At 44.9% G+C, this 143,336-nt stretch overlaps 2 protein-coding genes across 2 annotated transcripts; one reads left to right on the top strand and one right to left on the bottom strand.

Annotated features, from left to right (window-relative positions):
* Positions 1-32,287: 32,287 nt before the first annotated feature.
* SERPINI1 (serpin family I member 1) lies at positions 32,288-77,072 on the bottom strand. Its single transcript, XM_009089002.4, has 9 exons — positions 76,935-77,072; positions 52,954-53,221; positions 51,614-51,844; positions 48,955-49,149; positions 47,979-48,183; positions 40,514-40,611; positions 35,484-35,570; positions 34,207-34,296; positions 32,288-33,064 (listed from the first exon to the last, which is right to left on the bottom strand). The coding sequence occupies exons 2-9, from the start codon at positions 53,201-53,203 to the stop codon at positions 32,988-32,990; spliced, it is 1,233 nt and encodes a 410-aa protein (XP_009087250.1). The 5' UTR covers positions 53,204-53,221; positions 76,935-77,072; the 3' UTR covers positions 32,288-32,987.
* An 87-nt stretch (positions 77,073-77,159) lies between these two features.
* PDCD10 (programmed cell death 10) lies at positions 77,160-89,551 on the top strand. Its single transcript, XM_030227366.2, has 8 exons — positions 77,160-77,309; positions 83,611-83,825; positions 84,398-84,451; positions 85,767-85,884; positions 86,565-86,691; positions 87,036-87,114; positions 87,443-87,525; positions 89,067-89,551. The coding sequence occupies exons 2-8, from the start codon at positions 83,730-83,732 to the stop codon at positions 89,146-89,148; spliced, it is 639 nt and encodes a 212-aa protein (XP_030083226.1). The 5' UTR covers positions 77,160-77,309; positions 83,611-83,729; the 3' UTR covers positions 89,149-89,551.
* Positions 89,552-143,336: the final 53,785 nt, after the last annotated feature.

Below are 143,336 nucleotides of genomic sequence, written 5' to 3'. Positions count from 1 at the left end.
ACCCCTCAGTGTCCAAAGCCCTGAAATGTGCTCAGGAGGTGACAGCTCCTTCCTTGCCCACCCTCCCCAGCAGGCAGCAGCACTGGCAGCCCAGCAATGCAATAGCTAATAAGAGGATTAAGTAGAGGAATTCTGGTTAATATTGCATTAGCAGCAGCAGATCCTTCCCTGCCTGTCCCAGCTCCCTCACAGGATACAATGTCCACGCTTGTAAGGGAAGCTCATTGACATCTGAGCAGTCAATAAATCTGTTCTTGGTTTTTAATGACCCCAAGAGCTGTTTCCACACGCTCACATCATCTTACCAACAATTTACCCTCATTAATTAATTAGCTCCTTTAGGGCCTGTTAAACCCTACGACCTGCTTCAGCTCCTTTGCAGCAATTCCCATCTAATTGTGAGCCAAGGCTCAGGGCAGGGCAGGGTTAAACCTCACCAGCACAAACAGAGCTGTGCAAACCCAGCAACAGAGAGGCAGAGACAGGAGGCTGCTCCTGGGCACAAAAACAGCAAGAAAAACCTTCTCAGAGGACCAGGGCCAGCTCAGGGGGATGGAGCAGGGCTGCTGTGAGGACAGGCTGGCAGAGCTGGGGTTGTCCAGCCTGGAAAAGAGTTTGGGGTGACCCAGTTGTGAAGGGAGCTACAGGGACTGTTTGGGAGGGAATGGAGCACCAGGACCAGGGAAATGGCTTCAAACTGACAGAGAGGAAGGTTGGAGGGGATTTGGGGAGGAAATTCTTCCCTGTGAGGGGAGTGAGGCCCTGGCACAGGGTGCCCACAGGATCCCTGGAATTGTCCAAGGCTGGATAGGGCTTGGAGCAGCCTGGGGTGGTGGAAGATGTTGGAACTGGATGATTTTTAAGGTCTCTTCTAACCCAAACCATTCTGGGATTTTACACCTTAGATTAATTGGGTTTGAGTCCTCTGTTGCTAAATCCTGCACGTGACTTTTGCAATAATTTTCCCTTCTGTGCCTGAGTTTTCTGCCTGTGCAAACAGGGAGGACAGTCCTCTGTTATCACAGAAGGACCTGATCAATAAGAATGTATTAAAGATTCATCTATAGGTGTATTAAAGCATCCATGCTATGCTAATGTCTCCCATTTAAATACTATAAAAAGCTCAGTGGGCTCTTGACTGAGCCATTAAGTGAACGATGGGCAAATTGGAAATGTCCAAGGCAAAAAAGGAGCAGAATTACACTGTGCTATCAAACACCAGGCAGCTCCCATAAAAATCAATGGCACTGCATAGCAGTAAATTGCAGGGGAGATGAGCTTTATTTCATGGCTCATAAGTGAGCATGAATCTCTAACAACCTGTCAGCCCTGACAGCTGTGCCTCTGCAAGGAGCTGGATTTTTGGGAGCTGCCTCCACCCCCTGGAGCTGCTCCTGTGGGCAGCACTCCCCTCCAGGAGGGAGAATCACCCAGGGGAAGGGATGTCCCCACAAGGTTTCAGTGCACTCTGAGGTGGCTGAAAGCCTCTCAAGTCTCATCCCCCTGAGATGTGAGCTGTGCAAACACTCCTGTTGAATTGCTGGGTTTGTTTCTGAGTGTTCTGCTCTCTTTCAAATGCTGGGTTTGTTTCTGAGTGCCCTGTTCTACCTCCAGCTTCATCCAACAGGTTATTCCCCAATAATGCTATGGCTGCACCTCAGGGAGGGACAGAGAGGAAAAGAAGCCAGCCTGAAAAATGGCACAAAAACCTGTGCCAAGGCTACAGAAGGGAGCAGGAGAAGGGTTGCCAGCCTGAAATGCTGTCCTGCCCCAGGGCAGGAGGCTGCAGGGTTTGCTGGCTGGGTTTGTGGCAGGGACATTGCCCACACCTGGCAGTCACCAAACCAGCCTGGCAGCAGCTGTGGGGCCACAAAGCCACGGGGAGGAGCAGAGGCAGGGCTCAGAGGGGCTCTGGTGGGGTGGAGTGAGCTGTGCCTGCTGGAGGGGATGAGCTGAGGCCCTGCAGGTCACAGTGCAGCATGTCCTGCAGGCAGGAACAGCTTTGCTGCTCCCTGGCAGGACCTTGCCCCAGCCTGGGGTGCCACAGCCACAGCAAATGGGCTCCTGTCTCCACTGGGCAGTGGGGGAACACAGTGCCAGCTCCAGGGCCAACAGCAGAAGCCAGCAGGGGATCTGCACAAATCAGCACCTTGTGGCCTTGCCTGGAGAGAAAGGTCTGTGGGAGCAGCAGATAAAAATGAAATAATTGACATGAATCCCTGAGGTTATGGGAAAAAAATCCCTGAGTTTTAACCACTGCCCCCTCCTTCATCCCACACCTTTTTATCTCACAGTGAAAAGCAGGAACTGCCAAAACACTGAGCCTAAAAACTTTATTTTCCCTCAAGGCAGGTTCTTCACCTTATGCTCTCCCCAGGCACTGCCCTTGCCTTCAGATCCCCCTTCCAGCTGCCAATCTCCTCACACAACCCAGGGAGGCACTTCCAGCTCTCTCAGCCTCATCTTTCAACTATTTTCCTTTTCCACAGTGTTTTAGTTCCCCTGATGATTTCTTATTCTCCTCCAAAACGCCTTTCAATCTGTTTTCCCAGCCCATCCAGCACAATAAATTATCAGGAATTAAATTAGCTATCAAAGGGCTAATAGACTTGTTCCTTCAGGGCCTAAATTAGTTGTAGGAAACTTTATCTGGAAGGGGGGAAGGTTTAAAAATGTGTTTTTCCAACAGGTTCTAGTCCTTATTATACACTCTGAAGCTTATCTACAGCAGCCACTCAGGGGACCACAAGAATCAGCTGCTCAGCACAGATGGCCTTGCACTAAAGGTCAAAGAAAAGAACATAAAAAACGTGGAAATACTTTAAAACCATTCCTGCTGCTGGCTGGAGTTACCTTTGTGGAGAGGTTTCACTGCCTTTGAAATGCTTCCTCTGTGCTGCTCCTGCAATCTCATTGTGCAAGAATTTTGTTCTCCTTGTTTGGCTTGGCTTTGTGTTTTAAGCAGGATTTCTGTTATCTCTCAAGAAAGCAAAATATATTTGCTTAATTGTGAAAGGATTAGGAGCTGAGACACTGTGTAATGTTAAAGCAGCACAGACTCTCCATCATGCAATAAAAACTGAGCAACAAAAGCCCTCAAGAACTGATTATGAGAGCAATTTTCCTCTGTATATAACAGCCTGATCCCCTCTGGTGGCTGAGGGGATGAAAAAGCTGTAGAGGGCATTATTCCTGAAAAATGGGGGAAATGCTGTGTAAATGAATACCTGCTGAGTGAAGTTCATGGAGCGGAGCAGAGTCTGCCATTCCTGGGACACTGCAGCCCAAATGCTGCTGCCAAAGCCCAGCCCTGCACTCCACAGGCATCTCCAGCACACCCAGGGGACAGAGGGGATGTGGAGGAACTGGCACTGCCCCAATGCCCTGGAGCAGGGGCTGGGCAGAGTCCCAGAATAAAGCAGGGATTGATTCCAAGGATCTCCTCCATGGACCCACCTTGGGCAGCACCAGAGCCCAGCCAGGGCTGCCCCCAAGATGACCCAAAATGGCCCCAAAATGCACCAGCGCTCCCGGGGTCTCTCCCTGGGATCAGCTCTGCTCCATTCCCACCTTGCAGTTCATTGTCCCAGCCCAGCTTTAGCCCAGGCACTCCCACCCTGCTTGTTTTTCTCTCTCCAGCCCACGGGGTTTGTGCTCCTGGGCTGGGATTGGGCTCATTTGTCCTTGGTGCCCAGCTGGAGCAGGAATTGTTTTGTCTCCCTGCTCTGGGCACAGAGCTCACCATCCCATAATATGGAGCTCAGACCCACACACTAAAGCAGCACAGAACCTGAAACACAGAAAAGCCAAACCTGAGGCACCAACCCTGAGCATGGCTGAGCTGCAGCAGCTGTGGGGCAATCTGGGCACCTTTGGGTGCAGGATCTCCCCTTACCTGGCTGAGGCTGATCCAGGGGGCCCAGAAGGATCCATTCCAACCTGGCCTGCCCAAGGTGGAGTCCATCCTGTCCATCCATGGAACAGCACTGAGTTACCCCCACCTGAGCACCACAGCAATTTCCAGCAACGAGACACACCTGGGAGAGGAGCTCAGCCCCAGCTGGACAAGCAGTGATGCCTGCTGAGAGCCCAGGCTGCTCCTGGGGCTCCCTGGTAACACCCTCCCAAACCTGGCACTGCAAATACCCACTGGGCTCCAGCTGAAGGTGAAATTCTAGGTGGGAAACTTGAATTTCATCATTTTTAGGAAGAAATGATTCAACAGTGCCCAGCAGAATCAGCCTGGGAGGGATCTGTGGGGTGCTCTGAGTGTGCTCAGCCCCACAGGGAATTTTGGGAGTCTCTCTGCACAAAACCAGCTCGTTGTGCCTCTAAAAGAGACCTTTAACATGAACATCTAGGCAACTGAAGGAGCTCCATAATGAGGGGATGTTATCCTTTCAGAAATCCTATGAACTGGAATTCTTTGAGGCCTGCAGGAAGCACTGGAGAATAATTTGCACAACCCAAAAAATTAGCACAAAGAGGAAAAAAGGCACTTTAAAGCCAAGACCCAGTGCCTGCTCCCTCAGGTGGGCTCTTTCAGGCATGCTGGGCACAACTTTCAGCAAAAACTCAACAACCAAGAGTCCCAGAATGGCTTAAGGAAGAAAGAGTGGCAAATTGCAGCTGGTTGTTATTGCCCAAAATTTCAGTGTTTCTCTGTGAAATCATTGTTTCTTTTGGCTGTAGCTCATTCCACTGAGTAAAACACGTTTGGTTTTTTTTTTCCTTAATTCATTTGAACTTCTGGCAGCTGCACTTCAGCTCATTGGCCAGGGTTTTGTGGCTGCTCTGCTCTCTCCAGTTCTCATTGTTGGACAGTTCAGGTGATGTTATTTCACCCCAGCCAATATTAATGCAGTGACAGCTCCCAGGGCTCACACAGACATCCAGACTTGGCCACAATTCCTCCTGTAAGCTGCTCCCTCCCGAGCTCCCCAGTGCTGCATCCAGCACCAAACCTGCTTCAGACACCCAGGCATGGCACTAAAACAGCATTTGAACACCCAGAATTAAAGGCAGAGTTAAGAACCATTGAATTCTGGCCTCTTCAATAACTGTCAGGCATCTGTGGTGTAAATAAACCCAGCTGGAATAAACGGGATTACATCAGCAGAGAATTTCACCCTGGATTTATTCTGGCACGTTCCAGCTGCCAAGCATCAGGCACCAAATACAATAATTGGGCACTCTGTGAGATTTTGGGTTCAGAGTGCTCGAGTGTGGTACTGTCACAGTAGAAACTGGGGACATTTGTGCCTCGTCTTTGTGGCATGGGACACAACAAGCACTTGGTCCTGTCCCCAGCCACAGCCCCAGTGCAGTGCCCAGCTGCTCTCTGCTCCTGCCTGGGCCAGGGAAGGCTCAATAAGGTGTCACCAAGGGCCAGGTGGGCAGTGAGGTGTCACCAAGGGCCAGGTGGTCAGTGAGGTGTCACTGAGGCTCAGGTGGTCAGTGAGGTGTCACCAAGGGCCAGGTGGTCAGTGAGGTGTCACCAAGGCTGCAGTGGTCAGTGAGGTGTCACCAAGGGCCAGGTGGTCACCAAGGGCCAGGTGGGCAGTGAGGTGTCACCAAGGCTCAGGTGGTCAGTCAGGCAGGTCCTTGTGCCTCTCTTTTCCCTCTGCTCTAGCTCCCTGCCTCATTTCCAAGAGCACACTGTTTTCTCACACTGTTTTCTCACGGAAAATAAATACATTCAACCCTTTGGAGAAGCAGAGCCGGGCTCACAGGGCTGGATCAGCAGATCCAGGCAGTGGGATCAGCTGAAAATAAATCTTTTCAATCCTTTGTGCTCTACCTTCCACTCCCAGACACGACTGGGGTTCTGTATAATGATGATGTGCTTTTGGGTGTCTGGATTCATTTCTAGACCTGATGTAGACCTCCATCCTCAGCCCACAGGAGGTTTCATGTTGTCAGCTCTTATTCCCTGCCCAGCAAACATTGCTGCTCTCTGCAGCAGTTTGCCCTGAGCACACACAATGTTCTGTTTCCCTGTCCCAGAGCCCTGGCTGTGTTGCTGTTTCTGTGCAGACCACACCACCTCTCTCTGAACCTGTAAAGAAGCTCTTTGCTGGGTGTTGTTGACTTTCCCTCCTGACCTGGGCTGTGTTTGTGGAGAGGTTTGCACTGCCTGCTCTGCTCCCAGTGCTGGATCCCACTGCCTGGATCTGCTGATCCAGCCCTGTGAGCCCTGCTCTGCTTCTCCAAGCTTCAAGAATATTTCCTGAGGGTGACCACCGAGCTGACACCTCTGTGCAGTGCTCCACAGCCTCTTCCTGTGCCAGCTGGAGAAAATCCTCTGAGCCAGATCCTGTAGCACATTTAAAATCTCCTGAATTCCTTCCTGCAATATTTTGATCCCCTGATTTGGCTGCTGAGCTGTGGGAGGGGCAAGGACAGCCCTAAGGGAGAGCCTGGGAACCCTGCAGGCTGCTGGTTTCTCTTGCCTGGGTGCAGTGCAGATGTTGAACAGCTGCTGTGACCTCTCTGCTGCCAAGCCCTGGCACTGCAGAGCCCTGCAGGGCCGAGCTCTCCTTCCCAGCTGAACCCACCTGAGCTGCCCCTGCAGCCAGCACACAGCACACAATTTATTGCCTGCCTCTGGAAGGAGGCAATTCTCTTAATTGGCTTCATTTCCAGGGCTCTGTCCTTCCCCTGCACTGCTGGTGGCACAGCTATTTGTGCTCTGGTTGGGAAAAAAACCCCAAAGCTTGGACAGCAAATCAATCACAGGCAAGGACAGAGACCTCTCAGAGATAATTGCATCCAGAAACCCAGATCCCTGTCAGGTCTCTCCCTCCTGTGGCTTTGCTTTCAGGAGCCTCTATTAAGCAACAGGACATCCCCAAACAATGCCAGCAGCGAGACAAAAAACTCCTTTCCTTTTTGTGATTTCCCTCCCCAGTGCTCTCTGGCCACACCAAACCCCAAAGCGAGACCTTTTTGAATTCTTAGGGTCAAAATGGTTGGGGTGGCTCAGGTTTTCCCATGGGCAAAGATCATTAAAGAGCACTTGGATATTGGTGGGGCTTTTTATCCACTGGTGGGATTTGTTTTCCTTTTCTTTGGGCATTCATCCCTGTGTCATTTCCCACAATGAGCTTGGGGTCTGAGCTTGGATTTCTTCTAATTAAAGGCAGTGGGAGTCAATTATTGTAAGTTGTTGACACAGAGGTCCTAAGTGAGAAAATCACACACTATTTTTAATAATAAATGTTAAAAATGCTATTAATAAATAATAACAATTAATTTTAATAATAAATTTAATAAACTCATTATATCCAGTATAACATTATATCTTATTTATATATCCATACCCATACTTGGTATCACAACTGCACTCAAAAATGTTTTATTTCTGTTTCAATGTCTCTTTGACCAGTAAAAAACCCCCAAAATAAAATAGAACTTCCATAAGCAGGATTTACAGTCTCTTGTAAGCAAGGTGGTTGTAGCACAGCTGAGATCCTACAAAAATACTGTGCTAGAGTATAGTACACATTCTGTAAAAACACCTGACCTCAGGGGGGGAGCAGTCCTCTGGCAGTTTTGGGATGCCATCCAGTATTTTCAGGTTTGGCAAATTGGAGAACACACTTAAAGAGAGACAAAAGAAAAAAAACCAGAAATTGAGAAAAATAAACTTGGGAAATGTTGAGAACAAAACAGACACTGATAAAAAAATGGACTCAAGCATATCTAAAATAGATTTGGGTTGCTGGAAATCTTGATTTGTCATTTGCTGCAGGATTTATCTGATAAAGAGCTAATTAAAACTCTCAGATTTCACTTCATTTCACCCCCTTTATATCCTCAGACCCAATAAAGCACATCAAGAATCTGTCTTCCAGCACTGCCAATGAACACAATACCAGAGTTATACCAAATTGCACCAATATTTAATTGCCCTAAGAACTGGCAGACTGAGAGCAGAAACACAATTAGGAATTGTTAAAAGGTGGTTTTCTGCTTTTGTTCTCCTGGACTTGTAGATATGCAAATAATAAAAGGTGAAATCCATCATTTGAAATGCACTTTTCCCTTCCATGCTGATATCTGCCTCCCTGCCCTTATCAGCACCACGCTGCCAAAGGGATGCCCACAAGGCTAAAGGGAAATATACAGGAAACTCAGAAAGGTTTCCATTAAACATCTCTTTTAAATTCCTGCTTTCTTTTTTCCCCCTCTCAGGAAGCAATGGGAGGAGCTGTGTCCCATTCCAGACACACTCTGCAAGGTTTATCTTCCAAAATATCCACACCTGGCTGTGTTTGTAGTGGGGCAAAACATGCAGCCATGCAGATTTTCTAAGAGTGAGGCTTAGGATAGATTATATTCTCCTGAATTTCTTGGATTGTAATGCCTTGGATTAGAATTTCCATTTCCAGTGTCTGTTAAATCTCCAGCCCATCCCAAAGGCTGCTCAGGGCAGAGCAGCTCCCACAGCCCTGCCACAGGGACAGGGGAATCCAGAAAAATCAAATGAAGGGAACTTAATTTTCTGCTGCTTTTACTCCCATCTTTCAGGACATCCCCCTGATTCCAGCTCTGACACGTAAAGCAATTTAGGCAGAACCCACCAAGGATGCAAGGAGGCTGAAGAGAGTTTGACTAATAGGTAGTTTCTATTAATAAGAGGGAATCTAATTTATCTGCCCTGCTCCCTGTCTCCAAACTTGATCCATGGGCTTAGTTCAGTTCCAGAACTGCCACTCATGCCATTAAAAAGCATCATAGGCTGTTCCTGAATATTTGGGGGCTTTTATCACATAATAGCTCACTAACCCACGTTCCTGGAGCACTTCAGAGCATTCAAGCTACAGGGAAAGAAAAACCTTCTTTAGGAAGCTCGTTGGGTTTGAGATCCCATTCCTTTGAAACTCTGACAAACATTTTTTTTGTGCTTATCACTTTTGTTAGCCACGAGAGGGTCAGACTTACAGCTGCCTGTATCTTTCCTGGAACTCACAGGGATTCCTCTGGAGGACGAGGGATTCCAGTGGAGTGTGCCTGAAGTCTGAAATCCCCCTCAGGCTCGTGATGTTGTTTTCAGCAAGAGATAAGTGCTGAATCTGAGGGATCTTTGGCAGCTGTCTGAAGGATGTAAAGTGGTTTTTATTTACATTTAGCTCCCTGCATCTGTAAAGTACAAAGTGTATGGCATCACTATCACATCTGGGACAGAACCCCTACAGCAGGGATGGGTTTTACACCCTGCTTTTACATTTTGTGCTGGTTTTGCCTAGTCATGGCCTGCCAGATCACATCCCTGCACTTTACATTCCCCTATTTCTTTATATTGTACAGCAGATGCATCATTATTTCTGTTCTCAACACTACAACTCTCCATACACCTAAACACACAACAGCAGAGTAGCAACAGCTGGATGGTAAAATAGATTTACAGTTGTCATGGTCTCTGCTTGGGCTGTGTTCCCCCATCTCTTCACAGAGATTCCCTCTGTGTGCAGCACCTTCCCCTTTTGGCACAGACCTCCCTGAGGGTGGCTGGACTCATTAACAATTCCCCAGGAATGAAGGGGATGTGATGTGATCTCCTCACTGATATTTTCAGCAATGAACTGATGGGTTCTCACTGCAGCACCCCCAAGAGCAGATCTGGCAGCTCTCAAGAGCCTGCTCCAGCTGTCACTTCAGGAAATATTTGATTTCTGGGCTATTACACAAAAATAGAAACAAGATTACATAAAAATAGAAGCAGGACATTTTGTCTACCTTGGCAACCTTATGGCACTGAGGTCTGTCAGAGAATTGTCCACCAACCAAAGCTTTTCCACCCGAATCAACCTGTGCAGGATTCTTTTGAGGTTTTCCACCTGGTAAAGATCACCCAGGTCCTGGAAGGAAAGGTTCAGTTCCTAGGAAGGGGAAAAAATAGGAGAAATCACTTTTTTTTTTTCTTGCTTTGTAATAGCTATATCATTAAATATTGAATCAGTCAGAGGCAGTTAAAAGGACAATACATTTTATGCTGCTGCTTTTATAAGAATTGGTGGTACCAAGTGCCAAATCCACCTCAGAATCAGAGTGATGGACTCCCTAATTCTTTGAAAGAAAGAAAGAAACTCAAGCAAGAACTTTAGTGTCCATCTCCTCCTTCCTCTGTGACTGGGATTACCAGGGTGTGGGCAGGGAGCAGGACTGAGTGGCTGTGGCTTTTTGGTTTGGCCTCTAAACTCAGCTGGCACCAAAGTTCTGTGCAGCAGCCAGGTTTAAATATTCATGGAGTCCTCACAGAATGGGCTGGGTTGGCAGGGAACTCAAAATTCATCCAATTCCACCCCCTGCCACAGCCAGGGACACCTTCCTTATCACAGGTTTCAATCTATTAAATGCAGTGAGCTGCCAGCACATGATTATTTGGCTTCTTTACAGCTACAGTCCAAAGTGTTAATGAGAAAGTTTTACAGCACAGTTTTCCCAGTTCTCTTGCAGCCTCTTTTCCCATTTCTCTGTGTCAGTTACTTGTTTTCTTCTTTTCAGAGTATATTCTTCTTTTCTGAAAAACAGCTCTTCTTCTGAGGGCCCTGGTCAGAGAAAAAGATTTACAGTTGAGGATGTGATACAGAACTGGCACTCAGTCACTTGCTGGAAGAATATTTCTATATTGCTGGGAAGATTCTGTAATGAAGAAATATATATAATATTATAGGTGTGTGACTTTCCAGGCTTCTGAGATTTGAATTAATGGGAAGATTTTTTTACCATTCCCAGGCCCATAATTCAGCCAGCAATCTGCAGTCTTTGTGCATGGTGGGTAAATGACAGCTCTGCTACAGATCAGAGTGAAAACTATTTCTGAAGGGCTGTTCATAAGAACCCGAGCTCTAAAATCCTTCTCATTCCCTGCCATACTGTGAGTTGGCTTTTGATTGTCCTGGGAAAGGAAAATGTTTGCAGCTTCCAGAGCAGTGCCAAGAACCACCAGCCCCACTCCACACCTCATTTGTATTGAGACAGACACACACACTAAGACTTAAAGTCTTAATGAAAAGTGTAGAGCTGTGGGCATCTTCAAATTCCTGACTAAAGCAAGGACTGGCTGGAAAATTTCCACTGTTTACTCCCAAACATGCAAATACTGGATTTTAAAACCCATCTGCTCTTGAGAGTGTCTGTAGATTGCAACTGAGCCAATTTAGTCTTAAAACACCAGAATTGTGCCACAGTTTGCAGGGCTGGGCTCCCCTCTTGCTTGGCTGTTTGGCACGTGGCTGCTGCATTCTGAACAGTCAAATGTTAATCAGCTTCTGAGAGAAGTAATCAGCAGCACATTAATGCTAAAAATTTTCAGTTTGCAGTTCAGGCAGTTGTTTTTCATTTTGGAAATGACAAAGGATAATTCCCTAATGATTAAAAAAATAAAAGCAAGCGTGGGCACTGTGAGCTGGAATCTTCCCCTCTTTCCAAAAGAAGGGCAAACTCCAGGATTTCAGCTCATCACTTGTAAGGATGCTCTCTTTGACTCAGTGGAGTTAGGGCTGAAATGTCCAAATGCCTTTTTGACCTTTACCTTCCCTCACTCGTGGGCAGAGGAGCTGGTTCCCTCTCACGCCGTGCTCCTCTATGTCACACCAGCCAAGGTACTTGAAGGAGTCAGAAGGAAGCTTAAAAAAAAAAAAGGGCAAAATAAAGATAGAAAAGAATCAGTAGAAGCTTTTGAGGCTTTGGCAGTGCATTTTCTCTTATTTCTGGCCTTATTACAGCAGAAATCCCCCAGTCAGAGCCATGTGCAGGAGCTGGTGAACGCTGTGGGAATTCACAGCTTACTGGAGGTTGCCACAGCTCATCCTGGTTAACTCCAATAAATTGGCTCAGCTATTGGCTCATCATCCCCCTGCCCAGAGCTGCAGTTTGGTGCTCAAAGGCTGAGGCAAATCCCCTGCCACAGCTGACCCCAAAGAACAGAACCTTGTTTGTGCTCCACCCCAGTTTTGGAGGATAAATGGAGGTGAACAAAATCCTCTTCCAAGCTGAGGAGGAGATTTCTGCCTTAGCTCCTCTGTGTCAATGTCTCTGTTCCACAAACCTGCAACCAGACTGGGAAACCCAACACTTACTGGGAAAGGGAGCCTGGGGTCCCAGCTCTGCCCCAGGGTTCCTCTGTTTTGGGGTAAAACTGGCAGAATGTGGTGGGCATCCCTCAGGATGGAGCAGCAGGAGGAGTAGGAGTTCAGGAACTTCTGATTGCTTGGAGTCAGACCTGAGGAACTGGAGAGGAGAGGTTGAGCCAGCCTAGATTCTCTCCAGAGAAAGGCAAATTTTGTTGGGTTTGTTTTATAGTTACAGAAAATAGTGACAGAAAATACAGAATAGCTGGGGGTAGGACTTGCCAGCAGGCAGCAGCCACAGCCTGAGGCCAAACCATGAGCAACCCTCTGACCTGAGCTGCACCCCCTTACACACAGGAGCCTCTCACAGGTGTGTCCAAACCCAGAGAGAGGAATTTCCTGGCAGTTTGTTAGCAAAACTGAGTTTTGGAGAGAATGGAGAGCTGAACTTGCCCAACAGCACGGTGTGGTTGTTCCCTTCTGCCCAGGAGAGCCCAGCTGCTGTGGGTCTGGGCTGGATGGAAAGATACCTCAGGTGTTTATTTCATTCCATTGTACATGTGGTTTAGTGCTTTTATTTTAGTCTCTCGGATATCTTCTAGGATCTGGAGATCCTGGAACATCAGAGATCTGGAGAAAAGCTGAATTTTACTCAATAGAGTCTTCAAATCATCCAATCATTATGGGAAATCTCTCCAAGGTTACCAAGTCCAACCTTCAGCTTGAAGCTGTGTGTTCATGTGCTCTCCGTCCCTTGCCTAAGAACACCTAAAAGTCACATTTTATACACCCCAAACGGGGCAGTTTCTCCAATTGTGCTTCAGAGGGATTGAAGGATGTGCAGGCTGGCAGCTGCCATTTAGGAATTTACCACAGAACACTTGAAAACAATGATTTAATTTAGTCAGGGTGTGCATCCAGCACTGCAATTTGATGTTTATTCCACAGGCTTGGGGAGCTCTTGCCAGGGAGCCTCAGCATCATAAAACCACTGGAGTCAGGAACAGAAATAAAGAAATAAACCAGAATAAAAATGCAGCTTTGAAATGGTTTGGGGAGGAAGGCAAGGAAGGTCTCACAGTGGGAGTGGCAGCCAGGCTGGACAGAGCATTGGTTAAAATGCACAAGGACAGATTTTTGGCCAGCCCTGGTGAGGAGAGGTGTCCTGGTGACCTCAGTGCAGGAGCAGCCCTGACAAGCTGCTCTCCTCCCCTCTGCTTTATGCTGGGGTCTAAGGGGGTCACAGCAGCCCCAGTGAACTGTAGGTGACTCCCAGGGAGCTGAGTGAGCTCAGCATTTTGGAAAATAGCTGCTATTTACTGGGAGGCTCTTTGAGGTCACCTGGAGGCAAGCAGCCCCTTGGGGGGTGTGTGTGCTGGAGAGCAGCAGGAGTCACTCACAGCAGCCCTGTGAAAAGAGGATTTACACTGGGTAAATGGTAAAAAAACCCAGAAAATAAAAAAAAAAAAGTGCTGGGAATTCTTGTTTAGCTCAATCTTGCTGTTTGTTCTGCTTTTCCCTCCTTGTATGTTAAATGAGATCAGAGCAAAGAAATTTGTAGAAATTCTTTTGTGTTTAAGAAAAAGATCTGCTCTTGTGCTCAGTTTGGAAGTGATCTTTTAGGATGTATTCAAATGACTATTTATAACTGCAAGACTTTTCAAAACCTACCTTCCTCTCAGCTAGATCCTACCTCCTCTGCTGAGACAGGAATATGCTCTCCCAGTCCCTGGCAATGTGGGATAAAACATTTGAGCTGAGCCATTTAACAGGATATCTGTTCTGATCTGCTGGCAGGAAACCCACTCACAAAAACTCTGTATTGGTGATGGCAAGTAAAACATAAAGTTCCAGAAAAAATAAATATGTGCTGGGTACGACTTCCCCAGTCAGGTGGGTAGTGAGATTTCCATGGGAAGGAGTGACAGAAAGAAACATCTTCCCTCTCAGAGCTGCCTGGCTTTGATAAGCACCAGCTGGACCCCCACATCATGCCACAGGAGATTTTTCTGGAGGACCAAGTGCCACACAGCTTTTCTCTGCCCTGCTTTGTTTACCTCCCTGTTTTGCTGCAGAATGGATGCAAAAGGAGTGGCAATGAAGGAGGCAGGATGCAATTCCGAGCAATTACAGATCTCACAATACATGAAAGGAACAAAATTTCCTGCCCTGATTGTGAGGCCCTTCGGCTGGATATGAATCTCCAATGACACCTCTGGGAGCAGCACACTAGATTATGTCAAGCATTAAGGGGAAAAAAATGAGATTCATGATGTCTGTCCAGGCTGAGTCATTTCCTCTCACTTCGCCTGCAGTGAGAAATTGGTGGTTATCATAAATCATGGACCTAAATTCTTATGAGAGAAGAATTAATTTCACTAATGGAAACCCTCTGTGGCAATTGCATTCCTCCATTCTCCCTCTTTTTGGGGCTGTGGGGGAGTATCTATGGTGTCTTTTAAGCAGAGGTACTTGACTATATTTTAAGGATTCTGTAATATAGGTTTGGGAAGGAAACTTCAAAAGGTAATGGGGGGAAAAATCTTGTGTGTGACCAGCTCCTAATTTCTGAGGCTGGCCTTCATTCCAGTTCCTAACATGACTACAGCTTTGCTGCTGACACCAAATCCGCGTACAAAATTATTTTTCATCTCAGTAATAAACAAAGCCCACAAAATTGTACCAGAGAGTTCTTTGCAGGCACCTTGTGAGCTGACAAGAGGGAGCACAGGCTGGGGGGCAGCTGGAAGCACTCGTGGCTAACCCTTTCCATTTTACATTCTTCTCCTCATTGGAAGTCCCAGGGAGGAATTCAGTGCCTGAAGTGTTTTGCAAACTGTCAGGAATGAGAACAGAGCAGCTCCTGCCTTTTCCAGAGCTGAGGAGGTATCAGGCTGCACCCTGGAAAACCCTGTCCTGCTGAGCTCCCTGATCAAAGCCCCAGCTCATCAGGATGTCAGTGTCACTGGGGGGCTGGGAAGTGACACCTTGGCCAGGTTTCCAGAGAGCCCAGGGTGCTCCAGGTTTCCTGGCTGCAGTGCAAGCACCTCTGAGTCCAGCTGCCTCTCCGAGTAGGACACGTTAAAAGACCACGAAAAGACTTTGAAGAGCTGAAGCTGAGCTGCCTCTGAAACTGCACCAGTGAAAGGTATTGAGTGAGAGACAGAGTGAGAAGTGCCTCCTGTGTGTACTTCAGCTATTTGGCTGTTAAAACACGAGTGTCAGTCAGATCCTTTCTCCTGATGGAACAGCGGCCTCGACAAACAAACATCTGAGGCTGCAGCACAGGTTCAGCTCTGCTGCACAGAAAATGGGGAGCTCAGCTAGAGAGGAGGGAGGATAAAGGGGGTGATGGCAAACTCTTGCATCTGGGATTTGAAAGGCTTTTTGTCCCAGCCTTTTGAGCAGTTTTGGGGTCTGGGCCAGCTTCTTATCCCAGCTGCTCTTCAGGAATCAGCATCCTCCAGCAGGCTTAGCTTGCACTGAGCCACAGCTGCTTTCCCCTTAAATCTGAAATGCCCTGGATAAAAGCTTTGGGAGCAAGTAGTAGGCTATTTATAACCCTTCACATATCCAGAGTCAGGATTCCCGTGGTGCTTGCTGCATCCCACCAAATCACTGCCCACATCTGATGGGAAGGGCCCTGCTCCCGTGGTTGAGCTCAGTGAGCTCTGGTCAGGGTCTTATTTAGCAGCAAAGTGCTCTCAGATCATTCAGTCCTGATGCTGTGGGAGTGAAAAATGTGCACCATTCTAAAGGAAGGAACCAAATCAAATGTGTTTCAAGATCATCTTGAAGGAATAGGAAAAAAAACCTAAACTGCAGAAACTAAGAAAATATCAACAAATCCTCCCAAAGCAAAGGGTTTGTATCACTGGGTGGGAGCTGCTGATCTTGCAGGCTCTAAGAGAGGCTCTGGACCTGCCCAAACCACCTGCACAGCCAAGTGAACACTCACAGGTTCCAAACCCCCAGTTATTTGTGTTGTCCCAGTCAATGGCAAATGCCAAAGCCATAAATGAGCTGCAGGGATAACTTACCAGCACAGCTTGTGAAAGTATTTAAGAGATGGCAAACTCAGAATCCAGGCTGTGCTTCATTTCAAATGCACACAATTTACTGCTCCAGAGCAGCTCTGCTTGTGTGCAAACATTTATTATGAGAACTCTCTGAACTTCGGAGAGTAGAAGATATGGACACAGTGTTTGCATGCTCTATTACCTCTCAATTATTTTTATAGGAGTTTTAGGAGACATTATGCAACATTTTGAAGCAGTTCTTCTGAGCATAATTTAGTGACAAACACACCTGTAAGTTATGGCTACAAAGCATCCTTGCTGATAGCTGTAGCATCAATTATCTTGCTTTATGCTTCATAAAATTGCCCCCCCCCAAGACATAATTAACTTAATTAGGTCCTATCACCATAATGATACACTCTTAGCATATTAACTAACATTTTTCTCGTGGATCCAGCTTGCACAAACACAAAGCCCACATCTCAATCCACACATTATCACAACAAACTCAACATTTTTGTTGGGAAAGCTTTTCCTTCCAGCAATCAGGCACTGACACCAAGAAAAACAGCTCTGTTTGAACTCCTGTTTTCCCTGCACAGCAACCTCCTTCAGCAATACAGGCTGGTACATTTTAAAAAGACACTCAATCCTGTAACTCTATCTTTGTTGTCAAAGCATGTCAAGCAATGACTACAGGTTCGTGTCTCCTTGCACCCTCCTACCTTTCAGACATGTCTGGCTGCTGCATCAAATCCTCACATCTTGCACGGGGCTATTTGTCTACAGGCAGGGCTTATCTTCCAACCTCTGGCCCTGCCCAGGGAGGGAGTTCCAGGGCCTCTGGAGAGGGGGAACCTGCCGGGATCCGATCGATGGATTCGCTGTCTCCAAGGGAACGCTGTCACCTCGCAACGCTGCTGCCACCTCAGGAGCTATTGTTACCAATCTCTTCGGCACATCAAACAAATTCCTGGGCTGATCCAGCTGGTGTCAGTGAGCTGGCTTCCCACAAGGTGCCTAAAGAGAGGTTGGTGATACCTGTAGCAAGATACGTGATCATCCAGGTGATCATCCAGCTCAATCTCTGGGCTGCGCGCTCCGGCCGCTTCGCTTTCCGTTCCTTTCACAGTTTTGCCCACTTCAAGTTCGTATTTTTGTTGCCTAAAAGATCTCCTGCTTCATTAGTGGCTCGTTAAAGGCCTTATTAGTGTATCTGTTGGATGAAAAGAAAATACTTAAAGAGGCTCAGGTTTTGTGCAATGTTCAGGAAGGCTCTTTATGGGCACCTCTTCGCTCTGTTGGGCGCTCCTGGCTCATTTGAACGTGCTTGGCCATTTTAGGAACATCTTCCAGGCTTCCTTCTTCAGGTTTGCAGCTGAGAACAAGAACAAGAGATTCTTCTCTTGGTGGGAACCAACAGGCCAGGTTTGTGTCTGTTTTTATATTAAATTTTCCTTAAAACATTAAAGCTGTAGGTTCTGAGAATCAGCCCAGTGAATTATTCCCTTCGACATGAATTTGATTTCCGTTTGCTCACCCAGACAAAGTGCAGGGGCTGGCAGGGCTCCAGGGTGGGATTGCAGCAGCCCAGTGGGGTTGTGGGCCTTGTTAGTCCCTGCTGAAGTTCCCAGACGGCTTTTAAACTCCAACAGTGGTGATGGGACCTGGGTTTCAGGGGAAGGTCACAATGGAGCTGTAAATTGTGCCCTATTGATCTGTGACTCCCACACCACAGGCACAGCCCCTTCCTCACTTCAGCTCCTGGGCACTGTGCTGAAAAAAGAGGGGATAAATAGATTAAAACCAATGTGGGAAAAGTCCCCTATCCCCTCTGCCCAGGGATATTCAGTTGGAAATGCCATATAGTCAAAATTTCTGTGGTTAGACTTCTACCTTTCAGCTTGTTCACAGAAAGGTTACTCCTTATCCTCCTTTGCCTCCACATTTCTCTTTTCTCTTTTAGGTCACTACAAAGGCTGACCATTATAAGTTCTTTCTGCATAGAAAGGTCTGTGCTTTCCCCAAAGGTTCCTGAAGGCTCCAAAACCTTCTCTTAGAAATTCTGCTGGCAAATTTCACCGTGCCAGCAAGCAGAGGGGAATGATGGCAATTAGAGAATTCCAGCCCCATGCACAGGCATTCCGTGGTTCCAAATGTTGAACTGACAGGTCATTATGTGAAATTTAACAGAGTAGTCATCACAGCCAGGTTTCATTAAAACTTTATGTGCTAAGAACTGAGTTTATTACAGGGTGGGTGAGGACAGGGTATTAAGAGATTCATCAGGTCACTTGAGCGAATCATTTCTCTGTCTGCTAAGAATAAAGAAATTAATATCTAAATCAAACAGGATTGCAATTTGGGACCTTTCTACTCACCATTTTTTCCTCTGTCTATAAAATGAAAGGTATTGGTCCCCATCACAGCCTAATGGGCTTCAGATCTTTTATGGCAAATGCATTCCTCATAAAGCCCATGAAAAATTATCTCTGTGCTATTTCAGAGGAACGACATATTTTACATGGTGTCGGCCTTTCCATTATAAACACTATTTTTCAGATCTTTACAACCTGCCCATAAAAATGTGCTTTTGACAAGAAATTCAGCAGCGTGTCCCCAGCTCTGCAAGAAAGAAATTTTTTTTCCAACTTTATCTAATTTTGACCAGTAATTTTGTCTTTGAATCGGGTAAATACAAGGTGGGCATGGGTCTCACCCCTGCGTCTCTGACATCTTTTTTGCCCTATTGGATTCTTCCCTGCATGTCCATGAAATTTGTAGGAACTGGGCAGAATCCAGCTCATCCTGAGGTCTGATTAATGACTGAAACAATCCCAATTATTCCCACTGCTGTAGGCCACCAGAGGCCCCGTTGTTCTGGGCACCACAGAAAGTCAGGAAAACAGAGCTTGCTCCAGAGGGTTTGTGCTCTAATTGAGCAGAGCAGACAGACAAAGAGGAGGAAGAAAGGAAAAAATATTATCCCTCCTCCTTTTATACAGAAATAACTGAGATGCTCAGACCATGAAATCCTGGCACTGTGGGAGCAGAAATTCTGTTCCTGTGCCCAGGGTCAGCATTCACACAGGATTCCCAGCCACTGACTTTGTTGAGACCAGACTGCATGAACAGTCTGGCTTTGAAATCTGCAATTACTGGCTGAGTTTCTGAGCTGACATTTTCTAATCGTTGTTAAAGGATACTTGAGAGAAATTTCTCTGTTGTAACGTTTTTCTGATTCTTGATAAATCAGTTTGTTGACATAATTTTATGTTCTTTATGTAAAATCTTTTTTTTGTGTGTCTGTTATCTTGATACAAATTGGTGATATGAAACCATCGGGTCGATATCACCAGTACAATCAGACTTATACACGTATCACCACTTCAGCACCTGCAGAAAGCTAACTTTTATTGATCTTACCTGCTCTAACATCTCCAGGAACCCAGGGCATTCGTGCTGGATGAGTCAGTCAGAAAGAGGGAATTTCTTGGGCTGTTCCAGAGGTGAGATGAGCCTGGCCAAGGAAGAGGAGCTCGCTCTTGGTGCCCAGGGGCTGCTCCGTGCCTGGGCAGGCAGGCAGCACTCCCACTCCAACCACAGGTTGGGGTTATCTCACTGAGTTACCCAGGCTACACTCTCCTTTCTGGGCTGCCCATTCAGCATTCCAGGAAAGCATTTGATTCCCACTTGGAGAGCATTCCCAGGGAAAAGCCAAGGGCAGCAGGAGGAAGCCTTGGGCAGGAGGAGAGCGGAGCGAGTGGAACATTTCATCGGGGTCACCAGGCAAAGAGGAATCAACCACTGGCTGTGTAAATAATTGAAGGGAAAACTGGATGTGCCTGCTTTTCTGAGGTGTTACAAACCCATGGCTTCCAAGAGGCTTGGAGGGGCTGTAACCAAGCAACAGGGACTGAAATTTGGTTCTCTCCTCTGGAAAAACAACGGGCTTGCAAGTGATGCTGACAGTGCCTGGTGCTGAAGAGTGAGCCCTTCCTTGGTTTAACAGCCTTTGGATGGAGCTATAAGAAAAGATGTTCATGGAATGAAGAAAGCATTTTTGCTTGGTTTAGGAGAGGCCTATTCCAGCATCAAATCTGCCTTTTTTTAAACAAAAGGAAGCTCAACAATTTCTGGATGAATCTGACACTGAGGAGAGACTGCAAATAAGTAACATCTCAAGATTTTCTTTCTCAAAACTTTCATTTCAAAAGAAATAATGGGCATAACTCACTGCCTCTTCCTTTACCTCTATGAAACAAAAACCATGATTGTATCCCCGGTGGATTTGGTGGCACACACCACTCCTGGTTGATGATTTCTGCCATTATTTACCTCCCTGAAATGAGGTCTATTTTCCCTTTCACCTTCAAACATGGCTCATGCACTGAATGAAGTCATTGCACCCCTAACCCACAGAGGCACAGAAGATCCTGATTAACCCTCAGGAGCAAAGCCACAGAGTTCAGCTGCAGCAGGACCAAACCTGTGTGTGAGTGTAGAAAAACCCCAAAGGGACAAACTGCCAGGGACAAACTGCCAGGGACCAGGGACAAACTGCCAGGGACCTGCCAGACCTGCCCAGAGGGAATGAGCCTCCCACAGCCCTTGGTCTGGGGCTCACTGGAGCCCAGGGACAAACTGCCACTCCTCTTAATGAGCTCCCTGTCACTCTCCACTCCCCCTGCTGCCATTCCTCTCTGATCCTCAAAATTTAAAACGCCCAGAGCTGCCAGAACAAAGGAATCAGGCACTTGATGGGACCACCCAGGGGTGAAACCTCCAGCCTTGAGGTCAGTCCCATTTCCTCCACTCACATCTTCATCATGGATCTCCTGTCTCATCTTCTCATGAGTTAATTGTTAATAATAATAATTCCCCATGGAGTACAAGATTCATTAGGCACTTCCTAATTTATCAAACTCGAGTCTCATCAGGTAATTTTAATCATGTGAAAATCGTTCTCAATTCATTTTGATAGACAATTTCCTGTTGCAGCCTCCTTTTCCCCTGTGTGGTTGGAAGCAGCATCTCTGGTTATTCTCCTCTAACTTCCACCATTGCACTTCCATCATTTTATTGTATTTATTTGGAACTGCTGCCAGCTGCTAAACAGTTATGTTTCCTTTTTTTTTTTTAATTGATTACCTGAAATATATTGAAAAAAATCGGTTTATTTCATCCATCAAACCCCTGCCTTCCTGAAAATCAGAAAATGTGGGAATCCCTGGGAGTCACCAGAGCATTTCTTTATTAAAGTGGCTTTGCCAGGTTGTCATATAGGAGATATTTGAGACAAATAGACATAATCTCTTTAAGGATGGGATGGGAAATAATTGTATTGCTGGGCCAAGGTGGTAAAACCCACCCTGCTCTGCAGGAGCTTGGAAAGGAGGGAAAAACCAGGAAAACAGGGAAAAGCAATGCAGCTGAATGACAAACATAACCCAGCTGTTAAAAATTCAGAGCTCCCTGTCCCCATTCCAATCAAAGAAGGAGCTGAGAACTCTGAGCATGTATTCACAGGCAGAACTTGGTCCTGACATCTCCCTTTTTTTTATCCTTATTATTTCCCCGAGTCTTCTTGCCAAAAAAAAAAAATTATGTTCAAATGAATGCCTGGTTATTCACTGTCTGCAAGGATAACAAAGATGTTCTCTGGCTGAGAGCAGCAAGCAGGGCCTCCTGTGATGGTGGGGAAAAGAGGAGAGGGGCATGATGAGAAGAATCAGGGGTTTTCATTAAAGGTGGTGTGTTCATGCAGCTTTTATTGGGAAATCCAAATAATTTCCTCCCCCTTGCTTTCATTTGGAGCAAAAGGCAGCCTTGTGTTGGATGGAGAAAGAATGAGCCTTGCTTCTCTGCAGTGCTTCTTTCCAGGGCAGCAGACAGACACGCTGGGGCTGTCCCCAGTCCCTGGAGCTGGCACAGCCTGCCAGGAGGAATTACATGGAATGGAAACATGCTCCTGCCCCAAGTCAGAGGCTGCACTTGCTGGATCACATCCTCCTGCCCTGAGGGCTACAGCACCTCCTCCTCCCAGCACTGCCTTCCCTGGGTGGTTTTCCAGCCTTTGTCCCACAGCTGAGGGGCTGTACCTGCTGAGCAGGGCATTCCTCAGCTGCCAGGCCTTTTCCATCCATGAGGCACAGCTGGAAATCTGTGAGAATTTCCTGCAATACAAGAGAAATCTCTGTGTTAAACCAGCTCTGCTGGCTTCAGTGGAGAAGGGATTCTGGACTTGGATACATTCAAAAGCCAAGGAGACCTTGGAGCATCTTGCCCTGCACGGTTTTCCTTGCCTGTGCACAGCAGGGCTTTGCACGGCAGTGCTGGCACTGCTGGGGCTTCCCAGAGCCCAGCCTGGAGCCCTGAGCAGGGCAGGGCTCCTTCCATGTGCACCAGCTTCTCCTGGGTTTCACTCAGAGCCCAGTGAAGGCAAACCATGGGCTGGAAGTGAATCCCAGGATCCCTGAATCCCAGAATGATGAGGTTGGAAGAGACCTCCAAGATCATCAAGTCCAACCTGTGCCCCAAGACCTCAACCAGACCACAGCACCCAGTGCCATGTCCAGCCTTGTTTTAAGCACACCCAGAGATGGTGATTCCACCACCTCCCTGGGAAGAGCATTCCCAGGGATGCTTTGTTCTTCTTTCAGTGAATTTTTTTTTGGTGGAACAACTTCAGCCAGTGCCTCACTCTGCTCCAGCTCTATTCAGCCCAAAATCCCCTCTGCAGACAAAACTCTCTTTTCCAGAGGTCATCCCCCACCTCACATTTTTGCTTTAACAGAGATGAGGTGAAAGGGAAAGTAAAAGGGATGAAACCACAGAGACTTCACATCCATCCTGATCCTTGGGCTCCAGAGGGGCTCCAAGCCCCCGAGGGGCTGTGGAGGTGCTGTTGAACCCCTGGGTGTCACAGTATTGCCCAGGCACAGCCTGCCAGGTCACTGACCCTCTCCCAGCCATTCCCCACACCATCCTGCTCTTGCCTGCCAGCTCCATGCTCAATTCCCTGTTGGGAAATGAGGATTTTCTTCTTGTCTCCCACTGGGGGAAGAAGAGAGCCCTGTCTTCATTTGTTAAATGACTGAGTGACCAGGTGTTCTTGCCTTGATTAGGGCAGTTTAATATTTCTGCTGATACCTGCTCTTCAAAGTCTCCTTTCAGCCCTCACAATTTTTTGCAGTTGAGTGGTGGAGGATCAGCAGCTGAGCTTCAGTCATGTTCCTCCTCATTTTTCATGCTGCTTTGGCTGTTTTGGAGAGCTGCTGAATACAGAATGAAGCTGCAAGAGTGTGTTTGCTCCACAGCCAGCAAGGCATGAAGCCCTTTTTTCTCCAGCTGTGGAGTAGAGCCAGAGCATTGCTAACAGAGTCACTGGGGATGTGACTCAAAGGGTGACATTTCCCACTCTGCTCTGTGACACCAGATGATGAATGCTCACAGCAAAACACGGGGCTGGTTTAAATAAACAAAATTAAATCTATTTCTGTGATTATAGGAGTCGTGTTACATCTCTGAGGGAGCATCAGCTGCTGCTCCCGAGTGCTGCAGATTTGTCAGCTTGTTTAGAAATGCTCTGGTTGCTCACTGGGTTTTCCTGCTGCATAAATCCATTGGCATTTTGGCCTGAGCAGGCCAGTGGGGGATTTGGCCAGCAGGTTGGTGTTCTGCACATCAGCCCTAATCTTGTTTTACACTCAGCAATTCACAGCCTCATGTTGTTCCCATTTTCAGCATTAGGGAGACATCATGGGAGTGTGTGAGAGCAGGGACCTTAGCCCAGAGCCAGAGCTGAGGGGATTCTTCCATTCCTGGATTCTCCCATTCCTGGGTTCTCCCATTCCTGGATTCTCCCATTCCTGCATTCTCCCATTCCTGGATTCTCCCATTCCTGGATTCTCCCATTCCTGGGTTCTCCCATTCCTGGATTCTCCCATTCCTGGATTCTCCCATTCCTGCATTCTCCCATTCCTGGGTTCTCCCATTCCTGCATTCTCCCAATCCTGCATTCTCCCATTCCTGGTTCTCCCATTCCTGGATTCTCCCATTCCTGGGTTATCCCAGTCCTGGGTCCTCCAATTCCTGAATTCTCCCACTCCTGTGTTCTCACACTCCTGAATTTTTCCATTCCTGGATCCTCCTATTCCTGGGTCCTCCCATTCCTGATTCTCCCATTCCTGGGCTCTCCCACTCCTGGATCCTCCCATTCCTGCCACCAGGGCATCAGTCACCCTCCCCATTCCATGCTGTTTCCTGTGGAATGTGTCCCTTGGGATGCAGCCCAAGGGGCAGAGCAGAGCCCAGTTCTGAGCCCTGGCACTGCCCCAGCTGCTCCTGGAGCCAAACCCCACACCCAGACCCTTCCCCTGCACTCCCTGCCACGGGAAGGGAAGGCAGGCAGGCAAACCTGGACTGAGCCACATTCCAGCCAGGGGCTGGGGAGGGCACCAGGGGAGCCATGCTCACAGCAGAGGCTGGGCCAGCCCCTCCCTTGGGCTCCCAGACGTGCCCAGCTGGGAAAAGAGCATTTCCCTTTCCCCACTGAAGCCAATTTTTACCAGCAAGGAGCTGGTTAAGCTCTGAGATTGAGCCCAGCAATAAATTCTGATTTTATCTGCTGTGCCAGCTGTGCTGGGGAGGGATGAGGCTGAGCTGCTGTGTCTGGGCAGGTTTAGATAGTGTTACAGCCCTGGAGTCACCATTGCCATGGCACACAAAGGCACCAGGCTGTCACAGATACCCCCTGCTTTATCAGATGCTGTCTTCAGGTGTCTGTGCTGGATGCCAGCACACTTGCAAAATTAATACTCCCCAAGCTCTAGTGAAAAAAAAAAAGGCTTTGTACAGAAATCCTGAAAAATAAGGCAGGCCTTGCAGCACTGAGGAGATGGAAATGTAAAACAACCTTTCCACGTGCAAACCTTTCTCCACGGAGCCATCAGGATGCATTTCCTGGGAAAACAGCAAAGGCTCTGCTCAGCCCTGCTCCTGAATGCTGTTCAGATTATCATGCTTGCCATGGAGGGTGGGAGACAGGCTGCCAGCTGCTTAATGGCCCTCCTGAAAAATGGCCTTCTGGGCTGCTTTTTGGGAGCCACTGCTCATGGAACTATCCAAATGTAATCTCTGGGCTCTTGTCACCCACAGGAGGAAGCACATTTTGAGCAAGTGCTATCAAGGCTGAGAGAGCCTGAATTAACTTGTGCTCAAGACACTCAGTGCCCTGCCAATAAATCTACCAGGAAGTTGTTCTAGAAAATGCAAAGGGATACCAAAGCAATGCCATCAGGAGAGCTCTGCCAGCTCCCTCCCAGGGGTTGTGGCTCCTCTTGAGGGCTCTCAGTGGCTGGGGAGCTTTGCCAGTGCCCCAAACCCTGATATCCCTTCATTCCCAGGGCCCTCTGCCTCCCTCTCTGCTCCCATTAACTTGCTGCATTCCCTGCAGGGGTGGCAGGCAGAGGAATTGGCTGCCATCAGTTCCAAGAGGCCAGAATTCCTCATTTGACTTGGGGCACTGAAGGAGAGGAGCCCAGCAAGGCAGTGACTGAGAAGGGAGGGGGGAAAGAATAATTTTTCCTGAGCAGAGTGAATGAAATATGTTAAAACTTGATAAGAAATTAAAGATATCAGGAAGATTGCCCTGAGACCTGTAAGGATCATGCTCTGGGCAATGCCAAATCTCACTGGGCACCAGCAGTGTGGCACACAAAGTCTCTTTATTTGGGGCTTTTGTCTCTGTATTTTGTAAATGCATGTTTCCAAAGGCAACAGCCACAAAGTCAGCAAAGCTCAGCCCAGGAATAATAACATTTCTGGGGTTTATCACAAGACAAAGACTGGTCTCAACATTCTTTGTCTCTGCTGGGGACTGCTCTCCTTGGGTCAGGCTGGGCTCAGCAGTGGGCAGTGCCAGTCTGGCATTCCCAGGAGCAGGACTGGGTAAAGTCCTGCCAGCTCCAAACCAGGGATGTGTCCTTTTTAATAAAACCTTTTTATTCCCTTACAGGCACCAAGGAAAAGCCCCCCAGCCTCTAAAGCAAGAGCACAGAGTGGCTTCATTATTTTGAATTATCTCTTGGTTTCATGCAGTTGTAGCTTAGGTTTTGCTTACTTTTAATAGCAAAATAATAACAGGATTGGTGGTTCCCATAATGCACCCACATTTAATGAGTGGATGTGTGCACAGACAAAATGCAATTTTATAAATTCCTCATCTTGCATGCACACAGCCTCCACCATTTGTTCTGTAGAAGCAGTGATTAGAAGCCCATTTCATCTTTTCAGGTAAGCATCCTAAAGTAATTTTTGGAAACTGGGGAAAATTGGGCAAATTGGACAAATTTTTTCTAGTCACAAAAACCCCCAGGTGTGTGAGCTCCCAGCCTCCTGTCCAGGGCATGGCCTGAGAGAAACCTGCACATGGATGGCAATCTTTTCATGATGGACCACAGAGGGGCTTGGGGCAGGCTGCAGGTGACAGTGTGCCTGTCACTGACATGTTTTATGAAAAATCCTTTCCTTAGGATTTTTCCCCTCCTGAGAAGCTGAGAGGCCTCAAGAACAAACTGTAAACAATTCTTATCTGCTGCTGTGGGATGCAGCAGGGGGAATCTGGGATTGGCCTCGTCAGGCTGTTTCTGATTACGAGCCAATCCCAGTTCACCTGTCCAGACTGTCTCGGTCAGAGAGAAGACCTTTGTTATTCATTCCTTTTCTATTCTTAGCTTAGCCTTGTAGTGAAATCCTCTCCTCTATTCTTTTAGTATAGTTTTAATATATTATCTATCATATAATAATAAATCAAGCTTCTGATACATGGAGTCAACTTTCTCCTCTCTTCCCTCATCATGGGACCCTTGAGGAAAATACAACATGTGCCTTTTTCTGGTGATGCTCTTTGCTCGGATACCTCACCTCAAATTCAAATGCTCAGTTGAAGCATTTAAGGTTTTGGAGGCAGACATTCCCTAATTCCTCCCTGCATCTCTCCCTCAGGATGGTGTGGCTGGATGTGCTCACCAGGGCTGGGGTCATCCCTGCCTTTCTGTAAGGCTGACACAAAGCTCTTCTGCTCATGTCCCAAACTCTGTCCCACGTGCTCAAAAGCTCAGTAATTAAGAGCTCACCAGCTCAGAACACTTTTATCCATAAGGATATGCACATTAAATGTGGAATGATACTGGGAAATAAAGGAATTAAATCACTCCAGTCAGCCTGGTCACCTTGCTGCCCGTGGAACTGCAGCAGTAAGACTGGCTCTGAAATACTGGGATGATTCACAAATGATTTCTGATCAAAAAATCTGGAGTGAGCTTATAAACTGGAGCACACTGTCTTTGATTTTCTTTTTGTACAGACCAAGGAGAAAATCCTGTGAAGGAAAAATCAATGCAGACAGATGAAAACCAGGCAGCAGCAGCAGAACTGGCCTCTTTTACCTCTCTGGATTTTGCTGGGGGCTTTAATAGAATCACAGAGTCTCAGAATGGTTTGGGTTGGAGCAGACCTTGAAGCTGAGCTCGTTCCAGGTGTCCTGCCAAAAGCAGCTCAGCTGATGAAGACACATCCCTGGTTTGGAGCTGGCAGGGCTTTCCCCAGTCCTGCTCCTGGGAATGCCAGACTGGCACTGCCCACTGCTGAGCCCAGCCTGACCCAAGGAGAGCAGTCCCCAGCAGAGACAAAGAATGTTGAGACCAGTCTTTGTCTTGTGATAAACCCCAGAAATGTTATTATTCCTGGGCTGAGCTTTGCTGACTTTGTGGCTGTTGCCTTTGGAAACATTTACAAAATACAGAGACAAAAGCCCCAAATAAAGAGACTTTGTGTGCCACACTGCTGGTGCCCAGTGAGATTTGGCATTGCCCAGAGCATGATCCTTACAGGTCTCAGGGCAATCTTCCTGATATCTTTAATTTCTTATCAAGTTTTAACATAGTTCATTCACTCTGCTCAGGAAAAATACCACCCAGTTTCCACCTGCAAAGATTTCAGTTTTGGTTCAAAACTTGACTTTTAACAAAGAGTAAATAGAGTCAAAAACTGTGACTGGCTCCAAACTCTTTTGGTAGCATTGGAATACTTGAAGGAAAGGTTGAAGCTCATCTTTTTCCACAGGCAATTCCAAGCCCTTAATGAGAACATTAAAAACATGATTTAGACACAACCCAGATTTCCTCTGTATCTTTTCCCTTCCTCACTTGAAAGCATTTCTGCACAAACACAGAATAGTTTTTCTGCAGGAATTTCCCCTCAGTTTGTCCAAAAAGATCACTCTTCCCCAGGGAGGCTGTGTGTTTATGAGAGCCACTAAAACACCTTGTTACCAGCAAAGCCTGGCTCCTGTCTGAGCCATCACTCCCATTGTGATTGTGTGCCTGAAAAGATAAAAACCCAGGCAATGGGCTCAATTCCTGGGCTGCAGGGACAATTCCAATTCTTCTCTCAGCCAGCTCTGAGCAATTTTACAATCAGTGTCTGTACCTGGGCTCACACCTTTATCTTTCCCACCTTTCTGCATGGCTCAGTGGGTGACTGAGCATCCCTCCCAGCCCCAGCCCCACTGCTGCTCTCTGCTGCTGCCTGTGCACTGCTCTGCCATCCCTCCCTTCTGCCCAGCTCCTCATGCAGCTTGCCTCCTGCCCACAGCACCTGGCCCATGGCTCGGGCTTCTAATTAGAGCTGTAAAATGAAAATCTGCCTGTGGATGCTGTTGGAAGGCAGGGCTGTGTGACAGGAATGTCATTCGAGAAGCCCTTGTGGAGGGGGCCACAGACACAGAGTGTTAATGAGTTCCAAAGCATCCCCAAGGGCATTGAGGATGGTTTCTCATGTGGAACTTTGTTCCACAGCCCTCAGCCTGCCCAGCTGGAAGCCCCAGAAGCTGCTGGAGCAGAGGTCCCAGCGAGCAGCCAGAGCCTTCCCTGCGTCTGGAGCCCTGAACCTGCAGCAGCCTGAGCCAAACCCTCGGGAAATCCAGAGAGTTTTCCCAACTAAACCAACCCAGAGCCCCTCCCCAGCTGTGCCAGGGGGTGCAGAGCAGCTCCCGAGGGAAGGCAGCTCCTTGCTTTCCTCCTGCCTGCCCCGGGGCTTGGGGCTGCCTCCTCCATCTCCCTCTAATCCATCAATTCCTGATTTCCACTGCAGGGAGAACAGCAAGCACTGCCCAATAAAAGGGACAGGAACAACTCAAGCGTGAGCTTGTAAACACCAATTGTTATTTTAGGGACAATCTTGCCTCCTCCCCAGGCAGGGGGAAGCCCTGACAGAGGTGGGACCTCAGGAACGCCAGGGAATCTGCTCGGGCAGGAATTCCAGAGACTCTGTAAGGGAAGGGGGGAATTTAGGAGACAACCAGAAGAGAACAGCACATCAATGAGTCACTCCCAGTTATTTGTCTCTTGTAGAAATGAAATTCTGGGTCCTGTGGCAGCAGTGGCTCTCTGAAATAACCCCAGCACAGCTCTGGGGCTGTCCATGGGCACAGGCTAAAGAACAACCCATTGCTGCCATTGCACCAAGCACACGAGGCATCATCCAGGACAAAAATTCCCCTGGGAGCAATGAACTCCCTCCAAGATCAGAGTGAGGACTGCAGCACAAAGCTGATTTCTGGGGGTTTGTTTCTCCCATCTGTGATTGTTAATCCCAGGAACTGGGGCTAATGCTGCTCCAAACTCAGCATCTCTCATTAACTGTGCTGAGATCTACCTGTGCCTGAGCTCTGTTCAGGACATCCAGCTGTGCAACACTCCCACAGCATTCCTGTCAAAAGGAAAGTCCTTCTCAGCTCCTTAGGATAGAGTGACATCTTGTGGTTTCTTCTTTTGTCCACCACTGACAAATAAAAATTAGCCAGTAAGAGCCTTGGCTAAGTTTGGGTTTGCCTCTGGTGCAACACCAAGATCTCATTTCTCTGAGGAACCTCATATCCTTGATTCCCACACTGATACAAAAGTTCACTCTGCCACTATCAGGGCTTGTGGAAGGAGAATGAAAATTCGTGCTTGGAACAGCAACAAACCCATTGTAACTCACACAACATGACAAACTTTGGTTGAGTAGAGACTCTACAAAAACCCTCAGGTGCTCAAGGTCGTGCACAAGTGGGATCCTAGCAGCCAAATAAATCAATTTTCAGCAGCAGCACCTCTGCTGAAGGGATTCTTGAGGAAAACCTTTCCAAGAGTAGCTCTGGGAAGCATTCCCACCTGGGCTCCAGGACTGTGCAAGGAAGAGAAGAGGATCCCATCAGGCAAATCAATTCCAGCAGGACCTCAGCACTGTCACACCTGGGTCACTTCATCAGCACAACTCCAGAAGTGCCACTGGTTTGTTTTCTGATAGAGCCTCCAACACAAAACAGTTTTCCACTGAAGGCTCCACACCTTAGCTCATAGATGAGCTACAAATGACAAACTGCCCCTGCCAAAAAAAGATGCCAAAAAAAGACAAAAAGATTTTGCTAGCTTGGTGGTGAAAAAGCAGTGGCATCTTTGAAGGGAACGTTATACAAAATCTGGAGTAAAAACCATCATGGAACAGCATCCATACATCTATGAACTTGCAAAAATACTTATAATCTCATTACTACTGAAAATTGTGGAAATAAATCAATTCATGTTGTTGCAAACCAGGTAATTCTCAATTTTCAAGAAACAGAAAAAGGTTATTTTGCATCTGTAAGGCCTGGGAGAGCAGCAGGTGAAATCAGAAGTGTTTGCATTTCTGTTCCCACTCAGGCAATCCTGGGAATTTGGAATTTGTGATTCTGCATCATTCCATTGCAGTTTTGCTCAATCAATCCAGCTTCAGGGGCATTCAGTGCATTTGCCTGATATCCTCTATAAACCCTTCTGCCTGGCAGCTCTCCTTCCAAAATTCAAAGCTTTAGCTCAAATCTGTTTTCAGCCCTTCCCTCAGTAAGGAATATACAAATGCTGCAAGGAACCAATACAGAGAAAAGGTAAAACTGGTCAGGAAGAACTTTTGATGGACTGAAAATAAACACGACTGAAGGTTTCTCATGTCTTTCTCAGTCAGAGTGAACACCACAAAAATAGCCTGAAAAAAATGTTAAAAATGTTCAAAAGCTTAAAAACCAGTTTCCCCTAAGATAACCCACAGGAGATCCTCAGCACATGGTGATTTTACAGACATGAGGGGATGTCCACAGAGTTATTTAAATCTGAAGAACCAGCCCTTGTGTAACCCACACCAAAGCTCATTTTACCTGCAGAGAGGCAGCCCTTGGTAAAATTAGCCCCTGTTCCTTCTGAGCAGCACTCCCCTTTCCCTCCCCAGCAGGACACTTTTAGCTACACAAGCTAAAATTACCCATTTTCATCTAAATTTGAATACAAAAGCTGCCTCGCCAAGTCCAGACTATAATACAGCAAGGTATTAAGCACCAGTAACACACTCAGGAACCCCACTTGTGAAACAATTGAAGGGGCAGGGCTGGAAATGTGTTCAAAAGCCCTTTTTTGCAAGGGAGCATTCCCAGCCTGCACAGAGAGCATCCCTCACGTCCTGGTCTGACCTGCAGGAGCTGCACCAGCAGCAGAGAGAGCGAACAATGTGTCAGGTTTTGGAAGTTCTCCTTGCATGAATAACTTTGGGAGCAGCATCTCTGCTGTTCTGAAGTGAGTGATTGCCAGGGAAGCCTACAACTGCACTTCAGCCAAAATGCATTTGTTCCCATAGAATTCCAAAGAGAAAACTCCTATTGACTGAGAAAAAACCCATTTATTATCCAAAGGTTCGTATTTATGATCTGTTTCAAAGGAGCTCCTCCCTCCCTTTCTCCTATTCTCTCTCACCTTTTTAATAACCTCTGTTCTTTTTGTACTTTGCACAATGAGAGAGGAAATAATTATGTGTCTCTCTGTTGACAGTGGGTACTGCTCCTCCTCTTCCAAATGGAAACAGCAACTAATTCCCCTGCTAATATTTCCTTGTGCTAGGTGCCATTCTCCTCCCTGTCAGTCTGTTCTCAAGGAAAAGTTAGGAAATGAAAAGGATGACGCTGTTCCTTTAGATATTTATTTAGGAACTCAACATTTTTAGACACTTAAAATTAAGTTGGGTTTGTTTTGAGAAAGAACATTCTGGAGCCCTGAAATGAGCTAGTGAAGAGTAGAACTGCTGTGGGGGAGAAAAAATATGTCCACACCAATGGCATTACTGGTGAACTCCTTTACTTCAGTCACACACAGAGCTTTCTACACTGACAGGTCTCAGATATTCATGCGATCGGGTTTTATTGGCATCATTGGATTCATCAACACTCAGGGGGGCAGTGGCAGTCACATGCAGGAGCATCCAGAAAGCAGCACTTGAGAATCACGTGGGACAGTTCACACAAAGTCTACCAGAGGCCAGAATCAAATCCACTGGGCTCGGTTTGATCCACTTTGTCTGCTGGAGCAGCGCCCCAGGGGCTGTGATGGGCCTGCTCTGCCAGGGACAGGATGAGATCAGGGTCCACATGGGCTTCTTCAGCTCTAGCAATGCCCACCAAGCTGTGCCATTTGCATTATTCAGAGCTGCACACATTCTGCTCCTGGCTCATTGATCAAGTCAGTCTTTGGACTGTAAAAAAGTTACAAATAATGGATTTGCAGCTTTCTGCTTTACAACTCACTAGAACAGGAAACAATTGTTGACATGTACACAACTTTATTTTAAGGACACAGCAATCACAATGACAGAAACAGAACCATTACTTTAATACTGTAAGCTTTCCTCTGGGAACTGACTTGCACACAGTTAGATCCAAAAGCGTTTTGAAACAGTGTCTTGGGGGAAAACACAGCAAACCTTAAATATATTAACTTCAAACTTTATGTGCTTATCTCCTCCTTTTGGTGGCTGGTGGCAGTTAAAGCTTTTCGAAGTCGTGGCCACTGGAATTCATTGCCTCGGGGTGCATTACCCTTCCCATGAATAGCACGGTACCTGTGGAGAGAATGGGAAAGGAGGGAGGGAGGGAAAGGTGTCAGAAGCAGGAGGAGCTGAGGATTTGAGGTGATGAATACCAACAATAACCTCCAGAGCTATGCTGAGTGATTGTTGAAGGAACAAATGTCTCGGAATGTGGCCCAGGAATGGCTCAGGAGCCCCGTTGGAAGGGAGCAACCAAACCTGAGCACCTGGGCTTGTCTGGAGAAGAAGGGCAACCAACAGGATTTCTTCAAAAGGTTTCCAACCCCACATTTCTGGATTAGTAACAAGTTTTGAGGCTTTACCTACGGTTGTTGGTAGCTCCTCTTTCTACGTGCAACAAGGGTTCTGCAATTCTAAGAACTGTCCCAAAGTGACCAAATTCTACTCTGTCCTGATTTGAACTTTTCTTTTTGGGGGGAGATTTTTGGATGTTGACTAGCAATAAAGGCCAGATACCCTTCTCCAGATATATTTTCTGTCTAATGTGTCTACCACAGTAATAATATTTAATTTGATTATGGTTAAAAAACCCTAAGAGTTGGTATCCTGCCTTGCTGGGATGGAGTTTGTGGGAAGGAAGTCCCACAAGTGACTCTCCCTAAGCAGACCCATAAAAACCCTGTGGGTGCACAGCAATGTTTTACCACCCAGTCACATCCACAACATTACAGCAAATTACAAATACCAGACTCAGGAATTACTTAATCCTTGCCCCCTTTGCTGGTGAGTGCTGCTCTCATCCCTCACCTGCCACAGAGCACTTGGAGAGCACAACAGAATAATTCCCAGCTGTAATGTCCCTCCATTATGCAAATCATCTGGTACTGGGAGCATATTTCACTGGGCTGACTGCAGCCAAGCTCTCAGGGAGTGCAAGGATTATGGATACTCAGGGCAGAAACTCTGTTCACACAACAGAAATGGTGAATTTTTCTTTTCTGTGAGTGTTTTTCAGGGTTATGTAAGATGTCAGTGTTTTATGTGGAGAAAGATTCAGGGCCATGGAAAAGGTGAGTCTTTCAGTATGGGGTATTTTAAAACAGGCTAAGGAAATGCATAATACAAGCCCAGTCCATTGGTCAAAACATGCAATTTTCCTCTGACTGCTTGAGGATGTGCAGTGAAAAGCTCAGAGAAGTCTGCAATATTCTCACCTGTTCTTCTATTTCTGACCAAAAAGAAGAAGGGATGGTCCACTATGACCTGGGGGTAGAGCACTGCCATTCTGCTGATGGCAATCATTCCTAGAGGAAACAGAACACAGGCAACTTGTCAAACAGCTCTGCCCCTTCTCCTGCTCTTCACCTTTGTGCAGCCCCGGAGGTCCCACACTCAACACCAAAACCAGCAGGAAAATATTCACTGAAAAGGAAAGAGACCTGCAGAGTAATTGCCTATTCTGGCTTTAAGAATGATTAACAATGCAGAGTGCTGCAATTTCCCAGGCTGAGGGAGCAGCATATAAATTTGAAGCTGCAGAACCTTCAGAGGAGTTGTGAGTCCTGCTCACTCACAGAGGGGAGTGCAGTGCATTAACCAGCTCTGCTGGCCTGTTTTACACAGTGGAGAGGCAAAGGGAACCCTTCATAACCAGGGAATATGCAAAAGTTAAATGGGCTGATCCTGCAGCTTTTGGCTGGTGGTGTTCAATACTGCAGAGCTGAAGGTAAAATTAACTGTGAATCAGGCAGAGTTTGGCCCTTTGTTATTTTTATTTGGAGGTGCATGGATTTCTCCAGGATGTTATTACTAATTCCTAGGGTTTCATTTACTTCTAAATTCTCACTCCACAGTTCATAAAGACTGGAGCATGGCCACAGAGACAGCAGGGCACAATTCAACCCAGACCTGGCCAGCAATTCTTCCTTTCCTCAAAGGCTGGCAAAGTAGAGGCAACTAGAAATCACCTAATGATACATATGGGCAACAAATGTAATTTGTTTGTGATTTTCATGTGACAATCTGTAAAGCAAGCCCCAGCCCCCAGCACTGACAGGGCACAGCTCTGCTTGTGCATTCAGCACTTCCCATCTTGTTTTTCTGGAGATGAGCTTATTAAAATGCAGCTGCCACAACCACCCTCATCTCCTAACTCTCCTGGATCGCATGCCTCTGACCATCTCAATTAGCAGGTGAAAAATGATGAATGCTCAAGTTCCATGAAGGAAACATAAACTGCAGTCTGTACTCTCCTGACAATCAGAAAACAGAGAAGGGGTTTTTCACAGGATGCTCAAAACTCTTGGTAAAACATGTTATAAAAATGCCAACACTTCTGATTTGCAGAATTCTCTTCTGCAAGCAGCACACTTCCTATGCTGTCTCCATGCTGCTATTTAGCTTTCCTGGCTGTACAGCAAATCAGTTGTAAAAAATTAATTAGCACAGAATACCCAGACATTTGATTTAATTCTGCTTTTCAGTCAGGTACCTGAGGCAGCAGCAGCTTCTGATCCTTCCTCATTAACTTCTAGAAATGCCTTGTGAAATGCCTTTGCAAGGTAAAGTTCCTTGTTATCTGCAGAGGAAAGGGGAACACATTTCAAGTGGTTCAACAATAAGATTGAAGCATTTAAAGAACCCACCCCAAACACTGCCAAAACCCCAACACTATTATCCACCTTCTACAGCAGGCAGGGAAGAAGAAGAACTTTCTTGCATTAAAACACCTTCTGCCAATGCCTTTTAACAGCACCATTTACCTCACTCAGATTTGTAGTGCCCTCCTACACCATGGATAATAAAATAGCTCAGCACTGCCCAGATCCCAGCACAGGATATAGAGAGTGGGTAAAATCAGCCCTTGGACACGAAATTTTAAACACAATTAGTGGGGGAAAAAGATTATGACATTGCAGGCAAATACTATGTAAGAATTTACTGCAATACAACAATGCTAGACATAAAAAAATTCCTTTTTGCACTAGATACAACACAGGCTTCCTCCAGGAAAATGAGGTCTTTTCTTTCTTCTTCTATTATATATTTACAAGAAGCTGAAGAGAAATATTTATTGCAAGAACCACCACAGAGCCAGTTTTTTTTCAATCTTGTTTCTGCTCCATCCTTCTCTGTCAGTATTTTAATTCCAGCCCCAGCCTGCTCCTGCTGCAGTCAGTGGATGTCTCACAGGTTTTTGTGGGATGCTGAAGGATCAGCTCTATTGGAATACTCAGTAGCTGTAATGCCAAAGCAAGGCAAAGGCAGGAGGAGCAGCAGCTGGAAAAGCCTTCCCCCAGCAGAGCTCATTTGCTGCTCTGTACACTCAGCACTGAATTAAAGCTCCCAGTTCAGCTGCTGCACTTCAATCACACCAACAAAAGCCCCAAATCATCCCCTCAGGGACCGTGTGCAGTAAAACACAGACCAGGCTGCTAAAACTGATACCAGGTCTAGACTTCAGTCCCAAGCCTTCAGCAAGGCTGCCCTGAGAGCTGGGACTGAGTTTCCACCCTGTTCCTTTAAAACATGGCACATGCAGCACCCACTTGTCTTTAACATTAAGCAAAAATCTTAAATCCAAATACATTTTTATGTTCAATAAAACACAATAAGTGGAGAAACACCCACTTAGCCTAATCATGTATTTTAATCACTTCTTTATTACTGCAGCACTGAAGCCTGATCCTGTGCCCTGTAATACTCCCAGAAATACTCCACACTTTTGCTCCCAGTGCTTTATTTGTATAGTTTGGTGGTGCTTATGGAACTCCAAGGTGTATTCCTGATGAGAAATGCACCTCAGAAGATTGCTCTCCACCTGGTGGGCTCAGAGCCCCTCATTCTGAGAGCACAAACACTGCTAACATTTGCCATCAGGTATAAAAGGTTGCTACCTGTGAGAGCTTTCAGGGTCTGAGTATTAAAACCAACATTTGAAGTTGACAGGAACACAGAAGGTGTCACTGCAGATGAGACCAGTACACCCAGTTAGCCCAGCCCACTGCACCAGCTATGGAATTGTTGCTTCACAGGAAGTACCAAAAGCCCTGTAAATGAAAACTGCAGCACAACTTACAGGAGAAAAACATCCCCTCACCAGCATGTGCCTGGTACCCTAACCCAAGCTTCTCTCCACAGAGTGCCTTTATTCAGTGCACTACAGAGAGTTCTGATTGCTCTGGAGCAATTTCATTTCTTTCAGTCCTGCCAATCTCAAGGAACACCCAGCAAAGATCCCTGTGGTTAAGTTTTCCATGGGAGAAGCACTTTCTATTTGTTTTCCATTTGTTGCCTTTCACTTCATTGGATATCTTTGTCCTTGGATGATGAAAAGAGCAATTCCACATCCCAAATTACCTTCTCTAGATTCTTCTCTTTATATTGCTGCTATCAGATCCTTCTCATTCATCTCTCCCTGCAGTGAATGAGTCTATTTTCCTGAGAAAGCATAATGCTGTCCCTGAGAGCTCAGGCAGCCTTTCCTCTGCTCCAGGTTGGGACTGTCCCATCCCTGGCTGCAATGCTCCATCTCCTCAGGATTATCCACCTTCCCTTAAGGCTTTCCCAGGGAACAAGGTGGGGCTCCAAGGAGCACCTCCCATCACTTCATTTCTCTCCAGGAGCTTCTCTGAATGTGCATTTCCATAAGAAAATGTGGATTTCCTGATTTGGTTGTGAACACCTCAGGGAAGTCCCTTGGGGATGTGGTGGCAAAGTTTCAGCTTTGTGCAGGAAGGCTGACCCCTGGGGAGTGGGAGGGAGCTGGAGCTGCCCCCTAATGAGCACGACTCTGCTGGCACCACACTTCATTTGTCACTATCTCCATATGTCTGCAAACTCCCACTCAGCTGCCAACTGGCTGCTCTGCAAATCTCATTTTTAAAAACTACCATGTGGGTTTATTGGCTCTTCTCGTTTAGGCTGTCCCAGAAAAATTCTATGGATGTCAGTCAAGATTTCCAAGAGTTATTTACTGGACTGATGCTCTTCTAACTACTTCATATTGTGAAGGAAGTCACTGAGATCCCTTCATTGCTCACCCAGGTCACCTTGCATGAAAAGCAGCTGCTTTTAAGGCTCTATAAAACAGCCAGAAATATTATAACCATTTGCAGGAGAAGGGGAGTTTTAGCACTGAAATTAGTTCAGTGCTAAGTCTTCAGTGGTGTTAAAACACTCAAGCAGCAAATTTATGTGATGTGATAAAGTCACAATGGTAACAACTCAAATAGCAGAGGTTGTTTCAAGATTATTTTGGACATCTGATGGAATCAGATGCAAGTAAATACTGTCAAAGTCTTTCTGAAAGTGAGAGTCAGAGTGCAGGAGAGCTGACAGCCCAACAGGAATGTCCTCCTACTCACCTGTGGCAATTGTCAGAGAACCTAATTTCTGCCAGGGAGTAACATTTGCAAAGTGCACCTCATGAACACTTTCCCTTTGGCTGCTCAGAGCCCAGACATTCCAGAGGGCAGAGCTGGTTCTTCTGGGTCCATTTGGCAGATTGAAGGGAAACAGCAAAAAATTCTGAATATTGAAAAATAATCCTGTAATGTGGTTTATATCCACTAAAGCCACAGAGAATTTTGCTGAGCTCACCAAATCTGCCTGCAGCTGATGACAGGATTTGGGTTGCTGCTGAAATTGCAGGAGACTTTTCCTGGCAGCAATGCCAGAGCAACAGAACAGCAGGAGGAGAGCATCTGTAAATGCAACCAAATTTCTCAACAAATCTCTTTAGATTAAATTTGATTTATATCTTCCTAAATTAAGTGTCCAATTAAAGGTTTTGTTGAAATGTCTGCATTGAAGACCTCATGAAGTGCCAGATTTTCCAGAGGGGTGACCCTGAGATGCCCATAAACCTCCAACTTCCATTTTCTGATGTCCCATTCAGGTGTCTGTAAAAGTCAGCTTTAAATAATTTGTCTTCATGATCTATTTCCCCTTCCTCCATCCATATTTCAAATGATGAAAATTAGAAAAAAAGAAAGTATTCTATATTTTAACTACTTAAAACTTCATTTAGACAGCATCAACTGTGGGGTTTTCATTAAGGACATTACTTCAAAACCAATTTTTTATTCTTAATTTACAAATAACCTTTTCATGCCCGGGTGAAACAACCTATTTTCAGTGAAAAGCAGGAAAGCTACAGTAAAACCCATGAATTTTCTCTATTCACTGCTCTATGGTTAAATAACAAATCTTTAAATGGCAGAGGAGTTAATTCAGTCAGGCAGGACATGGTGTTTATTTTGTACAGTACAACTGTCAGAAATCCAAAACTTTCAATAAATCATTAGTCACATGGATTAAGACACAAGCATTTGGGTCTGTCTGCCAACTCTTGATAAGTAGATGTCCCTGATATATAAATGAATTTTACATGAAACTAAATAAAAGCCAGGTGCTGCCTTTGTGGCTCCCTGTGCATTCTCCATTCTCCTTGGAGCTTTTTCTCAAGTAAATAATTTCCTATAAATAGACCAGAATTTAAAGGGAAGCTGACTTTTCTTTGAGCTGGCAGAGAAACTGAAAGTGTTTTTCTTCAGAAAAATGCTATTTCTTTGAAAAAGGTTTTTTTCATTCATTTCAACTCTTTTCATATTAGCTAAAGCCAGTTTTCCCCCAGTTTCACTGGAAAAGTGAAGGTGGCAAACCAGTGGAATAAGCTACATGATAGAGTATAAAGAATATTTCAAACTTAGCAAGAATGAAGGGCTGTGAACATCACAAACATTGCTCTGTGAATGAGGGAGCAAGGTTTGCTTTATGAGCAGGGCTTGGACTAAGGCACACAGGTGTGACTGTCCCAGGGTCAGACAGTGGGGAACAGGATTTCCCTCCAGCCAAGGACCTGCTGCATGGCTGGGAGTAACACATGGAGCTAAAAACCCCAAAAATCACACAGGTGCCACTTCAAACAGAGCAGCTGTGGCTGCCCCATGTCCCTGGCAGTGCCAAGGCCAGGCTGGACAGGGCTTGGAGCAGCCTGGGGCAGTGGAAGGTGTCCCTGCCCACGGCAGGGGGTGGGATGAGATGTTCTTTAAGGTTTCTTCCAACCCAAACCACGCTGTGACTGCATGAACAGCTTTAGGAGGTATTAAAAGCATAAATATCTCACTTCCACATGGATTTTTAAAGGTATTGGATATTTCAACTTGTGTTGAATGCAGGTGGCATTTGTGACTAAATTGCTTTTATCTCCAAACTCTTCCTTCCCGTGCTGCTTCCAGGTGTCTGGGGAGAGGAATTAATTGTGCAATGGCTCAGTGCTCCTCATGCTGGGAACAAAGAGCACTGGAGACACAGAGTGCCCCCCCTGGGGTGTGAATCCCACCTGCCACCCAGGCACTGCAGCCATGCACTGCTCCAGTCTGCATCTGCCTCTTGCAGGGGATCACACTTTGTCCCCATCTCTAACGAGACCCAGCTCTGAAACACTCAGAGTGAACCTTCCCAGGTGAAAAATGTATTTCCTCACCCACCTTGAGAGACAAGACAAGACGTTCTTACCAGACATGGCAGTGAGGTCAGCACTGCTGCTGAACAGCTCCGTAATTCCCAGACCTCTCCAGACATCCTTCAGATCAATTTCCTGTTCTACTGTGAACCTGGAGGATGGAAGAGAACATTACAAAAAGCCAGATGTAAGCACTACTTACTGTTATTAGAAGATTAAATTTTCTAGGTGAAAACACCAAGATAAATAATGCAAAGTAGGAGATCCAGTGCTAGTGACACCTTCCAAAAAATGCTTATAAACAAATGAGTTTACTCACAGCTGGATTTTTCCTAATACAGAAGCAATCAAAAATATGCTAATGGTATGTGCAGCCCCCTGCCCATAAAACTGCAGAGCAAAATTATGCAGCAGCTAATGGAAATGCTTACTTTTTACACAAGAGGTTTTCTCTAAAACCTGAATTTAATTGTGCAGATACCAGAACAGAATATCAAATGAGGCAAAGGACAGCAGAACTTCCCAGAGAGCTGCTGGCAAAGGAGGACTAAGATCCATACTCCATTTTTACTCAGATAATATAGGAAAGACCAGCTATGAATATGAAGCATCACTGATTCAGCTTCTAATTAGTGTGGTGGCACAATTGTAATTGGGTTTTGATTGTGAGTAAAGAGCAGGGAAAACAAATAGTTGTTAGTGTAAATGCACTGAGTGTAAGCTGGCAAAAGCCCTGTTCTAGGCTGGGTTAGTGTGCTGGAAGGACAAAGTGACATCTGTCCTGAGGGCAGCATTCTGGGCAACCTGGGAGAGTGGAAAACAAGCAGAAGCTTGTTGCATTTACAAGCTGATATTCAAACATTGTAAAAGCTATGCCTGGTGTCAGCAGAACAAAAAAAAGACCTTTATGCATGGCCAGACTGAGACTGGACAGCTGGAGAAACAGAAACACAGCAGAGAAATATCAGTGATGGCAGCCCCAAGCAGAAACAGCAGATGTGTACAGGAGGAGAGTGACTGTACTCCTTGTGAGGGGTGAGCTCTGGGGGCTCTGGAGAATGAGCAATGGATTATTGGTGATTTACAACGGGCTGGCTGGAGCTGTCCAACACACAGCATGGTCTGTAGGAGGCTGCTCTGGTTTGTTCTGGGCTCTGCAGCCACTGAGTCAGACCCATCACAGCTCAGTCCTTGGTGATGGGGCACAGAAATGCCAGAACCAAATAAATGTGCTCCTGGGCAAGCTCCTTCTTTGGGATTGGACTCCCCAGCTCCGTGGAAGAACAACATGTTCTCTTCTAGTGAAAGCCTGGCCCAGAGCTGTGGGCAGGGCACAGCTGATGGAGAGCTGAGATGTCCAACCTTGGCACGCACCAGCCTTGGCAGCTTGAAAAAGAATCATCTGGACATCAAACAGAACTGGATTAGAGTCAAGTGGATCTTCCTCACTTACACAAACCTGAAAAAAATCCAGTACATAATCTACTTTCATAATGAACTTAGAAATGCCACTAGAAGCCAAAAATCTGGGGTGGAATGGCTATCATCCAGAATTATCATTATTCAGAGAATAATTTTAGGACTTAAAATAGGATCTGGAGATAGCTCAGCACTGGTAAATCACTGGTGGCATCAGCAGTGTTCGTGCACTCTGTCCAGACCAACTCCAAGACATGCATGGAATAAAACCACAAGAACTGATTCTTGTGGTTTTATTGCCTTGAAAGTTCTCCAAAGAATCAGAAGAGACCAACAAAACTTCAAGTCCTGAAGAAGCTTCTCATGGTGTTCTGGCAGATCCTGCATCAGTTACTGTGGTGACAAGTCTACAAGTTGCTCATTCAATCAGATCTCCCTGACCTTTAGGATCCAAAACTAAAACCACTTTTAGCCTCACAACACACTTGTAAAACATGTCCACAACTATAGAGACTTTGGTAAAAACCCTAAAAAAGCTGAATTGAGTCTTGATTCCCAATGCTAGAGTTAGTACAGTCCAGTCCAGAGGTGCTGTCTGTGCACATTAAAGAATTCCACAAAAAATAAACTCAGAAATATTTCCCTCTACATTACATTTACATTAAAATGTTTTGAAAACCACTTCCAACTATACCTACTTTACAGAGAATGCAATCAATGTTAAAATGCACTTTATAAAAGTTTCAGAGCTGTCTGTTTCCCTTTGTGGTTTTTATTTCACCCCAATATTAAATGCATCAAGCTTTCAGCATGATTTAGGTAGGAGCCAGCAGTGTCAAATTTGTAAGGAATATTAGGATAAGAAAGCAGCAAGTAAAGTCTGCATGGAAAGCAAACTTTGAGATAAAAAATAAGAAAAAAAAAAAAGCATCTTTTTCCAAGTGCAGAAAAACAGAGTAAGACAGAAATGGAAATCAGGTGGGTTTAAGTCTCTGGACCATCAGACACAAACACCCATCTGCTCAGAGATGCAACTGACCCAGAAAGCAGCTGTGGCACAGGATGCTCCTGCACACTGAGCAAGGGAGAGCCCTGGGAGAGGTTCAGGGAAAAGACAAACCTGGAAAGGCTGACTGAGCATGGATCTGAGGAAAGAGAAAGCAAACAGATGGGCTGTAATGGCAAGGAGTGCCTGGGGGAAGGACAGCACAGCCACTGGAGATGGAGGCTCCATCCCTGCCTGGAAGCTCTGGAAAGGCAAATCCTGAGCAGCTGGATGAGTGAGGGGCTGCCCAGCATCTACAGAGGTGAGTTCCTGCTTTTTGTGACCAACAAAACAGACCCAAAACACCACATCAGCTGTACAAATATCAAATGATCCCTTTGCAAAAACAACCCTCACTCCTGCCCTCCTTGGAGCTTTGTCTTGTGGTAACACCCCACTCCAAAGAGATCTCCCCTCTTTCCTCACATGCTCTGAAAAGCAGGCAGAGTTACAGATCAATTATTAATGAGATTTCCAATATTTCAGCTGACATCAGGACCAGCCTTTTCTCAAAAGTAACAGGGCAGCTTCCACAGTCTGAAATTTAATTTCAGGCTCTGCAGCTCGACATAAACATTCAGCAGGAGTTACCCCTCAGTCAGATCTGGATTTCTGTGCACTCCTTACAGACAGTGAGGATGATATTCAAAAATCAAAGCTGACAACCCAGAGCACAGAACTGACACTCCAGCTCATTTCCCAGACTCTGGGAATGCTGAGCTCCACCATACTACCCCTAACACTTGGTTATTTGCACTGTTTGCTGCATAGCATGAACCAGATGGTCATTTTTTATTTCCCCCACCATTTTTAGGTGCTCCTGATGCTAAAAATACTCTGAAAAACTGATTTAAATACTTCAGTATCAAAAATCATAGAACAGTAGCAACTGAGAGCTTTAAAAACCACAAAGGGAAATCTGAGAAACAGACACTGAAGAGAAGATTAGGTAGAGAAACCAGCAAGTCTCTGGAGATTTTAGCAGAGAATCAGGACATTTTAATGAAATTTAAAACTTGCACAAGCATTAGAATAAAATGATGCATTTATGTCACTGACATTCTGTAGTCAAGCATTAACATTCCACATCAGGCCATCTTTCTTCTATTTTACAGCCTTTTAAGAAAGAAAAAAAAGATGTGTTCATCTTCTATGGTGTCATACAACCCTTAAAACACTGAATTGTCTGTGATTTTTAGGTGCTCAAGAGCCAAGGAGGATGAAGGTACAGAGTCTACTCATCCAGGAGAAGGGAACTGCAGCCTGGAGTGATTCATCCCAAATGCCATCTTTTAAAAAATTCCTGAGGGCTCTGAGTGAGCCAAAACAAAAAACTCCAGGTTTTCAGATTGGTTCTAAGGGATGGAATCCTGCAGAAGGAGGGGCAGAGGAATGGCTGCAGGGCCTGGCATCAATGTTCCTGCTAGTGATGCCTTGTGCAGGCTGCCCTGGAGCAGGGGCTGGGCAGAGTCCCAGAATAAAGCAGGGATTGATTCCAAGGATCTCCTCCATGGACCCACCTTGGGCAGCACCAGAGCCCAGCCAGGGCTGCCCCCAAAATGACCCAAAATGGCCCCAAAATGCACCAGCGCTCCCGGGGTCTCTCCCTGGGATCAGCTCTGCTCCATTCCCACCTTGCAGTTCATTGTCCCAGCCCAGCTTTAGCCCAGGCACTCCCACCCTGCTTGTTTTTCTCTCTCCAGCCCACGGGGTTTGTGCTCCTGGGCTGGGATTTGGCTCATTTGTCCTTGGTGCCCAGCTGGAGCAGGAATTGTTTTGTCTCCCTGCTCTGGGCACAGAGCTCACCATCCCATAATATGAAACCTAGACTCACACACTAAAGCAGCACAGAATGGGAAAAATAAAAAAGCTCAAACCTGAGGCATCATTTGGAGAACAGGCCCTGGGGACTGAGGCACTGCTGGCACCCAGGCTCCAGTGCCAGCTGCTCTCAGTTCCAGCATCCTGGCTGGAATTTCAGCCAGCCTGTCCCCAGGTGTTGGGAACAGCTCCCAGGATTTAATACTCTGAAAACAAACAAGTGAGAGAGCAAAAAAACCCCACCAACAGCAAAACCAGGCAAAAAAAAACCAAAAAACCCAAACCAACAACCATTAAAGCTGCTGTGGGCAGGGGAAGCAAAGCAGGTTGTGGGATTTCCTCTGTGAAGTTCCTTCCTTCCAGGGCTGAATGTGCAGGAGTTGGGTGGGAATTCATTCCAGGGGAGTTTTGTGCCTCTTCTGTGGTTGTGTCTCAAGGACAACCAGCACTGGCCCATTCCTCACCAAAAGGGGACTTGAGACAGCAGGTTAAAAAGCAAAACCAGAAAGCTCAAGCATATTTTTTTTTTCATTTTGGTTTGGATTTATATTGGGTTTTGAGGAGTGATTTTAGCACTTGCTGTTTTTTCTTTTAAAGAAAACAAGCTTCAGCTAACACCACTTATCATTTTGGCACCATCTAGAGATTCTAAAGCTATTTTAAATGCACAAAATAGAAAGCAGATTGTTACAGAGATTGGGGCACACTGGAACAATCCTGAAGAGGGGATCTGCAAACTGTGGCACCACTATTAGGTACCAGTTCCTCCCATGCTCTTCAAGTAATTCATGTTGGAGAGACAGCTTTGTAAATTAGATTCATGGTCTGTTTCACTCCTATGCAAAAAGTGGATTAAAATGTTGATCATTTTAGTCTGGGTTAAACTGGAAACAATGATTTGGAAATGAAAATGAGGAAGTATAATTTAACCATTCTGTACAAATCTCTCCTTTGCCATTAAGAGGAATAATACACAATTTCATTTGCACACAGATAATGCAGGCAGAAATTGCAAAGTTGTGATTAACTCTGCTTTGGCAAGTCATTCAGTCCCATTACAAATGTATAAGTTTAAAAAATGTTCACTTTATAATTGGATAGCATCTCTCAAGATATAAAAATTTAATTTTATTCCAGTGCTGCTTTCAATTTCTCAGTGGACAGAGCCTGGAGGCCACATTTCATAACATGCCTTTCTGAGTCACAGCATCAAATATTTATGAAGTGTTTATTTAGAGCATTGACAAAATCCTGTAGATCACCTCTGAATCCCCAATGGAATCCAACACCTTGGGAGCATGCAATTAATTTCTGGATTTTTTTGTAGGGAGACTGCAGAATTCCTACACGGAATTCCAGGCTCAGAGTAGTTATCTTTTGTAACCTGAAAACACTGAAGGTGATGAGCATGTGTTTGCCTCTGTATAGCCTGAATCTGCAGGTGTTCATCCCATTCCTTGGGCTTCTTGGATAAGAACCAAGCAGCCTGAAGGCAGAATAAATAAGGACATTTCATGAACACACAAACTCCAGGCCTCAAATTCCCATGGGAGAACTTGGCTCCAGAGAACCCTGGAGTGTCTGCAAACAAAACCCCAAATCACCAATATAAACTGAATCCAAGCCATAAACATAATTAATTATGTTTTCAATGCCATTTATGTGTTTAGATACCCAAAATACTTCAACATGGAAACTGGTTTTTACAGATTTTCTCCATAATCTGCTGTGGATCTCCCACTCTAGAAAATCTAGGAGAGAAGATGCCCAACTTCAGCACTTGGTGCACAGGCTGCTGTCCCAGGTACAGAAGGAAAGCTTAAGGATGGAGGAATCCTCAGATTTCTCTTCTCATTCACACCTAGGTTTGTCCAGGCCTGCAGGAAAAGCAGCCTAAGAGAAAAATCCCCTCCCATGTGTCTTAGTGGACTTTGAGTCCTCTGGGACCTGAAGCTCCAAGAGAAAACAAACAAGGAACAAATCCCAGGACCAGAGTGCAGCAGGTTCAGTCAGTATAAAACCTGCAGTGCAGCTCTTTGCTGCTCCTCCTGCTTCTTCAAAGGAACTGGGGCTTAAAATCAGAGAGAAACTCTTACTAAGGGACTGAAAACCAGCCCCAGAATGCTGCTGGACCCTCAGCACTCTGCCTCTAAGCTCTACAGAGGAGTGGATTCCATCTCAGTTTGGGATCAGGGCATGCTGACAGCACCAGTCCATCTCACCCTAATTTATCCTGGCTGGCCTCGTGGTCCCTGCTTTGGAAAGGGAGCTGAGGGACTGCAGGGAGCCTGAACCTGTGAAATGGAACAAGCTCAGATCTCCAAGTCACCTGAAATCAAAGCACTGTTTCAATGATTTAAGGATTCACTGGAGTTTATTTTTTCTGCAGCCACGTACCCACTGCACAATGCCACAAAAATAGAAGAAGTGGAAGTGATGTCTTTCAGAGATGGGCTCCATTGTCACATAAACACTTCCATGAAATCATCATGAATCACTTGAAGGACAGTGTGATCCAGCTGTACATTATTAGTGACATTTAGTAGTAAACAACTCTGCTACCAAGCCAGGCAGAGCACAGGCATGAGGAATATCTGAGGGTGGGAGAAGCAGGATTCCAGGAAAGATCCAAATGGTGCATGTGGGCAAATCTGCCCTGAGCACACAGCCTGTGCCTGCAAATGGACTGACAAATTTCAGCCCTTCTGGTACTGATGCCTTGTTATTCCTTGCTGCTCTAAGGAAGAAAAGTAGCACTTCCTACAGCTGGGAAAGAAAAAACAACACAAAATTGACTGGAATTACCCCTCAACACTCAACCATTGGTATTTGCAGACACACACCACTAGAACTTCTGAAAATAGCAGCACATAGAAACCTAATTAGCACCTAAATGAAACATTTGGTAGTTCAGACTTCCAATATTTCTGTGTCTCCTGTCTAAATGGAGCTTATCCATAATGAGTTCTGCACTACTCTGAGCATCCTTCTGGGTGGATGTACTCCTGATGAGGGAACTTTTCTTCCTGGAGAGCTCTCCTCTCTCTGAAAGGGATGAAACTGCTGAAATCACCTCACCCTGCACTGCATCCCCAGGCCCTGCTGCCAAAGCCACCCTCCTGTGGCTGCTGCATCACTCCAAGCTTGAGCAGGACAGTTCAGGTGTTCCCTACCCTGCTCCTCCATCAATGGGGATGCAATTCCCCCTTCCATGACTGGGAGCACGCTCTCACCTTGGCAAATACACTTCCACTTTTTGCTTCTTCACAGAGTTAGCCCATTCATTAATCAAGGAGGCCTTGACCAGTGGCTCCAGGGTGGCCAGGGGAACCTCCTGCCTGGAGAGGACAATCATCATGCTGATCTCATCTCCCTCATAGGGGATTTCCAGGACCTGGTAGATCCCTCCTGCTTCGTTGGAGCCATCGCTGAACTCTCCTAGAGGAGGAAAACAACAAAACCCCCGTTAGAGCAATTTTCTTTTGTCTTTAGTGTATTTACTAGATACTGGAACTAAAAATGACCCTCTTTAGTCTGTATAAAATTTTATATAAAATTGGTTTCTTCATCACAGAATTTGAGGCTTACATTCAATTTCTTAAAGAATACAAGCTCAAGCTATCACAGTTTGTAGATAATCACAGCTCTGGGACATAACTTTCAGTGGTTATGCAGAGAAGAGTCTAACATTTAAAGCTGCTGAGACTTTCAGGGAAATGGGCAGAGATCTTATTCAGGAGAGAGGATTTTTCAGTGATGAGATTGAGCAAAATGCTGCCAGACATTTTAGAACCCTCTTGGAGCTCAAGCTCCAACTAAAAATGATCATTAGTTCTGCTGTTCAAAGAACCTCTATTATACCAGTCCAACAGTAAAGAACAAACATTACTCATTTGAATGTTTAGCACAGCACAAGAAAAATATTTTTGTGATAAGCAGGACTAGCTCAAGAATTGCAAAGAGCTTCAATCCAATGGATAAACATTCTGAAATCCATCCTATGGCTGCAAGCAAGTCATTATAAATGTTGCTACCAGTTATAATACACACATTAGGGGAAAAAAAAACAAACCTTGAGTCCCTTCTTTGGGCAAACAGCACATTAAAAATTCTAGGTGGAAGAAGAGACAACAATACAAGTGGATATTACTGCAACAAACCCATTAAGTGAAGATTTAGAGGCTCTAAATTGCTAAAGGTCTAACTCACCGTAGTAGAACTCTCCCTGTTGGTACATCATTGGAATTTGCACTTCACTTTCATCATCTTTAGTGAAAGAAAAAGTTCTGGTATTTTCAGGCCTGAACTGTGACTTCCAGTTGCCTTTAAAGTAGATTGCATTGATGAGAGCCAAATGAGTTAGAGCACCAAAGTCTCTTGAAGACACAAAATCTTTGATCATACCTAAAAAGAAACCCAGCTGTCAGTCTGCATGTCAGAGTGAGCATTAAATCCAAACTTAAGGCAGCTTGAAAAATGCAAGAAAATAAAAAGCAGTGTTAACATGTAATTTCCAATTCAGATGTTTCATTAAATCTCCAATTAAAGTGCCAGTGTTTTGTAAACCTAAATCACAGTGTAGGTGTGTAAACCCTTCCATCAAGGACGTGTTAGGCAACTGTTTCTTGATCACTACTAAATACACCCTACAAGGAAGCCACGTGGAGAAAGGGTCACATTTGGAATGTTTACCCTGCTGCTATGAAACAGTTCAGCACTTCCATCTTAAGGTCAGAACTTGTCCAAACTTTGGTTCCAATCCAGAGAAGCACTTAAATGGGTGCTTGATTTAGAGGGGCCAAGTGCACCCACTGCAGCTTCACCTGGGCCAGTTCTGAAGGAGCTTCAGCCATCTTCTGTTGAATTCAAAGCCAGGACTGAGCACCAAAAATCCACATAAATTCCCAGCATTTGTTCCAGAGGCATTAGCTCTTGAAAAGCAAAAGAGGAAAACCATCTAGCATCTGCTCTATTCATGGGAGGTACAGCAGCTGAGCATGGCAGCTGCTCTGCTCCTACTCCTGAATAAGTCATTTACATCAGAATGCAGGCTGGTACCTGCTGTAGCTCATCTCAACTGCCTTGCATTTCACCAAAATTGTTCCCAGTTTGGTAAACTGGGTGCACTGACCAGATCTGCCACTGTTCTCCAGGAATTACAGCCTCCTTCACATTGCTTTCTTGCTCACTTCTATTTTTAGCTGACATTGCAATGCAAAGTGTTAAAATAAACACATTCCTCCATCTGATTATTACTCCTTAATCCATGGTTTAAAAAACAAATTAATTCTGCTTTCTGGAGCATATGATCCTGACTAACTGGTGTGAAATTTGTGTATCACAGGGCTGGATTTCTTCCGGGTTGCTGTTTGTTCTTCATTTTATCTCGAATGTTCTAAGGAGGGAGGTGTGACCAACACTCACTTGGAGTTGGTAAAAAAAAAAACAAAGGGGAAATTGAGAAGCAAAACATTTCCAGATTTCTATTTGGTACTCCTATTTCTTTGTTTTTTCAGCCACATCTTGTTAATACATTAATGAAATGTTAAGAATTTTCCTGCCCAGAGGAACCTTTGATGGTTCTGTTTTCTGCTTCGAGCCTCCCAACACGCTGAACAGGCTGGAACTGAAACCTGCCTGTGCTGTGCTCCTTTCCCAAGGGGAAATCAGAGAGAAGGGGACCAGCTGAGGGACTGGAACCATCCCAACCTGACACCAAGAGCCCCCCAGGTGCCCTGGTGGGCTCTGCTTTTCCTTTTCCCTCAGGCAGACAGCACATCCATGGAAACCCTCTGCAATCTGCTGCATCACTTCCACCCAGCTATTTCTGCAGCCTGAGAGAAAGGGCAGTTTGTTAGGAACAGAATGGCTGCTGTGTTCCCTTGGAACAAACCAGACCGTTTTCAAAAGGGAATAAAAGCATTACAGAAGGTGCTTTTCCACTTTGGAGCTGTGCTTTTCCAAAAGGAATTGGATTCTTAAGTGCTCAGACTACATGGGGATGTGCTAATTCCTTCCAGGTGATTCCAACCCCTCCAAATTCCCAGTGGTACAACTGTGCCCGAGCCAGACCTCCCTGAATTACTCCCAAAATCTCAACCTTCAGAGTGGGCCAGGGGAAGCAGAATGAGAACATGCTTTGATCCCTACAGCAGGAGACTCCCAGCTATGGGCACCCTGCACAGCTCCAGGAAATGCCACCTCTCCGGGAGCTGCCAAGCCAAGCAGCATCCTGCAGCTCTCAATGTGCATATTTACAACAGTAATTTTGTGCTTAACTCCCCTGCTGCAAATTTGTGTTGTGAAACCGTTGACAGCGTTCCTAAAATCAACTACCCTCTCAACATGCTATCTCGTTTCCTCACACTGCAAAATATTACATTACACACTCTGATTTTGTGGTTCAAAATTAGCTTTTTATTCCCCACTATTCTGTTTCTCAGTACCTTGTGAGTATGAGCTCCTCAGAGGAGGAGTGATACTCCACACATGCAAAGCACGAGCCAATAACCCCTCTGCAGACAACTTTTCTGCCATTAGCAATAATACTTTTGTAAAAAAAAAAAATTAAAATACTATTAAAATGCCTACCATTCAAACAGTCTCATTCAACAAAAGTTACAGATGGTAAGACCAGAGAACAAATATTCAAATAGATGCCACATGATTAACAATGACTAATATTACTTATGACAGATCATTCCTACACAGGAAAAAATAGAAATACTAGAGTTCTTCTCCTGGGAGGAGACACTTCAGTCTCAGAAAGAAGAGATAAAAGGCAAAGCACCAGCCCAACACCACTGCACAAGTCTGGAAGCACAAACACTTCCTGCAGGAAGTGCACAGAAGGACCACATGCACTTACTATTTGTGTGATTCTCCACCCATTTATTGATCTGAGTAGCAACAGCTGCACTTTGGCTGAAATCTACATTCTCTACTTCAGCTTTGAAGTATTTTTTCACCAGCTGCAGGAATTTGTCACTGACGTGGAACCCATTCTGCACGTAGAGGGAGTTGGCGATGTCCAGCACGTAGTGACTTTCTTCAGCAGTTGCCATGTCAGAAAGCTCCTTCAGGAAGGCAAACTCCTCACCTGGGGAAGGAAAAAACACCTTCAGGGGTTCAGAAAGGAAAATTATTCCATGGCTTTTCTGCTGAAAATTCACCAAAATGTTTTATGTGAAGGAGAGCCATCTTTTTTAAACAAACTTGTTTCTAAACCTACACACACACCTTCAGATCTGAAGGAATAATCTCCAAGATCATATTACTTAGAGCCTGCTTTTTCTACTAGCTATAATTAGTCTAATTAACGAGACATTTGAGTCCCACCAGAAGCAAAGCTATCAATCGAAATTCTCTCTACACCAAAAAAGCAATTTAAAAAAAAAATCTTCTTACAGGTTCCATTTCTTAGTCTCACCACCAGAAATTCTTAACAGAATTTTTATTCCATCTTAAATGCCAGTTGTTTAAAGAAAGATGAACTTCAAATCTTGAAACTAAGGACTTGCACAGGCTCTTCTATGACAAAAGTAGGTCTAGAATTACCCAGGATCCTTAGTGGGGTAGTACAGAATCCTTGGTGGGTAATGAGGAGTCTTGAACAGGATTAAAGCACTCTGCTTTAAAACAGGAAGCTTGCACTGCTGCATGAAGGTAAAATTTTTAATTTAAAAATTAAAATCCAAGAAAATAAACCTTAAAACTGATGGCAAAGATGCGCTTCAAGCAGAAATAGGAGGCAAGATGGAGGAATCTGGGCATGTCTTGTCTTTCTTCTTCTCTTCCTTGTCCTCCATCTTGCCTCCTGAACTCCCATTCTAAATCCCCAAAATTCTACTTTTTCACCCTGTGACACGTTAACTGTCATTCTATTCAAACCCTTGTGGCTTGTAACTCCTCACACAAAGGTGGTAATTGTTTCTATAGGTTAAAATGGAAGGCACAGGTGTTTCTGACTCTGTGCCAAGGTCTCTGAGCCCCTGCCAGGATCTCGAGTCCTCCAGGGCAGCCAGAGGAACATCCTGGGTTCTGACATGTCAGCACCTCTCAGCTCATGCAGAACCCACCCCTCTGAGCCTGCCCATCAAGGCCACCAAGAAATCAGTGATTTGTAACCCATGGACAGCAGCAGGCTGCTCCCAACCCTTGCTCCTGCTTCTCTAGGACAAGAAGAAAGACATGATGCAAAGGCCTCACCGTTTTTCAAGCTGTCAAAGCCCATGGAATGGCGGATTTCCTTCAGGGTGGTTCCATGGGCTCCCAGCTCCACCATGCCCATGGCTATGGCAATGCTCAGAGGGGAGAACAGGATGTTCTCATCCTCCCTGCTGGCTCTCAGCTGGTTGTAGACGTTCACAGACAGCTCAGCGATGGTTTCATCAGGAAAATTGGTCTTGAAGGCTTCGCTTTGCAGAGCAAGCAGGGACAGCAGTCCAAGGAAATACATGACTTGAGATTTTAAGGCCTGCAAGATAAATTTGAGACAAAATAAGATCGTTGGATAATAGAAAATTCAACTTGAGAGAAAGAAGAATAGTCAACTTTTTAATCTTAAATCTGTGGGGGAAGAAAATCCCTAGAGTTCAATGCACAATGCAGTTAGTTGGAGGAGACACTATTAAAAGAGAAGTAATGATGTATTTTCACACAAAAATAACCTTCTCCCTTATGTAATGCTATGTTTGTGAAATATCCCAGCCCCAGACCAAGAAGACACTCACAGCTTCTACAGAAAAGACCCCAAAGACAGCAACCCCCTCCCTCCTTCCCTTTGGAATTGTGGCTGTTTAGCAGTGCTGACCTGGAACTGGTTTGTGTTTCTGCACTTTTCCACCAAGAAGACCCAGAAATTTGTATTTCTTTCATTTGACCTTCTAATAAAATGGAACTTATTTATCCAAGTCACTTGAAGCCCCCAACAGGTAAAACAGTTTCAAACACTGGGAGAGAGCTCCCAACACCCGTGACAAAGTTACTGTTCCGTGATGTTGCTCAGTTGCAAAACATGTGGCAAGCAGCCAAAAATTCTTTGAAAGAAAAAAAGAACTCAATCATGCCTTAGTTACCAAATAAACCCCCTTTTGTTAGTAAATAACAGTGAGAAGTTGGGTAGCTCTGCTAGCTGGAGTCAACCCCCGCTCAGAGGATAAAGGTACTGTACAGTGAGAAAGATCCAACAGTGGGAACGAGGAAGGAAACTAAATTTAAAAAAGGGTGATGCTTCTGACTAATCCATCCCCCAAGCTCTGCTGAAATGCTCTGGGGTAAGCAACAGTTCTCACTCTACTCCAGTTTAGCTCACACAACTACTGATAGTAGAATCCCAGCTCCTGGAGCAGGGAATGTGTAACTTCAGCCTTCCATTTTTATTTTCCTTTAAACTTTGCGCTACCTTGGCATGAGACCCACTACTGCTGCAAGCCTTGGGTGAGAAACAGCAACCACCAGAGCTCCTGTTTCAACTCCTTCCCTCTGCCACTCTGCCTCCAAGGCACAGCAGAGCAAATCCTCCTGAAGCAGGGGCTTGGACAGGACAAGGCTCAGAGCTTTATCCACAAGTGTTTACAAGTTGTTGTGCCAGGCTGCAGGGCCCGTCAGCACAGCCCAGATTTGTGAGAATGCTGCTGCTCCACAGAATCAATTTGCATGCAGGCAGCCCAAGTGCCTCTCCTTATGCTTCCCAGCAAGGCTGGGGCTGCATTACCAGGTTTTATAGACATGGCACAAAGTGAGCTTTATACAACATTTATATTCTGCATTTCATCTTCAAAGGCCTATGTAGCATTATCTAATTCACTCACACGGCGCTGAATGATCCATAATTTAAGTGTTATTACTCGCATTTTATAGCTGAGAAAATACAAAGAACAACAGGGTACACACACGTGCCTTGGCAGCCACTGGTGCCAGCACTAGTTAAGATTCCTCCTGTCCCCCAGCCTCCATCAGCCTTTTGTTCAGTCCTGAACTGAGAAAACTGAAGAGATGAACCAGAGCAGCAATCCCACATGGTTCAGGGGAAAAGGAAAGCCTTGCCTCTCATCTTCCCTGTGATTCTTTTCACATATGTAAGAAATATTCTCCTTCCTAAATTTCCAATAAATTATCTCTGGTGGCATCACTCCACTTCTGCGGATTACTTGATCGATCTTCCTCTAATTATTAGACACTGAAGGCTCTTATCCTCTTTAGGAACAGCACAGAAAAGTCATAGAAGCATAAAGCACCAGCTTGAATCCTTCTGCCTGCATGTTCCAGTGCACTGACAGAAGTACCCAGCACTGCTGCCCAGTGCAGGACACCAGGCTGACCATCATGGTTTATTTCAGAAACACTGAGACACTATTTATAACCCCAAACGTTATCAACACTCCACAAACTTCCCCAACAAAACTGCTTAATAGCAGTACATTTTTTCAACCTACCCATTTATAAATTATTGACTTAAGGATATTAAGTTTTCTGCTATAGAAAATAACTGGATTTCTCTGTGATCATGGATATTGTAGATTTCTTTATTTAAAAGCCCTGGAGCATGCCTCTGCCAGTGTTACATAAGACTTGAGCCAGCACATCCCCGTTATAGACTGAGCCCAGGTATTATTCTCTTATCCTTAAAGCTGCACAAGGCAAGAAAAGCTTAACAGAGCTCCATCACACAGGTCTATAGTGGCACCAAAAACTGTACTCAGGAAATAGATAAGCAGGAGCTCATCTTGCTTTTGTTGAGGATGAGCCCAAATTTGGGAGCTCTCCCACCCTAATCTATACAAACAAGTTGTGCAGCTCAGTGTGGATGCAATTACACAGAGAGCTGAAGCTTTCCACTCCTGGATCAAGAGCAGCTTGAGCTCACTTGGAGTCCTGACGTACTTAAAACAGATGTGAAATAATCTGCAATTTTCAGAAAGGGAAGTTCCCCAGCCTTGCAGTTGCAGAGGCAGCTGCTCAGCACTCCATCACTGATCTCTGTCCTATGTAGCACTGCCAGACAGGCTTAAGTAATTGCACAGGGGAAGGAGGGGAGAAACTTATACATCTTAATTAAGTGTTTAACATGCAGGTCAGACTGTCTGAAAGCTAATAAAATATTTGTTATTAGACAATGCTGGAACCCCAACATTATATACAAATCAAAATCATATTTCTTTCTGACCACTCACCAAAAGCTCCTCATGTGAAATAATTATGCTATATTACTTTTCATTATTTAGCTGGACAGAAAATGGAGTAAGTACATAGATAGAGACAAATAAAATTTATACTGAAATGCTCTTAACAAGACAAAGTACCAAACTTATGTTTTTAACTACAAGCCAAATCCCACTGATGGCAACACAAGAGGCTGAACTGTGCAGAACAGAAGTTCCCAGTAGGAATGAATTAAACCCAAACAATTTCAATTTCCTCCCCAGCCCTTCCACATCATTTTAGTCTAGAGAGGCTTTCTAATGAAGTTCTGTGAAGTTCCCAATACAGACACCAAGGGGAAAGGAGGAACACATGGATACAGGAATGAACACATGGATACAGGCAGAGAATTTATCAGCTCCTTTGCTGGCAATGCTCTCCAAAGTGAAAATACACAAATGAATGAGTCCAATGCAAGGGAAGATGCTTTACAGCAAACTAAAGATCTGTGGGTGCTGGTCAGTGGGGAGGAGGTTGTAAAACACCACAGATCAATCCTTGCCAGCCAGTGGGAAAATGGTCTCATCTCAACCATCTAATGGGAAATGTCAGTGGTAAATTCCTCAGCTCAATTCCTCTCACTCTTCTGGCTCATGCCCACACTGCTCTGCTGACAACTGGGAATCCAGCTCTTAATTATCATTCCAGCCAGAGCAGTTCTGATCCGCTCCTCTGATCCTGCCTTGCTGCAGGCTGGATTACTTTGGATTCTGGGCTTCCTCAGGCAGGAGGGCTGGGTCCCACCAAGAGCTGGGACTGATTCTGGAGCAGCATCTTCTCAGCATCTCCCCCCAGTCAGAGCCCAGGGCGCCCTGGATTGTCACTGCAGCAGCACTCAGAGCATCTTTGAATTGCCTGGACCCTACTCACAAACACACTTCAAGTCGAAGGAAATGAAGCTGAACATTATGTAATGCACATCCAGAAACTTAAACAGTCCCTGGGAGTATCATCAAAATTTTACTCAGTCTTTTCTGTCTTCCTCAGACATCCCCAGTACAGTCTGTCACTGCTGATCTGCATCAATGCAATCTGGTTAAATAATCCTGCTGCAGTGGGAAAGGAGTCAATGTCCCCACTGAACAATGTTTAAAAATCAACAATCATCAGTTTCAATTGTTGCTGTGTACATTTTGCTTTCACTGCTAAATGTAAGAATTAAAAAAAAAGCTGTTAAAAATGCTTTCACTCCTCAGCCACACAGTTATTAAGGCCAAAGGTATGAACTGCTCATTTGAGGGTGTGTCAGATTCTGAGTTTTGTTTGATTTCACCAATTGATGCATGAACACCTCTCTCCTACTGGGCAATCAAGGAATCAGTGCAAACAAATCCTCCTTGCCACAGCCTCTTCTTGAAAAACAGCTGTGCATCACAAATCCCTTCTTGCTACAGAGGTTTGTCAGAGCGTATCAGTTTTGTTCTGGCTTGCAACTGCTCCCAGAGGAAAAAAGCAGTGATGGATCACTAAAACCAACAAGATTCCAGATATCCATCCTTCAGCAGGTACTGGCACTGAGGCCAAACCTCGTTCAATTCCCAGGAAACTTTTTTATTCAGCATTTCAGAAAACACCAGCCCCAAAACTCAGCCCAGCACATTTCCCCGAGTGGCCACAACCAGCTCAGGGCTGCTGCTTGCCTGCCCTGGGCCAGCCCAGATGTGCTCCTGTGCATGAGCACAAGGGACACCCAGATGGCTGAAGAAAAACATCCATCTGATAAATACAGGCCTGCTTCTCCAGCTCTTGCCTCTCCCCAGCATAAGGCTGGGATGACTAAGAGGAAGCAGAACAAATTCGCCCCCTCACACCCACAAACTCTGAACTATTCGGTTCCAGTAAAATGCAGAAGGGGCAGGCGCTCTCTGGAAGCTGAGATATTTTGAGATATCCTATCAACAAACTCCAACTGAGTTCACAGACATGAGGTACCACGGATTTTGAAACAGCGAGACCTGGACTCGGCGTAGGAAGGTGGCAAAAATTCAATTAAGGGTTGAATTCTAGTACCTTGTACTTGTCAGACAGGTTGAAAAAATGGGTTATAATTTCCTTTTCTTTTACACCTTTACAGAGGGTTTTATAAAGAAACTAATTTATGGCTTTAAAAACCTACAAAATAAACCTGTGATACATTGCCCTGGTTCCTCAGCACACAGAGACTAAACTAAGATTAGTTGCCTTTGAGATTACTCTTGGCTACCTGCAAGCTAAACACCAAAGGTGTGGGAAGCACAAATAAGAAAAACTGCTGATTCCTGATCACTGTGTTAAAAAAAAAAACCCTGGGAGGAAAACAAGTGTGGTAACAGCACTGATTACATTGTCTCCTGTAAAGAGCAGCTGCAGGAGCAGACAGAAGTCTGGCAGAACAATTTGATAAAGCAACAGACGGATTTGCTCAGGGAACAAGACCTGCTGGGTCAGGGGAAAAACCCACTGTGGCTGCAGGCAGGAACTGGGGGATTCTCCTTCCCCCCAACCCAACCAGAACAGGGTCATGCTTGTGGCAGGTGAATCATGGAAGGATGTGAGTTTGGTGAAATTCAGCCACTACTGCTTTGCCAGCTGTTAAATATGACAATTGCTGCAGGCACCTTTACTCTGAATGATTTCTTGTTGGCAATCCCATCTACCAATAAATAGCAGAGAGAGGCACCACCTAACTAACCATAACAGCTCAGAAAATGAACACAGCTTTGACAATGAACCCAAGTTCCCCTCACAAAGAACCCCCTGAGCCCCAGCCCAGCCCAGGGGATGCAGGAGCAGTTGGTGAGATCCTCAGCTGTTCTCCAGACCAGGAATGGTTGTCATGGCTACCCTGAAGGATGTGCAGAGGAGGCTCCCAGAGATGTCCACGATTTGCTCCCAGCTAGTTCAGGCTTGCCTCAGGCCCTACAACACCAGGGGAATGTGGCTGCTACCACAAACCTCAGGCTGCTTACAAACCCAGCTGATCCACTGCAGAACAACACAGGAACGGCCTTTTCAGTCCCTGCTGCTTCATCCAGCAATACAACCTCTCCGATTTTTATTTGAAGATTGGGCAAAAATTGCACCTCCAGCCAGTACAACTGGAGCAAAAGCATTCTCACCTCCAGAACGTTGTGGTTTTACCACAGCAAACCCCCACAGAAGCAATGTGACGCCTGCTCCCATCAGCTGCTCCCTGTGTTCATCTCCCTTTTCCTCCCCAGCACTCAGCCCCTCTCTCCCTCCAGCACAGGAACTGTGGAATAAAGCTCAAACCTGAGCTGGCTCCACCTGAGAAATAATTTCTTTTCCACAGCCAGGACAACAGGCAGGTGCCCAGGAACAGCAGTGCAGGGGATCAAACAGCCAGCAGGGCTCAGCTGGGATGTGCTCACACCTGGGGCTGCACACAGAGCCAGCCTGGAGGTGAGAGCAGCAAATCAAACACCAATCCTCACAGCACCACATACACAATTCAGGGGGTGTTACTGCTTAGAACCAGCAGAATACAGCCAAGAAAATGGAAAAACAACTAAATAGCCATTAAATGCTTCAAGCCACAATGGAATAGATAACCAACTATCAGGGCCAGTGCAAGCAGCACAGGAAGGATTTTCAAAGTACTACACAGGATCTACAAAGTACTTTGGGCATCAGCAGTGCAGTCCCTGGAAGTGGTGACAAGCCTGGGAAATTCTGCATTCCTTGGACAGCAGGCAGGCACATCACTGCTCACTGTGACATGTGTTCCATTTAGCCATCAAGGCAGCTCCTTCAAGTTCTGGGATGGACTTACATTTTCTGTGCTGCAAAAAAGGTTTATCCCTAAAAAATGTTTACCCTTAGCCTATGTGAGCATCTGACCTTGTCAAGCAGAGATTCTACAGACACATGTGGAATCTTGTTGGAATCAGTTTGTCTCAGTGCAATGACATCTCTATCTCAAACTGCACAAACATTTATTAATAAAGTTAAGGGATTTTGTCACCATAGGTCAATTATGGTGCCATTGCCTTCTGGAGCAGGAAACCTTGAGGTTAATTTCATTAGAGAGCAGCACAACAATGATATAGGAAATAGTGGGGCATTTAAATCTCCAGTATAGAGTGACTAAGTCAAGGAACAGTCATTCCACAGGAAATGTTTGGGCCACACTAAAACCTTGCTCTCCAACACACAGCCAAGTCATGCCCTTCAGGATTCTTTACTCCTGTTTTTTAAATGACCCCATGGCACCAGGAGCATTGAGAAAACCTGAAAGGCAAATGCTACACTGAAAAATTTCATATTGACAATTTTTTTCCATTGAATCCCAAATGTTTTTAAACTTTCATGGAGCTTGGCACTGACTCACTAACCTGCTGAGGCAATTATGCAAGCCAAAGTTGTCTTAATTGCGCTTCCTCAAGCATATTCCCTCAGCTCTAATTAAAAAATAAAAAGAGATGCTGAGAAGCCATGTCCAAAATACTTAAATTTGAATAGCCTAAAGCGAACATCTAAATACATGTCTAGACAATTAAAAAAGGTGGTCTTGTTTCCAAATCTACTGCTCTAAGGCCTGCAATTGGGAGGACTCATATGCAATTTCTCTGTTTGTTTCTTCTGTCTAGGAGAAACAAATTTTTAGAAATACTTTGGCAGAAAGCCTTATTTTTGACAGCTCCAGTGTGCCCCACAAAGTAAGAGCTATAAATAAGAAAACACAAAACCCACAAGCTCTGTAAAGGAGAAAATGTGAAGCATTATGGAACTTGGGGATTCTAAAAGGTTCAGAACGGGGGGTGTGCCTGTGGCTCATCTGACAAAGGCACCACAGTCTGACTGGGGAGAGCTTCAAGCTTGAGACTGAAATACTACACAGGATCTGCTTCCAGCAGACCAAAAGGGGCTTTACCTGGCAAGTTCCACAGAATGATCTTAGTTAGGCACAGCCTGTTGGGTTTTGGTGGTTTCACCATCCATTTCTGTCCCAGTGAGGGCTGTCAGTCCCACACAGCTCTCTGCATGAGGATTCTCTCAGGTGCATTGGTCTGGTGGTGAAGATGCTGACCTGACTGCTGGAAGGAGGGACAATGCCCAGACACAGGATGGGAAGGTGCCTCTCAGAGGCTCTCCAGAATCAAATCTGACACATTCTATCTCTACAATCACTTGACTTTTCAGTGATAAGGCCAATGCAGTACTCCACTCAGGGTGCAACCATCCAGGGAAGATCCCCCAAATGAGACAGCAGCATTCCTTTTCCTCCCTCATTTAAAGAAATCCTAAGATTTCCTTAGGTCTATCTGGGAAAGGAAGGGTGAGATCTAATTCTGTAATAGTCTCTTTCCATCAGAAGCAGCAGAGACAGAACACTCCAATCAGTTATTTTAGACACAAGAACAACTTCTTGCCTGCTCTTGCACGTACCACAAATTTCCTTACTTACAGTAAGTCCCATTTCTGTTATTTTCCTGTGAAACTCAGCTGATCATCAAGCTCCCACTATAATTTAATTAAAAGGGCAGTAGCTAAGTTTCACCATATGCAACTGCCAGATGCAATCACTGCAGTTGGAGGCTAAAGGCGAGATCCCTGCATGTACTGGAGCGTAGATGTATAAGTGATGAAAGCTGTCACTTATGTCACAGATATTGCTGTAATGCATGGTGATATTACAGCTTCAGCAGCACCAAAATATATTAACAATATATCCTGTGGAAGCATTTCCAGCAAGTGAGTTTGGAATGCAGTGTTTCAAGCATTTTTCTTGCAACTCCCTATTTATACATAAAGTCACTTCAGATACATTACATTAGTCTGTGTGCTTTGCCTGGCATTATACAAGCTCTCACAGCCAATTTTAAACCTTCCAAAGCAGGAGGACTAAAAGACACAACTAATTAAGGAGAAACAAAAACAGAACAGGAACCCTTCACTACTTAGGGTTGCTGGAATAGGGAACACTGCAGGAGAAGTAACTAGAAATTGTGCACCTGTGGAGGAGATTTTGCTGAATGTCTTTCAAAAGCCCATCAACCAACTCAGGAAAAGTCATCAAATATCCTTAACAAAACACAATGAACAATGACAATCTTTAAATCATCCCAGAATAACTAAATAGAAAAAGCACACGGTGTGAAACATCATTTCAAGAGATCAAAGTGGAAGTTAATTCTTCCTTACCTTGTCCAGCTCCCTTCACAAGGACTTCAGAAGAAAAGAGATCAGGCTATGGTATAGCTATGTCAAGATGATGAAGAAAGTTAATTAAAATGCATCAGGATTTCAGAAGAGGAGTCTGTCAGTGCAGGAACTGAAAGCAAGTGTGACATACAAACCAGCTTGTTTTCCTACAAAATAATATTGGCTGCAGCCTTGCAATCAACACCAGGCTCCATTTACATTTAGGCAACGTCCCTCTTGCCAGGAGAGTTATTATTCACTTCTGTTAACACTTCTGAGATCAGAATTACTTTCTTATAGTACAGTAATAAGGCAGAGATTGCTTTAGAAAAAAAAAAAAACCAAAACAATTAACCCCAGCATTCAGAGTAGATGTTATACCCTGATTAATTACCAGCAGCAATTTGTCATCAGTCCAGGACTGCTGCTTATAATGCACGGACACCATTCCTCCAACGCTGCCCTGCTGCATGCTCCCCTTCTCCATGGCAAACTGAGGAGTGCAGCAGGCTCTGCTGAGCTTCCAGCCAGCCCCAAGCACTCCTGGGAGCAGCTGCACACCCCAGAGAGCCAGTCCTGACAGCCCAGGGCTGAGAGCAGCCCCAGCTCAGAGCTCAGCCCCACCAGCAGCCCTGGCACCAATGCCCAGGATGTGGCCAACAGCTGAAAGAGCTTCCTTGGCATGGCCAGGAGCCAGGCAGGACCTAGGAAAGCCCAGCTTTAAAACCAGCTGAAAGAGATGTCTTGGCAATGGTGCACAGCCTGACCAGCAGAGTCACAGCTGAGGCACAAAATGAGAATGGAAAAAGCTCTAAAGCTGGTCCAGCACGAAGTCTCCAGAGACAAAAGGGTGAGAAAGAAGAGTCACTCAGAGGGGGTTCAGTTCTGAACCAGCAAAATGGACTCACTAAACAAGGACATTTCAGCAAAATCAGTAACTGAGGGAAAAATTCAGCATTAAGCCTCTCCAAATATTTCTCTAACATAGCAGAATAACATCTGTTACCAAGTACAGACTTTTTTTTCTAAAAACAACAGAATAATCTCGATGCCAAATTCAGACAGTAGCAGGATTTTTTTCACTCTGTATTTTTCACAGTGGAAAACCTCAACAAGGAATTCCATAAGAATTTCTTTTTGATCTGAAGGATGTTGATCACTGATCTTCCCAAAGGAGTGAGAAGCATGGGAATTCCACATGGAGAAAAAAATTAAATTCTTCTTTCCTCCCACCCTAAGGGCAGTTCCAATTCTTGCCTCTCAGGCCTCAGCATCACTGCTATTTACTTTGCTGGTATTTTTCATATATTCTCAAATATTCTCAATTGTCTCCCTTATCTCCATGGTTTCTACAATTCCACAACTCTGGTTTTATATTGCTTGCACTTGAGAGCAGCTCTGCAAATATCTAAAAAAAGCAAGCAACCCATCTGCCCATGACAGACAAGACTCCAGACACCAAGACAGACAAGTCAGCTCTAGGCAGGAGGAATGAACCACCCAGTATGGCACAGTGGCCAGAACTGCCACTAAAATCCTCAAGCTTTTATCTCCACATCATCATTCACGTCCTTCCTCCCTCCTGTTTCTTTACAAGCATCCATGAACTTACCAACTCAAGGGGAAAAACCCAAAAGCCAACAAATGGGACAGGAGCAGCCTCATGCTGCTCCAAGTGGGAGAGCTGGCAGGGCATGAAAACAAGAAGGAAGCTTGGTGCCCTGCATGTGTTTCTGAAATGTTCAGAGAGAGTATCTGGAACAACAGCAGCTTTAAGGGATAAACTGGAACGTTAGAAACAGAAAGGCAGGGAGGAAAAACTACTTCCTGCTGTTCAGGCAGCTTATCCACAACAGAAGATACACAGCCACCAAATAGTTTTTTCAATCAGAGTAAAAAAACAGCCTCATTTTACTGAGGGGGAATACAATCCCATTTTTGTTCTGATAGTTTCATTTATCCTGGCCTTGGAGGCTTGTGGCCATTGAAACATCACTCTTGGCCCACCATGGACAGAACAGCTCAGTCCGGAGTCCAGCACTCAAGCTGTGCCTGGAAGGTGGAATCTGGCCTTGGAGCTCACTCCTGTGCTCACTGTTCAAGCCTCATTGGTTTGTGTTTATGGGAACTGACGCTGTTCCAAGTACCCACTCCATGATGAGCCATTTAAACACCACATGCAGGGAGCTGAATTTGTCTTAATCCTGCTTTATTCTCCCACACAGGGGAGTTTGCATCACGTTAGACCTGACTGTAAACGCTGCAGCAATTCCCATGAACCAGAGCAATCACAAAGCACTGGAGGAACAGACCACTTGTGCTGTGCTCTGCTGGCTCACAGCTACACACCCTCCTGAGGCTCCAGGAACACGCTCGTGCTGTGCTGTTCAGAGGATGTCTGGGGTGGTTTTGGTTGGGTGGTTTTGTTTTTGGTTTTGTTTCCTATTCAGATTTTTATAATTTGAAAGCTCCAATACCTTAAAGAAAGGAATTGAATCATTTCCAACAGCCAGAATGAAAACTGAAAGTTGAAGCCTCATTGTCTCCCCTCCCCAAACCAAACTGCCTGTTTTCCAGCAAGTCTCAGATGCTTCCTTATGGCAAGTTCATGTTAATTCTACCCTGTGCTAGAAAGACTCTGACACTGCTCCCAGCTTTTGTCTGATGAGCTATGATTCATGGGCGTCCAGTATTTTGCATTGGTGGGTAACACACACTCTTATTTAAAATGAGGTTAATCTTTTTAATTAGCGTGGCTTTCAAAACTAAGTAGGTTAACCTGAATTCTTGTGTCTATATATAAGAGCCAAAATGTCAAGCTTTACATGGGTTATCTGATTTTTATGTCTAAATTAAGTTGTCAAATAGGCAAGGTGGACAGCTGCACCTCAAAGCAAGGGATTCAGACCCAGTTTGTGCCAAGCAGTCCCATCAATATGGTCACAGAAGGAAAAATATTTTAATTTTCAGTCAATCTGCCTTAGCACCAAACTCATTAGGCAACAAGCAGGCAGAATGCCTTGCCTCACACAGACCTCCCAGAGCTGGTGCAGCTGGATGAGAAGCAGTGCCCAAATTATACACATTTCTTTAGTTAGTCACCACAGGACAGTTATTCCACTGGATCCAAATACACCCCCAGGTGTAAATGGGCAACAGCTCATCTCTCACTGCCCCAACTCTGCTAATCCTTGAGGCAGCACACAGAGATCAGCTGGGCACCTCGTGGAGTGTAGCACAGCCACTTCTGTCTCATCAAGGTTTATCACTGGGACACATGAGACACTAAAATTACAGCTGGCTCCCTTCAGAGCATGAAGTCATTCACCTCAGGTTGATTTCTTCTTTGTTCAAATTCATCCATGGCAGAATATACAGAATTGTACTACCCTGAAGTGAAGAACAGCACTGAGTTTTGTTGTTTGAAGCAGTAAATTCCCCTGTGTAGAGGTGACAGCAGCTCCACTGGATCAAGTGTCCAAAGCTGTGGGACCTTTAGTGCCATGAATTTCTGCACTTAGAGAGCAACCAGCTGAGACATCAGCGCTTGTTTCCATAAAAACACAGGGAAGCCAACAGCAGAAGACATCCAGCCTTCACCAGGAGCCATCTGTTCCCCAGCTCCCAAAGCCCACAGTAACAAAGGCAGCTAATAATGGAGAAGTTCACTACATTTTTTCCCCCAATGCTACATTAAAAACCTTGACTTTAAACAGTCCAGTCTTCACAGAGCTGCAATATTTGCGTGCTTACCGTGGCTCCCAAATACAACATTGGTGATGTCAGACACAGCCACGCACTTGCCCAGGCAAGACTCCAGTTTATGTCTCTATAGAGCCAGAAATTAATAGCTTAACACTTGTTTTCCCATGATTCAGAAGTTTTCAGGAATTGTTACAATGTACTAGGAGGAGCAATGAAAGTAAAATAATGGATTAAGAAAACTCTTAGTACAGCAAGACTTGAAAACACACTTATCACAGCTGTAATTACAAGCCTGAATGGCCACAGCTGATCCCTAACCTCAAACACTTCTGCACTCCCATTCAGCGAGTTTGCATTAGGGAAAAAATCTTTACTGGGGCCTTATTAAACAAACATTTCCTTGTTCTCATTTTAAAGGTCCTACTCGTTTAACCTGTCTTATACAGAAAGAGTCAAACCATGACATTACAAAATTAGAGCTTAACTACCTCCAAGTCCTCAGGTTGTTCAGATTTTCAGAGGTCTTTTTGCTGAATTGTTTCAGGGACAGAAATATTTACCTCCTATTTGACACTGGCAACTCCCCACTCACTCCCTCCAGGAACTGCTGAGATTACTTTATCCAGAAATCCAGACTAGAAATTTTCCTCTGTAATGTCCTGATCAAACTGGGGATTTTGCAGTGTATTTATTTGGTTTATGAAACTGTCAAAGAGGTCAAGGTGGTTACTGTGGGGAAAAAAGCTTACATTTGGCAGGCACTCAAGCAGTGCTTTCAAAAACCAGGAGTATTCCCTATGCCTTAGGAATTTTCCCCTAGGATTGAGTGTGACACAGCCTGGCTGCAAATTCTTTAGGGCGGGTGTTTATTTTTTAATTGGACTAACAATGATGCCAGCTGAGGTAGCCAAGTATGAAATTAATATGGATTTAAAAGATCAGACTTGGCCAGTTTGGGGATGTTTTATTTCAGTCCCTCTCTTTGATATCAATCATGGAGGGAGAAGAAAAAAGGCATTAAAATATTGTTCTGATTGTGTATGCACAGTGGATGGGACAAACTGAGTTTCAAACTGCAGAAACAATACATCAGGCTCAAACAATAGAATTTTGCTGGCAAACACAAGAAAGCTCTGGAAGAGGTTGCCTGGGGGGGGTCTCTACCCATAGCCACTACATGCCATGGTGTTGGGCCAATGATTTTGGAATTCTTGGCCAAATTTTGGAATTCTTGGCCAAAAACCGTGCAGGCCAGCATGGTTCAAACCTCTGTTCTGTGTCAGGGGTGGGAACACAGAAATCATCCCAGGTTTAGCAGTTTCATTGCTGGCATAAAAACCTCCTGAGGACCCCAGTTCTGTTCACTGTGCAGCTGATTTTATTCAAAAAACCTGAAAAATTAGAATTCTTTTCCCTTGGCTTAAACTAACACGACAAAAATAATTTGAGCTGCTCAGAAAATGTTGTGTGTTTAGCTGCTTGATCCATAAGTGGAAAAAAGCTAATTACACTACCCATTTAGGCATTTAATGTCCCAGGGCCAAGTCACTCTGTGGCCACAGAAAACATTAATAAACATGGCTTATCTCACTTTATGAAAGTTGTGATTACCATTTTTCAATAACTGCAGCTATCAGCAGCATTTCACCTCTCCTACCTTATGAAACTGAACCCAAACAGCAAAACCTATTTGAATTCAGCTCAAATGCGAATTTATTGGGAACATGTTCTCTGTTTGCTCCCGTGTAAAATGTCAAAATTCAGGGCTGGATTTCTCAAAGTGCAGCACATCAGGGCTCAGCTGGGAACAAACAGGAGCAGCCAAGCACATGAGATCAAATAAGCCTCTAGTTTGATGCCTAAATGGGAAATAAATATTCAAGGGTAAAAAAAAAGAGAACACAAAATAAGCCTGCCTGCTCATTTTCACAATTGTTAACATGTTAAATCTATCTGTAGAAATGGGCCACTTTGCATTTCAGCTACAGAACACACAAGAAATATTTAGGAAATTTCCTCAATGGAAAAAGAATCATCTTAGTACTATATAGTTATAGTCCAAATCCCATTAACATCAATGGAAAGACTTTATAATGTTTTGCATATATGACATTATTACATAATATATGCTTAAGTCATATATGGGTTATTGATATCCCACTTTTGAAATGTCACCAAGCTGCTGGCTCCCATTCAACACCAACCAACTGCCTCTTCCTTGTTCTGAAGGCAGACAAAATAATTGTAAATGGGTAGCAAACCCTCATTTTTCAATTATGAGTGAAAGTGAAGAGATTCCCAGAAAGAAAACAAAATGAGTAACCTTTCATGCCACAGAGACATAATGGTTACACTATAATGTAGCATATAGGTGAGCTTTAGGAATTATGTGATACATTATCTTCAAAGGCATATATTCCAACTACATATATGTATTTGTATTCCAAAAAATTTACACATCACCAGCCTTTTATATGCTTATTTTGATAAAACATGCTGGGAAATACAGGAAGGTCTAAATACCAACTTACCTTGCAATCCCTGTTTGCAATACCAAATTATGACAGGAATTTTAAAAGCATTTTTACCACATTAAAGCCACTGCTAAGACCACCATGGCAGCTCCTTTTCCCAGAAACTGCCAAAATTTAGAGTGGCTCGTCCAATGTATGCACACAAGATTAGCTCAAGGTTAAGTCTTATGATTTTAAAAATTTTTCAGATCAAAAATCTTCAGATTTTTATCAAACTCAAGAAGGAGATCCCATTCCCACAAGAACCTTAATCTCAGGTGAATCCATTTCAGAATCCACACTACTCAGGCCTAGAAATATTCCAAAGCAAATGAAAAACAAAAAAAAAGGGAACTAACAAGAAAAAAATAAGCAATTTCCCTAAGCATTTCCATAGCTTGCATAAAGACATCAATTACCATAGCTTGTCTTCTAAATTAATGATTCACAGTGATGGATTATTCATGCAAGTCGGCCAGCTGAACATTAGACTTTGACTCTGGGGAGAAAGTATAGCATGTCTTAATTAACTAGATTTTGTATATGCCAAAAGATACCCAGGAAAACTTTATTTCTCTAGTCAAGCAGGTAAAATGTGAGCAAACAGAACTGATGGTAATCAAAATATGCAAAAATCTTCCGGAGTCTCAGAATCCACATTTAAAGTGAACTAGCAAGAGCACATTGCCTCAAGTGAGCTCTGTAAAATAGATCCAAATTGCCATTTTGTTGAATGAACTGACTTTAGATCTGCTCCATTTAAGCGTGAAAAAGATGGAAATTTCACATTAATATGCTGCTTCCTGTCTCAGCACAACCTTGCAAGGCTTCAGTGATGGCACAATTTCTTGTTTCTAAAGGATATCAAGTATTTTCTTGACTGAAACGCGACCTAACACTGAAATTTTCCATGAGTGAATGATAGATTATTATTCCAAATATTTTCCAAATGAATGCTGTGTTCTAATGGCCTCCTTGAAAATACATAACATTTATGTGTTGTGCAAGTCCATTGATGCTGTTTGTTACTTTGATCAGGATGGTGCAAAATACCCTTACAATTCCAACAATATCTGGGATTTGTACTTATTGGCTTTCAAAGTGTTCTTCAATCACGGTATTGAAAGATTTACAAAATAAAAATGGGAATGCCATGATAAATGTTGCAATTTATCCTTCAAGTAAGTAATAGGAACGATCCAGTGTCTCTGAAAATCCATACCAGGCTGCTCTGAGCCAGCAAAGATCACCAAGCCTGATGAATGAGATGCCCAGCTAGTTGCTTACATGGCTTCTATAGACTGAGGTTGTTAAAAGTATTAATCACAGTCAAACACACCTTTATCTTTAACAAATTAACCCCAGATGCTTCACAGCCATTATGAGTAGAGTCTGTTTTCATTTTATACTGGAGAAACATAGGTTAAGTAAAGATGAAGTGACTTGTCCACTACCAAAAGATGTAAAAACAAGGAATTTTTTCCCCTTCTTCCCTTAAAACTGCCAATCCATCGGTGTTACCTTCTCTGAGCTCCTGGGATAATCCTAGAACCTTTGAAAGCAAAAAATTAATTTTGTCCTTGCTTTCTCAGTGCTTCAGCAATATTCCCAGGGATTCTTCCAAAGCCCTGTACTTCCTAAGGGATTAAGTAATATCCAGGATAGGATAGTTACATGGATAAGGATTAGGAAAGGATGGTGCAAATCAATTTAATTGGTGTCTACCAATGCTGAGATGACAAACAGTGGGAACACATTTCCATACCTCTATCTCCATAGGGCTTTCAATAAAGGTAACAAAGATCTTTGTGAGACTCAGCTCCTTGGAACAATTCCTAGATGCAGATTTGAATTTCTGCTGCTTTTCTCCCCTTCCAAATACGAGATGTCCTCGTGCTCTTCTTGGGAAATATGCTTCCATCACTTCAAGAACTTGTTTGCATTGTGACTGAGTGAAAGCTTGTCCCCTTGCAGCTAAAGGGTATTTTGCTGTCACTTCATATATGGGTACCTGCTATCTGTTATGTCAAATGCACAAGTGCACTGTGTTTTAATATTGCATGCACATTTTCCTCCCTCACATTTCTTCTATATGATAAACTACTAATGGCATTTTTTGCTTCATGCATATCAGCCCCTCAAAATAGATCTACTTACAGCCAATTTGATTCTTACTCACTGTCATGGGTATCTTATCTGCCCTGCTGCTCCATATCCCCTGTAATTAAATATTTCTGCTTGCTTTTTTGCTGATATTTGTTTTCCTTGGTATCCTCCCCTATATCTAATTTCCTGCTTTCTTTAGTATTTTAACAGAGGCATGGTAGGAAAAACAGATGGGAACTGTCAGCTAGAGATGATGCCAAGTAGCTTCTGAGCAAGTGGAGGCTCCAAGAGCTTCAAAATCCCCGTGGGGTTTGGTGACACTAGGACATCCCCTGTACCTCAGACGTGGGGAGGACAAATCCAAGGCACTGTCCTGCAGCCAACTCAGAGCAAGCAGAGCTGGTGCCTGCAGTGGCCACACAGGTGGCAGTGAACTGGGGAGCTGCAGCCAGGTGGGCACAGCACAGGGCTGCAGGAAGAACAGCCATGAATTACAGCCACAAAGCAGCACAAACACAGCTCTGAGTCCTTGTGGTGGTGGCAGAAGTCAGGAGCCCTGGGGGATAAAAGCAGCAGGGATTTGTGAGCACACCCTGCAGGAGCACAGAGCACTGTGGGCACAGCAGAGCTTGGAAGGGCAGAGCCCTGGGGACAGCCTGGCCATGGAGGGAGGAGGATAAAGCAGGCCAGCAGCTCAGATACAGAGAATGACCCAGGGACAGAGCCCTGGGGACAGCCTGGCCATGGAGGGAGGAGGATAAAGCAGGCCAGCAGCTCAGATACAGAGAATGACCCAGGGGACAGAGCCCTGGGGACAGCCTGGCCATGGAGGGAGGAGGATAAAGCAGGCCAGCAGCTCAGATACAGAGAATGACCCGGGCAAAGGCAGAGGAGCCCTCCCAGGCTTTCACTATCACCAGTTGGGGACAACACATAATCCCAATCTGTCATGCTTAAATCAGCATTGCTGCAGGATGGAAATGAGATCACAGCAACCACAGACCGGAGCAGTGCTGAATTAAAGGGTTCAGCTCTGAAGCTCCCAGGTTTCATTTCCAGCTGCTGCATGGCTGCTCTTCCTAACCCTTGGCTCTCTTCTCTCCAGATTCTCAGACCCTGCTGTCCTCTTCTTCCCAGCTCCTCAGCCTGCAGATCCCACCAACAGCTCCCTTGGACACACACAACCAGCAGAGCAGATGTGCTGATGGATCCTGTGACAGGACTAATCACAACTAGAGTCCCTTGGCATAGAAAAAAGAAGCTGCTCCATACCACATACAGTCATGAAACAAGATCTTGTTTGTCACTCTAGACCAAGTGTAGCAGGCACATTAAGCATTAATCTAAAACTCTTCTGTCATCTTCAACTCAAACTCAAGCTTTGTCAAGTGCTAGCTGAACCCTTATTTTAGAAGTGTGGAGTCAGCTTTGGTGTTTTAATTTTTTTTTAAATCAAAATCCCACCCTCTGCCTGTAATGTTACTGTGAATAAACAATGTTACTTTAGGTTTTTATTTACCATATGCAATTGCACATGTTTTAAAGATAAAATAGAATTACTACAGTGTCTTAAAAGTCCATATCCACTTTAATAAGAGACTAGTTTATTCCTCTTTGGTACTTGTAAGAGTCATTAGACATCTTTCAACTCCCACTAATTACTTTGTTTTTGGCAGACATTAGTGTTTCCTCCTCCTGCTTTTTTGAATAAATCTGAAATTAACAAGTCAATAAACTGACATATTTACAGTAAAAATAACTCAGCTCCCCTGTCTTCTTCCTCCCACTTCTCATCTCTCTTAGCAGATGAAAAGGTCATCATTCACCTACAGGCTTTACACACACTGGTGGGGACTTGGGCACTTTCCCTTTGCATCAACCTCATCTCAAGTTGAGGACCCGATATTACAGAAGCTGTTCTTGTCATCTTAGGTTTTGATTAATTACTTTAAATAGTTTAGAAACTGGAGCAATGCTTCTTTTGAGAAAAAGATATCTGAGAGAGAAAACATGAGTTGCTTCAGTGAACTCCAATTGCTGTGTGAAGTACACAGTCATTAAATGCTCCAGGAGCTGCTTTAATTTAAACGTGGAAAGAAAAAAGCATTGGAAAAGGGCAGTTTTGGTGTACCAATTAAAAAATGATGCCTTAAATCTTTAGACCTTTCTTTCTAACTTACATAACTGAGATGTATGGGGAAAAGTAGGGCAGCAAACATCACCTCAGACACGGAGACAGTCCCCAAACCCTGGCACTTTGCTGCTGTGCCAGGGAAGGAGGCAATCTCCAGTGGCTGAGTGATGCTGAGGAGTTCCGACAGGCTGTCTTTGGCAAAGTACCCACGCTCTCAACACTACCTTGACATGCCAAGGGCACTTAAAAAAATCACAGTGAAAAGTAGATGTCCAAGTCCTCCAGCTCACTCCAAACTTCCACAGGAGAATCAAGGCTGGAATGGAACTGCTGCTCAAACAGTACCAGATGCAGAATGCAACTGGTGAGCAGTGCTTGGGCGTTTTGTCTTACTGCAAAGGGAATTGTCTGAGCAGAATTCTCAGAACTGCAAAAGCAAAACAAAGCCTTTAGTGTGCAGAAAGGTTAAAAGCCTTTCTGTGGTGCAGAAAGGTTAAAAAGGAAATGGGAGTTCTCTTTTCTGAGATGAGGAAATCCCCCCAAACCTACTGCACACACAGAAACACGAATGACGAAATTAGAGGAAAGGAAAAGCACAGGAACTGCAGCTCTTCCACAGTCTGGGGAGATCACTGCTGGCTAACAAGTGCTTGCCTTGTACATCTGACACCCCCCTGCACATATGGCACAGCTTCACTTTTGATTGGGACAGAATGGATCTTTCTAGAAGCAGCAGATTGTCCATTAGGCCATCAAGCCATCACGGGGCTGGAACTCTCAGACTCACACGGCAGAGCAGGAACAGAGAGCATTATTAAGCAATTATTTCTTTAGTTGTAATGATGAAAGACTTCAGGGCTAAAGTACACAAAGTTCATAAATTACTGCAAAGACAGCCAGCCTATAAATTGGAATCTAGTTGGTTAAAACTAAATACAACCATATTGTTTTAACTTTCTTCTTCTAGACAGTAAATTACTTGTCATTATTGATTCTTCCTGAAAGAAGAGGCTCAAGGTCTGCAGAAATATTTCTCAGGAATTATCATAATATTTAAACACTGAACTAAACCAAAAATGCTTTACAACACACGAGGTCAAATCTCATTAACCCAAAAGCCATACACACATTTAACTCATTAGCTTGTATGAATAAGAAATTTCCTCTTTTCCCATCTCACAGCTACAGCTGCTCTGCAATGACTCCAAAAGCCCAAAAAGGACGTGGATAACTCACACAGCTTTTATCCCATTAGCCACGGTCTGCAGTTCTCATAATCATTAGCTTTGAAGTGTATTAAACAAACCAGAACACGACCTTAGAGCTGATATTTTAATCACACCACATAAGAACAATTCTTTATCACAGATACTTCATTAAGGCCACCAAACGAGATGCTATTGAGAACTACCCAAGCCACAAGCAGACAAGGAACTATTCCCCCATTACTTTAGAGCTACAGACCTTCTCCAATACGACCTTCCTAGTGACTGCACTGAGGTATTTAAACCTGAAATAAACACATTCTCAATGGGATCAATACATCTGTACATCCCTGTCATTTGCACTGCTTCAAATGCCAAGTACAGAGGGAAAATTAGCACCAAAAACTTCCCTGTTATTACTGAACTATGGGATTAATTTTTTTGTCTTGAAGTGGCTACAGCTTTATGTCCTGGGCTATCTCACAAAGAAATTGACAGAAAATGTGTCCTCCTGTCAATTCAATAATTCAAGACTCCAAGTATTTCCCTGCAGGAATACATGGTATCTTATTTCCCCCACCTCTGTGTTCTGCTAATGTTTAATCATCCAGTGCACAAGACCACGCTAGGAAGACGAATTAAACCCAAAATTTTTTAAGGGATTCCCAAATTAAACAACTCTTTTTTCATACATACAAAGTATGTATATATTCATAAAGACACATTTATCACTAATTACAGCTGACTATACAGACATCTTTCCCTACCATCTGCCCATTATATTGTATCAGAGACATGCAAGCCATATAAAATAGAGAAAACCAAACATTAACTTTGGAAACCATGCTTACACACCAGTTTGTAACGTTATTTTGAACACACAGCTTAATTCAGATAAGGACAGCCTGAAGACTCAGTATAGGACAGATGTACCCTATATTAATTCAGCCTGTGCTTTACACAGACAGAATAATGTATTGCCCACACAGAACACAAATTGCTAGAAATTATTTTAAAAGGTATTCAGGCATGCCAACAATGTGTCTTCACTGATGATGAGCAGCCCAAAAAACAAATTTGAAATTTTGAGAAGTAAAACATTAGTTGCTCTCTAAAGAGCTGGGAGTAGTCAAATCTTGCTGTGAAGAATTCTACCAGCACTAACCCATTTTCATGGCTACGTGCTGTGATACACAAGGTTATAAACTGAACTAAGCTACACATAAATACAACATTTACATCAACAGAGTAAATTTCAAAAGAGTTGTTACAACAATAGTGTTCCTAGAACTGTTCACCCCTGAATATGAAAGGAGATGACTGACACGTTCATTAATAACTTTCATCTACATGCAAGCAAATCCCTGACAACGGCAGATGAAGAGACAAACTCAGAGCAAATTTAAAAATCCCAGCTCAAATTGGACTAGAGGATGTGAAAATACAGGACAGGCAGTCTCATGAGGTCAAATTTTGGAACTCATGACTGCCTTTAACAGGAAAGTTTACACTGCCACAAGCCTTCACATTGCATTACTTCTTAGGCTGCCCTGTGTAATTCTGTAGACAACCCACACCTTAAAAAAACCACCATCACCCTTTTCTGCTCCCTCCCTTCCCTTGGCAATTATTCCTCATCACACTCAACCAAGCCAGACTAATTCTAAAAAAACACAATGGATGTAAAATAGCAAAGTGTGAATCTGGTCCAAGCCTCATGGTCCAACCCCGAGAACTCCAACCAAGACCTGACAGAATACAGAAAAGTATCACAAAATTGATGGAAGAGGTAACTATCTTAAGTTTTAGCAGCTCTATGACTGCAGCTTTGTAGCTTTATTTAAAACACACTAATTTCACTGAAAGGATAAATAACCATTAAGCAGACATTTGGCTCAATCTATGCTACAACATTTCACTAAACACCTCTCCCCTACACCGAAGGGCGTAATTTTCCGTTAGACCAAATCACCAGATCACATCAAAAGTGAGGGGAAAATTGAAGAAGCTGAGCTCAAAGGTGATGAACAATACAAAACTCAAATGCATGATGCAGGTTTTAAGCAGCCCTTTAATACCAGGAAGTGTAGAGTATTTGTTATGTGAGAGATCTGATTAAAACAAAACAAGGTGGTGTGGGAAGGAGAAAATTCACACGTGTAACAATCTAGGAACCTTTTTTCCTATTTTTGCCCCACCCAGAGCCCTTGCCCACCCCGAAGGAGGAGATGAGGATGGGTGACACGCACAGACACCTGCACATTGTCCCTCTGCTCCCGAAGGCACCCAACTCTTCCCACCCTGCCAGCAGCACTGCAAGAATTTACAGCCACTGCCTGACAAGTTTAATCCTTCATTCCCATGTTCACATTAGGAAATTCAGTGCCTTAACGTAAGGTAGAAGCGATGAGCATTTTTAAAAAGTGAGCGTTAACAGCGACACATCAGAAATTCAAATTCGGACCTAGAACTGAGTTGATGCTTTAATATAAATATTAAATTTTAATCGCTGAGCTCTTTCTACAACGTAATTCGAAACTCCAAACCTCAAAGCTTACTAGGAGCAGAACCACCCCTACCAATAATGCCCAAGTTTAGTTCTTTTAATGGCCAACACTCGGGGCGCACAGACGGTCTGCGGCGCGCCGAGCGAGCCGCCGGGACGGGGCTGCCACAGGCGGGCGAAGCCCCTCACGGGCGGGCTCTGGAAGCCCAGAAGGGCTGGGAAGGGTCCGGACGGCCGCAGAGACCCGCGGGACACCGCAGGCAGGTTCTGGGGCACGGCACCGCGACCCTTCCTTCACCCGAGCACAAATTCCGTCGGGGCGCGGGGTGAGCTCCGCGGGGCCGGACAGAGAGCGCGTCCCTCCCTGGCCGCCCGCAGCAGCCGAGCGGGCACCGGAGGGACTCCTGGGCTTGCCTGCCTCTCCCCGCCGGTTATCCCACGCCGGAGGAGCAGCTCCAATCCCGAACGCTTTCTCTCCCGCTGCAGCGGGCGCAGCCCGTCCCTGCCTCCCGCCCTCCCTCCGGCGCCGAGGGAACGCCGGCGACCCCCGCACGGGCAGCGGCTCCTCCGCACCGCCGCTACTCCGCCACGGTGCTCCGCTCGGTGTAAGAAACGAGCCGGAGCTGGCCGGTTTATCTGGTCACATAGCCCCGCGAAGGGACGGGCGCACTCACCAGCACTCCCGCCGCCGCCGCCGCCCCGCCCGCTGCCCGGCGGTGCTGCCGCCGCTCCGCGCTCCGCCGCGGCTCTGCCGTGCAGGGCTGTGCTCGGCTCCTCTGAGCCCCGCTCCGCCCGGGCACTGTCCCCGCCCCGGTCCGCCCCGCCGAGCGCTCCCGCCCTCGCTCCGCTCGGCATTGTGGGGCTTGTGGTCGCGGAGGGCGGACTACGAGCCCCAGGGCCCCGCGCGCGGTTCCGGACAACGCCTGGTGTGTGGTAACACCGCGGATCTTCCTCCTCCTCCTCCTCCTCCTGCTCCTCGCGGGCGCTTCCGGCGCGGCGGCGGCGGCGAAGCCCCTCGGGAGCAGCGGGGGCTCGGCGGGCCGGGGCAGGTGAGGTGCCGAGCCCTGCCCTGCCCGGCTCTCGCGGGCTGGACGCGGGGCCCGCCGCGCCCTCCGGGGCTGCGAGAGGGGCGGCCGGGCTGAGGAAGCGGCTGAGGGCGGCCTCGCCGTGCGGGGAAGGTGCGGGGGGTGTCCCTTCCCCTCCCGGCCGGGCGGTGACCTCCTTCCTCCGGCCCTGAGGCAGCGCCGAGGGCTTGTCCTTCTCCCCGCCCTTCCCGCGGCCGCGGGGTTGGGGCCTGGCCCCGCTCCGGCGTTCCCGGCCTGGTGCTGGTTCGCTCGGCCCGGGCCCGGCAGGCGCAGGCCCGGATGTGTTTTATTTTTGTGTGTTTTATTTTTAGCTCGTCCTCTCGGAGCGGAGCGCTGTCAGGTGGCTGCGGCGGGCAGGGAGAAAGGGCGCCTCGGCTCCTTCCTCCTTCCTGCGCCAGGGGAGGTGTAGGTTGAACATTAGGGAGAAATTATTCACAGAAGGGGTGATTAGACATCGGAATGGGCTGCCCTGGGAGGTGGTGCAGTCACCGTTCCTGAGGTGTTTAAGGAGAGGCTAGACGTGGCAGTCGGTGCCATGGTCTGGTTGACAAGGTGGTGTTTGTTCAAAGGTCAGACTCGATGATCTTGGATGTCTTTTCCGGCCTGATTGATTCTGGGATTCCTTCTCCGCAGGCTCCCCCCCGGCTGTGCCCCCCTTGGGGACTGAGCAGTCAGGGCAGGTGTTCAGGGCTGGGGTGTCCCATTAAGTTGCTCACTGAACTGGTGAGTTGGGTTGGTGTTTATCCTGTAGCTCGCACATACTGAGTGGCTGAAACCTTGTGCTGTTCCTGTTATCAGAGGAACTAATTCTCCTCTGGTATTTGTTCACACGTTGGAATGCATTTTTGTGCTTTTGGAACTGTGTCATACCTGTTTGTGTTTGGGAGAGTAATGGCTTCACTTTCACATTCCCAAAGAGGTGAAAAAGAAAGAGAAACGGGGATAGTTTGTTGTGGTTAAATATTCCAACATTCGTGACCTGTTTCAGTTATGCTGTGTAACAGTTCTGGTGTTGCTGACTGCTGGAACTGGAGCACAGGCTGTAGGGTCTCATGTGAGACACACACTGGGTGTATTGGGACAGATTAAATCACTTCCATTTTGAAGTCCAGCAAAAGAACACGGACTAATTATAAGCCTGACTTCAGGCTAGGCTTGGTTTTTGTTTTTTGAGTTGATATGGTTCTAAAAATAGACATCTTGGATTTATCACAGGTCTGTGTCATTTCTGAATTAGTCATAGAACTGCTCTTACCGTAATCAAATGCATAAGCAGTTCTGCTTTGCCAGAGTGAATTTCACTGCAGGTGACTGTTACACGTGTGTGGAAATGTTTGAAAACTGCATTTCTGTTTTGCTGAGGGGCATTTGAAGACATTTTCAAATTTCAATACTATTTGCTGGTGCCATTCCTTTTATTGACTCTGCAGTGAAACTGTTTGGTGTAAGAATCAGCAGGATGTGGAATCAATTCAGTAGGATGCCTTTTTAAGTCCTTTTTTATCATTGCTGATTTTAAAATACAGATTGTTATCCCAATACTTGATGTGTATGCTAATCCCAGTGAATCCACGCATACTCAGCTTTAAAAAGAAGGAAAGTAATTTTGTATCTGAAACACAAAGCTTTGAAGCTTTGTATCAAATAATCTAGGTTATACAATGGGAAATAATTGCAGTTGATAATTAAATTGCAGTGGCAGGTAAGGTAACATCTGACCCAAAAAAATGTGTGGATTAAGTTTTTTTTTTTTAATTAAAGTGACTATTATGACAGAAACAGTTACCAAGACAGGTGTGGGGTGTGTATATAGTTAAAAGAGCAAATTCTGCAATTTTTGTTTTATTTCCATAAACTTTACAACAGCAGTAGTAAATTATCTACACTCCCTCCTCCCGTGCACATTGCTCTTACATTTTGATTCAAGCTTTGCCTCTGAATTCAGGTGGAATTTATGGTGTTCTTTCCCTTCCCCCACTCTTTCTTCCAGTACTTGAATGAATTTTTCTGGTAACTCAGGGATCTCAGGTCAGGTTAAAGGCAAAACCTCTTCTTGAATCCTCCCTGCAAAAAGTGGAGCAGAACCTCTTGGCAGTAAGGTAGTCTTTTCTAGCAGGAATGGAGCTGTGATTTTTGCTAGAAGCCAACCACTGAAATAATATTTGTAATCACTGCCTTGGGCCTTGTTCCTCTGTAGTACTTTTCTAAAAAAGAATATTAATGTCTAAGCACTTCCCAGATCTAGGGTAGATGGAGCCTGGAGAAGGGAACAGAGACAACATCAGTGCAGAGGTAGATCTGCTGATGACAGAGCTGAAACCCTGCCAGTTGATATCAAATATTTCTGTTGGTTTAAAACTTGAAAAGTTGAAATCATGAGAGTCTGCTCTCTTTGCTTTAAGCACTGCTTCAGAAGATTGTGTTACACAAACACCTTTCTTTGATGGAAACCTCTTCAGCCTGGCCTAGGAGCAGGTGTGGATTTGGGGAGGATCCTGCCTGCTGTAGTTACCTGGGGATGGTTGAGCTCTTATTAAGCAGCTCTGCTTGATTTAAGTGCATGACCAAAAGTCTGTCAGTAAATGACACACATTAGAGAAAGCCAGTTGTCACCTTAGACACTGACAATGGTGGTTGTACATGTGGGAAGTGGGGTGGTTTGTGCTCTTCACCCTTCTTGGCAGGAGTTGGGTTTTTGGGTTTTTTTCTGCTAAAGTTCAGTTGAATGATTTAAAATGTCATTGGGTGGCTATGGGGGAATAGGTCTGTCAAAGAACCTTTCCAAATCTGTTCCTCATCTAAAATATACCAGCTCTCTCCATGTTTGCTGACTGGCTGGGATCATATTTTAGTGCTGAGACTTAAAGGTTAGAATGTAAGATTTATCCTGACAGTGAAAGCACATATTCCATGTTAGTGCATCTCTTGGAATCCAGCCTGGTGTGTTTGATGGGTCAGGGCTGAGCAGTCAGGCTTGTATTAACTGTATTATTTTAGCACAGTTGACAAATCAGATTCTGTTTCAATTCCTGTATCATTCTGTCCATTCTCTCCCAGGACTCTGATTGCACACCCAGGGATCTGGGTCTGGGGGGGTCCCTGTAACACACAGGAGGATCAGGCTGACACTCAGCTCAGTGTTTGGCAGTGTCCTGCTGCCTTCTCCTCATCTGCCCCCTCAGACCAATTCACAGGTTTGCCAGCAGAGTAACACCTTTTCTGCATCTTACAGTTTTCCAGGATTTTCTCAACTCTACCACTCCACTGGGCTGTCCTAATAAATCACATTCTCATGGAATCTTATTCCCACCTTTTTTGAGAGTGTAAAATAAACCAGATGACAGATGAAAATAGGGTAAACTCCTCTCAAAGAAAAGGCTCTTTTGGGATTGGAGGAACTGAAGTTAAGCTGTTAGAAGACACTGTCAGGAAGTCTGGCAGCTGTGCAGAGCTGCTTTTGATCACATCCTAAAAGAAATGCTGAAAGCTCCTCCTTGCTGCTGATACTGTGCATTAAACTTTGGCTTGAGTCAGGCCATTTTGAAAGTTAGTGAACTTGCTGATAATTGATCTAATTAGAACAGAAACTTCAGTTTTCTCGAGGATTTGGTCCCTAATCAGGATTGAGACCACCTTCAAGGGTGTTTGGATGTGGTTTAGTGCAGCTATGACAAACTGAATTTCAGTAACACAATGAACACAGAGTCTTTGTGAAGATAATTATTCTTTCTATTTAACACTAGCAAAGACTGAAGTGCATAAGTTGCATCCAAAAGATGTGAAGTTGATTCCTAACTGTAAAGATAACCAGTTTGAGAGTTTTAGCAGTCAGGTCCTTCATGACACTGTGATGCTTCCTAGTGTATCTTCTGGAAAACAGGAAGATTTCTAAAAAAATGAACAAGCAGTGTGATAAAATTAATATATTTCTTTCCATACCTTGGCAACAAAAGCATTTGGTGTTCTTAAATATTCCTTGTGTGCACATATATATAAACCCACCTCTTCAGTTTCAGAATTGGTATCCTTTGTGTTAATATAAATCCAAGTGTTGTATTTTTTTTAGGAGTGTCAGTGTCTGGAAAAGGGGTAATAGATAATGTATAATTGTTTTTATATGAGGGTTTTAACTGTACCATGGATTAGTAACAATAGCTTATGGTTCTTCAGGAGAAAATGAGTTCTTCATGGTAGCTCACAGTGTAATAGGTTTTCATCATCATAAAAATCCATCATTTCACTTAGTATTTCCTTTTGTGTGTGTGTGGATACTGCTAACCCATAAAAACAAAGTAATTATATCTAATGGCAATTTTGTCCTTTTTTGCCCTTCTTCCTGTGATAAAAATCTTCTGGGTAGAACAATGTTCAGTGACCTGATTTAACTATTTAAAAAACTTACTCTGAGATTACAGATAAAAACGTGCTATAAATTCATCTGTGAATGCAGGTGGTGCTTGTCAGATGTGAGAGTGGACATCCACTGAGCTTCCAGAAAGGAATTGAACAGCAAAACAAGCAGATCTCCATCCAGCAGGGAATACACATGGATAATAAATGGGACAGCTTGTACCTGCAGTAGGGAGTGAAAACTTGTTCAGACAAGTTCCCTCCCCCCGTGTGAGCAGACCTGGCATGAATTTATGTAACTGAAACAAGTTCTTGGGAAAACACTCAACTTTTTGAGGAATGATGAATATTCACTTGTATTCCTCCATGTTCCTGGCAGCTGTAAAATACCAGGGGTGGGTGATAAGGTTGTGAGACCCCTGATTATTGCAGTTCCATCCCTGTGGATGGATTTCATCCATCCAGACCCCTTCCTAAAGCCTCAGGAATCCTTTTCTGGGGCTGGAGGAATCAGCTCATCTGTGTCACTTGGAGGCTGGAACAGCAAGAGGAGCAAAGTGAGGTTTTGCAGTGAGCAGTCCATGTTAGAAGACTTGTATAAAGTTTTTACTGTAATCATGTTGAATTTTTCTTCAGCTTTTACTGTTCCCAAAAGAGAAATGCACAAGATTTGTAGTCATCCAGTTTCTTCTCTGTGCTGGCTGTAATCAGTAACAAATTTCACTTGTATAATTATGGCTAAACAATTATAGATCTGCTCTGGACAAAAAATTCCTGTTCTTCTGTTTAAACAGCCTGAAGATCTTTAGCCAGTGCACAGCATAATGAGGAATATTACTTGAAGAAATGTCTTGGCATGTTCTTAACCTGTTCACACTCTCAGGAAGTGATATTGATTGCTGGAGTAGTTTCTGCTGTTTCTTATAATTTTACTCTTTTCACTTCTTACTAAAATGTCAGTAAATTACATAGACATGCAAATGCCAGGTGTCTGGAGCTTGCTAGGAGAAAAAAATCCCTCCTCTGGTGCATTAAATCCTCCAAGCAAATCTAGAAATTAAAAAGCTTAATATCTTTCTTTTTATCTTTATTTCTGACTTGGACTCATGTCTTTAAACTCAGTTATGTCCTATAAAATATTTTTTAAAGAATCTGATTAATAGAAAATACAGCAGGCTGGAACAAGGGGTTTTTATCAACTGTAAGGTGACCTTTTTTCTTTTCCACATAATTTCTGGGTCTGAGCAGTCATCCTTCCATGTTGGATATGATGACCTGGGCTGGGTGGAGAACTTCCAAAACTGAGTTTCAGTTACTGGAACAATAATTTTCCATTGAGTTAACATAGCTGGTGGCACACCCTGAGTGGAAACATGACTTCCGCTTATATAAAACCAAAGATGTAGTGTTCACATTCAGATGGGTGGAAAGGAAGCACTGATCTCCAGCAGAATCACAGCTTGATGCATATGCAAAAATATGGAGTATTTATAGGTGGTTTTAATAGTCACAATGCATCTGGATGAGGCTTGGGCTGCATATAGTCCTTTCCAAGTTTTTCCTGGATGGGAGTGGTCAGGAACCTTATGCTGCTGCCTATGATTGGTGGCAAGATTTTTGTAAGTAGCACATAAAATCCCTGCTTTAAGGAGAATTGATTCCATAAGAACTTGAAGGGAAAAACACTTGGGGTAGCACCTTTTCTTTAAAATACTCATTTAATAGATTTCAGTTAGGGTTTTGAAGTTGCACCAAGTGGTCATTCCATGTTTGCTTGACTCATGTAATAAGAGATCTCTGGTTTCTACACAGTAGAACTCACATTGATCTGTGCCTTGTCATTTTTAGAACCTGTCCCTCTCGAGCATTTGTAATTGTGTGTTTGTTTGTTTTCTCTTTTCTCACACGCCCTAAGGACAATAGATATCACAAGTTCTTCAAATATTCTTGCACAACGAGGAAAAAGAAGAGACATTTCAGTGAATGAGGAGTTTTTTGCTTCTATAGTGTTTTCCTTGAGAAGTGGCTCTTTGAATGAGGATGACAATGGAAGAGATGAAGAATGAAGCAGAGACCACTTCTATGGTTTCCATGCCTCTCTATGCTGTTATGTACCCTGTCTTTAATGAGGTGAGCTCCAGTTTACCTTGGGATGCAGTAATCCCCTTTATTTTGGGAAATGAGGCCACAGTAACATGCTGTTCATCTTGGGAAAGCTTTGTCTAACATATCTCTCTCTGCATTGTTTCACCTTTCTTGCCATCAGTAGTTTCATGCTCATCAAAGCTTGCTGGTTGTCTTGGTCCTGAGCTTTTCTCTTACCTTTAACACAGGATTTTGACAAAAATGCCAGCTCTGCTATTCTCTGGCAGGAAATAGCACACAGTCAAACCTGTGAACAGCTTGATGCATTTTAATTTTACTGCTAATGGTTGTAATTTAATATTAGTTTTTCTCTGAATATCAGAGATTGCCAAGATGTTCTCGCAATCTTCTGTCAGACTTTTGCTGCAAAATACATCCAGTGATTTTTGTTTTCATTTATGGGGGAAGTCTTTCCTTTGGGATTAACTTTATAATATCTCTGAGGTGAGACCAGCAATTTGAAAGCTTCTGTCAATCCCCCTTTTGCAAGGTGTGATTACTTGACTTGTTTTGATAACAACAGAATGCTAATAATTAATTCTAAACTTTTATTGCAGCTAGAAAGAGTAAATCTGTCTGCAGCTCAGACACTGAGAGCAGCTTTTATTAAGGTGAGAAGTAACTTGCACTTAAAAATGGTTGTTTCAAAAGTAAGCTGTGTAAGATGAAGCTAAAATGTCAGCTCTCTTATTTCCTTGTCTTTTTATCTGAGACTTCATCCTTGATCCAGTAGTCTAAAAATAAAGTGGACAATTGCACGAACTGGAAGTTTGAGATGTCTGTAGATGTCATGAGTAGAAATCTGAATGAGCAATTTTAAACAGACTCTTCTCTTGTCCATATAGAACAAAAGCTTAAATGAGGGAGCAGTCAGTGAATAAATAATCAACTTAGTATAAAACACACAAGATTTGTAGAATAGGCTCTCATGAGCAATAGGCAAGTAGCAGACTTTGAAATTGGTTTACAAAGTGAGTAGTAATGGGATTTTTTTGTGGATGAAGTTCAGTGTTTGTGTAGAAATCCAGCAGTAAATGGAAAAAAAAAGATTCTTCTGACTTTTCCATTGTATTCCTAAGGAGTGAAAATACAGATATTCCTTTACATTGCTTTATTGAAGTGGTGATCTTTTCAAATATTGAAGCAAAATAATGGCAGGCATGACATATCTGAGCTGAGCAAATCTGGGATACTTCCCTGTTCCTGCACTTAAATCTAAATGTGCCTTGATGGGCTGAAGTCTCAGAGTGAGCTCCTACAAGTGTGGGCTGGTTTTGTGTGTTTTCACAATTGGTGGGAAGGAGCTAAGCTGGATGCAAATAATGTTAAACTGAGATGTTGGTAAAAATGGTAGTGCCAGCTAAAAGACCCACAGAGGCTCATTTTTCTTCCACACAGAGCAGTTTTCTGGTAGCAGCACAGGTGATGTGAACAGCTCCAGTGTTAATCCAGCTCTGTACTTAGATATGTCATCAATCAAAAGCTGGGTTTTCTGAAAGAGCAATTCCCAGATGATGTCTGAGCATATGATGTGATTCATGAGAGGCACATTTATAAATGTCAGGGGGAAGGTGGGGGTTTTGGAGTGAGTTAAATTCCAGGGGATACCATATCTTTGTCTCAAAGCTTGGGGTTTATGAAAATATAACAGGATAGAGACATTTATTAAAACCTTTCTTACTCAAATTAAAATGAGTGCAAGGGCTTATTGGAAAAGTTGCTTATACAAAATCAATGATGTAGTCCAAGAAAAATGAATTTTGTAGTGGAAAAATGTGTTTAATGTAAACTACTGGTCTAAAGCCATTAGACATTCAAAATTCTAGCAAACTCCTGCAGAATCTGAAACAATTTACATGAATATCTTGGTGCTTGTAATGTACAGGTCTTGCATATTTAAAAATATAAAATTTCTCTGCTTTACAGGCTGAAAAAGAAAATCCAGGTCTTACACAGGACATCATCATGAAAATTCTGGAGAAGAAAAGTGTGGATGTGAATTTCACAGAGTCTCTTCTGCGTATGGCAGCTGATGATGTAGAAGGTAATAAAGCCTCTGTGGGATAACTGTATTTTTAATTACACTGTTAACTAGGAACATGCAATTCTCTATTTCTTTTTTTTTTTCAGAAGAGATTATTTGTTTCTTAGTAGAATTTTTTCATCATGGTAGAAGAAAGTTTGTATTTTTGAATACTGCTATTGGAGAAATTAAATCTCCCTGAAAATGACACTTGACTAATAAGAGAAGGAAAGAAAGGAAATGAATGTGCAGAACTATGTTTTTATGAATGTTCAGAACTATGTTTTTATAGGTGCATAGTTCACCTTTTGCAATGCTAACAACCAGGAAGAGGCAAATATGGAGTATAACATCCTCTTTTTTTTTTTTTTCCTACTTCAAATTAAAAGCAGCAGTTAGACTGTCACAGAAGGAGAATATACTGCAGCCTTTAAGTTATTTTAATACTGAATTTGATGACTTTAATGTCTCAAATAAAGTAAGATGGGCTCTTTTCCACCGTGCAATAATGAAGGTGATTGTTGCACTGTCCTGATTCACACAGGGGTTATTCACTGCAGTTCTCTGCTCGTGGCTGTTTCTGTGCTGTTCACCTTCAAACTCACCCTGGCAGTCTTGCTGCATTTTGTGTCATGTTTTTAGCTGTCACTACAGACTTGAGGACAAACTAATGGTGCTTTTGGTTATGTTCTTTTTGCCAGAGTATATGATTGAAAGACCTGAACCTGAATTCCAAGATCTTAATGAAAAGGCACGAGCACTTAAACAGATTCTTAGTAAGATTCCAGATGAGATCAATGACAGAGTGAGGTTTCTTCAGACAATCAAGTAAGTACAATATGATGGATTTTACTGCAGGTTGAGAGGTCAAACTTACTGTATTGAGGTGTGAATGTTGAAATTCTGTGGATGTAGCAGCATTGTTCCCATTGCCAGGGAGCCTTGATCCCACTTAGAAATGTTGAGGATGTTACTTGACCAAACTTGCTGGTTCCAAGGCTGCATTCCCAGGATGCTGCTGTGGCTCTCTGCATTTGGTCTCCTCCATCATGTCTGACACTTCCTCTGTGGAGACTGCCCTGAGAAATACTTGACTGCTAGAAAGGGATTCAATTCCAGCATTTCCTGGGATCTCCTGAAGATATTGAAATTCTCTTTTTCTTGCCCAACAGGGACATTGCAAGTGCAATAAAGGAGCTCCTTGACACAGTAAATAATGTCTTCAAGAAATACCAGTACCAGAACCGGCGGGTACGTGCACCAGCTCTTCATCCAGCATTTCTGATAGCAACACAAGAGGCATCCTTGCATCCAAGGATGAACAGCAGAGCTTAGCTGGTCAATGAAACCATGCTTTAACAACAGAATGGTTGTATGATAGGTCTCAGGAATTCTAGAGAAAAAAATTATTCCTCTTTGTTTCTTGGGTTTTTTCTTGTAAAGAAAAACCCAAAAATTTTTATTCCCGATGTAACATTAGTTAATCTTCTGATCAGTTTAACCTCAAGTTTCTCACTCACCTCAAATACCCAGAAATATGTGAACTAAGACTCTGTTCCTGGTGTTTTTGTTTTTGTAGGCACTTGAGCACCAAAAGAAAGAGTTTGTAAAATACTCCAAAAGTTTCAGTGATACTCTGAAAACCTATTTTAAAGATGGAAAGTAAGTATGCTTTTGTTCTGCTGTTTCAACGATTTACATGATGACTAACAGGAAAATAGGACAGGCATAAGCTGCCTTTTTTAGGAGTTGCCTAATTATTTCCTTACCTATGTCCTCTCATTACCATGGCTGCTTTAAAATGCTGTTTCTTTGCCTTTGAGGAAAGGGAAAATTGTTAAATTCACCACCATGTAACACCCCTGTGTGGTGTTAGTTTTGAATTTGAATGAAAAGTTCCATTTCCTGGCCCTGTGTGGGTTTTCTCAGTGCATAAACAAGGACAAAGAAATTATGGATTTTTTTGTTGAGAAAAGTAATTTACCTATTTCAAGTATCATTTGCAAATACAAAACATCTGTGCAGGGTTCTCTTTGATTTACATTTTTATTTCTTTATAGACCCTTTCTTTATAGGCCTTTCTTTATAGACCCTCACAGTACCTGGAATGATTCAGCTGAATCTTTTTCTAGCTGAGCATTTTAGCCCTCAAACTGAGGCTTTTTCCAGGTCTTCACCTTGGGTTTTGCAGTCACTATTCCTGTATAATTCACTGTAGTGATTCTTTTGGAGGATGAGTGGATCCCCCTCAGATTCTGACAGTGCCAAAGTGTTCTGTTTTAAAGGTGGAACCAACTTTGATGTCAGCTCTTGTTGAGCTTGGCAAAGGCTGAGAGCACTCAGGAGATGGTGCATTACTAAAGGAGAGAAAAGTTTTGAGACCAGCTGGGAGGACAGTCCTGCTCCCATCAAGGCGTTCTTGTTTTTCTCTCCTTTTCCTGAAACTGGGGCTAAATTTGATACCAAAACGAGAAGTTTAGGCTGTAGTAGCTTTGATTCCTGGATAGAAGTACTGTGTGTTCTGGCCTTAAGCTTAAAGTGTGTTAATTATTTGCAGTAGTGTAAGAAATTCCATCCTGTATTTCCCATCCTTGGGAAGTCAGGAGGAATTTCTGTCCGTCTGAGCTGCACATGGGGTGAGATCCCTGCTCCCCCCAGCACTAAACACAAGCTGTGCTCAGACGTCATTCCTGAGCTGAAAACTTCTGTGACCCCACACCTTTCTGTGCAGAAAGGTCACTAACATAGTGTGTTGCTGTCACACGTGGGCACGTTTAGTATTCCTTGAGGGAAGAGTTGCCAATTCTGGAATTCCTGGGGGATGAAGAGCTCAGCTTTGGAAAGGTGTTTAACAGTCAGAGTCAGAAAATGGCTGTGACCTTAAAGATCATCTGGTTCCAAGCCCCAGTTGTCTGGTCCGTGGTTTTCCCTTGGTTATCTGAATCCCAGAAGGAAAGGATTGAGATGTCAGTGATGATAGAGAGCCAAATTCTATTTAAATTCCTGCCAAACCAACAGGGCCTTCCTGGGATTAGCTATGCAAATGAGGCTGGCTGGCTGCCAGCAGGGAGCTTCAGGTAGGTCAGCACAGGGTGGAACATCCCTGTGCTTCCAATTCTCCAAGCCCAGATGCCAGTGATGCTGGGTTTCTCCACTGCCATGTTTCTAGAAGTGTCTGAAGCAATATTCTTCTCTTTCCACAGGGCAATAAATGTGTTCATAAGTGCCAACCGACTAATTCATCAAACCAACTTGATACTCCAGACCTTCAAAACTGTGGCCTGAAAACTGTATATGTTGAGAGTTGTACTTTTCAATGGTGGATAGGGTACCTTTATATGTAAATTTTAAAGTTTTGACTGTATAAATTATCAGCCCCTCTCGAGGGGCCTAATGCAGGATTTTGAATGGGATTATTGCCATCTTACACCATATTTTTGTAAAACATTGTAGCTTAATCATAATCTCACAAGAAAGATTTTGCATCACTTTTTGCTATTATCATTCTTTTCAGAATTATAAGCCAAAAGAATTTACGCCTTAATGTGTCATTATGTAACATTCCTTACAAGAATTGTAAATATTTGGTGTTCTGTTTCTGACATTTTAACTTGAAAGCGGAAAACTGCAAGATTATGTATTTAACAATATTGGTGGCAAATATTCAATAAATAGTTTACATCTGTTAGACTGTCTTTTTGTATGTGAACAAAAGTGCATAACTCATCTTTCTAGAACTGCAGAACATTCATTCAATAGAAAAAGAAATTAAAATTATTTGGGTGCTTAAAGCTACCGGGAGTTCAAATCAGTGTAAAATGAGGGGTTTTCCTTAAAGCTGAGATTTTGGCTGTTATCTAGACCAGAATATCAGAATAATTATATTAAAATGTCTTTGAGAAAGTAATAAATAAACCCAGAAGTGAGATGTGCTTTTGTTTTTGATAGAAACTAGATCTCACTTCTTTCTTAGTCTTCTGTTAGTGGCGAGTTAACAGGTTTTTTTTACACCTAGGCTTTTCCAAGGTTCAGAGCACAGGTTTATTTGAAATATATGCAGCAAAGATTGAATTTAAAACTATTCAGATAAGTGGGTTTGAATTTGTCCCATTTGGGAGGGAGGAGGATTGGAGCTAGAACTCTTCCAGGTAGCACTAGTGATATCTATACTATGCATGCCATAAGGCAACTTTGTTTTTTCAGGGAATTGAAATCATGTGAGACCTCGACTGACAAACCTTGGCTGTGTAGATGGTTAAGAGCTGCTGCTGGACAGGTGGAAATTTTCTCTTTGTGATTTCCTGGTGATGTTTCACAAGTTCTGACGAATCCCTTGGAAGTGCACCTCGAGCTGATTTGGAAGTAGAATAAACCTCTGGAAGTTTGCAAAATCTGTGGCCATTACTAGGAAGTTTAGGGAAGAATGTGAAGCAGCTTCTGAAAGCTGTTGCAGGAGGAGCACTCCAGGCTGAAAGAGCACAATTGCTCCAGAACTATTCCTTGTTTGGCTGTAAATGGCGAAGAAAAGGTCCCTGCAGATTGTCTGGCACACTGGCCTGGTGCTGTACTGCTCATCTGGGGCAAGTGCCTTATCCCAGGTACAACAGCTGGGTCCTTGCATTTGCTGATCTGAAAGGATCAAAAAGGGGGGAAATGCAAACTGCAGCCTCCCAAATAGCACTGGATGTTCTGCTGTCTATTTGTGCATGGAATCGTTTCCTCGATGAGAGCACTGACTGTAGTCAAATAGAACAATGTGAAGGAGAGTACTGTGTAAAAGTGAGTTCTTTGGGAATGTATGTTGTGCAATTTTTGGTTACACATAGAGCTATAAGCAAGACGTGGTCCTTAAAGCTTGCTGGTCAGCCTGTTCTCTGTTCTGACAGTGGTGTCTCGTGTCCTTAGCAGAGTGAGCTTAGTAAAGGGATGCAGAATCAATTTATAGTTCAAACTTTCTGGTGTTTCTTAAAGCTTGGCCTGCTGAACTGTCATTTTTTGGCAAGTGGTAGAAGAACAGCAATGTTCGAGCTGACAGAATTAGAGTGATGTTTAATTTGCATCTTTGCATTCTGTAACTAAAAGGTTTGAGTAGTCTCCTTGTGGGTGATTCTCAGTTAAGTCATAGCTCCAAAGGGCTTCATGAAGATCCATGAGTCAGGGAGAAGGAAGGGAAAGGCCCCTGGAGTTTGTGATACTTCATCTGTCTTGGAAAGAGTGTTTGGTACTGGAGAGGCTGCAGCAGTGGCTGTAGAGAGAGAGAAACACAAAAGATTGGGTTGTGGTTTATGAGTTGGACCTGATTCCCATAATGTTCTGAGATTTCTCTCTTTTCTTGGATTGAGCAGGACAGGAATTACTGCTGGCAATCATCAGTTGAACGAGACCATGTCTATGTCTATGGGTGGTAAAAAATACATATAAAACATCCACCTTTGACTTGTGTCCCACACAAGCTGCTGTGTTCTGTCCTGCCAGTTGGTTCCTTGTCAAATCAGAGGCTATTTCATCAAGAAATGAACTGTTCCTGTTCATCAGTTCTTCCCAAAACCTTTATTGGGTAAAAGGTACCAAATACAGGGCTAAGCTTCAGGTTGTCTGGCCAATGTGTTCTGTTTTATTTATAACCTCATTGTGATTTCTATATGTTACCCTTAAAAGTAATGGAAAATAATTCATTGTAACCAATGTCTGGTAATGGGAAAACTTGAAAACGTGTCTTCAGGTCACACTCTTCTGTTGTGTGCAGTGAATCCATATCTAGTGGTCTTACAAACCTTTCTTTTCCACTGACTATGAGCTGGGACATATGTCTGTCAAATTTTATTGTGGTTTTGCACTTTATTATTCAAGTTACCTGAGTAGCTAAAAGATAAGTTTCTCTTAAGGATTTCTGATACAGCAGTTAGTGTTGCAAAATGCTCTTAGAAAATTTCTGCTGTGAATGTGGGTTATAACTGCTATGATAATGTTAACATACAGAAAACCAATCTAATAAAATAAAACTTTGTATATTTGTTAATGAAGCAAAGAACCGTCTTAATCACTTGTTTTGATTTTCCTCAGCCTATAAAGAAGTGAAGAAAAGCTTAGGCTGGCTTGTTTTTGGCTGCAAGCTTTATTCCTGATCCCCAGATTTGTGTCCAAGTCTGTGAGAGGTGCCAGGTGCCCAGCTCAGAGCAAGGTTTATCTTGAGCTGAGGGGAAGTGGTGAGTATGAAACCTCACAGTGTCCTGGTGTCAGACCTTCCTTGGCTCCAGCCAGCACAAGCAGATAGGGTCAGTCTGGATTAAACATGATTTTACCTAGATCTCCACCAAAGTGCTCCTTTTAATGTGCTGTTCAGATCTCACACTGTGTGTCCAGCTGTTTGTTCTGCAGGTGTTACCTCCTCGTTTTACAGAGGTGGGTGGGGAAGGAAAGGAAGGTTGTGGAGACAAACTTGCCACAAATCTAAGCTTTAGATTGCTACATTTATTTGATTTCCCCTTCAGACTGGGGTCATGTGTGCAATGGTAATAACTGGATTGGGCACAGCAGTGATTATCCCTTGCCCTTGGAGGAGGCCCTGGCAGTTCTGCCTGAGAATCCTCTTCCCCCAGGACTGCCCTTCTGGGGAGGCACTGCAGGCAGAGTGTGCTGGGAGCTGTGGCAGCTCCCTGAGCTGTGCCTGATCATCCTGGGCGTTGGCACTGTGCACTCCTTTGCTTTTCCTCATCCACATCTGGCCTGATGTTGAGAAGGAGAATGTAGGGAACGGGGTTCCCTAGCAGCAGCCTTGGTGCTAAAAAACAGGACTGAAAAGCTCCTGGCTCATTTGGCTTCTCTTACAGAAGTTCAAAGGTGCTGGAGAATGTTGGTCCTAAATCTGCCCAGCTCTATTTTAAAGCCAGTTTCTTTGTCCTCCCTCCTTTTGTTAGATGTCATTTTAGAACAGTCTGAAAGGATAAAAAAAACCCTTCAGAGATTGAAGTTTAATATGCTGCATAAATTTAATTTATGATGAAGAATTCACTAACCTTGGCCACAACCAACTGTTCTTTTTCCCTCTTCTTCACTTAGTCCTGGAGTGAGTTTTGTACCACCACGGGCTTCACTTCTTACAGATGCACAGTCCCAAGGGTTTGGACCTCTAAACTGAACAAGGTGTTGGGCAATGCTAAATTTGCTCCTTTGAGGCTGAGACAGAACTATTTTTTCCTCATGCTGTAACACAAGCTTGAAATTTACTACAAAACTCCGTGGTGCTGCTGTCTCCAAGGCAGAGGAGGAGGTTTGGCTCACCTGGAGATGTCTGTGGAGGGATGTCCCTGGGCTTCTCTGTGCCTCTCCTGCCCCACAGCCTGGCTGTGACACACACTTGGTGGCTGAGACAATGCAGGATGCTTCCCCCCAGGTTTGCTTGCTGGATTTCCTGAGCATTTTCTCCCTGACTTCTGATTTTGCACCTTGTCCCCCTTGCCCCATCCAGCCTGGCTGCTGTGACAGCTCGGGGAGCAGCTGGAGCAGCACATTGTCACAGTGAGGGGACAGCACCAGGACTGACTCCTTGCTGGTCACTGGCATCTCTTCCCCAGCCTAGCTTGGCATCCTCACAATTATTTTTGCCAAATTTGGGCAAGTTCATGGCTTTAATGTTCATTTAAGAGTCTGGAGTGGAGCTCAGCAGCACTTGGGGTGCAAGGCTGTGAATCTGGGCTGCACTGCCAACCTGGGCACTCTCCGAATCTGTGATTGTAGGATAGAGGGTTTTTATCTCTTCCCTCTCTCTGCCACCTCGCAGTGCTGCTTATCACCATGTGAAGATCACAAAGGCTTTCCCTGGCAGCACAGAGCCACAGTTTGCAGCTCAGGAGTTGAGCATCTCAGAGAACCTTGTGGTGTTGGGTAAAGATCAGTGAAAAGTCTGGTTGCACTCTGCTACTGCTGTTCCTTTGGAATTTGTTCCTTGCTGCTAAAGGTTTGTAAATCATGAGGATTCCTTTGCTGAGCAGTGACCAGAGGTGGCCGTGGGGGGAGGTGGAGTTGTTTTGGGGGGGACTGTCAGTGACACTTCAAACACTGAGAGCAAGAGACATTAAATTCCTCCAAGAACCAAGAGGAAGGGAAATGGAGTTCTGCTCACTCTGGAGACAGAAATGTTCTACTTAGTATATCCAGAAGGAAAAGTGGGTTTTTAGTGCTGTAATCCCATTATTGGTGACAAGGTAAGCAAAATAGATTTTCAATTGCTGATTTGTAATGCACGCTCAGATCTGCTGCATAAACACTTGTGAATTTGCATTTGGTATCACAGTCAAAGGAGTGATTCCACCTGATGGATAGAGAAATTTCAGAGAATATTTTGTACTGTTTCACTAAGCTGAGTATAAAACCCTATATCTAAATTAGACGTGTCTTTGACATTTTATTATTTCATAATTGCAACTCCTAGACTTTCCATAGTAGGTAATTGCTTTTTTCCCTGAAGCTGCCTTAGTCTCCAAGGATAAATGATGGGTGAAATAGATGCCTGAGTTCCTGAAGTTTTAAAGTAAAGAGAATAAAGTATGAGCTAAAAGTATAATTCACTTAGTTTCCCTTCTTGCTGCTGGGTATCTAATCTCCAATAGAGCCACAGTGAAAAATGCTGTGAAAAGAATTAAAAGACTGAGCTACAACCTTTAAGAAAAGGCATGGTGAGTGAATTTCTTAACTAAAATGTTAATTGGAAGGATTTTACCTTGCTTGTTGAGGAAAATGTGGTAACCAATTTTTCCCTGCTGTTTGCACAGCCGTGTGGTATTAACAATTTTGTGTGGTTCTCTACAGCTGCTTAATGAGTGACAAACAGAATTTTCTTAAGTGGTTTGGAATGGGAGAGCAGAAATTCCTTTCAAGGCTGTAATGCAGGAAGGATAATAAATATTGCCTGTGAAGGTTAAGAGGAAAACCTCTGAGAATCACAGAGGTGATGAGGCTGGAAAAGAGCTCCAAGGTTGGACTCAGTCTTTGACTGATCCCACCAGCCCAGGGCACTGAGTGCCACCTCCAGGCCCTCCTTGGACACCTCCAGGGATGGGGAGTCCCCTCAATCCTCTGGATTTGCACAATCTCTGCAGCAGCCATATCTAAATAAAATCCTCCTGTGATCCTTTAGCCCAGCCCCAGTATTTAGGGAGCCTGGGTAGAGTCTTGTCAGACACAAATTTAATGCACACTGAAGCCCCACAAAGAGCCATGGTTGCAAGTAATGGGAGGAAAAATCCCACCTTATTTCTATTCAGTAAGAATTACAAAGCATAAGGGGCAAAGGAAATGTAATTCAGCTGAGTTTTGCCTGCCTTTTTTACATGACTTTAAATATAAACCCAAAGCAAACGTTCAACAGTAAAGCCTTGTGCAAGTCAGTATTTTTTATTTGAATGAGAACTGAGCTGCTCTTTTCAAACCCAAATGTCTGCATTACCAAGACATAAAAGCAAAGTATGGGTTTTTTTTTTTCCTTCCAGCATAAGGAGAGAGTTTTTTGTCACGAAACATGAGCAGTGCCAACTGCTGACAGTGCCAAAGTAAGTGCAGCTCAACCTGTTGACCTCTTGCTATCTGGAGCTTTTTCTCATGAACGTGCAATAATGGTTCTGTAATTCCCTGCCAATAGAAGGCAGCAAGTTGCATTAGCAGAGTAATGCATGAGGGAAGGAGAGCTGAGGTGTGAAAGCTCCTGTTGTACTCTGTCTGTCTGGCAGGCAGCAGTTAAACAGCAAGGCTGGCACCTGCAGCAATTAAGGATCAAAGCTGCTCCTTGGCCAATTCTCATTTCCTGAGGTGTCAGGTGTGATGTGTAACCTTGTCCCAGGGTGTGCTCCTCAAGGATGTGGAGCCCAGGGGGACATTCCTGGTGTCCCAGTGAGGGAGGAAAGCAAAAGCTCCCAGTGTGAGCTGGTGTTGCTTTGTTTACCCCGTTCTTGAGCCAAAACAAGCAGCCTCCACATCCTCCTCCACGTTATGTGGCTGCAGTTCTAAGTGGCAGAGAAGGATCGGGTGCAAAGACCCCTCCTGACTGTTTGTTTAATGAACTTGGTACAAAACCATCCTTTATTTCTACAAGGCTGCAAAGTGAAGCTGTGGGGTCTGGGTGTGGGGCTGGAGAGTGCCCTGTGCCCCTGCTCTGCCCTCAGCCTTAGCTCAGGGTGGAACTTCCAGCCCAGACCTTGTGTTTATTTCCAAACCCTTTGAGGCTGCTGAGGATGGATGGGGCTGCTTTGCACAGGAACACCTCCACACACATTTATTTCCACTGCAGCAGCCACTGGGCTGTGTTCTGTGCCCAGCTCCCACTCCAGCTCTTCCCCAAGCTATCCATCACTGTCCTTCCAGCCCAACTTCAGGAGCAAGTGGAAAAGTTCATCATCAAAAATGCCTCAAGTAAATGGATTTTGCTGGGAACGGTTCAGCTGCAAACTGCTGCTGCTTCTGTTCATCTCTGGATTGTCTGTCTCTCCAAACCGAGGACCCAGAACTAAATTTTACCAGCTGGCAGCTTTGTGGGTTTTCTGACTCCTTAAAAGCCAATTCCAAACCTGCACCTCCTGCTGCTTGTCTGCCTTGCAGGCAAGACTTGTTACTTCTCCCTCTCCAAAATCCATTTGGAGGAGAATTATGTGGGAGAAATTAATTAAAAACATGGACTTGACATTTATTTTCTTGACCTCTGAAAATTATCCCAAGTGGTGAGCATTAGTCTTGTGGGTTTGTTTTGGATTTTTTTGCTGGGGGGTCAGGGGATGATGATTACAAATTAGTTAAACATTTAAATAATGTCTCAAGATGTTTCCATATTAATTCATACATGTGGGGTCACTCACCACAGGGGGAGCTGGGTAAGAATTTTGGTTTTACTTATCTTATATATGGTTCCTGTTGTTGGGATGACACTGCTGCCCTTCTCACTGCCAGACTGTCCCTGCTGTGCTGAAATCTCCCCTTCCATGGGGCAAAGGAGCTGTAAAAGCTGTTGCATCCCTCAGATTTTGTAGCTGATTTAGCAGCAGAAAGCAGAGAGATCGTTCTGTATGAGCTTTATCCCTGAGCTATTAGAGCTGGAAAAGCCAAGCCTCAATCCACATCTCTCACACAGAACACACCTACAATTCTCTTTCACTCTCCATGGTAAAAAGCTGCTTTTAGGCTGATTTATCTCAGTGAAATAACTTCAAAGTGGACAGAGGAACTCACACTATGGGCAGTGGAGCATGAAAACTGGAGGGACAGTGCTGGAAATTGTGTCATTAAGTACTAAAATGAGGTTTGACATTTTCCTTGGACCAAGTGTGGCAGTGGAACACCATTCCTGAGAGCTGCTGCTGTTGGTATGGAAAGATTGAGGGGTTTTCAGGGTTAGGAGGAGAGTGTTGGAGTGTGGGGAAATCTGCTGGGACTGCTGCTCTTGCTAGCCCACAACAATTCCTTCCTAGCTAGGAGCTCAAAAAGCTGTGTCTTGGCTTTGCCAGTACTGCCTCCATCCCTTCCCAAGGTGGAGAACATCCCTCAAAAGGAAACTCTACACATAAAAAAAAAAAAAAAAAAAAAAATCAAGTAAGTAAGTAAGTATTTCCTAGGCTGAGGGAGGATGCAATGGCATTAATTTATATTTCTGGGTAATAAAGGGTGTGGGGAAAATGTAGCCAGGTAAAAGTCCAGCACTAGTACAGTTTTATATATAAATATAAATTGTCTCTGAATAATTTAGGTGTGCAATTCTTATTAGAGCAGCTTGTCAGTGGTACAGCTGTCCAGTGGGAGCTGTAAGAAGAAAACAGAAATTACCAAAGAGCAAGAAAATACCCAACTGATGTTGGAGCAAAGTGAGAGGTGATTAACTTTGGGGAAGACTCTGTACTTTGCTGCTCACAGCATCAGAGGCTTTGGAGGTTTGTGCTGGTGCTGTGTCTGTGCCTGACCTGAATGAAATGCAGAGGTGGGAAGGGAATTTATCACTGAATCACGAGGTGATGGAATCACAGGAGGAAAAGGAACTCTCTCCTGTCATTTAGTCCTTTCCCTTGGCACGTGAGCAGGAATTCAGACTCACTGCTTGAGCTGTTTCTAATATTCAGGATGAATTGCTCTCCTCCTTGCTGCATGCCATTCCCCACATTCAGAACCATTCTCCCACACTAACCAGGGTTTTCTGTTTGTGTTGGCTGCCTCCAGTGCCCCCCAGGCTTTGTCCCCCCTGTTTGTCACACCCAAGCTGGGCACACAGAGCTCCGGCAGTCCCCTCTCCCTCCTTGGGGAGAACAACCCCAGCAGAGACATTAAAAGATTAAAATGCAGAATCTGCAGGCTGAGGGCTGCTGTGAGAGGGGATCTCTGTGCTGCAGCTGGTCACTGCAGTTTGATGAAGGCCCTGCTTGGAAATTCCCAGGCTCTCAATGCTGGTTTTCCTCTTCAAGTCCAAAGCAGCGTGGGCAGGTGAGGGAGGGGATTCTGCCCCTCTGCTCTGCTCAGGTGAGATCCACCTGTGGTGCTGCCTCCAGCCCTGGGGACCCAGAGAGACCTGGAGCTGCTGGAATGAGCCCAGAGGGGAGCACAGAGCTGCTCCTGGAGCCCCTCTGGAGCCAGGCTGGCAGAGCTGGGGGTGCTCACCTGGAGAGGAGAAGGCTCCAGGGAGAGCTCAGAGCCCCTGGCAGGGCCTGAAGGGGCTCCAGGAGAGCTGGGGAGGGACTGGGGACAAGGATGGAGGGACAGGACCCAGGGAATGGCTTTAAACTGACAGTGGGCAGAGGTGGATGGGATATTGGGAATTGGGAATTGTTCCCTGGGAGGGTGGGGAGGGCTGGGCTGGAATTCCCAGAGCAGCTGGGGCTGCCCCTGGATCCCTGGCAGTGCCCAAGGCCAGGCTGGACACTGGGGCTGGGAGCACCTGGGACAGTGGGAGGTGTCCCTGCCATGGCTGGGGTGGCACTGGGTGATCTTTAAGGTCCCTCCCAACCCAACCCATCCTGGGATCCCAAATCAGCTGTTGCTGTGTCAGGTCTGAGCTGTGCTCTCTGCTGGGGTTCCCTTTTTGGGAGCAATGGATGAAAGGCTCCTTCTCCTCAGAGCACCCCCTGGCCAGGGGCAGTTCTGGCTGCTGGAGCCCTGGCAGGCTCAATCCTTCCTGACCCCTGGGATTTGCTTTTTTCCTGCTTTAGGATGAGAAATCTTTGGGGGGCAGATCCCCCCTGGAGAAATTCCCAAGCAGGGCTGAGCTGCTGTCCCTGCAGGAGTCTGGAGAGGCTCTGCAGGGTGTCAGGGTGGGTGAGGAATGGTTTCAGGGATGAAGTCAGGCACTGTCACACAGCTGAAAAGCCAAGGCTGTGCTTGTTCCCAAGCAGCTTTGGCACTGCAGTTTTCACAGCTGTGTCTGAGTTCTCCCCGTTCTCAGCACTACCACGAAGGAATTTGTTCCATCTCAGCTCCTGCTCCTTTCCCCCACTTTTCTCCTCTCTGAAGTTTATAATTTGTCTCATAGTTTGATGCTATGGAAATTACTTTAACATCACCTTTTAGTCAGATGTTCCCTGAGGAGCCTGACTTACAATACAATTTAGTCAGAAATGAATTTGTCTTTGTAACAAACTGCAAATTACCAAGCTCATGAAACACCACTTCTCATAAATGCCTCTTGCAGCCTTGCAGATTTGAGTCCTGGAGCAACAATCAGGCTCCAACCCTTCCTTATTTGTCTTTCTGTACAGACTGCAGAGCAAAAATTACAAAGGCACTTGGGTTTTGAGTGGAAAGTTGTGCATTTTGAACCTGTTGTGATCATCCACAGAACACCTGTGCATTTTGGGGGGAATAAGAAATGTGTTTGTAAGCCCTGGTGCCACGTTTGCTGTGCTGCTTTGTGTTCAGCAGCATGGACAACGTTCAAGGCATTGAGGAGAAATCCCTCCAGAGCTGTGTGTGCCATGAAATGGGAATGCCATTGGTCAGGAATGGTTTGAAGTGGTGGTTCCAAATCTCTCCAGAGCTGTGTGTGCCATGAAATGGGAATGCCATTGGTCAGGAATGGTTGGAAGTGGTGGTTCCCAGACTCTCCCTCCTCATCCCAGCTCCAGAAGCTGTGTCCCACAGGGCAGGGCAGTGCTCCCCCTCCCTGGATCCCTTCTGAAACAGGAGCTCCCACACCTTGGTGCCACTGGAGTCCCCCCAGGACTGAGCACCCACCACCCAGTGCACTGTCAAATTCAATGTATTGCACCCAGCACGTGCAAAAATCCCTGGCAGGTCTCCAGAAGAGTTTCCAGCAGGTGAGCAGCCTGGCACTGGAGCACCAGCACTGGGGAACTCCCAGGAACCATCTCCAGGTGTAATTCCCACTAAATCACTTCCTTGTGGGCAAGTTCCTTCATGGCCTTGCTGCCAGCCTGCAGGGGAACTTCAATTTCTGTTCAAGTTCTGTGCCTGCTGCTGTGTGGATCAATTTCTTGAGCTGCTTTGTGATTGTTCTTCCTTAAAACCTTCATTCCAAGAGCAGCCAGGGATATTAATGTGTTCCTGCCAGTGTGCAGAGAACCTTCTTTGCAAGAATTGTTTTTCAGGATTGCCCAGGGAGTCCCACAGAACCACAGAAGGGTTTGGGTTGGAAAGGACTTAAACATCACCTCCTCTCACCCCTGCCATGGACAGGGACACCTTCCACCAGACCTTCAGAGCTCCATCCAACCTGGCCCTGAGCTCTTCCCTTTCACTCTCCTCTATCTCATCTTAATTGTTATGCTAAAAGCCTGAAAATGAGTTCTCCCTACTAATTTGCCATGATTTATTGAGATGACTTTGTGTGTTGTGCCAATATTTTTTCACCTGCGTGTGTGTCAGCCATCAGAGTGAATTATTGCATCAGTTAGAGGGTGGCTGTGATTTCATCTGATAAATCAGCTTGAAAGAAAAGAGAAGACAGAGTCTGGAAAACAGGCTGGGTGAAATTACACATAAATGAAGGTGGAATTAAAAGAAAAAAATATATATATATATATTACCACTGTAAAAAATGGCTGCATTTATATAATAGATGGAAGATGTCATCCACTCCTTTCCTGAGAAAGGGGATGTCCCACAAGGTGAAATCTCTGTCTCTGGGCAGCAGAAGGTGATCCAGGGAAGGTGTGTGCCAAACCCTGCTTGATTTCTGTGATTTCTGTTTATTCCTTGTCTGCACCCAGTTCTTGACCCCTGCCAGCCAAGGGAATGCTGCAGGAATGTTCCAGGAGAGCTGCAGGGATCCCAGCCCAGCCCCTGCAGGACAGGACACTTCCTCTGGTCCATCAGCTCCTTCAGAGCTCTCCCAGCACACCCAGTAAACTCCAGTTTGGAGCCTGCCTGTCCCTTTATGTGCACACAGACCCTGGTGCTCCCACCTGAGCCTCCTGCACCAGCCCTGGGTGATCCCACAGGGGATTTTTCCTGGATCTCTTCCTAAGGGGCTGCACAGCTCCTGCCTGACCCTCCCAGGTCTCTGGAGACCCTTGCAGAATGCAGGTCTGCCAGAGCTGAGGTTCCAGCTCCTCTCTGAGGACTCTGATTTCCTTCTGAGTGCAGGAGCCAGAGACAGCAGACACAATTGAAGCTCTGCTGCCTCTGATTCACCTGATTGTAAAAAAAAAAAAATAGGTTTTAATGGGGACACATCCCGTGAGAAAGGCACAGACTGTGGGGAAGGAAATGAGTGTGATTGATGAGCTGAGATGCACAAGTGTTGCAAGCCACAAACATCTCTGCAGCTCCTTTCTTCTTTTGTAAAGGAATGTGAAAGCCAGGGAATAAAATGTGCTGGAGTAGGAGCAGGATACTGCTGGAATAAATGTGTGTTTATGCAATGAATAATAGTACAGCAGGACCCTGACTGTTGACACAAAACAAATAACAACTCTTTATAGAGCCAACCAAAATGTGTTTAGTTGCAAATGAGGAAAATAATAAGCAAGGCAGACCTTCTGCTGTGTGAGCTATTTGTTCCTGGATCCCATTCTGAGGCAAGACCTGGAGATAATTGGTGATTTCTTTGTTATGTTCACAGGTGCTGAGGATTGGGGGCATTCAGCATCAGCTGTGCCCCCAGAAGATTGCTGGTTCTTCCCAGAGATCTGAAATCCCATTCTTCTCTCTGTCCTAATGAAGCTCAGAGGTGCCCCTTCATCTCCCCTAATAATGAGCTGGTGTTCCTGCCAGGGGAACTTGCAGCAGGGTCAGAGGCAAAGCTCTGCCTGGATCCTGGGCACCTCAGTCCTGGAGCAGCCAAGGGAAAAGGCAAACTGAGCTTCCTGCATTCCCCTGGAAAGAAAAATAAATACAGAGTTTGAAAGTGTGTCACTGGAAAGGATTTCAGAGATGTCAGAGGGGTGAAAAGAAGCAAGCCCTAACTTTAACGGGAGATTTTCTCATAGTTATAAATCATTGAATGGATTGGGTTCAGAGGGACTTTAAAGCTCACCCAGTGCCACCCCTGCCATGGCAGGGACACCTCCCACTGTCCCAGGTGCTCCCAGCCCTGTCCAGCCTGGCTGAGAGCATCACTGGGAATCTGCTCCCTCTGCACAGAGTGCTCTCAGGTTAGAGAAATAATGGCTCTTGAACAGGTCTCTCAAAACAACAAGAAAAGATTAATTTAAACTCTGATGGGGAGGAGTTCTGCTGTTGTTTCATCAATGGGGACCCCAGGGCTGGAGCCCCTCTGGAGCCAGGCTGGCAGAGCTGGGGGTGCTCCCCTGGAGAGGAGAAGGCTCCAGGGAGAGCTCAGAGCCCCTGGCAGGGCCTGAAGGGGCTCCAGGAGAGCTGGGGAGGGACTGGGGACAAGGATGGAGGGACAGGACCCAGGGAATGGCTGTAAGCTGCAGGATGGTGGATTTAGATTGGATTTGGGGAAGGGTGGGCAGGCCCTGGCACAGGTGCCCAAGAGCAGCTGTGGCTGCCCCTGGACCCCTGGCAGTGCCCAAGGCCAGGCTGGACATTGGGCTGGGAGCACCTGGGACAGTGGGAGGTGTCCCTGCCATGGGATGGGATGAGCTAAAAGGTCCCTTCCAACCCAAACCATTCCATGACCCCAGGATTCACAGGGGAACAAGGTCAGATGTTGCTCTGTGATGGTTTGGGACCACCACCATTAAATACCACAGCTAATCCTGGCTGGAATGAGCATCCCGGGTTTGACATGAAATGTTGGACTTTCAGTTCATTTTTCTGAAATGAAATACTGCTCCAAGCAAGCTGGTAATAAAGTAATACCCACGTGAAGGAGAACAGAGTCATCTCAGCAGAGCTGTAAATACAAGCCTGGTAGTTTATTTAGATGAATCAGCTCCTTCTATAGAGCAAATCTGTCTCCCATCTATAAATGGATGTGATTTAGATTACAGATTTATTTCCCTCAGAGGTTTATGGTTCTTAGTATCTAGATTTAAACCTATTTTCTTGCCCTGTGGCCTGTGTTTTTTATTACTAAAGCTATTTTTGCTTTTAGTATCTGGAACCGTGGTTGTGAAGATGATAAATACATCTAGGGCAGGTACCTGTGGAACTTGTGTTTTCCGGGCTGCAAATGTGCATTTTTCACCCTCACTGCTCTACTGGGTTTTGATATTCCCTGTCCTGTGTTTTGTTTTCCCCTCTGCTGTTCACCATTCCAGTTTTTGATGCTGGTTTTCTTGAGCTGAGCAGTGTCTGCTGTCCATCTGCTGAGTTCAGCACCACCCATTGGTGGACACAGAGCTGGATTTTATCAGAGCTCATTTCTGGGAATGCCACCACACTCAGGGCTCAGCAGAGCTGGGGGATGTGCTCCCTTTCCACAGACAGCTCCTGCAAAATCTGAGTTTTCCACCTGGGATTCTCCCTGCGAGGTTTAAAAGGCCAGGTTTAACTGTGCAGCTGGACACTGGAAATGGGTGACAATTGCCAATAAATGAGTTACTAAAAACACCTCTTTGAAATTGCTAACAAGGGGGAAAAGCCTTGTGTAACCTCTGATCCAGAAAACTGGGAAGAGGAGTTTGGAGTTGAGTGCTCAGATCAAAGCTGCCTTCAGCATCCTGAGTGGGAGCTCGGGGGGAGATCCTTCACAGGAGGGACCAGCCTGGTCCCTTGGCTGTCAAATGCTTCTAAGGGCAGGTAAATATCAAATTTTACTGCTTTGGTAATTAAATCTTGGTAATTTTGTAATTAAATCATGGTATTTTGTAATTAAATCTTTGGTAATTTGTTGCTCACCAGAGCAACAATGAAGTTTCAGTTTCTAGAGGTTATCTGGGGCTGTGACCACAACTGTCCATTCCTGAATTAATTTCCCCACCCCTCTGATTTTTATATTGGGGTGCAACCACATTTTCTGGTTCATTCTACCTTCTACCTGCAACAGCAACTCCCAATTCTCAGTGTCAGCTCTCATAATTTATATTTTTGCTTCTTTTCCCCCATTTCTTCATTGCCAGAGATGAACTTCCCTCTCACTCTGCTTGTTCAGATTACCTTGGGTGAGCTGCTCCTCAGCCTCTGGGTGCTGGCCACAGAGGACAAGTGGCTCTCAGGAGGCAGCCCTGGGCCATTAGAAGTTGTTCTAAAATATAAAAAATTGCAGGTAATGGAGTCTTCAATAATTCTTCCAATAATTTCTTCTAGACTTATGTTCTAAAAAATAATAAAAATGGTTATAAAAAGCTTCTTCTGGTGTCTAATTAGAATTTTCCTTCCTGCAGTTTGAGGTTCCCAAAGATTTTGGACTTGGATCACGGGGAATTCCCTCCCTGCAGTGCAGGAGGTACTTGGGGATTGTAGTCACAGCTTCCCTCAGTCCCCTCTGAGCTAAAATCACCACACAGCTCTGCCTTGTTGTCTCCTTGATCCACAGATTTGCTGGACCTCTTTCCAGCACTGTGAATATGCACAGATGTGTGTATAAATATTTATATATTACAATATATCCTTACCTCCTGTGTTTTGTGGAAGAGCAGCATTTAAAATAACCCTGACCTCTAACTTTGCTGGCAGGTGGTGCCCCCCAAATCCGTGTCACCAGACCATTGCCATCACCCAGGGGGCACCTGGAGCTGCCTGGCACCAGGGTGTTTGTTTTTATTATTCTTGAAAACAGCAAAAACCAACAGGTGCTGAGCTCACCCTCCCGTGGGGGTGAACCCTGAGTACCCCCCTGCTTTGCTGCTCTCCTGACTGGGCTCAATCTTCACAATTCATGAGCAGGGGCTGGGCAGAGTCCCAGAAGAAGCAGGGATTGATTCCAAGGATCTCCTCCATGGACCCACCTTGGGCAGCACCAGAGCCCAGCCAGGGCTGCCCCCAAGATGACCCAAAATGGCCCCAAAATGCACCAGCGCTCCCGGGGTCTCTCCCTGGGATCAGCTCTGCTCCATTCCCACCTTGCAGTTCATTGTCCCAGCCCAGCTTTAGCCCAGGCACTCCCACCCTGCTTGTTTTTCTCTCTCCAGCCCACGGGGTTTGTGCTCCTGGGCTGGGATTTGGCTCATTTGTCCTTGGTGCCCAGCTGGAGCAGGAATTGTTTTGTCTCCCTGCTCTGGGCACAGAGCTCACCATCCCATAATATGGAGCTCAGAACTCCACACTAAAGCAGCACAGAACCTGAAACACAGAAAAGCCAAACCTGAGGCACCACAATGATGAAGAGAACCTGTCTAGAGCCCAGACCTGAGTGCCCTGTGCTGCCCTGGCTGTGGCTGTGGCAGGAGCTTTGTCCTTGCTCAGCTCTCCTGGCCACTGCTCCCCTCCTCTGCTGCCAGCCCACTAACATCATCATGTTATTCCTGATCACTTTTTTTTTCCCCTGGATGGAAATAATGCTGTCGCTCTTGATTCTGCTAGATGCTCATAAAAATTTATATCTATATAGAGATATGTTTTAAAGCTATTGAAATTAGTGATAACATCATGATAGCTCCCATGATCTTTTTTAATAACTTTTTCCCCCATAATTTTCCCAGCATTTTGCAAAAGTGCACGATTCCTTAGTAGATCAAATAATATCTTCTTTTTTGTCATGTTCCTTTTGCTTTTGAGCACCCTGTACCCTCTCAGTATCCTTCAATAATCAGCAGAGAGCTCAGAATGCATAAGAAAATACCAACATTCATGTAAAAAGGAAATTTAATTATAATCAGAGCTCAGTTTTGGCTCTGCTTGAGATTTTTTTTTAAGGGCAGAAGCAGACTTTGTAATTGGGGAAGTATGAAGTGTATTGCTTCTCAAATGGGCTTCAGTAATTAAATAAGAATTTCTAAAGGGCAGCATCATGCTACCTCACTTCAATGAATTTTTCCAAGGATGCAAGAAGAGATTTCTGATGGCTTTGACCAGATTTTGCTAGAATAGATCAGTGTCATATTCATGGCTTTAAATGATCAGAGCAAGTGTTGGTTGGTGCTGTGAGGCTTCAGCAGTTTTGTTTTATGTGCTGGCTGCAAACCTCGGGGTAAATTCTCAGGTCTCACTGGCACTGGGAGGAAATACAACATTTAAATTTGGTTTTTAAAGCCCCAAGAAAGAGTGAGAAGCTTTTGGGAAGAGAATTTGGAAGGCGATGACTGAGCCACGGGAGGTTTGGGTTGGGAGGGACCTTGAAGCTCCTCCAGTGCCATCCCTCCATGGACAGGGACATTTCCACTGTCCCAGGCTGCTCCAAGCCCCATCCAGCCTGGATCTGGGCACTGCCAGGGATGCTCTTGAGCATCAAGCACCTGTCAGGTCTAATTTATGAACCCAGGACCAGGGCTGTGATGGTGCAGTCAGAAATGCCACGTTCTGCTGGTCATTCCTTGGCTTTGGACTCAAGGCCAGCAGTAAACCCAACCCTCTGAGGGGAGCCTGCAGCAACCAACAGCAGTTTGTTCTCCTGGGGCCAAAACATGGGGAAAAACCCCAATGATGATGGATTTTAAATGAAACTTCTCCTCTTTTTTAACTGTGATCTTACCAATGAATTCTCAATTCAGCTGCTGTCTCCTCAGGGTCCTTAAATTCCATTTTCCAGGGGCTGTACTTGTGGTGCTGCCCTGCTTTGCCCCTGCTGCTGTTCCAAAGGAGTGACCCAGCTGCCCCCTTGGAAGCTCCACCACTGTGGGGTCAGAAATCTTCCCAAAGAACTGAAAAGGTGGGGGGGGAAATAAAAACTCAATGCTGAGTGCTCCGTGATGTGCATTTCAGCTTTCAGCCTCTCCCAGGTTCAGAGCACAAAGGTGGGAGATGATTTTAATGAAGATGTATCAAGGCAGAGTCTCTGTTTGAGCAGCTCCTGCTGCCCCCAGGTAATTAGCTCAGACTCAGAGCTGCTGCTGCTGCCTCTGCTGCAGACCCAGGTTGTTGTCATGGGGATGCTGGGGGTCAGCACCTCAAAGCCAGCAGCACCAGCCTCTTCCCCCAGTGGAGCTGCAGAGCTGTGGGGAAGCCCATCCTTCTCCTTTAGCCCTGCAAGGTGTTTTCCTGTCTCACAGTTTCACCCACACTGGTACAAAATGGCCAGAGCACAGGGAGTTGTTTTGCCCTGCCTCGCTCAGGAAAATGCTGAAGATGGAGAGATGGAGTTTGGTTTTATCCCTCACCTAAACCCCAGGTCACTCACAAAAACCACCACCTGTAATCCTTGATTCAAGGACTGGGCAACATATGGCAGAAATCTTGCTGGTTTTAACTCAATTATTTCCAGCTAAAAGAGAGAGGCTGTGTCAGAAACCTGACAAAACCTCCGTGGGTTTGCTGCCCTTCTCAGCAGTGCCCACAAAACCCTGCATTGTTTGAGACTCTTGGAAACCCCAGCAGGAGATTTAGGGGGAGAATCCTCAGTGAAAGACCTGGAACCAGACACTGACCCCTGCCAGAGGGAGGTTTTGCAGAGGGGTCTGTGGTGGTGCCTCCCCTGCCTGTGTGCAGCCATTTATTCTTATTTAAAGAATAAATAACAATTAACAGGTTTGTAATGCATTTCTGCTCCTGGACGTGCCTCACAAGCAGGAACTTCTCTCCCTGATGAAAATTCTTTTAAAATGTTCTGTTCTCGTTGCTTTGCTGTACAAAGATCCAGCCTGAGCCCTTCTGCCTCTCCCCATCATCCAGGAGGCTGCAGCTGAGGTTAATGTGAATTAAGCTCTTGGCTTTGTCTAATTAGAAGTGCTCTCACAGGAAGGTTATTTCAGAGAAGCCCTAATAAATGGTAATAATAATATGCATTTCCTGGAAAAGAGGCTTCTCTTAGTGCTCCATTAGGGCTTGTCTAAATACAAAAGTTCTGCCTTAGAACATTAGGTCTCATCAGGTCCTCTGAGTATTGTACCTGCTCTCCATCTCCACTTTGAAAAAGCTCATTACAAAACCATAGCCCTGCTTTAAATAATAATGAAAAAGCCTGTGCAGTGGGGAGGCTCTTCAAAGAATAATCTGGAAGTTCAAATCTTGAGAACAGTCAGAATTTTACGTTTCTGTCCAGAGGCTGAGGTTGAGTGAATCCAGCAGGGATGGTGCAGCAAGGGAATTCCTTATCTCACTTTTCCTGTCCTGTAAATAAAACTTGAAGATGGAGCCCCCCTGAACCTCAGAGACATAAAACAAGCACATGCAACACCTTTGAAATCGATTCATGCCATGAAAGATGCATATGTTGGAATTCCAGCAGGTGAAATGCATTCCAGCTTACAAAGGCAAACACCTCCTATCTCCAAGTCCTGTCAATATAAATTATCACTGCATGAATTAGACTGCATTTCAATGAGATGTGCCACCAGTGTTTCCCCCAAACTGCATCTTCTCAAAAGCTGTTTTAATCTGCAGGAGCCAGACTGTAAATTAACCAAAACCAGCCTAGGAAAAGCAAATATTGGTGCAGAGCAAGCAACAGACTTTATTTTTTATTGGTTTCAGCTTGATGTTGGACTAGTCCTGGGAAAACTGCTATACAGATAAAAAACCCATAGTGAGAGGGGTGTGATGTGGCCACTGATTTGTCACCTGATTTTTCTTTGCTTTTCTATTATTTTTCCTTCGTTTTTTTATTTGCTACATTGACTCTGAATACAACAGAGCATTTCCCTGCTCTGCCTATGCCAATTTCTTCCCTTTTTTTTGTTTCTTAATTAGCATTTTGATTTCACTGTCACCATGAAGTTGGTGTTGGAAAGAGCAGATCCACTGGCAGTAAAGAGGATGAAAAGTGTGATGTGCTGGTACAGGTGCATGTTCTAAGAAGAAGCAGGCAAAGATAGATTGCTGAAATCTATTGTTTGCTCCATTTTTTTTTTTAGGATATATAAATCTATCCAAGCCTGGATTCCTCCAAGCTGAGTAACTCCCTTGGCTGGTTGGCAGCCTGGTGCAGGAAGAAGATTGGGGCTGGCTGCACATCACTAAATTGCTTTAAAAGCTGCAGCACCATGAAGAAATGCCTTCCCAGCTCTCTTGCAAATTAAGGCAGCAGCTGTTCTCAATAAATCCCATTTCAATCCATGGGTCTGTCCATGTTCAGGTGTTTACTGCACTGAATTGACCAATATTGACTTCCTCAGGCTTTGTTCTCTCTGCTTTGCAGTGGACAAGAAAGGGCACTTTAAAATGGCTCAGGCTCATCAAAGCACTGAAATGATAAAAGGCACTTCTCTGCTAGGTTTTTATACCAGAAAAACATCGAGGCATAATTTCCAAACATTACATTTGTAATTCCAAGAATGCAGAAGCTGCTCTGGCTAAGGAGAAGACTTGCACTGCAGTTGTACCCTGTGAGAGGAGGAATAAGAAGGGACAAATTTGCTTTTGTGTCCTTGTCTATTTTCAAACTCTCCCAACAAATACCTTTGTCTTTTAGGACTGAAATTCAGGAAGGAAAACACCAGGTATTGGCAGGGAAAGGCCTCCAGTGCCAGAGGTGTGTGCTGCCTCTCTCTCTGCTTTGTAGTGTGTATTTAGAGTATTTACTGGGTTTATGGAATAACTCCCAGCTGCTCCCAGGGATGGGAACAAGCTGCTTCTGTCCACATGTGCCTGCACAGGAATTATGGCTCCTAAGCAGCCAAAACTCCCTCTGAACCTCTGGATCAGGGATGTTTGCAGTGAGCCAAGGATAATGCTCATCATTATGTTGTTTTCAGCAGAGAGCTGGGTCTAAACCTCACCTCATTCAAACTGCATCATCCAAATGCTTGTTCTGATATATATTTTCTTTATTTTTGAACTCTTAGAGTGAAGCTTTGTTTGGCATGGTGAGTAGAAAGTCAGTGATAATCTATAGACACCAAAACACTCTTGCACTCCGTAAAATATTGTTGTGGCCTGGCTAAGTTCTGTTTGCATTCTGCACAAGAAGCAGGACTAAAGGTCTCTGTTTTGGTGAGGATCAATGGATTTTCCTTCCTGCCAAGCCATTGACCACTGCCACTCTTCAGCTGGGATCACTCCACTGACTCGTCCTTTTTTCTCCCTAAAAGCAAATGGGGAAATTAAAGATAAGAGTTTTGTTAGTGATTATTTCTGCTTCCTCTTTCTATCAGGCAAAGTCTCATTTCAATCCCCACGGGTGAAAAGGCTGTTTTCCCAATCTGTTTTCCCTGATTGGAGCTGGTCCATGCCCACCTGTACCTGACATAATCCTGCCACTGGGACTCCTTGGGGAGATACAAATTTTGCTGTCTGCTTCCCTTTGTCTCTTTCCAATCAATAGATAAACAGCAGAGAAAGAATTTCATCCCTGAAAGGCTTCACTGGAGATTCCTTGGCTTTCACAGAGTTCTGTGTGAGTGCTGCCATCCTGCTGGGCATGGATGACTGGGAAAGCATCCCCACCTCTTCAGGGGGAGGATTTCTGTCCCAGGGACGAAGATCTGAGTCTCTGTGAGACCAGGGTGCCACTGTGCTTTGCTGCTAACAGCTGTTGAGAGATATTTATATGATTTCTGTACCTGTTTGAGTCCCTGTAGCCATGATCTGACAGGAACATGCTGGGAGCCTGTTCAGAGCTGCCTCTGCAGCAATTCCTGCTTTACCTTTGATTTGTCAGCAGGCAGCACTTTTACGGCAGCTCTGCTCAAAATCCAGCTCGACCTATTAGAAATAATAATTGTGTTTAAGCCAGGCCAGATGAAACACTCCCGTGAAGTAGTAAGGTGTGACTGGATTAATTTGTTTGAGACTGGTTTATTTGTGCATCTTTTATGAGGGCAATTACAGCCTTCCTTCCACCTGAGCAATGGGAAGCAATTGTCTGTTCAGGCTGGAGGAGGGGAAGGGGTCAGGATCAGTGTCCTGCCCTAAAATGTGTGCTGCATTCTTGCTCCAGACACAGAGAGCAGGATGGATCCATCGTCCCATGGATCACTGGGAATCTGTCCCTGTTTTCACACATCCATCTGAGGTCCTGGCTGGTGCCCAGGTGGGGCTGGCCAGGTGTGACCAAATCCCAGAATCCCAGATGGGCTGGGTTGATTTGGGAGGCACCTTAAAGCCCATCCCATTCCATGCCCTGCTCTGGGCAGGGACACTTCCATTATCCCAGGGGTCTCCAATTTCCATCCAAGATGGCCTTGAACCCTTCCAGCCCTGATAAAAAGTCCCTCTCCAGCTCTCCTGGAGCCCCTTTAGGCACTGGAAAGGGCTCTGAGGTCTCTCTGGAGCCTTCTCCTGTCCAGGTGAGCCCCCCCAGCTCTCCCAGCAGAGCTGCTCCATCCCTCTGCTCATCCTGGAGCCTCCTCTGGATCTCTCCAGCAGCTCCAGGTCCCTCCTGTGCTGTGCCCAGGGCTGGGGCAGCTCTGCAGGTGGGGTCTCACCTGAGCCCAGGGGCAGGATCCCCCTTTTCCTGCTGCCCACGCTGGGCTCAGCCCAGGGCAGGGGGTTTGGGCTGCCAGGCCATGTCACATCCAGGTTTCCACCCTCCAGCACCCCCATTCCTTCTTAGGGCCACTCCCACCCCCTCCACTCCCCATCCTGCACTGATCCTGCATCATTCTGAGTACCAAGCACAAATGTACATTGATATTGAATTTGTGCACTGTGAATGCATTTTTTCCTCCAATATAAGCATTTTTTCCCCAGAGGTGTGTGGGATGTGTGTGATTTACAGGGCAGGGACCAGCAGGGACAGCTGGTGCCTATCACTGTGCAGCCACCAAAATCTTTGTGTAGCACGTTGGGCATGAAGGTACAACGTGCACACACAAAAATTAAAAATATTTCAGACTTAGTGCTCTGTGGGATCCTTCTCCTCACTGTTTTCCTTTGAATGGGGGTGTTTTAGGTATTTCAGGGGGAGTTTGAAGTGCTTCAGGAGATGTTTTAGGTATTTCAGTGACCTCCTGGCCCAGCAGCTCCTTGCAGCACAGACAGCAGCTGAAGCATTCCAGCCTTTCATTCAGATGCTTTGTGATCCTGATGATTGCAAGTCCCATTTTTTGCTAACAGAGTTGGCAATTACACAGGCACTGAGAGGAGCCACAGCCAAAGCTGCTGGCCTGGCTTTAAGGAATTGTCCCTTATTCCAGGTCTGGCAGGGCAGTGGGGAATGCCCCCCATGGTGGGATGTGCTGGTGATGTGCAGGATGGTGATGTACATTTCCCACTTCCTTAAAAAACCTTTATCAATCTTATCTTTATACAATTCCATTTCCCCCCTCTTTTTTCCCCTCAGCATCCAACCCATGTGGATCTGCAAGTTCTGTTTGCCTTAGAAAGGGGAACTTTCATAGAGCACATGTATATGATAATAATTTATTTCTTTCTTTATTTATGAATGTAATTTCAGCTCAAGACTGGCTGATTCATTGGAACCTCATGTTGTTTCTAGGAGCTATGGTGGGAAAGCTGTTTGGAACAGCAGCCTGGAAAATCCCAGCCTTAAGCTGTGCTTCAATCCTCCAAAGCCTCTGCAGCCCAAAGCAGGTGAGAAAGCAACTCATCCCAGAGATTTTGGTGAGAGCCCGAGGTGAGTGCTGTGTTTTCCTGTGCACATCATATCCTGGGAGCCACTAAATTACTGATAATTGAGTGCAGAGTGTGGGGGGGTTATTTACAGCTTAGTCCTGCCAGAGTGACAAAAAGCAGCCTTGAGGTGCTGCTTGCTCTGCTCAGCTCCACACTTTCAATATTTCCTCAAGGCTGTTGCTGCTGTCTGCTGTCACAGACCTACATCAGCATTTCCATACCATTACCTTCAGCGAGGAGCATTCCCTTAATTCCTGCCTTGTTTAGTCCTGGGCCATAAATAAAAACTAACGGCTCAGGAAAGCAAGCCTTGCAGAGCCCTGCCCTGGAGGCTACTCAAAACCTGAACATTTCATTGGTTTGGCAGTCTTTACAGACCAACATCTAATCTATAATAACCATAATGCCAGTTGGAAATCCATAATCAGGGCCCACTCTGAGCTGTGGCACAGCAGATGAGGAATAATGTCGAGCACTCCGCTGGAGGAAGTGCACTCAGGCCATTTTCTCTGTATGATTCTTATTCTGGCTCTCTCTCTCTCTCTCCCCCCAACTCCCCAGCCAGTATGATGAGAAAATAAATACAGATATTTATGCCCATTTCTGGGAATGCAGTTGTCTCAGCACATAGAGCACCCAGGAGGGCTGTAAGAAATAAATTAGTGCTCTCTGCTGCGGATGTGCCAGGCAGGATGCATGTCTGTTTGACTGCTGCTAAGGAGCTGAATATTTCACATGAGGAAGGTTTATGGTGCTGGGAATGTCACTGATATGTCAGAGGAACAATAAGCTTGTGGAGCTTTTAGGGGTTTATTCTTCACCCTGCTGCTGGGAGCAGTTGGGCTGCCCGTGCTGGGGGTTCTGCAGGCCCACAGAACCTCCCCAGAAGTCGGGAATGCAACGTTTAGGTGGGAGAAATTTGTTGAATTCTAAAATAGCAAAATTCAAACCAGCAGGTGAGGGAGGGAATTCCGCCCTTCTGCCCAGGTGAGACCCCACCTGCAGAGCTGCTCCAGCCCAGGAGGGACCTGGAGCTGCTGGAGAGATCCAGAGGAGGCTCCAGGATGAGCAGAGGGATGGAGCAGCTCTGCTGGGAAAGCTGGGATTGTTCACCTGCACAGGAGAAGGCTCCAGGGTGACCTAATTGTGGCCTTCCAGGGCCTGAAGGAGCCAACAAAAAAGATGGAAAAGGAATTTTTGCAAGGGTCTGGAGTGACAGGACAAGCGGGAATGGCTTCACTCTGACAAAACAGGTTTTGGTTGGATATTGGGAAGGAATTGTTCCCTGTGATGCTGGTGAGGCCCTGGCACAGAGAAGCTGTGGCTGCCCCTGGATCCTGGAAATGCCAAGGCCAGGTTGGATGGGGCTTGGAGCAATCTGGGACTGTGGGAGGTGTCCCTGTCCATGGCAGGGGGTGGAACTGGATGATCTTCAAATTCCCTTCCAACCCTTCCATGTCTCTATGAATACCCTGAGCTGGAATGGACCTGCGGGGATCCCAGGGTTCCCAAGCATCCCTTCATGTGCCTGGGAGTGTTTTCCAAACTCTCCTTGAATTCTCCACCTCTGGGGCTCCAGAAGGAGCCAGGCCAGGAGCTGAGGTCCTGCAAGGATCCAGAGGGTGTGGAGACAGCTCCTGGCTGTGGTGGCTGGGATGTGCAAAGGGGGCAGAGCTGCTGTTGGGCTCCTTAGAGAAGGGCCTGGAAGCCTCCGTGGCCACCATCTGCTGCCTTGTTTGTGCAGTTTGATCATCCCCCAGTGAATGGCTCCTCTGAAACTCCGTGATGAATCTCCGGGATCAGAACCCCTCCAGCAGCCTGAGGGATGGCAGGATTCAGCTGGTTAAAATAAAACCCTGTCAATGTGCAAATTCTCCTCAAAAGGGACCGGGATTCAGAAGCAGCTCAGTACAAAAGTGGGGAAATGAGCTGTGGCTTTTTGTGCTGCCTATTTACAAACACCAGCTCCTTGATAAAAGCTGGGAATATCTCTGGGAGATGAGCGGTGACTAAAGCAGCCCCGTGATCGTGCTTACAGGACTTGTGGAAGGCACACAATGTCTGAAGATGATTTTAATGAGTGGCAACAATTTCAGGGAGCTGCTAGGAGGCTTTTCTCTCTAGCTGGTGGAAGGAATATTTCACTGACAGGTGTTTTCAAGTATTTCCTGTACAATGAGTCGGCTCAATTTGTCCATAATGAATAAAATGAAATTTAGGGATCATTTAGGGGTTATTAATGGCCGTGATGTATTAATTATGCAGCAAACTTTAATTGTCTCCTCCTTAAAAAAGCAGTTCAATTAGAGTCCTTGGACTTTTAATAGTGTGTTGAAATAGTTTTTCAAACAACAAAGCATTAAGTCTCGTTACGGATCCATTTCTCTTTTTATGGGAAATGATTTGACCATAACTGATCCTGACAGGGAATTTAAATAGTTTAAACCCAGCCTGGCAACAAACACAGAATCCTAATGTGTGCAGCCTCCAGCCCATGGAATGGTCCTAAAGTCACTGAGGTTGCACAGGACATTTGTGACAGCACACTCTGGGTTTGTGAGGGATCTTCAGCTGATTCCTCTCTGGAGAAAGTGAAATAAATTATCTGTTGTTTCTCCTGGCCACTCTTTGAACCTGCACCATGGGTCTTTTTAAATTGTAAAACAATTTGAAGACATGCAGATTTATTTACTATGCTCAAAGAAATCTGTCCATTGGGCTGTTGATTTATAGTTTTTCCCCCTCCCCATCTACATTCAGTTTCACCAGGTACTTTCAGTCCTATAAAGAAAACTGTTTACAAAGTGAGATTTACTTTGGAGCACTGTATTCATGAATAGGAAATAAAGGAACAGTTCTGAAAGAAGCTTGTTTTCTGCTGTAACTCTTTCTCATTTTGCACTGTGCAGGGAAATGAATCCTTCCAGCAGCCACCTGCAGGATGGATTTCCTGTGGAGAGAATTGATTTGCAGGTTTGTCCCAGCCAGTGTTTAAGGAATGGCTGGAACAAGGAGGCTGTGCACAGCAGAGGCTGCTTCAGTGCAGAACTGCTCTGATGCCTTGAGAATCTGCCCTGGAGCAGGGGCTGGGCAGAGTCCCAGAATAAAGCAGGGATTGATTCCAAGGATCTCCTCCATGGACCCACCTTGGGCAGCACCAGAGCCCAGCCAGGGCTGCCCCCAAGATGACCCAAAATGGCCCCAAAATGCACCAGCGCTCCCGGGGTCTCTCCCTGGGATCAGCTCTGCTCCATTCCCACCTTGCAGTTCATTGTCCCAGCCCAGCTTTAGCCCAGGCACTCCCACCCTGCTTGTTTTTCTCTCTCCAGCCCACGGGGTTTGTGCTCCTGGGCTGGGATTGGGCTCATTTGTCCTTGGTGCCCAGCTGGAGCAGGAATTGTTTTGTCTCCCTGCTCTGGGCACAGAGCTCACCATCCCATAATATGGAGCTCAGACCCACACACTCTAAAGCAGCACAGAACCTGAAACACAGAAAAGCCAAACCTGAGGCATCAGCTCAGCCCCTTTGGTGTTGGAGGAGAAATCTGGAGCTCCCATGGAAGCTGTGCAATCCTGGGGGGGGCTGAGGGCAGGGTTGGATGCTCAGGCTGGAGCTCCAGGATGGGCACTGATCAAGGCACTCAGGACCTCCTGGTAGATCAGACAGGTGAAATCATGGAAAATGCAGCTAGAGTGCAAGGAAACTGATTTTTGTTCCCTGTAGGACAAGGGCAAATCAATCAACTTGTGGCTTTAATTTTTGGTGTGGTTTGGTTTGGTTTTAGCAAAGGGAAAAATGGAGCAAACCTCATCGCCAGGTCTGAGCTCTTGAGGGAAGTCCAGGGATCCATTTCAACCCAAGGAGTGCCCAGCAGGCAGCTCAACAAAAACCATTCCATAAATGAGATGAGGAGGAGGAGGAGACTGTCCCCTATCAATCCTCCAGACCCAGGATTACAAACAGCAAGTGATGGGCCTTGGGAAGTTTCCAAACTCCTCCTGGGTATTTCTTTCCTGAGAAATGTTTTTTCCAGTGCTGGGTCCCAGTGAGAGGGTCCAGCCCCACTCTCTGTGCCACTCATGTGGAAGGCTGGAGTACCTTAGGAACAACTTCTCCCTCTTCAGCAGCACTTGGGTAGAAGGATGAACTATAAATAAAAAGCAGCTGTGGTCTGAGAGTTATCCTGACTTCTAAAAACAACACTTTTAAGAACCTCTCTGTTAGAAATGAATACTCTGCCTCTGCAGATGTCCCAGGGGAAAGATGTGCTTCCCCCCTCTCTTTTTTATTCTAGGAAAAGAATGACAACTGATATATTTATCTGTAGGAGAGCCTGCCAATTTTATTTGAACATTACAAGAAATTATTCAAGCTTCAAGCAAACATTTCGTCCGTATTTTTTTTTTTTTTTTTGAATAAAAATCAGCAAATTGAAAATCCTGCTTGTCTTTCACAGGAAGGATGTTGCAAAAACAAGTACAAGAACAAAGGCTGATGAGGATGAAGACAAGAAGAAAAGCAACTCCTTTTTTTTGAAGAGAAATCTCCAAATTTTGGAGATAAACAGTTATTTTACTTGTAAGTAACTTATACAAGGGGGCATGCTTTGACATATCAAAATTAGGTAAAAAGCCAAAAAAAAAGGGATGTTTCAGAATAAATTTTTTTAAGGATGAGGGAAGACAAGATTTGATATTAAAAGAAAACACTTAAACTGCCTTCAATTTGAACCATTTGTCTGTTAACACGACAGAAATTAGATTTTAAGTAAATTCTTGCTTTCTCAAGTTTGCTTCCAGTTAGGAACTGAACCATAGTGTGATGGGCAAAGAGGAAATGGGATTTCCCATTTCAGCTCCATCATCTGAATCACAAAAAGAGTTGGAATTGAAGGGGATTTGTTACATGTGGGGCTGATTCTCTATGGGGTATTAGGTGAAGACTGAGCACAAGTAAAAGGAACATGGAGTGAAAAGCACTTTTTGTACCCTTTCAATCTGGAATCCAGTTCCAGAGCATTCTCCCTTGCCTTCATTCTACAAAGCTGTCAGAAATCACACCTGAATTGCAGGTTTTATTATTCTGACATGAAAACAGAAAATGGCCCAGAAGGTGCATTTTTCCAAGGAATTGCCATTTTCTGCCTGTTCCCAGCCGTGCCAGCCAGGAGCAGGGATGTGATCCCCTTCTCCCACCTCCCAGCCCAGGGGGGGTTTTGGCAGAAGGTTTCTTCTCTGAGTTTTCAGTGCCTGGAACAGAAACAGATGAACTTGTTCCACTTTTGGTACATTTTCACCAAAAGCATGAAGAAGAAACTGGCTTCTGGGTGTTCTTGTAAATATTTTACTAGAAAGTGGCTTCACGAGGGATTCTCTCTTTTGTTGGAGCCAGATTCCTCAGAAATAGTGCTTTTAGTAAAAATTGCTTTGGGATCCCATCAACATGTCTTACTTTCCAGCTCTGCAGCAATGTGAGGTATTTCTTAGAGTATTTGCTTTTTTTGGAGATATTTATGGCAATGCAGAAACCTCTAGAGCGGTTACTAATTTTTCCATAATTAAAATTTCATTAAAAAAAGATGATTAGAAGCCTTATTATGTAAGTTGGATTTCTGGCTGACTTGCTAAACATCTTGTATTTGTATGAGTAGGCTGTGATGTGGAGATTGCTCCTTACCTGACCTGAAACCCTCCAAAATGGTGAGGAAACTTTCTCTTGGATTTGAAAGGTTTTTGGTGTGACCTTAAATTGCTGCAACTGGATTTGCTGCTTGTGTTTGATGGTGTCCTGGGCTGGCAGATGTGTGTGTGCTCTGTCCCCACCTGTCACAGCTGGGGCAGTTCTCTCTGCTCTTGGGGCAGTTTTCTTTCTCTCTCCCACAGCCAACCCTGCCTCCAGGAGATCTCTGCTGTCCAATTGATTAATTATTAATTATCTGCTGTCCATGGCCACTGAGTGTCCCTGCAGGGCTGATCAAATTCCACCATCCCATGGGGAGATGCTCCGCCCAGGGGAGGAGCCAAGCATTCCTACCTGGATCCAATCTGAGGTGCTGGGAACAGCCCAGCAGCCTTTGCCCACTGCATTCCCAGAGGAGCAGCTTTCTGCTGCCCTGCATTCCCAGAGGGAGAGCAGGCCCATCTCCAGCAGCCCTGGAGCTGCAGAGGAAAACTCCCCCCTTGTGCAGGATCCCTGCTCCAGCAGAGCCACAGCTGGCACTGCAGGAGGGCTGAGCCCCCTGGGATGGGACTGTGCCACCACCCTGAGCCCCCCTGGGATGGGACTGTGCCACCACCCTGAGCCCCCTGGGATGGGACTGTGCCACCACCCTGAGCCCCCTGGGATGGGACTGTGCCACCACCCTGACACACAGGGGCTCAGCTCCTGCTCTGACTCTGGCAGTGCTGTTTTGTATTGCTGCGTTTTTACTTTAATTTTTTTCCCTAATAAAGAACTGTTATTCCTACTCCCATATCTTTGCCTGAGAGCCCCTTAATTTCAAAATTATAATAATCCAGAGGGAGGGGGTTTACATTTTCCATTTCAGGGAGGCTCCTGCCTTCCTCAGCAGACACCTGGCTGTTCAAACCAAGACAGATGGAAAAAGCTGCACAGCTGTGTGTCCCATCCCTTCATCCTCCCATGGAATCAGACACTGTCTCAGAGGGGGAAGCAGTTTCTTGCCCAGAGAAATTGTGGATGCTCCATCCCTGGAAGTGTCCAAGGCCAGGCTGGACAGGGCTTGGAACAGCCTGGGATAATGGAAGGGAATGAGTTTTTAAGTCCTTTCCAACCCAAACCATTCCAACTCCTCCTTGTCTGCAGACAGAAACCTTTTATCCTGCAAGCTTTCCTCAAGGTCTGCTCCAAGCTGTATTTCTGTATATCCACAACTCTATCACTATTTCTAATAAATATATAAACTGTGCATACATGAAAACTCTCTCCCCAAATGCTCTGCAAATACAGATGGATCTCACAGTTTAAAGCTCAGGAAAGCACCAAAGGTGGCAGCAAAAGCAGGACCTCAACAAGGGCAGGCTCAGGCTCCTGGATCCATCCCCAGGGATGCTCCTCAGCCTGACCTTCAGGGAGACACTGCCTTCCTTCTCCTGCCTCTGGGGACTCCACAGGGGCTGGGACCAACAGGAAGCACAGATTTATTTCAATTCTATAGCTGATTTCACAGCATTTCTGCTTCTGGTCTGGGATCAATCCCAGCTGAGCCTTGGTGTCTTTGTTTCAAGTGGCATCGAAATATCTCAGCAAAAAATGATGTGCTGCACCTGAGTTTTTCTCAGGACAGAATTGTTTGCACAAAACAAAGCAGTAATTAGCACTATTAATTATCTTCAAGAGGCTGGCCCAGTTTCCCAGCACTTGCTGCACTTGCCTGTGTTCATCTAAGTTGGGAAGAATCCCACCAGAGCAGGCAGTCTGGGCTTTTTAACTGAAGGGGAAGCTGCTTTTAGGAAAAACCTGGAACATTTTATTTCCTCTAAAAGGTAATCGGGAGGCAAAAAACAAAAGATGTTTTTACTCTATTTAGAATTTCTGAACACTTTTTGCCTGTTACTACATTATGTGCCTGGTAGAGCCATGCTGTAAAGATAAGTTAACTCAGAGAAGCACAATTCCATTTGGTGTTCCAGGAAACCTGGATTTGAAGGGTGTGTTTGGGTCACTGAGTGCTGGAGCCCTCAAGGAGACTGATGGCATGAACCAGTCTGACTTTGCTCCTCTCCCAGAGAAATACTTTGGGGAAAAGATAGCAGAGCAGTGCTGGGAAAATCTGTGTCCTCCCAGGCTGCTGGAAAATAAAGAGACCTTCATTATATTCTCATTACTCCAGCTCTCAGCACAGAAAGACAAAAAAATATAAAGGTCACTAGCTTTTACCATCTGTGCTAAAATGGGATGAAGGTAATAGAGAACTCCAAGATTTATTGCTTAGAAGCTGATTTGAGGCTCCAAGTAAGTGGTGAGACTCTTAATCCTAACTCAACACCTATTTTGTAAAGGCACGTTCCAGAACCCCCTGAATTTGATGGAAACATCAGAACTTCCTTCATCAGGGACTGGATCAGACTTCACAGTTTAACTGAAAACACCAGTCTGGAATACTGGCTCCTGAATGGGTTTGATCAAAGAAAAAGGATTTTAATTTGTGAAATCCATGGGAGTATGAGAGGAAAATTACATCTGGGGATTGCACCAGGTGATTTCTGTTTAATAAGATGAGAGACTTCCCTTGGTCCATTTGGAAACCACTTGACAGGGTCTGTGCAGCTGCTTAATTGGATGCACTAAAGCATCTGACTGGTGCATTCATCAGAGTCCTTGCAGCCTCCAGGAGGCTTTCTGATGGCTTTGGAATCATGCTTGGCCCTTCCTTGTCCTTAGAAAAGCTCCTCTCCAAAGCTGACAGCTCCCAGCCTGCCCATGGTGGGAAGGATGAAGGATTTGGGCACATCCAACTTTGCAGGCTGGAGCTGAGCATGGGCTGCAGATCCCAGGATGAGGAATTTGGAGGTGAGAGTTTGGCGTGTTGCTGTGAGACACGTTCACTCTGGCTGAGATGGATTTGGGCATATCCAGCCCTGCAGGCTGGAGGCGATCCCAGGGCTGTAGATCCCAGGATTAGGAATTTGGAGGTGAGAGTTTGGAGCTTTGCTGTGAGACACGTTCACTCTGGCTGTAGATCCCAGGATTAGGAATTTGGAGGTGAGAGTTTGGAGCTTTGCTGTGAGACACGTTCACTCTGGCTGAGATGGATTTCAGAGGTCGATAGCTCAGCCCCCAGAAAGAAATGAGGTGAAAGAACCTGATTGTGTTGGACGCCCTGCAGCTGACTCAGCAAGGCCAAGTGTGCAACCTCTAAATTAAATACTTTGAAGCTGATTTAATTGTCACATGGGCTGTGAATTTTTTAATCAGGTGCCTGTTTGTATCTGACCAAGGGATGTTATTTTTGGGTAAGGATGATGGCAGCAATGCTCTCTCTGCTTTTCTGTGGAAGGCCAGGTGTAAGCATTGTGTCATTTTTATTCAGACAATTCCAGCATTTCAGAGCTTCCTCACTAATTTAGTTTTAATTGTCCAGACCTTGCCCTCATCAAGCAAAAGAAAAATGGGTCTGGCACTTCCACGTTACCATGAGCTGCTCAAAATGAGAGATAAATGAGGGATAAAGCCATTAAAATGATGTGGGCAGTGCAATTTTAAAAGCCAAACTGGAGTGGAGCGTGCTGGTTGTGTGTGAATATCCCCATTACCAAAGTAAATAAGCCCAGCTGTTGGCAAATCTGAATTTCAGCTCTGAATGGCCTTGGCTTCTCAGTGACCTCTGCAGAGAGGGAACAGCTGGATTGCTCACACAAATCCCTGCCACGTCGGGCCAGTTCTTATCTGACTGAATACTGAGGTTTTTCCTGCTCTGGCTGTGCTGCAGATGTGGGCACTGGGAGCTGATTTGCTGTTTGAGGCTCTGAACCATCACTCATTAAAGCCACTCTGCTGCCTTTAGGATCAGGCTAGCAGTAAATCTGTGTCACTTTCTTTTCTGCTACTGACTTTAACAACTCCCAGTCAAAAGTTTTCTCATTTGAGGGTGTATTTAAATGGCTATCTTGCATCTGAAATTAAGTCCTGGTAATGTATTAATTAGCTTAGTTTATTTTTTTTGAGTTTAATGTGCCTTTTAATTAACTGAAGCCAGAAACAGTTTACACATTAAAATCCCAATCCTTTAAATCATTGCAACTTTTGTCCTAAACTTACAGAAATCAATAGATAAAGTCCTGTAGCTTTCCCAAGAGCTAAATGCCTGTAATTACAGCTGGAAGGTGAGACTCCAGAGTGTGGACAAAAAGTTGCCTGGGATGCTTTGCTGTTTCTGCCCTGAGCACTCAGGGCATCCCTGCCTGGCCAGTAATGAGCAGGGCTCCAGGAGCGTTGTGTACTTTGGCTTTGATTTGATTTAATGCTCTCTGCAGTGATAACAATCACTCAGGCACCAAGTCCAGCCTTTGCCTGCTGCTTCCCTGCCTTGTTAAATGCAAGTGCACTCTCAGCTGAAGTGGCTGCAGCAATTTGAGATCTGTGCCCGTTCCGTGCTCATCATCTCGGTAACAACACCCGAAATTCCCAGCCAGGCAACTCCTCAGGCTCCCTTCCCCAAGAAGGCAGCACAGCCCTGCCTCCCCCCCTGCTGCTGAGATGGCATCAGGTGTCACAGGAACAGCTCAGTGAATGTCACTGAATTCTTATCCCTGAATTAGTCTGGCTTTAGCAGGAGGAATTGATGCACTCGAGGAGAAGGAATCTTGTCTGGGACTGGAGGAATCCTTGGAGATGATCCCTCTGCATCCATGCAAATAAATGGCTGCAGGCTAAACCTGCTCAGTCATGCAGGCCTTCAGGGAACAGTTTTAGAGCTCTTGTTTCAATGGAGGATAATTTGATTTTTTTTTTTCAGTCCTTAATGGCAAGAGTTTTAATAAATTAAAGGAATGGAGACTTGGAGGAGGATGGGGGTGGGGGGGAAAGCCAGTCCAGACTCCCTGAGTTACGTAGGGGATTGATTTGCCCCTGTGCAAAAGTCAAAAGCAAAGTTCTTGATACAGGGGAAGTTTTGGAAGGGGTGGACATGAAGGTGGGAGGCCTCTCCCGTTGGATGTTTCAGGATCTGCAGCTGATTTTCAGTCCAAAGAGAAGGAATAAAATGGAATGAGCAGTTACAAAAGCACTGCTGCAGGCACATTGCCAGGGATTTTCCCTTGAGATGGAGTGGTTTGATTTTGGTGCCCAAAGAGGAGCTGGCTCTGGGTGAAGAATGCCCAGGAAGGGCTGCTCCTCATCCATCCAGTCTCTGCATTCCTGCTCTGCAGGAATTCTGCTCCCTGAGATCTTCACCCTTCTGTGTCTAATGCTGAGCAGGGCAGTGGGTCTGCACTGACCACCATGACCTTAAAGGTGATTCCCAGCCTTAAAAATTCCATGATTCCATCCCATCAGATGTGCTAGACCTGCCCAATGAAAGGGTGTGAGGCAGAGATGGATACGCTGTGGCCCTCAGTGCTGAACAGGTCTCATTCCCTAACTGGGAGAAAAATCCCCAAAAATCTAAACCTGTCAGCAGAAGGGGAAGCAGAAAACCCAGTGTTTCCCTTGGAGCAGGGCAGTGTTTGAGCTCTGCCTCTCTCATTTTTCAAAATTCTTCCTGCAGCCTGATTTTCACAGTGCACCTCACCAAATGTTCCCCTGGTTTTGATGTGGAATTCACTCCTGTTTTGTAGCCTTGAAAGCAATATTTGATGAGAAGAGCCTGTTCCCAAAAGAAATTCACAATCCTGAACAAAACAAGCGAAGCAACTCTGTCAGCCAGTGTGGAGGAAAAAATAAAAAGAAATAAGCAACAAGCAAAGCTGGCAGAAAAATAAACCTCCTCTTCCAAAGGAAGGTGTGTACACAGAATGCAGATCCAGGGAAGTTGTCTTTGCTCTGTGCCATGAGTTTTTTTCCCATGTGCTCCCTTTTTTCTTAGGAGCAACATTTCCAGCCATCTCTTGGGATCTCAGCCATTACTTGGGATCCTTACCCAGCCCTTAGGATCCCCTCCCTCCAGCTTGTCCTGGGTTTTACAGCAAAGAAACCAAAATCAGGGAGGTCACTTTTATCCTTTATTTCTTGTGGTTTGAGCAATTTCCCTAAATGAAATCCAGCTGAAGTTTCCAGGCATTCAGATGCTCTTGGAATGTTTTAAAACTGTGAGGGATCAAATCCTCATCTGATTTAAACCAAATAGTTGAAGTTACTTTTCAGTTATTCACTTCCAAATGTAAGGTTTCCCCTGATTTCCCTGTTTTAACTCTAAAAAAAACAAATTCCAGTGTGAGCCCAGAGAAGAACCTGGTGCTTGCAGGGATTTTCTTGCCCAGATTGTCCCCAGGTTTGATATCATTAATCCAGAGTAAGGAAGTGCTGACCCCCAGCCTGATCTCCCACTTGTGCCAGCCCATCCCTGTCTACCAGGGAAGCCACATGAAAAGGGAATTAGCAGCTGAGCTGGATGCTGGATTGGATCAGGTGGTGGTAAAGCATTAATCATGGCAATGGTGGATTTTTTCAACTAAAAAAAAAAAAGGGAAAATATTTTTTGTGGCTTTGAAAATGAAAATACCCCACTATTCTGGCCCTGTTTTACCCTAATTTCCTCTTTGAATCTGAAGGGCAAGAAATCTCTGCAGACAACCTCATTTCCTCCATTTTCCAGTTTAATACCTGCTCTGGATAAATTTGGGGACAGTAATTGAGGATTCAGTGCCTGCCTAAACTGACAGCAATGTTTTAAGAGGTGCTTTCTCTAAAAACTCCAGCTTTAATTCTTTCTCTGCCAGGAACTTTGCTGTTCATTAAGGAGCAAGGTCAGACTGTAGGAAGAAAACAATGAGCTGCTTTCTTACCTCAGAGGCAGCTTTTGCTCAGGAGATGCTGCTCTCTGCAGTATCTGGTTGAGTGTTTGTCATCTCATTTCTCCTGGAAAATATTTTATTACTAGAAAATAGGCTTTATTCAAAGCAATTTACATCTCTTACTGCACTAGTTACTATATTGGCTCGTCCTCAAGTTTAAGTCAATCTGCAAAATATCCTCTTGTAGAATAATTTGCATGTGTAATTTGCCAGACCAAATCCTGCAGAGATTTGAGTCACGCTGAATTCAGGAGGACTATTCAGGTTTACATATGCTTTTGGAAAAATAAATCCTGAGTGCAGAGCTGTTTACAAGGTCAAAGCCTGTTTTTTCCCCAGTATCACGTAAACTTCTAAGCAAATAAAATCTCCTCCTGCAAGGACACATTTGCAGAGTAACATGATAATGAGTGATGTCAAATGTGTGTTCGTTAATTTTGAGCCATTTTAGCATCAGTGCTGTGGATATGAGAGCCATGGAATGGTTTGGATTGGAAGGGATCCTCAAGTCCCTCTCATTCCAGGGACACCTTCCACTATCCCAGGCTGCTCCAAGCCCTGTCCAACCTGGCCTTGGACACTCCCAGGCACGGGGAGTTTCTATGAAGCAAAGCAGACTGAGGAGAGTTAATTAATTAAGCCAAAGACTCAAAGAATAGAACTTTAAAGTACTTTTGTTCTTTTTCCCAGAGCTGCATCTTATCTCTCCCATCTGCATTTTCTCTGATAATTTTTTACAGCTCTCCTGTGTTATTGCCTTAACGACTTTAGGACCTCAATTACACGCAGAGTAGATGCTTGATGCTTTCTAAGTGGTGAAAAATTATCCTTGCTCTGAGAAGCTCTAACTCTGAGCAGATAATTAAAATAATCTGAGGGCACAGGGAGAGGAAAGCAGCAGTTCCTCCCCCAGGTGTGTGCCTGGGGTGGCAGGGTGGGAGCACAGGGGGTTTGGCTGAGCTCTGTGGGGTCACAGGGCGTGGGGAGGCAGCTCTGGAGGTGACAGAGAATGTGTCTGCCCCTGCTGCAGGGGCACAGGGACCTTCCCTTCTGCCTGCCTGATGCTTGCCCTGGACCTTTTCTTCTTCATATCAGTTAATTTCAAACCTGAGGAGTTTCAGGCAGAGGCCAGTTTTTAAAACTGCTGTAGCCATGGCCTTTCATGCCCAGTGGGAATGGAAAGCCAGCCTGCCCCAGATCTGCTGTGCAGGGCTGAGGTGAAAACGGGACACAGCCCTGCTTGGCCCTGGGACTTAGGCCTGATTATTTCTGTCCTCAGGGCTCAAAATGAAACCTTTATACTCTTGAAGAAAGAAAATTCCCACCTTCCCACAACTTCTGATCCAAGGAGATGGCAATATATTGGACTTTCAACCAGTGCCACCTTAATGCAGAGAAAAGCCTTTTTGCTCAATTTCAGAAGTTTCTAAGCCGTTATTTACGGCCTTCTCTTCCCTTAAAGCTTGAGCAGGCTCAGATTTAAAACAGGCAGAGTGACAATGAATGTTTGTAAGGAGGCCACAAATAATGTTTTTGTACAGACCCGGCACTCGCCGGCTGGGTCATCCATCACCGAGTCACACCCAGCTTGTCGTGCCTCCTGCAAGTGACAACAGCCTTATCTCCAACCCATCCAGATTAAAAGCTTTCGAGATGTTCTATCATCTATTTCCAGTGCTTTTAATGCCACAGTATTTCTCTGGTTTAGATTAGATTGCTTTTAGCCTAAAGCTGTTTTGTTCACGTTCGGCTGGTGATGGAGTGAGGGATGGGTTTGCATTTGCAGGGTAAAGGCTGGGCTGAGCCACAGCCCTGTGCTGACTAAGGGGAATTTCTCAGGCTGCTTCTGACTCCTTTTTCTATGGGAAGGAAGGAAGGAAAAGGGCACAGGACAGAGCATTTCCCTGTGGGAACCACACAGGACAAGATTGTCACGAGCCCTATGTAATGTATTAGTTACAAATGCAGAGCTCTGGACTCTGTTTCAGAAGAGGTTGCAAAGTAAACGAAAATGTCAGGTAAACTGAGACAGAAATGAGCATTTCTTAAGGTCTCCTAATCCCATTAAACTGAAACCTTGTTCCCTCCATTAATTTCTTCCAAAGGCAGCCCTGACAGCCCAGCGTTCACTGCTCGCCTGTGGTGGCCCTGGGTGCATTAATCAAATTGTTTTTCATGTTAGGCTTATCTGTGTCCTTGTTTTGGGCTTTATTTTTCAAGGCAAACCTGCTTTAACACCGACCAGTGGAGAGGTGTGACACTGTTTTCCAGGTAGTTGTGCATGCCAATCCTTCCCAAGGCTTTGGGGAACAGTCAGTGTGTCAGGGATGGGATTCACAGGGGGCAGAGTTGCAACAGCAGCCAGAGACAGCCATTAAAGAGGAAAGTTAAATATTTTAAGTGGTGTTTGGTATTCCCAGTGCCTAAATCTGGGTTAATTTTGCTTAAGCTTTAGGAGAAGGCAGAGCTGTGTGTGGGCTTCTGTTCTCTCCCACAAGACCACTGAGTTCCTGATTGATCTCAACAGAAACTTTAGAAAACTTGACTGAATTAAAAATATATTTATCTCTGAAACTTAATGTGCTTGGGCACTAATCCAAAGTCCATTAAAGCAAATGGGAAGAGTCCCATTGGTTTTATTCCTTTTCAGCTGGTGCCTTCAGGACAGTGCAGGTGATAAACAGCAGGATGGATTTGGGGCAGGATTCTCCCAAGAGCTGCTGAGATGCTTTTAAAATCCCCTTCTCAGCTCCCTGATGTGATTGACGTTTATACTCATGGTTAAGGCATTACAGAGATCCTATTTCTTTGTATCCTGCTTGTCCAGCAATAAATAAGATCCCCATGAAAGAAAATAAAATGTTGTGGCAGTTCTTTGAATGGAAGAAAAGGGGGTGTGGGTGTTGGTGATCCTTTTGAAGTGGAAGTCTAAGTCAATATCTGAATGCCTTTCTAAAGGAAAGTTTGACTTGGCTTCCCAAGGATCAGCAAAAAAAACCCCATTTCTTATTCTTTAAATTTTTGCCAGGATTTTAGTCATCTTGACTTTAAAATTCTGAAGGGAAGCACTAAAAAAATTCAAAGTCCAGGTTTGTGTTTGCCATGAGAGCACACTCTGCTACAGAGTTTCTCAAGAGCTGAAATAATGTATGGGCTTGGTTTTGTGTGTAAGACTGATACAACATTTGTGGATAAGTGAGACAATCCCTGAACTTGTTTCACAGGAGGAAACAAACTCTCTTATTGTGTCTGTGAGTGGAGCATTTAAAGGAATGTGGTCCTTATCCAAATAATACTGATAAGAAAGCCCTAAATGGGAATTTTAACTCTCCTTGACGTGGATTTTTGTGGGATTAGATCTGGCACCCATTCAGAGACAGGAGTTTTCATCAGAAGGCTGATTTACACCCAGTCCTGCTCCAGGTCAGAGATAACTCTCCCAAAAGATGCAGGCAACTTCCTTCCATGAGTAAAGACAGGGAGCAATAAAACTTCAGAAAATTCAGTAGTTTTATCTAATTTTCTCAGGCAAGAGCAGTACTTTAAAGATAAATCACTTCCCTGGTTCCAATAATTTAATTGGTTTCAATCATCTGGCAGGGGAAAAGTGCAATAAACAGTGTGATAACTCCAAGAGTGTGACAGCAGAGCTCTGCTTTTGCTGGGATGTCCCTGCTGGGACACTGCCTCTGTCCCTGAGCTGCCAGTGCTGGGGCTGGCTCTCCATAGGGCTCTTCACCCCCTTGGTGCTGCTCCAGTGCCTGAAATGGGGCAGGGGAGACAAAGAACAAGCCCCTGAAAGCAGCTTTGAGATGATGGTGGGTGTCTCTTGTCCTGCTGCTGGCTGTTCTCTGGGAGGGATTTCCTGCTGCTGCCATCAATTGCAGCAAGTCATTGTTTAAAAGTGTTTTTCACGTGGTAACACCTACAAATCCATGTAGTAAATAACTAAAAAAGGGGGGTGGCTCCTCTCACAGGCCACCAGGGATGGGAGGAGAGGGAATGACCTGGAGCAGCAGGGCAGGGTCAGGATGGACAGCAGGAAGAATTTCTTCATGGGAAGGGTGGTCAAGCATTGGAGTTCAATTCCAGCTTGCTCAGGGAATGTGGAGCTCCCCTGAGCATCCCAAACCAACCTGGGACAAGCAAGGATCTGTTCTGTGGCCAGGCTTGAGCAGGCAGGGCAGGATCCGAGCCCAGGGCTGCTGTGTGTCCAAACTGTTCCCATGAGCTCCTCACCCAAATTCCTGGGAGGATTTGTTCCCACCACAAGAGATTTCTGGTGTCAGATTCTGGTCCCATGTCAGAAATTTGCCGTAGCTCCATTTTCTTCTCAGCTTTCTTTAAAAAGTGTTCTCTACTGACTTGTTTCTGCCAAGTAAGGCAGGCAGTGAAACATTAAAAAATTACTTCAAAAAGCAGTCCCACAGTTTTTGAAAATACTCTTTCAATGTCTGCAACCTGTATGGCACAGAGGAATTAATGTTTTAAAAGCAGGACTATTTCCAACCCAAAAGGGGATCTTAGAAAGGCAATAAATCTGTTTTAATTGGTTTTATCATTCCAATGCAATCTCAAACAGGTACAGTCACAGATTTGCACTCGGAATAAAAAGTATTCAGCACATTGAATGCTGCTTTGAGCTGTTTCCTTCCTCAGACCTTTCTCAACTCTCAAAAAAATTAACTTACCAAGGGACCACTTGGCTTTCCTCAGGTATTGATTGTGCAAAGGTTTGTGATGCAAGTCTGGCCGCTCTGGCAGGTGATTTGGAGCTGACAGGATTTGTTTCCCCCATCCTTAGAAATGTTTGAGCAGACAGGTTGCAGGAGGCAGCAGGGCTGTGAGTGCTGCCAGGTGTCCCTGGCACCGAGGGCTCTCCTCAGGCTGCCTGGTGGCACAAGATGGCCTGAGCAGAGCTCTCCCTGCAGGGGGACAAAAACACTGAATGAATCCATGCTGAAAAGGTTGTAAAAAGGAGTCTCAGAAGAATGGAGGAAGATGAGCAGGCAGCTGAAGAGAGGGGAAAATAAGCTGTAATAAACTGAACTGATGGAGTGGCATAAAGCAGCTTAGCTGTAATGCTGGGGACATCAGTGGGAGTGCTCTGGAACTGCAGCTGGCTCAGGCTTCACAGATAAAAACTACAAGCAAAGAGCTGAAGATTTCAAAACAGGAGTGTTCTCAATAAAAACAGCCAATTGGGCAAGTGATTCAAAACCCCACCTGTGTCCCAGCATGCTGCCCACACTGCTCCTGCCCCTCTGCTCAGGGTGAGACCCCACCTGCAGAGCTGCCTCCAGCTCTGGCTCCCAGCACGGGGAAGAGGCACCAGGATGATCAGAGGGATGAGCAGCTCTGCTCTAAGGCTGGGAGAATTGGGATTGTTCAGCCTGGAGAGGAGAAATCTTTGAGGTGACTTTATCACAGCTGTTCAGGACCTGAACGGAGCTGAGAGAAGAGATGGAAAAGGACAATTTACAAGGGCCTGGAGTGATAGGAGCAGGGGAAATGGCTTCCCACTGACAGAGAGAGGGTTTAGATTGGATATTAGGGAAAAATTCTTCCCTGTGAGGGTGGGCAGGCCCTGGCACACATTCCCAGAGCAGCTGGGGCTGCCCCTGGATCCCTGGCAGTGCCCAAGGCCAGGTTGGACAGGGCTTGGAGCACCTGGGACAGTGGGAGGTGTCCCTGCCATGGCAGGGGTGGAGCTGTTCTACCCTAAATGTCCCAACCCAAACCATTCTGGGATTCTGTGACCATTTCAGCTCCTGACATCAATTTATTAGAGAACCACAAGATCTCCCTGGCACACCATCTTTAAATTGCTTTTTTTCCGTGTGTTGCTTTTGAAATGCCTTCATTGGGTATTACCCTCTGAAGAAACTCATGAGGTTAACAGACAGATTTGCCATGCTTATGCTGAGCTGCATTTTAATTTTTCTGAGTGGTCCCTGAGCCTGTTTGTGATGGTGAGTGCATCATAGAGGAGGGAAGAACTCGGTCATAAATCACTGCACAAGTCTGAGCTGCAGGAGGATGGATTAGGGCTTAATTCTGAAGGGGTGGCTTCGTTTTATTTCCCACTCTACTCCTGCAGGGTCGATAGCATGCCCAGCAGCCATCAGGTTGTGTTTATGGGAGGGCTCTGAGCGGGGGAAGCATTTGAACATCACCAGGTCTGTCATTCTAGCTGGCTGCTCATCTTGAGGGTCACACCTGGGGGAATTTCACTTGGGGGTTGCCAGGATGCAGGCAGAGAGAAAAAAACAAGTGGGAGGAAGGGGAAAGGGGGAAAAAAGAGAGGTTTTCTCTCATGTTCTTTTCACACTCTTGTCTTTCATTCTGTTCTCTATCCCCCTGCTGAGGTTTGCCACGGAATGACAAGGCAGCCTCCGTGGTGTGAACCTGACAGGAATGTTGCCAGTTCTCACAGACATCTAATTTCCTTCCCCATCACCTTCCCAAAGCTTGCTCTAAGGAGCTGTTAGGGAGGGGAGAGCGTTATTGATCCCTCTCAACTTTGTGTTTCATTAAAACACAGCTCTGGGCACGGAGCCAGCCCTCAGTTCTCCACAGCAGCCATGCCAGGAGCTCCAGGGTACTCGGGATGTGGTTTGGGCTGGATGATGTGGGGATGGAGAGTGGTTGGGCACTCTGGATGTGGTTTGGGATGGATAGGGTGGGAATGGAAAGTGTTTTGGGCACTCTGGATGTGTTTTGGGGAGGGAAAGTGTTTTGGGCACTCTGGATGTGTTTTGAGGACGGAGAGTGTTTTGGGCACTCCGGTTGTGTTTTAGGATGGACAATGTGGGGATGGATATCTGGGCACTCTGGATGTGTTTTAGGATGGATAACGTGAGGATGGATAGATGGGCACTGGTTGTGTTTTGGGGATGGATAATGTGGGGATGGATAGCTGGGCACTCTGGATGTATTTTGGGGCATGGATAATGTGGGGATGAACGGTGTTTTGGACACTCTGGTTGTGTTTTGGGATGGATAATGTGGGGATGGATATTTGGGCACTCTGCATGTGTTTGGGGATGGATAACGTGGGGATGGATGGTGTTTTGGGCACTCTGGTTGTGTTTTGGGGATGGATAATGTGGGGATGGATAGTTGAGCACTCTGGTTGTGTTTGGGGATGGATATTCGGGCACTCTGTGTTTGGGGATGGATAATGTGGGGATGGATAGTTGAGTACTCTGGATGTGTTTGGGGATGGATAACGTGGGGATGGTGTTTTGGGCACCCTGGTTGTGTTTGGGGATGGATAATGTGGGGATGGATGGTGTTTTGGGCACCCTGGTTGTGTTTGGGGATGGATAATGACCCCACCACAGCTACTTCATGTTCCTCCCATGCAGGTGGTGATACCACGAGTGTTTTTTGGGGGAGGTGAGGAATTCTCCCTGCTCCAGCCACTTTTGTCTGACGCATCGTTTAAAAAACCCTAAAAAGTTTACATTTACTTTTGCCAATGTCCTCCACCTTCAAGAAGGATTCATCAGGAAGGGATGGTATTTCCATGGCAACAAGGGATTTTTTTCAGAGAACTGGTGAATTTCCAAGGCACAAAAGCTTGTTCAGAGCCCAGAAGTACCTGGATGGAAAACAAAACAGATGGTAAATCCTCAACAGTTTTTTTTTTTTTTTTTTGGTCAGAATAATTTTTTTTTGCCAGTTATTCTCCACTTTCCCCCATGTCTTAAATGTTTGCTTTGCAATGAATTTGTGATCTGTGATGGATCCAAGGCACTGCCCAGTGGAATTGGAAGTCAGCAGCACCAACAGTTGATCTGGGAGGGACAGGGACTCCAAACTGCTCAGAAAACATCTGGGATTTTCCTTAGATTCCCAACCCTTAGAAAAAACATTTCTTAATATTGTCACGCAGAATGATTTTTGATAAAGCTTGGGGAATTGGGACATTGGGAATTTACCAAGCAAAAAGTTTCTGTCATGGAAAAGTGCTCTAAGGATGGACTTGAAATGTGTTTTCCTGAGATGCTGCATTTTTCCCAGAGAACAAGAACTGGTATTTTAATTTAAATACACGTTCTCCATATTTATCAAATATTAGTTATTGCTTTCATCATCATCAATTACTGAGCAAACCTTTTTGCCTCTATTTGAACCATTTCTCTCACAATCATGGGAATGATCAGATTTTGCAACAGTCCCAAATAGAGGAGGGGCTCAGCTCTGGGAGTGGTAGGACAAAGGAATTACAGCCCAGCTGAGCCTGGCTTAATGAAGGTCAGGAGGAAGAAGAGAAAGAAGTTGTAAGTAATCTGTATTTTTCAGTTTTTCTTCTTTTCATTATCTTTTGTGGTTTGTCAGTGTAAAAATACAAGGCTTGACAAAGAAATTGCAAGGATGTCCATGGTTGTTTCTCACAATTGAATTAAAAACAAATAATTTGTTTTTAATTAAGGAAGAACCTCCAACTCCAGGACACCCAGGACTGCTGCTTCATTTTTCTGTTACTCCTTGGAAATGTAAATTTTGCCTTTAAGTTAATTTCTGTTTTAGTTTTCTGGTCCTTAATCTGCTTTTCAACTTGTTTTAAAGCTGAGCAATGATTTATTACCTCCAGCAAGGATGCTGGGAGGGAATTGGAGGTAATTTAACTTTGTTTTTATGATGGGGTTTGCCAGTATCAAATTTTCATTTGTAACCAGCACATTTTCAGTTGTGAACCCCTTTCCTTGAGCATCTCCACTGTCACTTAGATGTTGATTATTTTATGCCATTTTATGTTTTCCATTTGCCAAAGGAGTGCTAAGAGGAGACAGAAAATTCCCTACATCCTTCCACACTACCATTATTGACAAAATTACTTAATGAAAAAAAAAAAAAAAAGATGTTTTCTGATGTGAGAACTGAGCTAGGTCTTAAATTAAGGGCTTGGATAAATGGCAGATCATTTGTAGGACAAAAGGGAAGGGAAGGGAAGGGAAGGGAAGGGAAGGGAAGGGAAGGGAAGGGAAGGGAAGGGAAGGGAAGGGAAGGGAAGGGAAGGGAAGGGAAGGGAAGGGAAGGGAAGGGAAGGGAAGGGAAGGGAAGGCAAGGGAAGGAAAGGTACAGGAAAGGAAAGGAAAGGAAAGGAAAGGAAAGGAAAGGAAAGGAAAGGAAAGGAAATTTCTGCTTTTACTGATTACATAATTGCTGTTTTATGAGGGTCTTCAGAGATGAATTATGGAAAGCCTGGGGTAAGGAAAAGCATTTAGAGAACTCTGTGGTAGCTGGGCTGTAATATCCATGATGTGTTTAGATTTCTCTTGTTCAAATAAATAATAAGTGTAGGTAAGGTCAGCTTAATTGATAAGAAAAATGGAATTGTTAATGTTCTGTGACATTACTTATCACTGTGATATTTTCTAATGCCAAGGCCATTTAGCAACTGATGAAAACCCAAAGTTCACAGTAATGATTAGCATTAAATAAATTCCCCTTTCCTTTGAATATGTAGGCCCCATGGTTTTTTGGGAGTGCTGAAAAAGATCACTGGCTTTAAGAAATAGAAAGCTTATAAAGTCGAATTTCTGAAATTAAAATCTCATTATTAATAGTTAACTACAGTTTTTATTCATTAAGTGGTAAAAAAAGATGAGGAACTGAAATGTCAGAATAAGAATTCTGTTTCTGTAGCAGCTTGGTTTTGGCCATGCAATAATTGCCTGCTCCTCTTGCTGCAGCTCTCAGGGAGATGCATTAGAAATCCATATTGATTAATTCATGCACGCTGTGACTTGGTATCTAATTCTTTCCTTTGTCAGCTTGCTGGAACTGGAAGAAAATATCTGATCTTATTCCTCTGCTGGAATGATTTTTACATGAATTTTTAACAGCAAGACCTTCACTTGTATTTACTTGCAGGACCAATGTTTTAGTCTCTAGCTCTGGCATGCCAGATGATGAATTTCTATTGCTTTTGGGGACAAAGAAAGTTCTCCACTGAAGCTCTTCTAAATTAGAAGCATTTTTCCCCTTTTCATTTTTTGTTCTTAATCCAGCAGATGTTTTGTATTTGTTTGGTTTTTTTGTTGATTTTTTTTTTGTTTATTTTTTTTTGGTTTTTTTTTCAGTCACAAGGTGAATCCTTTCCTCTATTTGCAGGATTGTCAACAACTTCCTGATGGATATTTCTGCCTGTGCCTGGTCTTGACCCCACAACCAGACTACAACATTTGCACTAGGAAAGCATTTTTGTCCAAACTTGGACCATGTGCTAATTTCTCCCCTAAACTTCTGGTGGAGCCATGAGCAAGGGTGTGATTTAAACTCTCCTCATGTACTTGTGAGCTAGGGAGTGCATTTTTTTGTGGGATTTTACATGGAAAAAGGGCCCACCTGTGGGGTACCAGTGTTTACAATGATTACATTCAATTATGGCATCCTGTCAGGAGTGCTCTGTGAAAAGCACAGCAGGAATTCCATCTGGGAAAGAGCTCTGGCATTGCCAGCAGGATTCAGGCAGAACTGAGATAACTTAAAGCCAAAATCACAGGGTAAAATCACAGAATCCCACCTCTGCTGGGAGGTCAAAAATGTTGGAGATTCCTTCCATTGAGATGATCAGGGATAAAGTTTCCCCCTTTTTTGGAGGGATATGGAGCAGACTTTGTGAGAGGTGGATATACTGACAGTTGTTCTTAAAATTAAATCAAGAAAGGAATTCTTGCATGGAATGAAAGAATTTGCAGTCAATGCTTCGGATGAGCTTCCTGTGATGTTTTCCTCTCCCATCCACTGCCCTTAAATGGCTTATCCAGAGCTCCAGGTTCCACTCAAGGAGCTCTGTGCTTACATGAAATGAGCATTTCTGTTACTAAATACATGGAGGAGAAAAAGCTTTTCAAAGTTTACATCTTGCAAACTTGTACAGAACTGGTAAAAGACATTTCTCCAGACATTTGGAATTCTGATGGCTTGCAGCAAGAAGTTCAAGAATTTCATAGAATCCCAGAGTGGTTTAGAAGGGACATTAAAAACCATCTCATCCCACCCCCTGCCTTGGCAGGGACACCTCCCACTGTCCCAGGCTGCTCCCACCCCAGTGTCCAGCCTGGCCTTGGGCACTGCCAGGGATCCAGGGGCAGCCCCAGCTGCTCTGGGCACCTGTGCCAGGGCCTGCCCACCCTCACAGAGAAGAATTTTTCCCAATATCCCCTCTCACCCTCCTCTGAATGAGACGAGTCCTTTTTTCAGCACCATTAGGATTTTGGAGGATGCACAAATTAGTTTTGCTCCCCCCCCTTTTCTGTCCCTCCTGCATCCCCAAGTCCCCAGTAGGGTTTGTCTGTTGATCACAGTGATTCAGCAAATCACAAATGACAGCAATGGGACCTCTAGGGACTGATATCCCTTCCAGCCCAGAAAAGCAGGATCTGAGATTTTGATTTTTTATGTTTCAATAAGCCACTGCAGTGGTTTAGCTACGAAAAGGAATTTAATACAAGCAGATCAAACCATCCATGTTTCACACACAGTCTACTAAAACTGCAAACTTTTGCAAGACAGAATTATTTTAATGACTATATTAAAAAGCTCTTCTCTAGCTCATCTCTCTCTCTCCTACAGATGTGCAAAATAAGCAACATTTGCTCATATTTGTAAGCAATTCCAGTGAAAGTTCTTTAAAAGATGATCTGTTGGCATTCTGGCTGTAAAACTGGGCTGTGATCTGCATTCTTTTTTGTGTGCTCCCCTCTTTTATAGATGTGGAGTGGTTGAACTATTTCTACCAGGGCTATGGGGAAATGATTTGGTACTGCTGCTCAAACTAATCATTATTCACATATAAACTGCCCATTTACTGTTCCTCATATCCAATTTTTGAAGAAAATATTGATGATGACACCCGAAATAACTTGGCAAGGCTTTGAAGAAGCTCTGCAAATCTGTTACAGAGATGAATTGCAAAAGTGAGGTGCACTCACTAACTATGCCAAGTGAATGCCAATGGATAAAGTTCAGTTGAGGATTTCTCAGTCTGAATCTTTTACATTTTCCATTTCAAGGGAGGCTCTTGCCTTCCTCAGCAGACACCTGGCTTTCCAAACCAAGACACTGCTCTTCACACCCATCCTCCACTAAAACCTTCAGGAAAAGGCTTTTCATAGCCAGGCTCCTCCGAGGTCTGGGCATAAAACACCATTTCCCTCACGATGGGGAAGCTCTTGAGTCAAAGGGAAGGATGATCCCAGGAAGAGGTGGAAATTTCAGTGTGGAATGTCTGCAAGGCTGTGCTTGTAACCTGCCTCAGCCTGTGATCAGCCAGGAACTCCCCTGCTGCTTCACTTCAATACCTGCACACAAACAAGAGTTGTGTTCTCTCTTTCCTACTGTTTGGGGGAAAAAAACCCAAAACCATTTCTATTTTTAAAATCTCAGAATGCCTCAATGCATTAACAGTCTTCTGCACGAAAAGCAGAGACTGTCTGAAGATTCAGAAAAACAGGATTAGACAAAGGTAAACAGTTGTGATGTCTTGGGCTATGAAACAGCAGCTAAATGGTTACATTTTTATAATTTCTTAAGCCATTTTACCACATCTATAACTTAATTTGCCTTGTACAGACACAGCAAAAGATTCTGTTTTCCTTCTCCTGATTTTCTTTTATTTTTGTAGGGCTTTGCCATTAAAGCTGCTTTAATCTTTGTAGATAAATCTTCAGGTTTTCAAATTTTTCTTTTCTCTCTGGAGACTTCAGCTGTCTTAAGTCTTTACATTTCATCGTGTTTAAATATTTTAGACAATTTGAAGCCCTATTTATAAATGGATATCATTAAGATTAGGCTTTAATAAGTGCTAATCTTTCCCTCCAACCAGGGAGATAAAGCCTGTCTTAAACCTGAATGGCTTAAAACAAGTTCATTTTTTTTATTCTCATACAGGGAACAAATCAAACACTACCCAGTAGCTGGATTCACTGGAAATAATCCTCCCATTTATTACAGCAAAGTGCTCTTCCTTGGAGGTGTCAGCCTGCTTTACCTTCAGATGTGCAGGCTGCAGGTCACAGAGCCCAAAATGTGGTCATGAAACCTGAAAATCACCTGGCCTCACAGAAAACTCCCAGCTGGGCTCCAGTTTTGGATACTTTTGGTTGGGTTTTGGGTCAAGCAGGGCCAATAAAGGCCCTGTGTGGTTTTAGTTCAGGGCACACATTAATGGCCTGCTCTGCACTGCACACCTCCAGGTGAACACTTCTCTCTTTTCAGCAGGGAAATTCTGATGCTTGGAGGTGCTGAGTTCACTTCTGCCTGTGCTTGGCTGAGCCCAAGGTTTGTGATCAAACCAGGAGCTCTGCCTGAGCAAGGAATTTTTTTTTTTTTTTTTTTAATATAAAGAATGCTAAGAAATGACTGAACATGGCAATTTCATGTGTTGTTCTGGGAAGTGTGAAGGAAAATTTTGGCAGTAAATCAAACCCTGCTTGGGTTTTGCTCCCCAATGGACGTAATGAGCCCTCTCCTATCAAGCAAAAGGGACTTAGGGTTGCCCTAAATTTAAATAGTTTTAATACTCCACTCCATCTTAAAAGGGATCTGATGTGACTAAAGGTAAAAGATCTTCATCTGATTGGTAGCTGTTATTCCAAATGTGCCTCTGCAGCCAAAAACAGGGGGGGAAGAGGGAAAACAAGGTTCTTGCTGCATGGCCAAAATGGAGCAAATAATTCACAACTAATAAGTAACACAATCTCCTCCTGAGGACTAAAAATACCCTGCTTTTATTGAAAGTGCATTTATTGAAAGCCAGCAGGTAAGTAAAATGGTGTTGCTTCTATTTCTTGCCTGGTCACAAGAACAGGCAGTTCCAGAGCAAATTGAAAGCTCATTTCCTGCAGATCCTGGTTTACGAGATTCCAAAGCTGGCCTTTGGTAAATGCTCATGAAAGTGGAATTTGAACTGCAGGAAAGTTTGTGAAAAGTGATCAAAGGCAGCTTGGAAAAAATGAAATTCTATTTCCTGATCATTCTTCATTTCCAGTATTAATGTAACTCGTAGCCCTGCAAGCTCAGAAATTTTGATCTGGATCCTCACCTAAAGCCTGAAACAAATGTGAGGGATTGCAAATCCAAGTAGGAATGCGGGTTGGTACAGGCCCCTAAAAGCCACTCTTGGTCAGTCCCTCAGTCACCTCTGTGCTCAGGAGTTCTTTCTAACAGTGGTTGTAAATACAGAGCTTCAAAACCAGTTTAAAATCTTTCAATATGGATGAAAATCCCCACAAAGTTAATAAATCTGGTTCATTTTTGTCAGGAGCAGTATGAGAACAAAGGAAGAGAATGGCAACAGAAGGTTTATAACTTATAGTACAACTCCACCAGATGGATCTGAGTTGAATTTCAGTTTTTATTTTCTTTATAAACTTTATGTTTACTTCCAATAAAAGTGACTCTGGGAGAAATCAGGCAAGCACTGACTTCTTTGTGTGATCTACACTTTTGAAAGTTGATTGCAAAAATAGGGAATTACGTTTATGAAAATCAGATCTTGGTCAATGAAACAAAAAATGCAACTGAGCATTGGAGGAGACACATAAAATGGCTGGAAGTTAAATATCCTAATTATAAATAAGATTATGTACAGGATGCCAGCATCAAATCCTACATCACTTCATCTCCCATGCATGTAAATCTAAGGGGATAAACCTCAACAGAACCGGCTCTTGATGCTGCTCCAGTTGAAGTCCTCTATCCAGAGCTCACAACATCACTATGAATCATTTAAGTTTTGGATGCTGAGTGCCAATTTTTCTGCAGGAAATTACTTTACATCTAAAATTGCATTTTTCCTAGAGGAAACTTCACAATTAAAAATTTTCTTGAGTATTGTAACACGATTTATGTAGAATAGTGTATTGCTTCTACTTTCTTAGAAAAGAGCAGATAACTATCCCATGTACAATGGGATGCCTTTCAGTAAGGCATTATTATAAAATATTAAAACCTGTATTCATCTGGCTGCTAAGAACATGATTTTCCTGCAGGGAAGAACATGTTATAGTGCTACAAAAGAACACTCCAGGCAAGGTCCAGAATACAGAATATTTTCAGGTTGATTACACATTATGCAAACTACTTGAGTTCCTTCTCAAGATCAAAAAATCCATAAATCCATATGTGTTTCCACAGGCTCTCCACTCAAATTGCCTGTCAGAGTAAAAAAAAATAAAATCTTGAAAACTGTGCTGTAACCAGGATGATGAAGGAAAATTATTGCCAGACAGATTATATAGTGGAGAAGAACGGGGTAAGTTATTGTGTGCCTCCTAGCCTGAATACATATGGGACAAATGCAAATTTGCCAAATGAAATACAGCTTAGAGTGCATAAATTTCAAACAGATAATACTTTGTCCTTATTAAATCCTGGCTGGGATCATGGAGTGCTTTTTTCTCCTGAAACTCCAGCTTTTCTGTGGAGGCTGTTTGTCCCCTAAAGGAGCATCAATTATAAATAATGGTCAAGCCACCAAAACTGGAAGGACACAAATAAACTGCAGCAATATAACCGATAAAAACTCGAACATTGCCATGCACTCCAGGTATCCTTTGAGGGGGAGGCATGGGAATTATCATTTATTGGCAGAGACATAAATAAATACCTGGGCTGGATGAGCCGAGGTGTGATGCATGGATCTACAACTGCACAAACCTACAGGGTGGGCATAAACAGAGCTTTTGTGAAAAATTTAACATCAGAAGGATGTTTAGCTCTGTGGGTCCTGAGCACTAACTAAAGGATTGTGTGGATAATGGCATAAGTTGTACAAAAAGCCATTTGAAGACTCCTTGTGCTCAGTGAGGTTGATTTAGATTTTACCTATTTAAAGCACAGCACTAAGTGAGCAGGAGAGCAGATTGCTTTCTCCAGAGTGGCGAATAAATAACAGGTTAAAGCGAAACCCTAGAAAAGCCTGCATTCAAAGACAAACAGGGAGATGTTTTGAGAAGCTCTGGAATGAAGGTTGGCATCAGACGGGAGAGGGCCCATTAAAAAGAGGGTGAGGGACTTCTTAGAAGGGCCGGGAGTGACAGGACAAGGAGGTAATAGTTTTAAATTGATGGAAGGCAGGTTTAGATGACAGGACAAGGGGGTAATAGTTTTAAATTGAGGGAAAGCAGATTTAGATGAGGAGGGAATTGTTCCCTGTGAGGGCGGCGAGGCCCGGGCACCCACAGCGCCTGTGGCTGCCACATCCATGGAAGCGTCCAAGGCCAGGCTGGGCGGGGCTGGCAGCAACAAGTGGAAGGTGTCCCCGCCTCGTCAGGAGTGGCACTGGATGATCTTTAATGTCCCTTCCAACCCAGCCTATTCTACTAATGTGTCAAAAGTGAAGCTCTGCCCTCAGCCGAGCTCCGCGCCCCCCAACACGGAATCGTCTCTCCCTTTGTCCTCCCCACACGGCAGCGCTCAATGGCCTCTCCCGCGCTGCCATGGCAACGGCGCCACGCTCAGGACCGAGGGGCGGCGGGGCCGGGGCCGCCCCAGGGACCGGGACGGGGACAGCGACAGCCCCCGGGACAGCGACAGACCCCGCCGGGGTGAGCCCTCAGCTCCTCCCCAGCTCTGGCCAGTGTGCGCCCTCAGCTGCCCCCCAGCCCCCGCCGGGGTGAGCCCGGCGGGTTCCCCTCAGGAGCCGAGGCTCCCTGCGCACAGCCCATGCCCAGGGAGGGCTGAGAGTACCCGGGGCAGGTGTGAGTTGTGTAAATGCCCCCAAAATGTGCCCGGCAGTGCCCTGGGCACACACCCGCACAGCTGGCACTGTTCTCTTCATCACCCCTCTCACGCCTTTCCGGATTTGGGTTGCAATCCCAGGCAGTTCCTTCTTCCCTGCCCCGCCGAGTGAAAGGAAAAGAGAAAAAAAAATCGCAAACAACCCCACACTTTACTGTGAGGCTTTTTACACTTTTATTTCCTGCCTACCCTTGTGCTCTGCTGTTTCCCCAGAGCGACGGTCGGGACCGAGAGCAACCCGCAAACCCATCCTACACCGGGCCTTGAGCGGAGCTCTGAAGGCAAGTTCTGGCTCTGCTGCCATCACCCACCTGTTGTTTATCGCCCCACCTGTTGTTTATCACCTTGTTATTTATCACCTCATCTGTTATTTATCACCCCATCTGTTATTTATTACCCTACCTGCTTTTTTCCCCTGCTCTGCTTGGCGTAGAGCTGCTGTAGCTCGCCGGGCAGTGACTGTATCTCTGTAGTGTGGGTAAGAAGGTTTCTCTTTTGAGAAATGTGCTTTGTAATGTAAGCTGTTTTTTTCCTGTTTTTTTTTAATTTTTTTAATGGTTTTAGTTTCTTGAGGTTTTTTTAATTGTTTGTATGTTTGGTGGTTGTTTTTCTTTATTTCTTTTTTGGTAGGCTGTGTGGAAAGGCTTATATCCTCCTGCTCATGGCCTTTGTGTTTGAAGTTACTTACAATACACCTGAAATTACAGTTCTCAGTTAAACAGTTGTAGTGGTTAACTATGTTTTTTCCCCTTAACTGCTGTAACTTTTTTTTCCCTAACTCAAAACCAAGCTGTTTCAAACCACCACAGCAGTGAAGATACGCAAACCATAGAAAGAAGTGTTGAGTTTGAGTTACCAAGAGAATGTATCTTCCCAAAGGTGGTGAAATTGCAAAATATGGTAAAAGGACTTAGGGAAAGCAGCTTTTAGTAAGTTTCATGTTGTTTTCCTGATCTGACTTTGTGTGTTGTAGAGTGTTACACGTGGAAATGGATAATGGGTTTAAAAATAGAAAGTGGAGTTTGAAATGGTTGGTGTCACAGATGTTGGGGCATGGAGAATATGAATTTATTCTGAAAGGCTGGAATTATTTCAGCATACCTGCATCAAAGTCTATGTGTATTTTTTTTTTAATATATTTTTAATGTTATTCCTTTCCTCTTTCTTTAAAGTAGTTAACATACTATTAAATGTTTGGAAGGACCAGAAGTCTCATTCCTTGTAATTAACAGCAAATGGGTGAGGAGTGGTGATAGACAAACTTTATTGCACTTGGAATAATTCTTGAAAGGAAATAATTT

Source organism: Serinus canaria, chromosome 9 (assembly GCF_022539315.1).
Source record: "Serinus canaria isolate serCan28SL12 chromosome 9, serCan2020, whole genome shotgun sequence".
Classification (NCBI taxonomy): Eukaryota; Metazoa; Chordata; class Aves; order Passeriformes; family Fringillidae; genus Serinus; species Serinus canaria.
Note: the sequence above shows the minus strand (reverse complement) of the source record. Positions and strands in the feature narration are given on the sequence as shown.

What these genes read in the sequence shown, in the direction of transcription:
- SERPINI1 (XM_009089002.4), bottom strand. Translation starts at nt 53,203, where the DNA reads ATGTATTTCCTTGGACTGCTGTCCCTGCTTGCTCTGCAAAGCGAAGCC. An exon ending in CTTTGACAGCTTGAAAAACG is followed by an intron (nt 51,845 to 52,953) that starts GTGAGGCCTTTG and finishes TTCCTTCCCCAG; the next exon opens with GTGAGGAGTTTGCCTTCCTG. An exon ending in GGTCAGAAATAGAAGAACAG is followed by an intron (nt 33,065 to 34,206) that starts GTGAGAATATTG and finishes TTCTCTCCACAG; the next exon opens with GTACCGTGCTATTCATGGGA.
- PDCD10 (XM_030227366.2), top strand. Translation starts at nt 83,730, where the DNA reads ATGAGGATGACAATGGAAGAGATGAAGAATGAAGCAGAGACCACTTCT. An exon ending in AGGTTTCTTCAGACAATCAA is followed by an intron (nt 86,692 to 87,035) that starts GTAAGTACAATA and finishes CTTGCCCAACAG; the next exon opens with GGACATTGCAAGTGCAATAA. An exon ending in ACCAGTACCAGAACCGGCGG is followed by an intron (nt 87,115 to 87,442) that starts GTACGTGCACCA and finishes TTGTTTTTGTAG; the next exon opens with GCACTTGAGCACCAAAAGAA.